Raw genomic sequence first — 144179 nt, 5'->3', positions numbered from 1 at the left:
TTTTGCATCCACTCTTCTGTTGAGGGATACCTGGGTTCTTTCCAGCATCTGGCAATTGTAAACAGGGCTACTATGAACATAGTAGAGCATGTATCCTTATTACATGGTGGGGAATCCTCTGGGTATATGCCCAGGAGTGGTATAGCAGGATCTTCTGGAAGTGAGGTGCCCAGTTTTCGGAGGAACCGCTAGACTGATTTCCAGAGTGGTTGTACCAATTTGCAACCCCACCAGCAGTGGAGGAGTGTTCCTCTTTCTCCACACCCTCTCCAACACCTGCTGTCTCCTGAATTTTTAATCTTAGCCATTCTGACTGGTGTAAGGTGAAATCTCAGGGTTGTTTTGACTTGCATTTCCCTAATGACTAATGAAGTTGAGCATTTTTTTAAGATGTTTCTCTGCCATCCGAAGTTCTTCAGGTGAGAATTCTTTGTTTAACTCTGTACCCCATTTTTTTTTAGTAGTAACTGATGCCAGTTTTTATTGTTTAAGCTACTATTTGGTTGGGGTTGTGAAAGGGAAAAACTCTGTTGAGTGAGTATTTTGCACTGGGATTAAGGTTGTGTGCACCACCAGGAGCTGCTGAATTTCTTTCTTTCTTTTTTTTTTTTTTTTGTCTTTTTTTTTAATTCGATATATTTTTTATTTACATTTCAAATGATTTCCCCTTTTCTAGCCCCCCATTCCCCGAAAGTCCCATAAGCCCCCTTTTCTCCCCCTGTCCTCCCACTCACCCCTTCCCACTTCCCCGTTCTGGTTTTGCCCTATACTTCTTCACTGAGTCTTTCTAGAACAAGGGGCCACTCCTCCTTTCTTCTTGTACCTCATTTGATGTATGGATTATGTTTGGGGTATTCCAGTTTTCTAGGTTAATATCCACTTATTAGTGAGTGCATGCCATGAGTCACCTTTTGAGTCTGGGTTACCTCACTTAGTATGATGTTTTCTAGCTCCATCCATTTGCCTAAGAATTTCATGAATTCATTGTTTCTAATGGCTGTTTCTAATGTACTCCATTGTGTAGATATACCACATTGTTTGCATCCACTCTTCTGTTGAGGGATACCTGGGTTCTTTCCAGCATTTGGCAATTATAAATAGGGCTGCTATGAACATAGTAGAGCATGTATCCTCCCTTATGAACATCGATGCAAAAATACTCAATAAAATTCTTGCCAACCGAATCCAAGAACACATCAAAACGATCATCCACCATGATCAAGTAGGCTTTATCCCGGGAATGCAGGGTTGGTTTAATATACGGAAATCCATCAATGCAATCCACTACATAAACAAACTCAAAGAAAAAAACCACATGGTCATTTCATTGGATGCTGAAAAAGCATTTGACAAAATTCAGCATCCTTTCATGCTTAAAGTCTTGGAAAGAACGGGAATTCAAGGCCCATACCTAAACATAGTAAAAGCAATATACAGCAAACCGGTAGCCAGCATCAAACTAAATGGAGAGAAACTTGAAGCAATCTCACTAAAATCAGGGACTAGACAGGGCTACCCCCTCTCTCCTTATCTTTTCAATATTGTACTTGAGGTACTAGCTCGGGCAATTACACAACATAAGGAGGTCAAAGGGATACAAATTGGAAAGGAGGAAGTCAAACTATCATTATTTGCAGATGACATGATAGTCTACCTAAGGGACCCAATAAACTCCACTAGAGAACTCCTACAGCTGATAAACAACTTCAGCAAAGTGGCAGGTTATAAAATCAACTCAAGCAAATCAGTGGCCTTCCTATACTCAAAGGATAAGCAGGCTGAGAAAGAAATTAGGGAAATGACCCCCTTCACAATAGCCACAAACAGTATAAAGTATCTTGGGGTGACTCTTACCAAACATGTGAAAGATCTTTACGACAAGAACTTCAAGACTCTGAAGAAGGAAATGGAAGAAGATCTCAAAAAATGGGAAAACCTGCCATGCTCATGGATCGCCAGAATCAATATAGTTAAAATGGCCATTTTGCCAAAAGCAATATACAGATTCAATGCAATACCCATCAAAATCCCAACTCAATTCTTCACAGAGTTAGAAAAAGCAATTAACAAATTCATCTGGAATAACAAAAAACCCAGGATAGCTAAAACTATTCTCAGCAACAAAAGAAATTCTGGGGGAATCAGTATCCCTGACCTCAAGCAATACTACAGAGCAATAATGTTAAAAACTGCGTGGTATTGGTACAGTGACAGGCAGGCAGATCAATGGAACAGGACTGTACCCCATTTTTTAATAGGGTTGTTTGGTTTTCTGGAGTCTAACTTCTTGAGTTCTTTATATATATTGGATATTAGCCCTCTATCTGATGTAGGATTGGTAAAGATCTTTTCCCAATTTATTGGTTGCCGATTTGTCCTCTTGATGGTGTCCTTTGCCTTACAGAAACTCTGTAATTTTATGAGGTCCCATTTGTCAATTCTTTTTTTTTTTTTTTTACATCTCTTTTTTTTTTATTCGATATAATTTATTTACATTTCAAATGACTTCCCCTTTTCTAGCCCCCCCACTCCCTGAAAGTCCCGTAAGCCCCCTTCTCTTCCCCTGTCCTCCCACCCACCCCTTCCCACTTCCCCGTTCTGGTTTTGCTGAGTACTGTTTCACTGAGTCTTTCCAGAACCAGGGGCCACTCCTCCTTTCTTCTTATACCTCATTTGATGTGTGGATTATGTTTTGGGTATTCCAGTTTTCTAGGTTAATATCCACTTAATAGTGAGTGCATACCATGATTCACCTTTTTAATCTGGGTTACCTCACTTAGTATGATATTCTCTAGCTCCATCCATTTGCCTAAGAATTTCATGAATTCATTGTTTCTAATGGCTGAATAGTACTCCATTGTGTAGATATACCACATTTTTTGCATCCACTCTTCTGTTGAGGGATACCTGGGTTCTTTCCAGCATCTGGCAATTATAAATAGGGCTGCTATGAACATAGTAGAACATGTATCATTATTACATGGTGGGGAGTCTTCTGGATATATGCCCAGGAGTGGTATAGCAGGATCTTCTGGAAGTGAGGTGCCCAGTTTTTGGAGGAACCGCTAGACTGATTTCCAGAGTGGTTGTACCAATTTGCAACCCCACCAGCAATGGAGGAGTGTTCCTCTTTCTCCACACCCTCTCCAACACCTGCTGTCTCCTGAATTTTTAATCTTAGCCATTCTGACTGGTGTAAGATGAAATCTTAGGGTTGTTTTGATTTGCATTTCCCTAATGACTAATGAAGTTGAGCATTTTTTTTCTTTTTTTCTTTCTTTTCTTTCTTTTCTTTTCTTTTATTTTTGTTTTTTTTCTTTTTTCTTTTTTTTTAGAGCTTTTTTTTATTCGATATAATTTATTTACATTTCAAATGATTTCCCCTTTTCTAGCCCCCCCACTCCCCGAAAGTCCCGCAAACCCCCTTCTCTTCCGCTGTCCTCCCACCCACCCCTTCCCACTTCCCCGTTCTGGTTTTGCTGAATACTGTTTCACTGAGTCTTTCCAGAACCAGGGGCCACTCCTCCTTTCTTCTTGTACCTCATTTGATGTGTGGATTATGTTTTGGGTATTCCAGTTTTCTAGGTTAATATCCACTTATTAGTGAGTGCATACCATGATTCACCTTTTGAGTCTGGGTTATCTCACTTAGTATGATATTCTCTAGCTCCATCCATTTGCCTAAGAATTTCATAAATTCATTGTTTCTAATGGCTGAATAGTACTCCATTGTGTAGATATACCACATTTTTTGCATCCACTCTTCTGTTGAGGGATACCTGGGTTCTTTCCAGCATCTGGCAATTACAAATAGGGCTGCTATGAACATAGTAGAACATGTATCCTTATTACATGGTGGGGAGTCTTCTGGGTATATGCCCAGGAGTGGTATAGCAGGATCTTCTGGAAGTAAGGTACCCAGTTTTCGGAGGAACCGCCAGACTGATTTCCAGAGTGGTTGTACCAATTTGCAACCCCACCAGCAGTGGAGGAGTGTTCCTCTTTCTCCACACCCTCTCCAACACCTGCTGTCTCCTGAATTTTTAATCTTAGCCATTCTGACTGGTGTAAGATGAAATCTTAGGGTTGTTTTGATTTGCATTTCCCTAATGACTAATGAAGTTGAGCATTTTTTAAGATGTTTCTCCGCCATCCGAAGTTCTTCAGGTGAGAATTCTTTGTTTAACTCTGTACCCCATTTTTTAATAGGGTTGTTTGGTTTTCTGGAGTCTAACTTCTTGAGTTCTTTATATATATTGGATATTAGCCCTCTATCTGATGTAGGATTGGTGAAGATCTTTTCCCAATTTGTTGGTTGCCGATTTGTCCTCTTGATGGTGTCCTTTGCCTTACAGAAACTTTGTAATTTTATGAGGTCCCATTTGTCAATTCTTGCTCTTAGAGCATGTGCTATTGGTGTTCTGTTCAGAAACTTTCTCCCTGTACCGATGTCCTCAAGGGTCTTCCCCAGTTTCTTTTCTATTAGCTTCAGAGTGTCTGGCTTTATGTGGAGGTCCTTGATCCATTTGGATTTGAGCTTAGTACAAGGAGACAAGGATGGATCAATTCCCATTCTTCTGCATGCTGACCTCCAGTTGAACCAGCACCATTTGTTGAAAAGGCTATCTTTTTTCCATTGGATGTTTTCAGCCTCTTTGTGGAGGATCAAGTGGCCATAGGTGTGTGGGTTCATTTCTGGATCTTCAATCCTGTTCCATTGATCCTCCTGACTGTCACTGTACCAATACCATGCAGTTTTTAACACTATTGCTCTGTAGTATTGCTTGAGGTCAGGGATACTGATTCCCCCAGACTTTCTTTTGTTGCTGAGAATAGTTTTAGCTATCCTGGGTTTTTTTGTTATTCCAGATGAATTTGATAATTGCTCTTTCTAACTCTGTGAAGAATTGAGTTGGGGTTTTGATGGGTATTGCATTGAATCTGTATATTGCTTTTGGCAAAATGGCCATTTTAACTATATTGATTCTACCTATCCATGAGCATGGGAGGTTTGCCCATTTTTTGAGGTCTTCTTCCATTTCCTTCTTCAGAGTCTTGAAGTTCTTGTCATATAGATTTTTCACATGTTTTGTAAGAGTCACCCCCAGATACTTTATACTGTTTGTGGCTATTGTGAAGGGGGTCATTTCCCTAATTTCTTTCTCAGTCTGCTTATCCTTTGAGTATAGGAAGGCCACTGATTTGCTTGAGGTGATTTTATAACCTGCCACTTTGCTGAAGTTGTTTATCAGCTGTAGGAGTTCTCTAGTGGAGTTTATTGGGTCACTTAGGTAGACTATCATGTTATCTGCAAATAATAATAATTTGACTTCTTCCTTTCCAATTTGTATCCCTTTGATCTCCTTATGTTGTGTAATTGCCTGAGCTAGTACCTCAAGTACAATATTGAAAAGATAAGGAGAAAGGGGGCAGCCCTGTCTAGTCCCTGATTTTAGAGGGATTGCTTCAAGTTTCTCTCCATTTAGTTTGATGCTGGCTACCGGTTTGCTCTATATTGCTTTTACTATATTTAGGTATGGGCCTTGAATTCCTGTTCTTTCCAAGACTTTGAGCATGAAAGGATGCTGAATTTTGTCAAATGCTTTTTCAGCATCCAATGAAATGACCATGTGGTTTTTTTCTTTGAGTTTGTTTATGTAGTGGATTGCATTGATGGATTTCTGTATATTGAACCAACCCTGCATTCCCAGGATGAAGCCTACTTGATCATGGTGGATGATCGTTTTGATGTGTTCTTGGATTTGGTTGGCAAGAATTTTATTGAGTATTTTTGCATAAGGGAAATTGGTCTGAAGTTCTCTTTCTTTGTTGGATCTTTGTGTGGTTTTGGTATCAGCGTAATTAGGAATTAGGTAGTGTTCCTTCTCTTTCTATTTTGTGGAATAATTTGAAGAGAAGAGTATTGGTGTTAACTCTTCTTTGAAGGTCTGATAGAATTCTGCACTGAAACCATCTGGTCCCGTGCTTTTTTTGGTTGGAAGACTTTCTATGACTCCTTCTATTTCTTTAGGCATTATGTGACTGTTTAGATGATCTATTTGGTCCTGATTTAATTTTGGTATTTGGTATCTGTCAAGGAAATTGTCCATTTCCTCCAGATTCTCCAGTTGTGTTGAGTACAGGCTCTTGTAGTAGGATCTGATGATTTTTTGGATTTCCTCAGTTTCCGTTGTTATATCTCCCTTTTCATTTCTAAGTTTGTTAATTTGGATACTTTCTCTGTGCCCTTTGGTCAGTCTGGCTAAGGGTTTATCTATCTTGTTGATTTTCTCAAAGAACCAGCTCCTGGTTTTGTTGATTCTTTGTATGGTTCTCTTTGTTTCTACTTGATTCATTTCGGCCCTGAGTTTGATGATTTCCTGCCTTCTACTCTTCCTGGGTGAAATAGCTTCTTTTTGTTCCAGGGCTTTCAGGTGTGTCATTAAGCTGGTAATGTATGCTCTCTCCATCTTCTTTTTGGAGGCACTCAGGGCTATGAGTTTTCCTCTTAGCACTGCTTTCATTGTGTCCCATATATTTGGGTATGTTGTGTCTTCATTTTCATTGTGTTCTAAAAAGTCTTTAATTTCTTTCTTTATTTCTTCCTTGACCAAGGTATCATTGAGTAGAATATTGTTCAGTTTCCATGTGTATGTGGGTTTTCTGTTGTTTTTGTTGCTATTGAAGACCACTTTTACTCCATAGTGATCTGATAGGAGGCATGGGATTAGTTCGATCTTATATTTCTTGAGGTCTGTCTTGTGACCAATTATATGGTCGATTTTGGAGAAGGTACCATGAGGTGCTGAGAAAAAGGTATATTCTTTTGCTTTAGGATAGAATGTTCTATATATATATCTGTTAAATCTAATTGGTCCAAAGCTTCAATTAGTTTCATTGTGTCCCTGTTTAGTTTCTGTTTTCCTGATCTGTCCATTGAGGAAAGTGCAGTGTTAAAGTCACCCACAATTATTGTGTTAGGTGCAATGTGTGCTTTGAGCTTTAATAAAGTTTCTTTTACGAAAGAGGGTGCCCTTGCATTTGGAGCATAGATGTTCAGGATTGAGAGTTCTTCTTGTTGTATTTTTCCTTTGACCAGCAAGTAGTGTCCTTCAGAGTCTCTTTTGATGACTTTGGGTTGAAAGTCAATTTTGTCTGATATTAAAATGGCCACTCCAGCTTGTTTCCTGAGACCATTTGCTTGTAAAATTGTCTTCCGGCCTTTTACTCTAAGGTAGTGTTTGTCTTTGACTCTGAGGTGTGTTTCCTGTAAGCAGCAAAATGTAGGGTCCTGTTTACGTATCCAGGCTGTTAGTCTATGTCTTTTTATTGGGGCATTGAGTCCATTGATGTTAAGAGATATTATAGTGATTGTTACTTCCTGTCACTTTTGACGTTATTTTTTAAATTTGATTGGTTAACTTCTTTTGGGTTTGGTGAAAGGTTACTATCTTGCTTTTTCCAGGGTGAAGTTTCCCTCCTTGTATTGGTGTTTTCCTCCTATTATCCTTTGTAGGCCTGGGTTTGTGGATAGATATTGGGTAAACTTGGTTTTGTCATGGAATATCTTAGTTTCTCCATCTATGGTGATTGAGAGTTTTGCTGGATATAGTAGTTCTGGCTGGCATTTGTGTTCTCTTAGAGTCTACATGAGATCAGCCCAGGATCTTCTAGCCTTCATAGTCTCAGGTGAAAAGTCTGCTGTGATTCTGATAGGTCTTCCTTTATATGTTACTTGGCCTTTTTCTCTTACTGCCTTTAATATTCTTTCTGTGTTTAGTACATTTGGTGTTTTGATTATTATGTGACAGGAAGTATTTCTGTTCTGGTCTAGTCTGTTTGAAGTTCTGTAGGCTTCTTGTATATTCATGGGCATCTCTCTCTTTAGGTTAGGGAAGTTTTCTCCATAATTTTATTGAAGATATTTGCTGGCCCTTTAAGTTGTCAATCTTCACTCTCATCTATGCCTATAATCCTTAGGTTTGGTCTTCTCATTGTGTCCTGGATTTCTTGGATATTTTGGGTTACAAGCTTTTTGCTTTTTGCATTTTCTTTAACTGTTGAGTCCATGGTTTCTATGGTATCTTCAGCATCTGAGATTCTTTCTTCTATCTCTTGTACTCTGTTGTTGATATTTGCATCTATGTCCCCTGATTTCTTCCCAAGGCTTTCTATCTCCAAAGTTGTCTCCCTTTGAGTTTTCTTAGTTGTTTCTACTTCTGATTTTAGATCCTGGATGGTTTTGCTTAGCTCCTTCACTTGCTTGTTTGTGCTTTCCTGTAATTCTTTAAGAGATTTTTGTGTTTCCTCTTTCATGACCTCAGCCTGTTGACCAAAGTTCTCCTGTATTTCTTTAAGTGTTTTTAGCGTTTCCTCATTATTGGCTTTTGTATTCTCCTGGATTTCTTTCAATGATTTTTGTGTTTCCCTTGCGAGGGCTTTTAACTTTTGATCCATTTTCTCCGGAATTTCTTTAAGTATGTCCTTCATGTATTCCTGTACCAGCATCATGACCAGTGATTTTAAATCCAAATCTTGTTTTACTGGTGTGATGGGGTATCCAGGACATGCTGGTAAAGGAGAATTGGGTTCAGATGTTGCCATATTGCCTTGATTTCTGCTAGTGACGTTCCTGCGTTTGCCTTTTGCCATCTAGTTTTCACTGGTCTTAGTTGGTCTTGTCAATGCTGGACACACCAGTGCAAGCTGCCCCTTCCCAGGTGGCCTCTGGTGCACATCTTACCTCCTGCACTGCCTGGAGACAGGGTGCTGTTGCCCAGGCTGTTCAGATCCTGAAGCAGACACCTAAAGGCTCCAGCTGGAGCCTGCTAGATTCATCGGAGCACAAGACTTCTCCCAGCTGGCCTCCCGGAAGCCCCACTTGCCTCTTTTAGGACCTGGAGATGTGGTGTTGCTGCTCAGGCTGATCTGGATCCAGAAGCGGAGAGGTCTGAGGGCTACTGCTAGAGGCCTCAGGACTGAATTCTAAGCTCTGTGCCACAGGAATGTGCTGTGCTGTGAGCTCCCAGACTGCCCCTGGGTGCACACCAGTTCTCCTGCACTTCCTGGAGACTGAGTGCTGTGGCCCAGGCTGTTCAGATCCCAAAGCAGGAGCCTGAAGGCTCCTGCTGGAGCCCCACTAAATACATTTCAAATACTCAATACCTACAAGCAGCATGTGGCCACTGTGTTAGAAAATGTAGATTCTAGAAAACTTTTGCCAATGCTGTATATCCTGTTGTAGAACTCAAATTTAGATGTGAAAATTGGCAAACACAAAGGCCTGCAAACCAGTGAAGATGAGGAAATCTAAAAATAGACTGTTTATTAATAGAAATTGACTGTGGCAAATCACATTATTAATCAATGAGGCAAAAGGACACAGGGCTGGCATAACCAGATATCTGGCTGGGAGTATCCACTCCTGTCTTTAGATGGGAATATCTTCTTGTGCTTTATGAATGAAAACCTACTACATAGAATTAAAACCACCTCCTAAAATAGTTACTAATATGCAATACAACTATAATATGTAGTCAGATATATTTACTGACAATGTATATTTGAGAAATTCCAGCTCATTATTACAAAAATGTGAGTAGTGATAAAAAGGAAATAACCAAAATGATATGAAAATGAGCAAAAGATTTGAATGGAAAATTAATGGAAGAATTTGTCCAAATCAATAAACATATAAAAGATGCTTACATTTATTAATAGCTAAGTAAACACATTGAGTCACAGTTTGGAATTTCTGAGATCTTTACTATAGTTCTTAAAATACATATACCCTGTTGATCTAAATCTACTCACATGTAACCAGAAAGGTGGCATGATCATTAGAACATTCCCAGATGAAAGCTAATATCATGGCATTTGGTTTAGTGCAGCCCTGGGTCTTGGTAAAGGGAGAAATAGTTGGTTAAAAGTAAGATCCTGCTCAATCCAAACAATCACATATTTTTTAAATAATGAGGTTTTACTTTTAAGCTGTGTGTTTCTTGAAAAAATAGTACATATTTAAAAAGTATGTCACTCAATTTTACAATGTTAAGAAGGTAAGATGGATGAAACTACAAGCACAATATTAGTGAAAATTAGAGTGTGGAATGATCATTGCAAAATCTTGGCAAATACGGTCACTGTGGATGATAACCACAGCTTTTGACGAGGGAATTATGTTTATGTTCTTATATGTACACTTCTGCCTATAAGTACTTTCCACTCTCTTGACAAATTGAACAGAATTCTAGAATCAGCTCTGCATTCCTTCACAGGGTAGCTTCAGATGCTGGTTTTAATATCCTCCCCCCACCACCCCAAAATAATACAACTCCACACTAGTCCATGTTTCCACTCCTAGTGGATGTTCTGTTTATTCACTGCTGAAGCTGACGATTAATGCTTGTTTGCTGAGTGATATGTATCCTTGGTGAAAATTTTCTCTCCTTCTTCTCTGCTCTATAGTGTTTCTATCACATGGTATCTGGTGCAGGTCAACAGTGAGTAAATTTTTTAAAAAGAAAAATCACATGATTCTAATAAACCCACCAATAAACATACCGTATAGCTACAGTATCCATTCAAACACTCATATAGGGTCAAGTTCCACCCATCTAAGTGAACTAAATGTAGGTGTATCCCCACAGCATTCCAGAAGATTCTGCTCATTTTTAAAAGTTCCTAGAGTCAGTTCAGAAGGTTCTCTGTGGCTGTGGACTGTGAGAGTTTCTGGGAAATCTAATAATCCCAGCAGGAAAATTGGTACCTGGTGAATATCAATAACTTGAGTTCATGGTTTGCTTGCTGGAGTGACTCTTCATTTTGAGAGCATTCCTTGTCATAGTATTGTGTTGATTTTTTTCTTTTTTTCTTTTTTTTTATTCGATATATTTTTTATTTACATTTCAAATGTTTTCCCCTTTTCTAGCCCCCCACTCCCCGAAAGTCCCGCAAGTCCCTTTCTCTCCCCCTGTCCTCCCACCTACCTCTTCCCACTTCCCCGTTCTGGTTTTGCTGAATACTGCTTCACTGAGTCTTTCCAGAACAGGGGGCCACTCTTCCTTTCTTCTTGTACCTCATTTGATGTGTGGATTATGCTTTGGGTATTCCAGTTTTCTAGGTTAATATCCACTTATTAGTTAGTGCATACCATGATTCACCTTTTGAGTCAGGGTTACCTCACTTAGTATGATGTTCTCTAGCTCCATCCATTTGCCTAAGAATTTCATGAATTCATTGTTTCTAATGGCTGAATAGTACTCCATTGTGTAGATATACCACATTGTTTGCATCCACTCTTCTGTTGAGGGATACCTGGGTTCTTTCCAGCATCTGGCAATTATAAATAGGGCTGCTATGAACATAGTAGAGCACGTATCCTTATTACATGCTGGGGAATCCTCTGGGTATATGCCCAGGAGTGGTATAGCAGGATCTTCTGGAAGTGAGGTGCCCAGTTTTCGGACGAACCGCCAGACTGATTTCCAGAGTGGTTGTACCAATTTGCAACCCCACCAGCAGTGGAGGATTGTTCCTCTTTCTCCACACCCTCTCCAACACTTGCTGTCTCCTGAATTTTTAATCTTAGCCATTCTGACTGGTGTAAGATGAAATCTCAGGGTTGTTTTGATTTGCATTTCCCTAATGACTAATGAAGTTGAGCATTTTTTAAGATGCTTCTCTGCCATCCGAAGTTCTTCAGGTGAGAATTCTTTGTTTAACTCTGTACCCCATTTTTTAATAGGGTTGTTTGGTTTTCTGGAGTCTAAGTTCTTGAGTTCTTTATATATATTGGATATTAGCCCTCTATCTGATGTAGGATTGGTGAAGATCTTTTCCCAATTTGTTGGTTGCCGATTTGTCTTCTTGATGGTGTCCTTTGCATTACAGAAACTTTGTAATTTTATGAAGTCCCATTTGTCAATTCTTGATCTTAGAGCATATGCTATTGGTGTTCTGTTCATAAACTTTCTCCCTGTACCGATGTCCTCAAGGGTCTTCCCCAGTTTCTTTTCTATTAGCTTTAGAGTGTCTGGCTTTATGTGGAGGTCCTTGATCCATTTGTATTTGAGCTTAGTACAAGGAGACAAGGATGGATCAATTCCCATTCTTCTGCATGCTGACCTCCAGTTGAACCAGCACCATTTGTTGAAAAGGCTATCTTTTTTTCCATTGGATGTTTTCAGCCTCTTTGTCGAGGATCAAGTGGCCATAGGTGTGTGGGTTTATTTCTGGATCTTCAATTCTGTTCCATTGATCCTCCTGACTGTCACTGTACCAATACCATGCAGTTTTTAACACTATTGCTCTGTAGTATTGCTTGAGGTCAGGGATACTGATTCCCCCAGACTTTCTTTTGTTGCTGAGAATAGTTTTAGCTATCCTGGGTTTTGTGTTGTTTCAGATGAATTTGATAATTGCTCTTTCTAACTCTGTGAAGAATTGAGTTGGGGTTTTGATGGGTATTGCATTGAATCTGTATATTGCTTTTGGCAAAATGGCCATTTTAACTATATTGATTCTACTGATCAATGAGCATGGGAGGTTTTCCCATTTTTTGAGGTCTTCTTCCATTTCCTTCTTCAGAGTCTTGAAGTTCTTGTCATATAGATCTTTCACATGTTTGGTAAGAGTCACCCCAAGATACTTTATACTGTTTGTGGCTATTGTGAAGGGGGTCATTTCCCTAATTTCTTTCTCGGTCTGCTTATCCTTTGAGTATAGGAAGGCTACTGATTTGCTTGAGTTGATTTTATAATCTGCCAATTTGCTGAAGTTGTTTATCAGCTGTAGGAGTTCTCTAGTGGAGTTTTTTGGGTCACTTAGGTAGATTATCATGTCATCTGCAAATGATGATAGTTTGACTTCTTCCTTTTCAATTTGTATCCCTTTGACCTCCTTATGTTGTCTAATTGCCCGAGCTAGTACCTCAAGTACAATATTGAAAAGATAAGGAGAAAGGGGGCAGCCCTATCTAGTCCCTAATTTTAGTGGGATTGCTTTGAATTTCTCTCCATTTAGTTTGATGCTGGCTACCGGTTTGCTGTATATTGCTTTTACTATGTTTAGGTATGGGGCTTGAATTCCTGTTCTTTCCAAGACTTTAAGCATGAAAGGATGCTGAATTTTGTCAAATGCTTTTTCAGCATCCAATGAAATGACCATGTGGTTTTTTTCTTTGAGTTTGTTTATGTAGTGGATTGCATTGATGGATTTCTGTATATTGAACCAACCCTGCATTCCCGGGATAAAGCCTACTTGATCATGGTGGATGATCGTTTTGATGTGTTCTTGGATTTGGTTGGCAAGAATTTTATTGAGTATTTTTGCATAAGGGAAATTGGTCTGAAGTTCTCTTTCTTTGTTGGATCTTTGTGTGGTTTTGGTATCAGCGTAATTGTGGCTTCGTAGAAGGAATTGGGTAGTGTTCCTTCTGTTTCTATTTTGTGGAATAGTTTGAAGAGTATTGGTGTTAACTCTTCTTTGAAGGCCGGATAGAATTCTGCACTGAAACCATCTGGTCCTGTGCTTTTTTTGGTTGGAAGACTTTCTATGACTCCTTCTATTTCTTTAGGCATTATGTGACTGTTTAGATGATCTATTTGGTCCTGATTTAATTTTGGTATTTGGTATCTGTCAAGGAAATTGTCCATATCCTCCAGATTCTCCAGTTGTGTTGAGTACAGGCTCTTGTAGTAGGATCTGATGATTTTTTGGATTTCCTCAGTTTCCGTTGTTATATCTCCCTTTTCATTTCTAAGTTTGTTAATTTGGATACTTTCTCTGTGTCCTTTGGTCAGTCTGGCTAAGGGTTTATCTATCTTGTTGATTTTCTCAAAGAACCAGCTCCTGGTTTTGTTGATTCTTTGTATGGTTCTCTTTGTTTCTACTTGATTGATTTCGGCCCTGAGTTTGATGATTTCCTGCCTTCTACTCCTCCTGGGTGAAATAGCTTCTTTTTGTTCCAGGGCTTTCAGGTGTGTCATTAAGCTGGTAATTTATGCTCTCTCCATTTTCTTTTTGGAGGCACTCAGGGCTATGAGTTTTCCTCTTAGCACTGCTTTCATTGTGTCCCATATATTTGGGTATGTTGTGTCTTCATTTTCATTGTGTTCTAAAAAGTCTTTAATTTCTTTCTTTATTTCTTCCTTGACCAAGGTATCATTGAGTAGAGTATTGTTCACCTGAAGGCTCCGCTGGGGCCTTCTGGATTCACCGGAGCACACCGACTTCTCTCCGCTGGCCGCCTGGAAGCCCCTCTCGCCTCCTGCAGGACCCGGAGATGTGGTGTTGTCGCCCAGGCTGATCTGGATCGGGAAGCGGAGAGGTCTGTGTGCTCCTGCCAGAGGCCTCAGGACTGGAGCCTAAGCTCTGTGCTACAGGAGCAAGCTGTACTGTGAGCTCCCAGACTGCCTCTGGGTGCACACCAGGTCTCCTGCTCTTCCTGGAGACCGAGTGCTGTGGCCCAGGCCGTTCAGATCCCAAAGCAGGCACCTGAAGGCTCCTGCTGGGGCCCGCTGGATTCACCGGAGCACACCGACTTCTCCCTGCTGGCTGCCTGGAAATATTTTGTTGATTTTTACACTTTTGATATATGCTCAGATTCTATGTCTGACTTGAGCTGCTTTCTTCTTCTTCTTCTTCTTCTTCTTCTTCTTCTTCTTCTTCTTCTTCTTCTTCTTCTTCTTCTTCTTCTTCTTCTTCTTCTTCTTCTTCTCCTTCTCCTTCTCCTTCTCCTTCTCCTTCTCCTTCTCCTTCTCCTTCTCCTTCTCCTTCTCCTTCTCCTTCTCCTTCTCCTTCTCCTTCTCCTTCTCCTTCTCCTTCTCCTTCTCCTTCTCCTTCTCCTTCTCCTTCTCCTTCTCCTTCTTCTCCTTCTCCTTCTCCTTCTCCTTCTCCTTCTCCTTCTCCTTCTTCTTCTTCCTCCTCCTCTTCCTCCTCCTCCTCTTCCTCCTCCTCCTTTTTCTTCCTCCTCCTTCCTCTTTCCACCACCTCCTCCTCCTTCTTCTTCCTCCTCTTCCTCTTCTTCCTCTTCTTCCTCCTTATTCTTCCTCTTCCTTATCCTTACTCCTCCTCCTCCTTCTCCTCCTTCTTTTTCCTCTTCCTCTTTCTTTTTTCCTCCTCCTCCTCCTCATGCTCCTCCTCCTCATGCTCCTCCTCCTCCTCCTCCTCCTTCTGTTTTAAACTTGAATGCCCATGCAATTGATTGATTGGTTCATGCAGGGTCTTGGTTTAAACCAAACATCTCTACCTTAACCAATACCCAGGACTGCACTAAGCCAAATACTGTGATATTAACTTTCATCTGGTACTGTTCTGATGATCACGAAGCCTTTCTGGTTACACATGAGTGGGTTTAGATTAGCAGTGTATATGCATTTTAAGAACTATAGTGGAGATCTAAGAAAATCCAGACACCTTTAAATATCCTAAAAGGGGCGACTATTGAATGTTGGAATTTAGATGTCATGTCCAAGTTTCAGGAGCCGCTTTGAGATTGAAGTCATCTCAGATCCCTGCCAGAGATGCCCATTCTTGCTGGGTATGGCAGCTAAGGGGAGTAGTTGGCAGTTTCCAGTTGTTTCCTGTTCAGTATCTCCTTCAGCTCTAGCTGTGCATCTGCAACTCTCTGGTTAGGAACAGAACAAAGTCGAGGTACAAAAGCCTAACCATTTCTACACTTCCTTCTCCATTGGAAAATTTTATTCTAGAGCTATGTATTAATACACTGATTAATTTTGTTCTTTGGCAATCCTTACCTCACCTTCTTTTCTCGGACATTTATTTTCACTTCCCCTTTGCACTCTTAATTCAGTATGAACCCATCCACTGTTATAATAAAAGGTGTTCATAATTCGAGTGTTTGTGGTAGGTGTCAGTACTAGAAGACAAGGTTGAAGAGGTACTGTTATTTTCATTTTCACTCTCATGTTGATAGGCAAAATAATGGTGTATGGGGTTTCGCTTGGGGAATGAATTAGTATAGTCAGGATTTGAAGCCAGTCACCATCTTGACAGTACTCAGGATGTTTGAGAGTCGAATCTAGAAAGGTAGTATGAGGCAGCCTTAAGTGTCATGTGTGGCATTTGCATATTCTTTTAATAAAGCTTTAGTACATGGGAAACGAGGTCATACTTAATATTCTCTATGGATTATCTGGTTTTGTTCCACATTGAGATTTATGCACTGAATATAGACAAGAAAAAGTCACTTAACAAGCAGTCATTTAGTATTTTGGTTTACTTTGTGTATCTTCTTTTAAAATAGAGAATCAAATGATGGGAGAAATACATTTCAGGCTGCTGGGTCAACAGAATTAGTGCCCATTGCTGCTTTTGTGGTTTGTTAATTTTCTCCCATAATCCTGATGTGAATTCTTGGTTCCTCAAGAGTGACTCTAGGAAAGGACTCCTCAAAATTCAGTTTACTCTAGACAGAGATGTTATTTGAGTCTTCCAAGGAATGACCAGATAGTTATCCAGAAGAAGACTTGAAATCAAAGCATTCAAATGAACCAAACAACAAAACATGTATCAAACATCAAGTGTATATATTCACATACTCAGTGTACTCAAAAATTATTTATTGTGTCATATAACTCTGATTCATTTAGATACCTTGTATGTCTACTGGACCATGACAATGTCCAATTCCCAGTAGTTCTGAACATCCTGCCTCATCCCCCCTTCTGCTTTTCATTGAATAGGTCAACACCAGGTTTAATGGCCACAAAACCATTCCCTAACCTATTCATTGCCACTTACTACTTTTCAGAGTCAGTACTGTTTACCCATGCTGTTAGAACCCTATATCCAAGGATGTTCCACTCACTTCTGGGCTACTATGGCATTTGTGCTTAGCAGAATCTCAGTGAAGTTACTAAAAAGAAATGGGTAGAGCTTCTTAGCATCACAGTGCTTAGCCATCTCTTGTTCGAGGCATCATGAGCATCCTTTGCATTTGCATCCGTCCATCTATTCCACTGGAAGGTACAACAGTGCTCACATTGTTACCAAAAGGGTTATTAAGCCAGCAGTCTTAGTACTGCCATAGCTCTTGCTGAGTTCCAGTGGTGTGGGCACCTTTCTTTGGTTTATCCTCTTTTGTCTTTTTGAAGACAGGATCTCATTCATGGTATAGGCTTATGCCCATTGGCAGAATAACTCAATGAGAGAATGTGCTTGGGGGCTGCTTATCTCTCTGAGAAAAAGATGAGTAGAGTCTAGCATGGTAATGAGTCCCACAAGATCACAGAGATAATCAGACTTTAGGGTTAACTATGAACCCAGCACTTGAATATGAGTTATGAGGAAGTAAGTGAGGGGTCAAAGCATCTGTCAAGAATCTGGAGAGAATGGGTGAAAGAACTGACAGAAAAAAATGGCCCCGCAGGTAGACATGTAGGCCGGTGTGTCAATATCTGAACACCAGCAGCCTTTGAGAGAGCTCAAGGATCTACCACACTGTAATTTATCTATCTCAAGTCATTATAAATAGTGAGGTTAAAATGTTCCAGGTGATAACATTTAAATGACATTCCAGCTTTCCTAGCCTTTCTCAGGGTGAGCCATCTGCAGTTAGGTAAGGTATACAATCTGAGACTTAAACATGATGCCAGTTGGAGAGGCAGGGGCATTGTTAATAGTCAGACTGAGATACCAGCATTAGCAAAGGACTCCCACATGCTATCTGGGAATTTCTCCACCCCACCTTTGGCTAGGTTAGCTCTCATGTAAAGTGAAGTGGCTTGAACCCCATTATATAGGCCTAATACCCTTTCCCATATGACGTGTGGTATAGATTATCAAAAAGAAGGGAGTGAGGGGAAAGAGGGAAGGAAAGTAGAAAGAACGAGAATGAGACAGAGAGTGATAGACCATAAGATGCACAGTGGCTGTACTATATGAAATTCCTATATGGCTGGAAAATGAAGGACTTCAGAGGATATTAGCTATCATCCTCAACCATTTAACAATAAATTATTCATATACTTCATTCTTTGTAAGATTGTACAACAATGAGAGAAAACAAAAGCCATCAGTATATTTTTGCTTGAATTAATATTTATTTGTTTACAAAAATAGTGCTTCCCGAGGATGGAATTTATGCTACTTATATATAAATATACATTATATTCTTCTATCAGTCTCTTTAGTGCCTAGTACAGAATCAGGGCAAGATTGGATGCCATTAATTCCATGTTAACTAGATTGAGCATATCAAGGCATTCATGGTGAGTGTAGGACAATCAATAAATAGTAAAATTAGTTTATTTATCCCACACATGCTTTTGGAGTGATTCTCTCTAGGCTCAGGTCTGCTTTGAGCACTGAGGAGATGACTGGTTTGTTTGTATTTTTGAGAAATCATTTGCAAACTCATAAACAATTCAGTATATAATTTAATACCATCAAATAAGGAGTAGAGAGAGAAAAATCTAGGTTGGAGAGTATCAACTCCTTCATTGACCTTGATGTAACAAAAACCTGAGACCAACTGGGAGATAAACTTAAGACAAAGGTTAAAGGTAGGAAGTCAAATGATATGTATAGAGTACCAGGGTGAGATTTTAGCACCATCATAAAAAATGGAATGTGAATTAAAGGTCACAGCTGGAGCAAAATATTTAATGCCTGAAAGAACAGTTCAGACTTTTAGTTTTCTAGAAATACCATAGCAAATACCATAGACTGAGTAGTCTAAATTACATTTTAAAGTAGTTCTAAACTCTTTAAGTTCAAGATCAAAGTGTTGGGCAAGGTATATTACTTCTGAGAACTGTCTTGACTTAATGTGTATGGATCTGTTTGCCATGTCTTCAGATGCATTTTTATGCGTGTGTGTGTGTGTGTGTGTGTGTGTGTGTGTGCGTATTTGTGTGTGTGTGTGTATTTGTTCAAACTCCCTTCTCCTCAGAGGACACTAATCTCATTATATTGGAATCTTTTGTTATGGTTTCATAAGATGCTATTGCCAAGTATAATTAGATTGTGAGACATTGCTTTAAGAATCTCTCAGTTAAAGTTACATCATCTCCTAAAAACGACAACTAAAAGGTAGTCCAGAAAGATCTGTCATGGAACCTCGAGAGAGCTGATATCCTAATATTTCAGTAGGTCCGAATCCATCTATGCTTGGTGTGAGCAGTGGGAGACCTTGTTAAATTAATATTCTCAGTGTTATTAGAGATCTGAGTGCTGAGTATTGATGGGCACCATCTCTGCATAAACAGAACAATTTCCCTCTTTGACTTATTGCTAATCATTACAAACTTTCTATGTAATGCAGCCACAGTTCAAAATGCTTTTGAAAATCTGTGATCATGTTCTGTAGCAAACCATCAACTTTTAATAGATATTTCTCCGAAGTGTTAGCTAACAGGACTTGTCATGCTGGATTTCAGCAGGGCAGCATCATGACAAACAGGAAATGAGAAAAATACACACAGGATAACTTGGTGTCTTGTGAGAGCATGGCAAGGACTGCTTTCACTTAACTCTGCTGTTATCCAATGATGAATGCTGGCTGTATTCTGTCAGCAGGATTTAAAAGTGCAATTAATTGGGCAATTCTTTGAATGAGTGACTGATTTTTATTGGATTTGTTTCCTTTTTAATTACTTTTGGCATGGAGACTGGCTTTTCATTCCAGTTGAAAGACAAACCATATTGCTAAGTGCTACAAATAAAATGATCATACATTGTGTTCATTAAAATAAACGTACTTGCTGCAAACTTGTTTTAGGTGCGATGGCTGATGTGATGATGTGGAGGTGGCTCACAAGTAGTACTCTTTCCAGAAATGTCCTCATTTAGTTTAACATGTAAGTTTTGAAATTAGTATGCCACCAGTAACTTGCTTCCTCCAGGTCCTAAAGATTTTTGACAATGACCCCCTTGTGTTTCAGGCTATAATTACTTCCTTCTTGCTATTAATATCGCATATAACTACAAGATGACATTATCTCTATTTAAATGCCAATCACTAATCTTATAAATCTTAGAATAAAATTGGAGATTAAAATGTATTCATTGGATGTTGTTAAACATGGGTGGGTGGTGGGAGTGATAGGAATATGCTCACAGTATGTTATATTTATATGTAAAATATCATAACGAAGTCCATTGTTTAACTTAATCTGTGTAACAATAATAAAAAGATAATATCTATCATCAGTTCATACAATCTAGGCTGTGTGATTACTTTTGTCAATTTATCATTGCATTGTTTATTTATAGTGTAGTAGTATAGTGTAGTTTAAAAGAACAGGTAGATATACATTTAGGAGAGTTTTCTTTTTGCCTTTGATGCTGTTTTTTATCCCCATTTCCAACTTTCCATTGATGAAAAGAAACAAGTTTCCATTTCTACAGATCATCATAGGATTCTTGACGTGGCTGAAAAAACATGAGTAAAGGAGATAAGCAGATAGCATGGTGTTTAAATAAAAATGTGGAAACTTAGATGGAACCCAGGATGCAGTTGGGTGCATGTGGATGTGTTTTTCTGAATGACATAAAGGAATTAAGTCTTCAATATGATCAGAAAGGAAAGAGCATCATCAGAATATTTCTTGATTAACAGATCACTTGATTTTTCTAAATTCTAATCTTTTTTATTCCTGACATCCTTAATATCCTAATTAAAGACTTAGCTATTTTATATATCCCTTGTGAACTTGGATTGACAAATGTTTTCACATACTTTGCACCTTACTGATGCATTGAATCATAGGTAAAAACAATTATCTTTGCAGTAGACTCCCAAGAGAACCTCTTCAATATAGGTGCCCATGACTCCTCTTTGATGTGATTCTCTTCTCTTCTCTCACCTAGTTATACATAGCATGTGTACATATCTCTGGTTCTGCTATGGCCTCAACTTCTCTTATTCCCTACAGTCATCATCCTAGCACTCATAATCTCAGTTTTACTCTGGGTTGGCTGGCTGGTCTAGCATGCCTCCCATGCACAAAACCCACAGTTTTATCAGAATAGGTATCATTGCTCTCTCCCATACAAATCACTTCAAATGGTTTCTCAAGTAATGAGTCTGGGACCATGGCTCCTGCTGTCTTGTGTAATCTCCCACCGAAGCAGCTTTGAGGGACTCCATTGTGTCCTTTGGGTCCACACTGTATGTCAGGGAAGGCAGAGAGTGTTGAAGATCAGAAGTCAGGCATGCTTGTTTCTAGGATCGCGTACTCGTTTTCTATTGCTGCTGTAACAGACACCTCAAATGCTATGCTTAAAATAAAATGAGTGTGTCATCTGATGGTTCTGAAAATTCAAAGTCCTAAATCTGAGGTGTCAGCAAGAGGGATTCTAAGCCATGATGTCTGTCAGCTCTGTCTCAGTCTCCAAACTCTGACTCCTGCTGTCACCCTGCTTTTCTGTTTTCAGTGACCTTGAAATTTGTCAGTGCTTCTTATAGTCAGTGAAGAAGAACCATTGTTATCTTGCCCCCTTTCTCCTAGTTTGTTGCTCTTCTCTACATTTTAATTTCCAATCTGTTACTTTAAAACAGTACCAAAAGTATTTGTTCTGCCATACAAAACAGAGAAGACAAAAAACAACACAGATATTCAACATTTATTTTAACTGACACAAAGACATTGTCACATAGTTATGAGCTTTCTAAATACACTTTCTTATTATATGTCATTATTTCATTAGGAGCCAGAAACAATTTTTGGATCAGTGTGTCTCCACTGTGTCTTGTGACACTGTTTTACATCTCTGGACATAGAGGGTCTGCTCTCATGCTTCTTTTCACCCGTCTTGTCTGGAAACCATTATCACTTTGATAATGCCAGAGCTTTGAGAAAGGCACCGATTCTCCTGTCTCCTTGCTACATTGCTGCCGATTTTTCTTTCACCCAATTCTATTTCTTTCATGTGTTGCAGCATTTCTACCAGTGAGCAAAGTAACCCTAGGGTCTTCACGACTCTCTTCTTGCCTGTCCCCAACTATAGGGAAATCTCAGTATTTCCTTGGAAAGTAAATTGACAAATCATTAATGATATATGCCTGTAGACATGTCGAGTACAAAAGATGTTTGCTATGCTGAAACAAAGCAAAATGAGTATATCTGGTTATTTCTCTTGTAACACAATCACTGGCAGGGTTTGTAATAAAAAAAGTGCTATGAAGGGCCTCACATATCTTCTTTCCCTTCTACAGTGCTGGTCCTAAATGAAAGCTGATTTTGTGTTTGCTTATCTTCCTTGTAGGAGGGAGGATGGATATTAAAAGACTAAGCAGTCTAACCTCATTGATTCTCCTTTAACTAGCTCTCTACCTGGCTTCAGAGCTTTCATAGCTCAGTTCAGCAAGGCTGAGGGACTTGAATTCAGGAATGCCTGGCTGCCTTGCCCTCACCATAAATGAATGCATCAATGGTTTGAACCCAACACTTTGCCTGATGACTTCCACGCACTCAACCTTCCAACAGGCACAGTTTACTAGTATTTCTCACAAAGCATTTTTTTTTTTGCAACTTTTACCTTAGTAAGAGTTAATTGCAATTAATTTTCAAGTATGATTTCATTAGCCATTGCCAAATACTTAATAAACATCTAGATCCATTGCTGTTTTTGTTTTGCTTGTTCTATTCCATATTTACTACATTAATATACTGGTTTGTGTGCACAACATATCATTTAAAAAGTCTTGATCCTCAGTGATCCCACAATTCTATTTTCATACCAGCAGATTTCCTGACTAAGATTTTTTTCTTCTTCTGTGAAAACTTTAAGGATATCTTGATTTTTTTCTACCTTGTCTAATTTCCTCCATTTTACAGAGCCCTATATTACTTTGAAGTACGCTACTATAATTACCTCTCTTTACATTTACTTGTCTGGCAAAATAATTATCTCTCTATGTGGCTGCCTTTACTTTTCCACAAAACATTTTTTTCTCCTGTCTTCTAAAGAGCCACCTACATGTCTATGTCTACCCAATCATGGGTAGGACAGTGTTCTGGAAATACCAAAAAATGGTATTTCCATATACCATTTCTACTAACCTTGATGGGACCATGTACATAAAAGCAGTGTGTGGAAGTGATTTACAAGATGGATATTTCTGAATTGATCCCATTTCTTTTTCTTGGTCTGTGTGTCTTGGGTACAAGTAATGGAAGGGTATGATGGCAGTTATATTGGTCTAGAAGACCAGGGGGTGTGATAACAAAGATGTGTATGGGATAGAAAAATTGCTCTAACTAGCATGTATAGAAAGGTAGGGTAAGTTATTTATCCTGGTTGCATGGAACTTTTCTAACTTTAGCCTGAACATTCTGTCTTAGGAGATACCTTCTTCTCAGGCAAACCAATATGGTTGATCATCTTTTTTGACACTGTAGCTTCCTGTGGATGGCCAAATACCTGTTGTGAAAATATATATTCAGGGTTGGATTTCTTCTTTTCCCAATGCAAGGAAAAACTATCTTCAATTGTATTGTATGTGTGGGTGTATGTGTAGGTCTATGTACATGTATGTACATATAGGCATGAGTGTGGGCAGTAGAGGTATATCAGAGATCATGGATCTGGGAGTGATTAAGAAAGAATCCTAACAATGTGATCAATACAGGGTTATGTGTGGACTTTTCTATCCCCATTGCTAGTGCATCAGGGTCATCAGGCAATTATAAATGTGTAGAGATAAACACTGTTTTGAGCTTGATGGTTATATATCATGGCATAATAAATCTCACAAAATCACAAACTTTGCTTAATTCAGTAAGGAAAAATTTGCAGTTCTGATAAATGGGTAATATATATATATATATTACATCACTTGCAGTATTCAAGTCTTCTAACTCATTTATTAACTACTTCAGTAAGTAGCTAATGGTTTCCCCTATAAACTGAAAAAATTCAGCTCTGTTACCATCAATTGACTTAGATCAGAGATTAAAATCTCAGACAACTATTGTGGTCAGAGAGGAATACTCTTCACTGAAGGATACCTCACAGAGACTACTAATTGGAAAGGGAATGTTTTATGGATCTTATGTGGAATATTCCCCTCCCCAAAGACCATATTTATTAAAGGTATGTCACTAGTTCATGGCACTACTGGGGAATGTTGTGAACTTTAGTTCTTGAGGAACTAATTGAGGAAGCATGGCCATGAAGTTGTATTGGAGCTCTGTGTTCCCACCCCACCTCTGCTTCACGATAATTATGTGGTGAGTAGTTCCTTCTAAACACATACTTCTTCATTTTTTATTAGATATTTGTTTTGTTTACATTTCAAATGTATCCCCTTTCCACATTACTCCTCTGAAAACCCCTATCCCATCCCCCTCCCCCTTTTAGGCCCCCCCAATTTCCTGACTTGTATTCTCCTATTCTGGGGAATAAAGCCTGCCCATGGCTCATGGCCAACCAGTAGACTGAGCATAGGGTCCCCAATAGAGAAGCTAGAGAAAATACCCAAGGAGCTGAAGAGGTTCGCAGCCCTGCAGGAGGAAAAATAATATGCACCAACCAGTACCCCTGAAGCTCCCAGGGACTAAACCACCAACCAAAGAGTACACATGGAGGGACCCATGGTTCCAGCTACATATGTAGCAGAAGATGGCCATCAATGAGAGGAGAGGCCACATGCTTCTTCATAATGGACTGCCTTACTGCAGGCCTCAGAGTAGCCTGGATAAATGACATATAGTTACCCCTGAAACTCAAAGCCCAAATAAATTGTTTTTCAAGGTGATTTCTTTCAAGATTTTTTTCTTTTTAATGTCTTAGCAACAGGAAACTGTATGATTGATGTTGAAATGTACAGATATTACATGGCTATACTTTACCAGTTGATTCAGAAGCCTTTAGTCCCAGTTTGCAAAATTGCCTGGGATTCTGCAACTGAAGTTTAACAAACCATTCTTGTGGGATCTCAGAAAACCAGAGTGTGGATAGAAGTATGTACAGAAAATGCAGGCTATGCCTGTGAGCTTTTGGACAGGTGTGAGGACTCTGTTCAACTGAAGGATATTCCTGCTATATTCCAGCAAAGAACCTGGTTACATCCTGTCTATGGCCTGAGACCATGGAAAGTTAATGTTAATGGTGATGGTCTAATGATATAGGAAATTTGAAAGTAGGATGACATGCAGACACTGCCATAAGTATTATTGGATGCTTTCAACTAAACTTCTAGTAGAGGACCATAGATGGCTGAGAGCCAGATAATGACATGTAGGATGTGCTACAAAGTTTCTGGCTCCTAACTCAGTATTATTTTCACTGCCTAGTGATTTCAAAATTACACACACACACACACACACACACACACACACACACAAATCCAAAATATATATTTATAAGAAGAGTATATTGATTTGCTTTGGATGCAAGATTTGGTCAAAAGGCAAGTACCCGGTATACCTGGACCATTGAAACAATGCATGTCTGATGGATCCTACCTGGGAAGCAGTGAAAAATCATAACTACGCATCCTCAGACAGGTTTGAAAACGACAGTAATACTATATGTGTGAAGAATCTCAGTTCTTTACTGTCCTGTTAAATTACAAAGAAGGAGAGATGAGTGGGAAAGTGATAAGGCAACAGGTACACAAAGTACTAAACACCAGTGTGAGACAGCTTCAACGTGTGTTTCGACTTATCCATGCTAATTAACATTTAGGAAGTTAGTGAGAGTAACACTGAGCACATGAAGCATTAAAGGGGAAGGGAGTATTATTGGAGAAGAGGGGCACAGAGGGTAAAGGACAGCAGCGTGTCTGGAGGTGGAAAGCTAGGAGCAATTGCATATGAACATGTCCTTTGTCTTTATTTTCTTGGTCCTGTATTTACATAGTATTTTCACTAGAATATATCCACATATATGTATATAGTCTATATCTATCTAACCATCCATCTGTATTTGAGCTTCTGTGCTATGTGATTCTTACGTTTGTAAATTGTAATCCAGTAACTGTTCCCATGAGAGGCTCAGAGAGTTAAAAAATGATTTGCTTTTTTATGAAATAGTTATGAATAAACACCCAAGTAGAAGAGGAGAAAATGAACAAAACCAAGCCCTGACATCATGATTAGCTTTCTTTTTGAAGTAGACTTTTCTCATAATGTATCTGGGTTGTTATTTCTTCTACCTCTACTCATCCCAACTACTCTCACCCATTCAGACCCATCTCCTTTCTATCTTCATTAGAAAACAAACACGATTCTAAGAAATAATAGTAAAACAGTATAAAATAAGATAAAACATAAATAAACACAACTGTATAGGACAAACAAAGAAACAGAATGACACAAGCCCAAAAAGGACAAAAGCAGATACAGATACAGAGATCCACTTGTTCCCACACTCAGAAATCCCATAAAATATAAGCAGTAAGCTACACAAGGGACCTGAAGCAGGGAGAGAGAGAGAGAGAGAGAGAGAGAGAGAGAGAGAGAGAGAGAGAGAGAGAGAGAGAATAAGAATATAAAAAGCTCAAAAGAAAACCCACTGACATGATAAGTCAAGGCCCCTCCACAGATGCCACTGAATTTGTTTTCTCTTGACCATTGACCATTTAGTGGTAGGCATACAACCTACCCTTAAGTTTGATTTCCCTGTGAAATACCCTTGGAAAAAACTAAATTTTTACTTACAAGTGCTTATCAATTTGAGATAACTTTTGGATTCAGGATGGGTTCATGTGTCCATTTTTCCTTTCAGCCCTGGGATTCATCTGGTACAGACTGATTCAAGCTGTATGACTTTGTATATGTGTCTATTTTGTTCTGATTAGAAGGCTTGTTACATTGATGTCCTCCATCCCCACTGGTCTTAGAATTGTTCCACCTCATTGTTCAGAGAGTTACCTCAGCCCTGGGAGGAGGGATTTGGTAACGGCATCACATTTAGGACTGAGTGTTCCTGGGTCTCTCAAACATTGCTGTGACTGTGACTGTGGCTTTCTGTATTTGTTCCCATCTATTGCAGTAAGATCCTTCTCTAATGAGGGATAAGCAAGAGACTGATCTATGACAATAGCAAAATGTCATTATGAATAATTTTATTGCTATATCCTTTCAGAAGAACAGTAGATTTTTATTTTATTCTAGGTCCCTGGGCATCTAGCCTAAGATTTTTGGTCATCCCATCATCATTGGGAATAGGTTACCTCTTATAGAGTGGGCATTAAATCAAACCAGATATTGTTGGTTATTCCCACAAGCTTTGTGCTACCATTGCCCTAGCATATCTTGAAAGCAAGGTAACTATTGTTGATCCAAGGGTTGGTACCTGGGTTGGTATTTCCATTTCTTTTGGTACATGTGAAGTGTGTTTCTAGGTCAACGATGCTACCTGTGAATGCTCTTGGGTGACATGTTATTGGCAAGCAGAGTTTGGAAGGTGTCATGTTCTTTGTGTAAAAGGAACTATTCTCAGGCACTGGAGAGAAGAATAGATAGCACTGTGATAAAGCTACAGTAAAGTTTTAGCAAGAGCTATCGGACAGGAAAGGGAAACCAGATAATAAGAGAGCAATGGAATGTCAGCATAAATTCAATTCACTAACCATACTGTCAAACACCTTCATTTGTGGCTACAGTGGTGACATTTTTGATTAGTAACATGCTCATATTATTTTAAAAGAAGGTTCTAAGTTACACACATAAAATTACCTGTTTGTCATTTGTTGTTCAAACCATAAGCAGATTCAATAAACAGCTGAGTATATTTTAAGAGTAAAGAAACATTCTATGAATGACTGAAGTAAGTGAGCACTGATATTTCTGATTTTATTCTGCTCTAAAACCTTTCCTAAATGAAGTTAAGAATTGCTCCTATTTTATGGCTAGAAAGCTTAATATTAAATAAGAAGGAGTGGAGAGAAAAGGGTTTTCTATCCTAGGGAATATGGAGAAAGGAAGCCTGGAGGAAGAGAAAAATGAATTTGCCAAATCCCTGGGAGTTAGGTTCCCTGGGAGTCAAGGGGTCAGATAACATGGATGGAGGCCCTTTCTGGTTATGCTTTTGAGAATGAGGTCCTGAGAGTGGACCTCCTTATGAGGAAGATAACTATAAATAAAACCGATACTTGCATTTGGCCATGTGTCCTAGTGATGGCTTTGGTACTTTACAAGAAGTACAGTGAACCTGGATGTTGAAGAAGGTATTGTTGGGGTACAAGTATGCAAGCCTAATAGCATGGAGAATTGTGATTCTGATGAGAGAAAAAAAGACTATGGAGAACAATAATGGGTATTTCTGAAGACACTGATTTTGTAGTGAGATTATAGCTTTAATTTCACAGGCTCAGGAAATTTAGGAAGGGTGAGAATATGAGAGCTGTACCATTCATTTCTTTAGTAGTGAAAAAGCTCAATTTCAATAGACTCATCTTCCATTTCTCATGGTAAGTACTCTACAGAGGTTGAAATGGACAGACTCCCCTCTGTACTAATACCCCTTAGTGTTTGGATATCAAAGCTCAAGGAGTAGTCCTGACTATAAGGGACATAAACAATGTTGAAAGACAAATGTTACAGGATTCTTCTGGATAGAAATAAGGTTTTAAAAACATTTAGAAGAATGGAAGATGTCCAATATAGAAGTTATATCTCTAAAGTAGAGGCTGATTAACAGCAGAACTAAAAGGAAATGTGTCTAGCTAACAATAAAAAATAAAGGGTGGTCAAAGGAAGCATGTGGTACAGTCATCCTGACACTCTATACTTACAGACATCATTTTGAGTTTTGGGATCCTTGCAAGCTGCTTAGTCTAAGAAATCCTTTACATACTCAGATGTCACTCAGGGTTCTTAGAAATATAAGGTCAAGGAGAGGAGATATTTATATAGGTCATGGTGTTCGATATACTTTCTTTTAGAACATTGAAAGCATAGCACATCAGTTGATACTTTGTTTGGGTACGTGGGAATGGCCACTTGGTTGTCATGTTTTGCCTTGTAACTGAGTCAGACAATGGCAGAGCAGACAGGGAAGCATACAAGCAGGGAGTAGGACATTTGTTTCAGTCAGAAAGCTGGAAACTGCTTTGGGAAACAGCATCTCTCTCTCTCTCTCTCTCTCTCTCTCTCTCTCTCTCTCTCTCTCTCTCTCTCTCTCAGCAATGTTCAATGAACATTACAGTGGCAAGTTTGAGCTCTCTAAGAGCTGCTGGTTATGGTAGTGCGTTTGCTACTCCATTTCAGACCTAAGGATATTTGCTTCAAAGTGTCACCTAGGAGTCCTTATCCAACTGTGTCTGAATCTTCCAACTCTCAATGAAGACAGGAAATCAGCCAAAGATAAAAAAAAACTACTGCATTATTGAGACTAGCTAGAAAGATAAACAATTTTCATAAGATGCTAATAGATTATCCCATGATACAAACATGTCTACAGTAGGACTTTCAGGAGCCTGAAGTTTAGCCATAAGAAGCTTATCCACGAAGAGAATGCTTAACCAGGAACTCTATCTAACTGCCTCAACTCCACCAGTTAATTTCTGCTGGATATTTGAAAGCACCTAATTTGTCTATGTTACCTGTCTTCTGTTTGCTATTTGTTCTTTTACTTGGAAGTCTCACCCAAGGGGATATGGTGCTCTGTGGGTGGTCCTCTTGACTGGAACCTATAGGTGTCAGCCTCTATAGGGCCTTGCAAGTCAGTTTCTGCTTGCTGTTTACACCCCCCCCCCCAGTTTGATTATTGTACCTTGTTTATTTTCTTAATAAGGCATTTGCAGTCATCTCTTCTGGATTTTGTGAACACTCAGCTTGATGCTTTCCTGCCTGCCTATTGTTTCTATCGATCCCCAACTTTCCCCTTGATCATTTACGTCCGCTTGCCACCTGGTTAATAAACTCACTCACTCAAATCCAAAAGAATGACTAGCATAGATCATTTTTCTGAACTGCACGGAATAGATGCAGTGTTCTCCCAGGAAGACAGGAGTTTAAATCCTGCCTGTGGCAGTCCCGATGCCACTTAGTTTAATAGCAGTCTCACCTCCTCTGTACAACACTTGTAAGATGTCAAGGTTGTCTGGCTTCTGTAAGGTCATGGGAAGTGCTCATTTATCATTGTCCCATTGTACTCTGAGCACATCCTGTGCATAATGAGGGCTTAATATGACTTAGCAGGAATTGCAGCTTTGAGTGAGACTTTGTTCCTTGAGCATGTATCTACTCTGACTTACTATAGGACTCTACTCCAAACACTACAATCCTCAGGAGTCTTTGTGTTTCTTCTCATTGTCTTTTCTAGAACTGTTGTATAGTGGCAAAGTGTGTAGGAACTGATATTACCATGCTTTGGTTGATTATGGTCTCAGTTACTTATATTGTGTATGGATACACGTGACTCATACTGGTTTCTTAGTCTCTTTGTCTTTGTCATAGCTACAAAGTGGAGGTTACAATAATTCTGACTCCTCTAAGAGGAACAAATGAATGCATGTCTGAAGCACTTGCAAGAGTGGCAAGTGCTCCATAAAGGTGAGCCTTCATTATCATAGATGTACTTCAATGTACAGCAAGGGACACGATTGTTCTGACACCCGTGAGGAAGAGCTATCAGAAGGAAGGAACATGTGTGTCCCTCCTACATGATGCTTAAAAAATACTACGTGGATCTGAGATGCCGCCCACATGTCAGCATTGTAGTACATGCTGATTGCTGAAAATGCTCAGAGTCTAACTGCAGCAAGATCATACTGGCTTTTCATTACTACCATCCTCCTGTTCTTGTCCTCATGTGGCAAGCATCCCACACACCAGAGCAAACCTTAGCATCCTCAAGTGTCCTATAGCACAGTACAGAGGTGTGTTTTGGAAAAAGAACATTAATTCAGCGCCATTCATTTATTTTCTCAGGAAAGATTATTGAACATCATCTTTCCCAGATAGCAAGTATATATTACCTGTGCTTAAGAAACAGTTAAAGGAAGATAGGAGCCAATAAGATCAGACAAGACAGTGGTGTTGGCCTTATTCAACTGCTGAGAATGAGTTATAGGAGATGGGGCATCTTGGATCAACTATAAGCAGATTCAAAAGGGAATTCTGAGTTGGTGAGTGTCTGCCCAGCTGTGTTCACGGGTGGATCATTGATTAGATTTCTGAGCCTTGCCTCCTTTTCTCATAGACTATTTTGACTTCTGCTTTATTAAGGTAGTCCATATGCTAAAGGGTTAAGCATAGGTCAGATCAGAGAGGGAGAGCTATAATTGCCTAGAAATTATTCTCCCTGCTCCTTCTTTGCAGGCTGCTCTCACATGTCTGACAGCATGCCTTAAAGGTCGCTGTCCTATTTTATCACTTCTACAGTCTATAGACATGATATATAAGAACCTAGTGCATACATAATCTCCTTTTACCCTGAGTTCCACATTGGGATAATCTAAGTTACAAAACATGATATACATTCTGTCCCCATGGAGCACTGCTGTATATTCTAGTAAAGTAACAATGGAGTACATTCTAGTACTAAACTATGTCACAGAAGGGACAGAGGCATGGCTTGGAGCTGTGTTTCATGATCTGTATAGCAGTTTGCTTATTAGCACTCCTCTTGTTTATTATAATTCTGCTGAAAAGGCAGGAGACAAATATATCATTCTGTCATGGTACCTGCTCATTAAGGGTCCAGAGAACACAGCTCCATGAAGGAAGCTAGTCAATCCTATAGCATATAACTGCAGCTCTCCTGCTTAACCAGAATGCTTTCAAATGCCGGTGTTATCACAGTACAAATGGTGGAGCTTTTTCTCCATCTACTGCCTTGAGAGCATCTGTCACTCTGAGCTCCTTTGCTTCAATCTCTGTTTCTCATTTTCCACTTGGCATTGATTCTTCTATATATAGCAGGGAGAAAGGTGATATTGATGATCTCCTTTCTCCCTCCTACACATACTTCATAACATCCTTAGGATGGCTTATTATCATCAGCATTTTATCTTACACAAATCCCTCCCACCTCAAATGTTTCTCTGCCTGAATGCCACTGCCTTTCCAGATGCCTTTTCTCTCTGTGACCCCTGGCATCTGTACTTCTGATATTGTAGGAACTATTCTTCAATATATGGCCTCTTAGATCGCTGCAGATTCAGTTCAATCCCTATTAGCTCAGCTCACATAGTTTGCTTGAGGTCACACTGACTCCTTGTGCAGGAAATGAGGTAGATAATTTCCAGTCCTATATGATATATCTGTAGCATCTGTATTGTATCATGCCTTCTTTTTCTGTATTCCTGAAACTGTGATAAATGCATAAAACAACAAAATCAAAATCAAAATCAAAAGGGTTAAGATTTTTCTGGATATCAATTTCTGAGTGAGACAGAGAAGTGAGAATCTTGGACACAGACCCACAGCTTTGAGAGCCTGGTTCATTGACTACCAAAACCTATTTCAGGGTACTCTTTTTGGAAACTTCCTCTTCTGTCAGCATAGATAAATAATAGTTTCTGCTTTTTAGTAAAACTAAATTTTGCTGTATAGTTTCATTTTAGTTCAAGAAGCAGTTGAGATTTGGTGACAAACATCTTTTTAATAGCCCTCCCTTATTTTGGCTCGCATTTCTGTTCGATTTGGTTCTGTTGCTTGTTCATTCCCTGTCTGCACACATTAGGAGGGGGCAGATAAGGGTTAGACCAAGTACTGAGAACAAAGGACAGAGATAAGTCCCCCTCCCCTTTTCTCCCAGAGGCTTCAACTTAGAAAAGTGCAATTTCCTACAGAGCCTTTACCTAGTCTCCTGCTGCATCACTTTGATATGCTAACTGGAGGCTGGGGAAACCAGCCTTAAAGCTTATCAGGCAGATCAGCTGTGGGACAGCAGAAGTATAGATAGCAAATAGTCTAAATGGTCCAAGGCTTAGTTTCTGAATGGGATATGAATATGAACCCCATACCATACCATTACCATACCATACCATACCATACCAACCATACCATACCATACCATACCATACCATACTATACCATATTGTACCAACTTCTCAGGGTGGTCCTTAGATTAAATACCTTTGGCAGGGAGGAATGTCTAGGAAGAGGAGCTTATAAACTAAGCTATCTGGGCCTCTGGGTACCTCATTATCATTGAGAACTCTGTTCTGGGCCTATGTGACCATGGGTCACATTTCCTTATGTGGGGGGTGTGGCGCTCATTCCAGGCTAGGACTCTGGCAGGGAGCAGGGAGTCACCTCAGTGTCAGATGTGTCCCCACTGAGTCTCTGGGCCTCAAACGCATTCTACCTTATCAGCCTCCTGGCATGGTTTTACTGCCCCGTGTGTGTGTGTGTGTGTGTGTGTGTGTGTGTGTGTGTGTGTGTGTGTGTATGTGTGTGCATGTTTATGTGTATGTATATCCAAAAATATTAATTTTTGATTTTAATAGACAATCGCTTTTGGTATATAGCTAAGGAGCATGAGTCGAGCACATACTGACATAGATTCATCGATGCTGCAAAGCTTACAGGTTAAGTCTGAAACATTTTCCTCAGCTTGAAGTACCATTGGTCCTCATCAGCATAGGAGACAAGGTCTGTGGCATAATATATTTTCTGGCATATGGTTTAACCTCCATGTGCTTTTTTTAAAAAATGGAATATATTATGGTTTCCTACAGTTAAATTGAAATAAACAAGGAGAAAAAAATTCCAGAAGCAAGTTTATTGACACCCAACAATGGCCTGTTGTAATTTTAATCTTTCCTCTGACACAAATCAGCACAGAAGAGTTAAGGGTTCAATGTGGCATTTAATTCAGGGGAAAATATCATCACATATTTTTAATTGCTTCAGGCATCAAGGGTAGAAAGAGTATACTTAATATTTCTAATAATCACTGCCAAAGTTGGTGGAAAAAGTCTGAGTCATGTTCAGTCTTTGAAAGATTTCTGTCTCAAACATCTTTACTTAAAGCAGAATGCATATCCTCATAGATGTATCTGGAACTCGCAACCTTCAGGGTACAAATGGGGTATCAGTAAAAAACTAAAACTTAAGAGGCTTATAGATACACCTATAGATTAGTATAGTTCTAATGGGGAATTTTTTTTCCTTGCAAGAGTTTCTAGAAATCTCTGGGAAATAAGATGCTTGATTTTGAGAAGAGATTCTGCTCTAATTGGGTGCTTGTCTGCTCAGGCTCGCACTTCTGTTTCCTGGTGACTCTTGGTGCTCTGCTAGGTCTATGGCCTCTGTACTCTGGTGCCTCTGAGCTCAAAATGCTCTACTGAACCCAGTGTGGCACCATGGTGACTAATGTTCTTCTCCCTTGGTGTTACTGCATCACATGGTCCTATGGGTTTACACGGATCAGATGAAAGAGATTTCATATTTTCTTTATAGCCTTTCTGCTTCTTTGAGACTTTTGATATGAGCCAGTGGGGAATAGAGACAGGAAACACATTCTACAGAGAGTCACCAGGCTATAATCACAGCAAAGTTTTCCCTTGGTGACTCATCATTCAGCTTCAGGGAGATATTTTCTTTCTCTTAGGACAAATTGCTGAAACTTCCTCATTCTGCATGAAAATTGCTGTCTGGTGGATGTCCCATGGAGGTTTACTGACATACTCAGGGACATGTGATCTCTCCCTTTCCTCTTTCTTTCCTTTTTTTTTTCATTTTCTCTCCAAACAAATATTTCATGAATGTGCAGAAGATGCCAGGTACTATTCTAAGTAGCTTGATCATGGTGATGGGCAGAGCCTTCAATACCCAGTCTCCCAAAGGAACCTAAAGGGAAGGCAGAATGAGGAATCAAATACACGGATGTAGGTTGATAAAATGTTAAAACTTCCTGTTTTCCAAAGGCACCCCTGGTCTCAAAGGCCACCTGTTAGCATCTTGTCCAGATGACTAGGTGGTAAATCTGGTCCTCGAGCTCTAGTGACTTGCACTTATACCAATAGAATCCTGTCATTCCTTTTGTTTATTTATAATGCCTTGACACCCCATCCCTAACCTTGTTTGGTCTCCCAGGGAGCTTTCTCTATGTAATAGTAAGACATGGTTTGACCTTCTTAGGGCCTTTAAGTATAATGATATCTTAATTTCACATACATCTGTGAGTATAAATTTCAATGTCATGGTTAGAGTTCACATTAAAAAAGTACACAAAATGTTCTCATTCTTCTCCTTACATCACAGGGTATTACACTCATGCATTCCTTACCAATGGGGATATGGTCCTAGAGATTTATTCACGAGGCAGTTTTGTTATGCAAACCTTATAGAACAACCTTACTAATGCTGTGACTCTTTAATATAGTTCCTCATGATGTGGTCCCCCCCAGTCATAAAGTTATTTTTATTGCTACATCATAACTCTAATTTTGCTACTGTGATAAATTGTAATGTAAATATTTTATATACAGGAAATCAGATGTACAACCCTCACCAGGGTCATGACCCACAGGTTGAGTGCCACCATGATAAGAGTATACTTATTCAGAGTAAGTTTGATGTGGCATCCCTGGGCCATATAATCTTATGGGACCAACAGTGTCACTGGCAGAAGCCTCAGTTTGTGGACTATATATGCATTTGAACATATTGTCACGGAGGCTTCTCAGACTAGCTGCCAGCATCAGAAATATAAATAGCTAAGGTATTGAAGTACTACGTATCTGAGGGGAGCTTCTCATAAGGATCAGTAAATTTAAGGGTCCCCAAACTTGTCGAATAGTCATGAACCAGCAGAGGAAGTCTGAAGTTACATAAGCTAATGATCAAAGGATAGACTGTGCACCCTGGCAGGACTTCAAATTATGGATGAACATAACAGAGAACAGAGGTGTCACCTTCTATGAAGATGATCTTGCCTCTAGCATAGTAATTAGAGTGCCAGAAGTAAAAAGGGAAAGGGATAAGTCATGCACTGACTATCAATAAATAAATAAATAAATAAATAATCCATTGAGTTTCAGTGAGAGCAGGGGGAGCAGAGTCTGAGGAAAAGACCATCCAGAGACTACCCCACCCAGGGATCCATCCTATATACAGTTACAAAACCCAAACACTATTGTGGATGCCCACAAGTGCTGGCTGACTGGAGCTGGATATAGCTATGACCTGGGAGGCTCTCCTAGTGCATGACAAATACAGAGGGGGACACTCTCAGTCAGCCACTGAACTGAGCACAGGGGGAGCTAGAGAAAGGACCCAAGGAGGGTGTTGAAGGGGTTTGCAGCACCACAGGAGGAACAACAATATGAGTTACCCAGTACTCCCAGAGCTCCTAGGGACAAAACCATCAACCAAAGAGTGCACATGGAGTTACCAACGGCGCCAGACATATTGGCAGCAGAGGATGGTCTTGTTAGACACCAAAGGGAGGAGAGGCCCTCAGTCCTGGAAAGAATTCCTATGTACTACAAGTGTATAGGAATACCAGGACAGGGAAGTATCAGAGGGTTGATTAGGGAAGGGGAGATATCTTATAGGATTTTCAGGGGAGGGGGAAACCAGGAAAGGGGGCAACTTTGGAATGTAAATAAAGAATATATCTAATAAAAAATAAAGAAAAAATGAGAGCAGGGAGGGGTTTATAGAAGGGATTGGAGGAAGGAAAGGGAAGGGAGAAATATAATTAAGATGCAATCTAAGAAACTAAATATATATAAAAGAATTTGATTAAATTAGTAAAATTATTTAGTATTTTTTAATTGAAAATTGGTTCTTCTCTTATGCAATACATCCTGACCACAGTTTCCCCTCCCTCCACTCTTCTCAGCTTACCCTACCTCTCTTTCCCAGATCCACCCCTCCTGTTTCCTCTTTAGAAAAAAGCAGGATCCCAAGGGTAGCAGCTAAATAAGAATAAACAAGATATAATAAGACAAGGCAAAAACCCCATATGGAGATTGGACAAGGCCACCTAATAAAAGGAAAAGCATCTTTTTTTGTTTTGTTTTTTTATTTTATTTATTTTATTTTATTTTATTTATTTGTTTGGTTTATTTTTATTTTTTTGTTATTGCTATATTTATTTTCATTTCAAATGGTTTCCCCTTTTCTGGACCCCGACTCCCCGAAAGTCCCATTAGTCACCTTCCCTCCCCCTGTTTTCCCACCCAACCCTTCCCACTTCCCTGTTCTGATTTTGCTCTATACTGCTTCACTGAGTCTTTCCAGAACAAGGGGCCACTCCTCTGTTCTTCTTGTACCTCATTTGATGTGTGGATTATGTTTTGGGTATTCCAGTTTTCTAGGTTAATATCCACTTATTAGTAAGTGCATACCATGATTCATCTTTTGTGTCTGGGTTACCTCACTTAGTATGATATTCTCCAGCTCCATCCATTTGCCTAAGAATTTCATGAATTCATTGTTTCTAATGGCTGAATAGTACTTCATTGTGTAGATATACCACATTTTTTGCATCCACTCTTCTGTTGAGGGATACCTGGGTTCTTTCCAACTTCTGGCAATTATAAATAGGGCTGCTATGAACATAGTGGAACATGTATCCTTATTACATGCTGGGGAATCTTTTGGGTATATGCCCAGGAGTGGTATAGCAGGATCTTCTGGAAGTAAGGTGCCCAGTTTTCAGAGGAACCGCCAGACTGATTTCCAGAGTGGTTGTACCAATTTGCAACCCCACCAGCAGTGGAGGAGTGTTCCTCTTTCTCCACATCCTCGCCAACACCTGCTGTCTCCTGAGTTTTTAATCTTAACCATTATGACTGGTGTAAGGTGAAATCTCAGGGTTGTTTTGATCTGCATTTCCCTAATGACTAATGAAATTGAACATTTTTTAAGGTGTTTTTCTGCCATCCGAAGTTCTTCAGGTGAGAATTCTTTGTTTAACTCTGTACCCCATTCTTTAATAGGGTTGTTTGGTTTTCTGGAGTCTAACTTCTTGAGTTCTTTATATATATTGGATATTAACCCTCTATCTGATGTAGGATTGGTGAAGATCTTTTCCCAATTTGTTGGTTGCCAATTTGTCCTTTTGATGGTGTCCTTTGCCGTACAGAAACTTTGTAATTTTATGAGGTCTCATTTGTCAATTCTTGATCTTAGAGCATATGCTATTGGTGTTCTGTTCAGAAACTTTCTCCCTGTACCGATGTCCTCAAGGGTCTTCCCCAGTTTCTTTTCTATTAGCTTCAGAGTGTCTGGCTTTATGTGGAGGTCCTTGATCCATTTGGATTTGAGCTTAGTACAAGAAGACTAGGATGGATCAATTCGCATTCTTCTGCATGCTGACCTCCAGTTGAACCAGGAATTCGACAACATAAGGAGGTCAAAGGGATAGAAATTGGAAAGGAAGGAAAAGCATCTTAAGAGCTGGTGAAAGATTTGGAGATACAACCACAATCAACACTTTCTAAACATCATCAACAACAAAAAAATCAATGAGAGTTGCCAACCTTCATATGTTAAATATTTTCTGAAGATTAATGGGTTAAAGGTATTCTTCTACGGGTGGAGCTACAGATGATGAATTTTTAAGTGCCGGGATTCCATAGGAATCCTTATGACATTGAGAACATACCCTTGGGAGAGACTGTGAGACCCTGTACAAAAGTTCTCTCTCTGCTGTTACTTTATGGTTTATGAAATGGTTTATGGTTCATTCATTGTAATGTGTCAATAATGAGGTGGGTCATTATTGCACAAGGCCATAGCAAGTGAAGTTATATAATCTTAGACTGGAACTTGCAGAATTGTGAGCCCAAACCATATTTTTCTCTTTATAAGTTACTTGATTTGGTTATTTTATGGGGCAAGAAATGATGACAATTTAGATGACAGAGAGAGATGAGAATTAGTGTGTTTGTAATGTATGGTTTCCATGTATAATATCCAACCACTGAATTATTTTAAAGAAATGATGACAGTTTAGGTAACAAGTAGAAAGGGGTGAGAAGCTGTCTGTTTTTAATGTATGATTTGCACATATAATAGCCAACCATTGAATTATTTAAAGACAAATTTTAAAAACTTGTGATTCAATATTGATTTTATTTATTTATTTATTTTTGCCATGCAACCTATCCATTGACTTGGCATCTACAAATCACAAGACAGTAGCTAGGCTTGGGGCTGAAAAACTTGGAATCTAAGCAGATAATCAGCTTAGATAGGTGAAATTTGAACAATTTATCAGATTTCATCATAGAGATATTGTTTTAGTGTGCTAGAGGGGCCATAGAAAGATTCTATTGCTCAAGAGGCTTGAACTGTAGAAACTGATGGTGTACATTCTAGACTAGCTTTTTACAACTAGCGTGTTGTTGGGAGCATTTTCTTTGTTCCCAAGAAGAAAGACTCTATAACTCTGTGCTTATCTTTTCATCCCATCTTCTCTGTGGCTTCTTTTTTCTTTCTTTAATTCTTTTAAATTTATTTTATTTCATGTATGTGAGTGTTTTGCTTGCATGCATGTTTGTGTGCCATACGTACCATGTGACTTCCCATCAAAGTCAGAAGAAGGTGTTGGTCCTCCTTGAACAGGAGTTATAGATCACTGTGAGCTATTTTTCAGGTGCCCGGACCTGCAAGAGCAAAAAGTGTTCTTAACAGGTGAGTCATCTCTCCAGCCATGCTTTCCTCTCTTTAAAAGTCCAGCCTTGGTGTGAGTGTTTGTGCCTGTTCTTACTGTAAGTTGTTCTGCCATGCGTTTGGTTAGTGTCCCTAGAGCCCTGCTTTTCTATGGGATGAGACTGGGAAGGGAAGTGGATCTGGGGAGGGAGGGAGGTGATGGGAGAACTGGTCTAAATTGGGGGAGGAGAAGCTACACTCTGGATACACTGTATGATAGAATAATAACTGAAAAATGGCACTCATGTTAAAGCAGGATGTTCCCGGCACTTTGGAGGTGAATACATGAAGAATAGGAGTTTAACCTATGCTATAAGGAACACTACCACATTTGTCAATTCTTGCTCTTAGAGCATACGGTATTGGTGTTCTGTTCAGGAACTTTCCCCCTGTACCGATGTCCTCCAGGGTCTTCCCCAGTTTCTTTTCTATTAGTTTCAGAGTGTCTGGTTTTATGTGGAGGTCCTTGATCCATTTGGAGTTGAGCTTAGTACAAGGAGACAAGGATGGATCAATTCGCATTCTTCTGCATGCTGACCTCCAGTTGAACCAGCACCATTTGTTGAAAAGGCTATCTTTTTTCCACTGGATGTTTTCAGCCCCTTTGTCGATGATCAAGTGGCCATATGTGTGTGGGTTCATTTCTGGATCTTCAATTCTGTTTCATTGATCCGCCTGCCTGTCACTGTACCAATACCATGCAGTTTGTAACACTATTGCTCTGTAGTATTGCTTGAGATCAGGGATACTGATTACCCCAGAAGTTCTTTTGTTGCTGAGAATAGTTTTAGCTATCCTGGGTTTTTTGTTATTCCAGATGAAATTGAGAATTGCTCTTTCTAACTCTATGAAGAATTGAGTTGGTATTGCGCTGAATTTGTATATTGCTTTTGGCAAAATGGCCATTTTAATTATATTAATCCTGCCTATTCATGAGGATGGAAGATATTTCCATTTGTTGAGGTCTTCTTCCATTTCCTTCTTCAGAGTCTTGAAGTTCTTGTCAAACATCTTTCACATGTTTGGTAAGAGTCACCCCAAGGTACTTTATACTGTTTGTGGCTATTGTGAAGGGTGTCATTTCCCTAATTTCTGTCTCAGCCTGCTTATCCTTTGAGTATAGGAAGGCTACTGATTTGCTTGAGTTGATTTTATAACCTGCCACTTTGCTGAAGTTGTTTATCAGCTGTAGGATTTCTCTAGTGGAGTATTTTGGGTCACTAAGTAGACTATCATATCATCTGCAAATAATGATAGTTAGATTTCTTCCTTTCCAATTTGTATCCCTTTGACCTCCTTATGTTGTCTAATTGCCCAAGCTAGTACCTCACGTACAATATTGAAAAGATAAGGAGAAAGGGGGCAGCCCTGTCTAGTCCCTGATTTTAGTGGGATTGCTTCAAGTTTCTCTCCATTTAGTTTGATGCTGGCTACTGGTTTGAGGTATATTGCTTTTACTATGTTTAGGTATGGGCCTTGAATTCCTGTTCTTTCCAAGACTTTAAGCATGAAAGGATGCTGAATTTTGTCAAATGCTTTTTCTGCATCCAATGAAATGACCATGTGGTTTTTTTCTTTGAGTTTGTTTATGTAGTGGATTGCATTGATGGATTTCCGTATAATGAACCAACCCTGCATCCCTGGGATAACAAAGTTTCTGTAAGGCAAAGTACATCATCAAAAGGACAAATCGGCAACCAACAAATTGGGAAAAGATCTTCACTAACCCTACATCAGATAGAGAGCTAATATCCAATATATACAAAGAACTAAAGAAGTTAGACCCCAGAAAACCAAATAAACCTATTAAAAATGGGGTACAGAGCTAAACAAAGAATTTTCACCAGAAGAACTTCAAATGGCTGAGAAGCATCTTAAAAAATGCTCAACTTCATTAGTCATTAGGGAAATGCAAATCAAACAACCCTGAGATTTCACCTTACACCAGTCAGAATGGCTAAAATTAAAACTTCCGGGTATTGCATTGAATCTGTAAATTGCTTTTGGCAAAATGGCCATTTTAACTATATTGATTCTACCGATCCATGAGCATGGGAGGTTTTCCCATTTTTTGAGGTCTTCTTCCATTTCCTTCTTCAGAGTCTTGAAGTTCTTGTCATACAGATCTTTCACATGTTTGATAAGAGTCACCACAAGATACTTTATACTGTTTGTGGCTATTGTGCAGGGGGTCATTTCCTTAATTTCTTTCTCAGCCTGCTTATCCTTTGAGTATAGGAAGGCCACTGATTTGCATGAGTTGATTTTATAACCTGCCACTTTGCTGAAGTTGTTTATCAGTTGTAGGAGCTCTCTAGTGGAGTTTTTTGGGTCACTTAGGTAGACTATCATGTCGTCTGCAAATAATGATAGTTTGACTTCTTCCTTTCCGATTTGTATCCCTTTGACCTCCTTATGTTGTCGAATTGCCCGAGCTATTACCTCAAGTACAATATTGAAAAGATAAGGAGAAAGGGGGCAGCCTTGTCTGGTCCCTGATTTCAGTGGGATTGCTTCAAGTTTCTCTCCATTTAGTTTGATACTGGCTACCGGTTTGCTGTATATTGCTTTTACTATGTTTAGGTATGGGCTTTGAATTCCTGTTCTCTCCAAGACTTTAAGCATGAAAGGATGCTGAATTTTGTCAAATGCTTTTTCAGCATCCAATGAAATGACCATGTGGTTTTGTTCTTTGAGTTTGTTTATGTAGTGGATTGCATTGATTCAATGCAATACCCATCAAAATCCCAACTCAATTTTTCACAGAGTTAGAAAGAGCAATTATCAAATTCATCTGGAACAACAAAAAACCCAGGATAGCTAAAACTATTCTCAGCAACAAAAGAAAATCTGGGGGAATCAGTATCCCTGACCTCAAGCAATACTACAGAGCAATAGTGTTAAAAACTGCATGGTATTGGTACAGTGACCGGCAGGAGGATCAATGGAACAGGATTGAAGATCCAGAAATGAACCCACATACCTATGGCCACTTGATCCTCCACAAAGAGGCTGAAAACATCCAATGGAAAAAAGATAGCCTTTTCAACAAATGGTGCTGGTTCAACTGGAGGTCAGCATGCAGAAGAATGCGAATTGATCCATCCTTGTCTCCTTGTACTAAGCTCAAATCCAAATGGATCAAGGACCTCCACATAAAGCCAGACACTCTGAAACTAATAGAAAAGAAACTGGGGAAGACCCTGGAGGACATCGGTACAGGGAGAAAGTTTCTGAACAGAACACCAATAGCGTATGCTCTAAGAGCAAGAATTGACAAATGGGACCTCATAAGGTTACAGAGTTTCTGTAAGGCAAAGGACACCATCAAGAGGACAAATCGGCAACCAACAAATTGGGAAAAGATCTTCACCAATCCTACATCAGATAGAGGGCTAATATCCAATATATATCAAGAACTCAAGAAGTTAGACTCCAGAAAACCAAACAACCCTATTAAAAAATGGGGTACAGAGTTAAACAAAGAATTCTCACCTGAAGAACTTCGGATGGCTGAGAAGCATCTTAAAAAATGCTCAACTTCATTAGTCATTAGGGAAATGCAAATCAAAACAACCCTGAGATTTCATCTTACACCAGTCAGAATGGCTAAGATTAAAAATTCAGGAGACAGCAGGTGTTGGAGAGGGTGTGGAGAAATAGGAACACTCCTCCACTGCTGGTGGGGTTGCAAATTGGTACAACCACTCTGGAAATCAGTCTGGGGGTTCCTCCTAAAACTGGGCACCTCACTTCCAGACGATCCTGCTATACCACTCCTGGGCATATACCCAGAGGATTCCCCACCATGTAATATGGATACATGCTCTACTATGTTCATAGCAGCCCTATTTATAATTGCCAGATGCTGGAAAGAACCCAGGTATCCCTCAACAGAAGAGTGGATGCAAAAAAATGTGGTATATCTACACAATGGAGTACTATTCAGCCATTAGAAACAATGAATTCATGAAATTCTTAGGCAAATGGATGGAGCTAGAGAACATCATACTAAATGAGGTAACCCATACTCAAAAGGTGAATCATGGTATGCACTCACTAATAAGTGGATATTAACCTAGAAAACTGGAATACCCAAAACATAACCCACACATCAAATGAGGTACAAGAAGAAAGGAGGAGTGGCCCCTTGTTCTGGAAAGACTCAGTGAAGCAGTATTCGGCAAAACCAGAACGGGGAAGTGGGAAGGGTTGGGTGGGAGGACAGGAGAAGAGAAGGGGGCTTACGGGACTTTTGGGGAGTGGGGGGCTAGAAAAGGGGAAACCATTTGAAATGTAAATAAATTATATCCAATAAAAAAAAAAAACTTCAGGAGACAGCAGGTGTTGGCGAGGATGTGGAGAAAGAAGAACACTCCACACTGTTGGTGGGGTTGCAAATTGGTACAACCACTCTGGAAATCAGTCTGGCAGTTCCTCAAAAAACTGGGCACGTCACTTCTGGAAGATCCTTTTATACCACTTCTGGGCATATGCCCAGAGGTTTCCCCAGCTGGTAATGAGGATACTTGGTCCACTATGTTCATAGTAGCCCTATTTATAATAGCCAGAATCTGGAAAGAACCCAGGTATCTCTCAACAGAAGAATAAATGCAAAAAATGTGGTATATCTACACAATGGAGTACTATTCAGTCATTAGAAACAATGAATTAATGAAATTCTTAGACAAATGGATGGAGCTGGAGAACATCATACTAAGTGAGGTAACTCAGTCTCAAAAGATCAATCATAGTATGCACTCACTAATAAATGGATATTAGCCTAGAAAACTGGAATACCCAAAACATAAACCACACATCAAATGAGGTACAAGAAGAATAGAGGCGTGGCCTCTGGTTCTGGAAAGACTCAGTGTAGCAGTATAGGGCAAAACCAGAACAGGGAAGTGGGAAGGGGTGGATGGGAGAACAGTGGGACGGAGGGGGCCTTATGTGACTTTCAGGGAGGGGGGGCAGAAAAGTGGAAATCATTTTGAAATGTAAATAAAAAAATACATCGAATAAAAAAAAAAGGAACACTACCACAAAAAGACCGAACAATAATTTTTAAAAGAACCACATTTGAAAGAGCCAAAATTAGGGCATTTTAACTTGATTGTCTCTAAAAAAAATGGCTCAAATGAAATTATGTTTTGAAGAATTTTAAGTGTTTGGATATATGTATATTAAAGGTTATTCAATTCAATGTATAAGATATGTAAGCAACCTGAATGTTGATTGTGAAGCCCATCGATGAGGCATGACATGGATGTATATTTGCACTGGGTTGATATTAACTGTGAGGCAGTTGGCTGACATCCCTCACTGAGATGGAGGCAGATCCTAGTCTTCAGTCCAGTAATGAGAACCATGTGACTGTGACTCAGACTCATCTTCAATCTCCAGTTACATCTGTCATCCCAAGTCATAATTTTACCTAAATTGTTGGGCTCTTGCTCTCACAGGAGATGGACACTTTATGTTTTAAGATCAAAGCCAGCTGGTTTTTACAGAGCAGAAAAAGTTCCTGATAGGTTCTCATAGCACTGGCTTTTCTTTCTTATGAAGTTTAGTTTGGAAAGCCTCTTGGCATTGTCCTGGAAGAGTTTACAGCACATATTCAAACACATCAAAGGGCTTTTTGCCTTAACCCAATAACGGCACTGATAGATAACAAAAGACTTGCTTCAGATATGTTACTACGAAAATGCCGTACAAATGATCTGAAGACACAGCCATCCATTTTCTTTTCATCTTCATTACTTAGTGACACATAGGAGGTCATTGTGGTTGCTTTCAGAATTTGTGAGAAGATGGCTTTGCTGATTGTACTGCATGGATTTGTGTGTCAACTTGACACAAGCAAGAATCAACAGAAAGGAGGGATCCTCAGTTGAGAAAATGCTTCCTTGAGATCCACCTGTAAGGCATTTTCTCAATTAGTTATCAATGGGGGAGGGCCCATTCCATTGTGATGGTGCCATCCCTGGGCTGGTGGTCCTGGGTTCTGTAAGTAAGCAGGCTAGACAAGCCATGTGAAGCAGGGCAGTAGGCAACTTCTTTCCATAGCCTCTGCATCAGCTCCTGCCTCCAGATTCCTGCCCTGCCTGAATTCCTGTCCCTATGGACTAGGATCTCTCTGGAGGTGTAAGCCAAATGAATAAACCCTTTCCTCCCCAACTTGCTTTTTGTCCATGTTTTGTTTCAGCAATAGAAACTTTAACTAAGACAGCCAGTATACATGGAAAAGTAGTTTCTATTCATTTGGTCAACAGACATTTCCGGAGTGCCATCAGCACTTCGCATGGCACTGTGTGACAGGACGATATGTCTGGCTGAAACTGAGAACAGAATGGATTATTTGCCAGGTGAGTTTGTACACATTAGCCCAACTTGACTATACTTAGAATCAACTAAATCCCAAGCTTCTGTATGAGAGATTTTTCTTTATTGGTTATTTCATTTATTTACATTTCCAATGTTATTCCCCTTTCCTTGTTTCCCCTTTGCCTATCCCATTCTCCCTCTCCCTGCTTCTATGAGAGTGTCCCCCACCCCCTCCCATCTTCCCACCCTAGCATTCCCCTATAATGGGGCATCGAATCTCTACAGGACCAAGGGCCTCTCCTCCCACTGATGCCAGATAACCAATCCTCTACTACATACACAGCTGGACCCATATGTGCTTTTTGGTTCCTGGGAGTTCCTTTGAAGCAGGAACACTCAGCCTATGGGTTGGCCATACATTTTGATGGTAAACCACATAAGAGGATATGGAAAAGAAGCTTTTTGCATTCTTGCTGTCACTTTTGTAGGCAAGTTCTTCAAGTATTTTGCTACAAGCTTTTTCCAGATTCCTGCATAGACTGAAGACCATCTGTTCAGAAGCAGATTGGAACTGCTGAGACACCCAGTCTTGTGGAATGAATGACTACCAAATTCTTTGCTTTTTTATGGTAACACAGCCATTGGTTGACTATCTGGGCCACAACCTGTAGGTCAATCTAATATAACCCCTTTTAATATATATTAATCATATAAGTTCCATTTTAGATGACCATGATTAATATAGATGACCCAAATCTCAGAGCACTGAGTTGAGGCATGAACTCACTCGAAGTTCTGACTCCAGCCTTGTCTGTGCCCATACACAACTACCATTTGCCTGCGTCTTACCCACAGGTGAGGGTTGTGGACTGACTCCAGAGATTCCACCTGAGTCTACTCTCATGTAATCTGATGATTGAAAAATATATTATTTCCAATTAGTGAAAGCATTCACTGCCTCCAGAGATAGTAGAGATTTGTCCTAGTTTGTTGATGTTGGCCCAGGAATGGAGATCTGGGAGGGAAGAGGAAGCATGCTCCATGGTAGTGAAATAACATTTCAAACACAAACTCTAAGCACCCAAACACCTTGCCTCCAGTGTGACTTTGCCTCAGCTTCTCTACACCTATCATGTACCTGATAACTCACTTTTTACTAAAATGTGTTTGGAGTGATCTTTCCATGTGTGAGACTTCAAAGTGTTCAAATGAGAAGCATATGTTAAAATGTTACCTTTTTATCTCATCCTCAGGCTATTATAGGAGGCCATTTTTTCCTGTTGTTTGGGCCCATTTAGGGGGATGCTTTGTCCCCTTGTCTTCTAAGGTCAACACTTCATGTTTCATTACTTATGTAGTAGGCTGGGCCTTGGAATACTCTTGTCTACTTGGAGATTAGAAGTTAGAATCCCACCATCAATCAAGATGGTACCCCAGGCTTTGGATATTCATCTGCAACATTAGAAATGGCAACAGGGAGCTGCATCTGGCCATTTAATGGCACAATTGGTATAAAATATGTTTTTCCTATTCCTTTACACATTGAACCTACCTTTTTCACTCAGGGTCTTTTATATGCAGACTCTTCTAATGGGACTGTTTTTCATTAGCTCTTAAGAGTTAATTACACTTAAAAGTTTTTTAAAATAGCACATATTAATTGTGGAAAAGAATGGATTTTATCATGACTTGCTAATGCAAATCTATGATGCAAATATGATGATCTTCTCCATCTCCTACTATTCTCTCTCAGTTTTCTTTCTTTTCTCCTCTCAATTGTATCTTTGCTCTTCCCAAACAGGCCCTTATTTTGTTTGCAAGTCTTATTTTACTCATTCTTTGAACTCTATATTTTGAATATGAATGAAAATATGCAATATTTGTCTGTTTTTTTAGCCTAAATTACTTAGGTTAACATGATGTTCTTTGGGGTTTCATTTCCCTAAATGACTTTTATGGCAGAATAAACTCCATTGGGTTCATATTCCATGTTTTCTTTATCCACTCATTTTTTTTAATTATACACAATTATTTATTTATTTATTTATTTATTATTTTTTACACTCCATATTTTATTCCCCTCCACACACTGCATCCACATTCTAACTGTTCCACATCACGTACTTCCTCCCCACCCTCCTGTCTCCACATGGATGTCCCCATCCTCCACCCTACCTGACCTCTAAACTCCCTGGGGCCTCCAGTCTCTTGAGGGTTAGGTATATCATCTCTAAGCACAGACTTGGTAGTCCTCTACTGTATGGGCTTTGGGGGCCTCATATCAGCACCAGCTGTATGCTGCCTGTTTGGTGGTTCAGTGTTTGAGAGATCTTGAGGATCCCAGTTAAATGAGACTGCTGGTCCTCCTACAGGATTGTCTTTCTCCTCAGCTTCTTCCAGCCTTCCCTAATCCAACAACAGGGTCACCTGCTTCTGTCCATTAGCTGGGTGCAAATAGCTGCATCTGACTCTTTGAGCTGCTTGTTGGGTCTTCTAGAGTGCAGTCATGCTCATTCCCTTTGTGAGCGTTCCATAGCTTCAGTAATAGTGTCTGGACTTGGGATCTCATATACATTTATGCTAATTCCATGTCTTGCCTGTTGTAAACAGAGGCAATAAACGTAGATGTGTGATATCTCTGTGGAGGGCCTAACTAGATGCTTTCTGTTATACTTCCATGGACGTTCTTGAAAGGTTAAAGGGTACAGTGAACCGAGATAATTTGTCCAGTGAGAAACATGCCTAGTGGTAAGATTACTTTGAAATAAGGGCAATGACATGAGTGTAACCAGACTTAGGTGGCTCTGGTCACAGTCTTCTTCCATCCTGGGCTCGTTGTTATCTTTCATAGGGAGATGAGTGGCAGTTTGAGCTATTTCCACATGTTCTGGATTGCCTTCCAGCCTGTCCAGACATCTTTCTCTCTAAATGCAATTCTTAAAACAAACTAAATTAAAGGCTCTGGTTAAGTTTCAACTTTTAAAAAAGTTCATAATTCTAAGAGCTGAAGGCCACTTAGCACTTTTGCATTGTTATCTTGCCCAATATGAGTTTGGAGAGAGGCTATTTCTATGTTCACATAAAAGTATATCAATGAGAGGAGAGGCCATTAGTCCTGTGAAGGCTCCATGCCTCAGCGTAAGGGAATGCCAGGTCAGGAAAGTGGGAGGGAGAGGTTGATGAGCAGGGAGAGGGGGATGGGATGGGAGTTTTCAGAGGGGAAACAAGGAAAGGGGATAACATTTGAAATGTAAGTAAATCAAATATGTAATAACAATAGTAAAAGTATTTTTGTGTTTTTACTAATTCAGAGAACTGCAGACTGGATTGATAATAAGGATTTTAAAAGCCAGGTTGTTTCCTAAAGCTAAATGGAATTTAGACCTTGAAGCTTCATCTTCAATGTTTACATTGAAGTTGTATAGAGAATCTTTCTTTTATAGGTCTCCATCAATCTATGTAACATGATGATCTATTTCAGGTGTCTTGTTCGTAAAGGAGACCAACTATTGTATATTGTTTGTTTTTAGTATCCAGTTGATAAATCTATATGGAGCCTTTTTCCCCTTCTATATTTTTTCACCAGAGGTTTCTGCATTTTTCTGTTTCTAGTTGTTAATGTCTTAGTACTGTGCTGTAAATATCCTTTGTTTCTTTCCTTTAATATTTTATGTCACTTTAGAGTCAGTTGTCCACTCTCTACATTTTTGTTCCTGTGGTGCTTAACACAATGCACTTGGCTAGTCAATGTTTCTATATGAATTAATGAGCAAATATGTAGTTGTATAGAGCAAATTTCTATCCACCCATCCATCTACCCATCTATCCATCTACCCCCCCATCTATCCACCCATCCATCTATCCATCCACCCACCCATCCATCCATCCATCCATCCATCTGTCCGTCCGTCCGTCCGTCCATCCGTCTGTCATTCCATCCACTCTACATCCTGATAGCAGCCCCTTCTTCCCTCCCTTACTCCTCAGAGACGTTGTAGCCAAGCCCTGTGCCCTGGGTACCAACTCACCCTGGCATATAGGTGCAGAGAATGTGGCTTTAAAGGTGCTAATTTGCCTCAATAAATAAGAGCTGCTGATGAAAAAAAAGTACAAAGAGCAAGATCCCTGACCACTCAAAGAAGCTGCTAAGCCATAGTGGTGTCTGGATATGTATGGTACAATTGCCACAAACTTCAACCTCTTTCTCAACCCTCCTAGCACCATCTGTTTCTGGGTACTAAAACCTTACTGAAAACATTGGCAAAAAAAATACCTCACAAACTCTGCAGTGGTGAATATACCATATTTGTTCCAAGCAGTCACATGGGCATTAAACTTTTGTTAGAGTTTTAGGCAAAGGAAACTTACAGGTAAAAGTCTCTCCATGGGAGTTTCCTTCCACTTTTCTCTTACTATTTGTCTGGTCTTCCTTTGGTGTTGGCTTTTACTTTCTGTGTTGATTTTATTATGATCCTGTGTGTGTGTGTGTATGTGTGTGTGTGCTTGTGTGTTTTAAAATATTGGCAGACTCGCTCATATTCGATTATCAGTTTTGGGTTTATATATTACTCATGTGAACTTAATCCTGGCAGTATAAAAGGTGCTGTAAAATGATAATGGAGTTTGTAAATTCTGGATATTCTTGTATTTATGTCTACTGATCTCTAACAAGAAGACTTTTCTCTGGTGGCCTCTGTGACTAACCATAGTGTCTGCCCACTGATAGATCTAATATATTGTACATGATTAATGCTGGCTTGGCTTTTGAGTAAGTGCAGTATTTATCATTAGATCCACTGTTTAATTACCCAACAAAACCACACAGATGTTTATAGACAGGTGTGGGATGAAAGATGTTCCCCACAGGTTCTTTTTTTTTTTTTGATAAAATCTTAGTAGGAAGCCATAAGAATTGCATCAATGTTAAAAAGACCCAAATGCATCTAGCAGTTTACTTACAGTGGGTAAATCAGGAGACAGTAGACCCACAGAAGCTTCTGTACATCAGTCTACTTGGAATCCATATTGTCCTTACTTAATGGGGGAGGTTTTAAATTATATTCAGATCATGCCATACAATACTTGTGATGTTAGAGAATTTCTTCAGGCTCAAATGTTGTCAAAATAGGTTTGTTACATTTGACTTACACATGCTCTGTTGGAAATCATAGTGATTTCAAAATGAATTACACAAGCTATTTCTTATTCTCCAAGCAAGGATTGTGTTTTTGTGCACCAGGATTTATAAGTGTTACAATTAGCATTTATAGAACATGTGACAGTCAGTTCTCCTAGTTATTACATGTAAGAAGATTTCTTATCTTTGCCAGGACCTTGTAATGTGAATGCTGGTACTATCACCTAAGTTTTACAAACCAGGAATCTGAAACAGAGAGATGTCCAAGGAACTTGTTCAGGTCAAGAAAATGGAAGCTGTAGAGTTTAAAACTGAACAAGTTCACAGCCAGAACTCATGCTATTAATCCCTTGTATAGCTTTGCTGCCATCCTTGAGACTAAACTGTGTCTCCAAGTCCATGGACAATAATAACTATCTATTGAATGGTGCTAAAAATTTGGATTTACATAATTGCAGAATGCAAAGTTCTCCAATCTTAACCCCCTGTATCTGCAGAAGTCTGTGCAAGATGAAAGATATATGAAAGATATATACATATATAAACATCTACGTGCATATATGAACAATACATGCCCATATACATATTTGTGTACAGAACTCTATTTCAGATCTGTGGGTGTTCTCTCATCCAAAATGAACCCTCACATTCCCTGAGATGAAGTGCCATAGATCCATCATGCGGCAACTCTAAGAATTGCCTGGATCATCTACGCCTGTCTCAAACTTTGCTTTCTCCAGAATGATGTTGTCATCCCTGAAAATGGGCACCATCTGTCTCCCCTATGAGCAGGCCTGTCAGATTTTATGTTTCAGTCCAGGCTAGTTATAATTACCTCATCTCCTGTTGGAGACATTGAGCTTCTGACCTGTCCTTTTTACCTTGTCCCATGATACTTTTCATAAATAGGCTCTCATTAAATGTTTATTGGGACACCCTCAGTTTTCTTTTATATACACCGCCCAATAATGATCTGTTTCTCAGATGTTTTACAATGTAAATGTTTGCTGGCATGTTTTTCACCAAGGCAGAATCTATATTTAAAACACAGGCTCCTCATCTTTATGGTTTTACCTAAACACTGAGACGTGTCGGTAACACTAATAAGGCTACTTGGAACCTAGAGACAGGACACAAACTACAAGAACACTTGTAATAATCATAACACTGAGGAATTTGACTTTGAAATTGAAAGGTAGGCTAACTATGAATATCTGTTTGATGGATAAAATTATATTTGTTTTCTTTGTAGATGGAAGGAATGTCTCAGACATGTTTAGTCCCGTAAAGTAATAGAAATGTTCCCCATTAGTGAAAAATTACACTTAAAATCCATTAAGTATACTCAATGCTCTGATTTGCCTTATTTTTCCTTGAAAAACTATTTCTAATGTATTTTATTAGAAACTAAAACTAATATATTTTATTGTTTATGCCCAGGAAGAGAGCTTTAACATAGTGATCTGCTTGGTGTGCAGAGCATCAGTCCAGTATCTTGGTGGATTTAGGGATTGAGGCATAGATCACATGGAAGATTTTCTTGAGGAGAGATAGCGTTGAAGTTACAAATTATGGTAGAGGGTGAGTTGTGTCGGGGTTGAGCTGCACTCACTGACTTAAAATGGTTTTGTCTGGGCTGGAGAGATGGCTCAGTGATCAAGGACACTTGCTTTTCTTAAAGAGGACCTGAGTTTGCCCAGCACCCATGTCAGATTGATTACAAATTCCTTGTTATCTCCAGCTCCTCCAGAGGATACATTTTTCTCTGATTTAGGATTGTCATTGATGTGATGAAACACAATGACCAAAAATAAGTTGGGGATGTAAGGGTTTATTTGCATATACAACTACATTGTAGTCCATCACTGAAGGAAGTCAGGACAAGAACTCAAGCAGGGCTGGAACCTGAAAGAGGCAGGAGCTGAAGGAGAGGCCATGTAGGGATGCTACTTACTGGCTTGTCCATCATGACTTGCTTATCCTGGTTCCTTATAGAACTCATGACCACCATCCCAGGGGTGGACCCACCACAGTGTACTGGGCCCTCCCTAATTATTACTTAAGAAAATGCCTTACAGGCCTGTCTACAACCTGGTCTCATGCTGGCATTTTTTTTAACTGAGTGTCCATCCCCTCAGATGACTTTAACTTGTGTCAGGTTGACAAGAAACTATCCAGCACAATCTTCTGGCCTATAGATGTACCTGTACACACACACACACACAAAGATTAAAGAATCTTTTTTAAAAATAGTTTTTGAACTTCCAACTTTGTAGTAGAATATATGAACACAAAAGAATTCTTGAAATGCAGTTGTTATAATAGAGTTGAATCTCAGAAATTGCCTGGAAGCAGAACCAATGCATGGTTTTTGTATTAGGTCAGTTATGCTTCAAAATCTTAATGGTTTTATGCAAATCTGTAACTTTCTGAAAGGTAAGGAAGAAGCCATAAATGAAGCTGTTGCCACAGCCAAGTTATTCCTGTGCAGTGATATTTGAACAGATTCTGGGGTTTGGGGCTTGGGAGACTTACTATAAACCACAATTTTGGTGAATTTCTTAAGTCTTTGACCTTTGAACCCTACTTTGCCAAGTTCAAGTAGTTACAGGAAAGCACATCCCAGGAGCTTTAATTTTTCATTTGATAAGGTAAAGGATGTCTTCAGATCAATGCTCTCCATTGGAAATACTGCTGAATACTTTTCATAGATTTAAGCATATGAGTAGATTAGTGTTTTTCAAGAAGCATCTGTTTTATTCCACAAATAAGACTATCAGGGGATAGTATGACTCCAGAACCACCACCACCCTCATTGGAACACAGACATATTGTTAGATTTCATTGTACTAGTCACTACCTGCAGCCTCTTATGGGATTATAGTGGGTGTGGCAAGCTCTTCTGGAGATAAATTGAGGGAGCAGGGATTGTGACTTCCACTGAGGATGAAGTTGGGGGAGCAGGGATGACAAGTTCTTCCAAGTACTTGTTTTCCCTTCTAAGTATTGTGGAATTGCTGCTGGGATGTGACCTAGCTCTGTAACTATAGATTTGCCAGTCCACACTTAGCCTCATGTATGGCCATGACAGCAAGTCTCATTTCTAGACCCAGCCCATAAACACTGAGCTCCTTCATGTTCTTCCTTCTGGTTGCCCAGAGATGTGATCTTGGAAACCATATGTGCAAGCCAGAAAATACTTTGACAGCTTGGCTCCTTGAAGCATAGCTATGAAAGGCACTCTACTGACCAGTTTATCAGCCAATGGCTATTCCTAAAGCTTCTCTTGCAATCAAGTCAGTATTTACTCAAGGACTTTTTGTCATAGAAGTCTGTAGGCATTTTTGATAGTTTCCGAATTAAATATGTTCCGAGCTTGGAGCACAACATTGTGTTGTGATGGAAGAGTAAGATGAACACACTTCAGTCTCTCACTGAATATAACAGGATGTTTGATGCTGGGTTCTCACTGCTGTGCTCCTTCCTTCCCCCCCCCCCCACCGCCGCCTTTTACTATCTGCTCTCTCAGAGATTGCTCAAGGAAGTCTCTGGGCTATCTTAAATTTTCTATCACACACAGTCTCATGTGATTTAAGTCAGGCCAATCATAAATCTTTTCTGTATGATGTTTCACATTTTTCATCGAAAAATTGCACCTGGACTTGGAAGTTATTAAAATAGTGAAGAAGACAAAGTAGGAAATGACCTTTAACACAGAACTTTACTGCCTTAATGAATCACACATTTTAGTGTTCAGGAAAAATTTAATTACACAAGAAACTGTTCAACGCATGGAAGTAGAATGAATAATTTTAAGCTCCTTAAGAAATTCTGATAGTGTATTTGTATGTGTGTGTGTGTGTGTGTGTGTGTGTGTGTGTTAGTTTCCTAGCAGATTGCCAAGACTTGCAAAGTAGCATTACAGATTCTACATAATGGTGAAGAAAATATTAGGAATGGACTGTAATATTGCACTTCACATCACAATGAATACATAAAGCAAGGCAATGATAATATAATCCCTCTTCACTATGGGAATTCTGAAAAGAAATGGGGACTTTAGGGCTTTGAAGATACAGCTCATTTACAGGGTCCTTGGAAATGCTTGGTTATTTGGCTGACTCTTTTTTGGGTTAATATCAAGTCTGACTTCATTATTTGACTTCTCCTGAACTTCCGCTTCCTCCTCCTCCTCCCCCTCCTCCTCCCCTCCCCCCCTCCTCCTCCTTCGTCCCCTTCTCCTCTTCTTCTTTGGCTTGGGTTTTGGTTTTTAGAGGAATGGTTTTCTATATCTCTCTGACTGTCCTAGAACACTGTAGACCAGGCTGGCATTGAACTCACAGAAATCTGCTTGCCTCTGCCTCCTAGAATACTAAGATTAAAGGCATGTACCATCATCTTTCTGCCTCTTATCAACTTCATCTTTCTAAATTCATGTCTGTGCCTTTTTCTTTCTCTGATGGAATCAGGTGGTTTTTATGCTGTTTATTGTTATTTTCCCAAAAACTCTACTTTTCTTGAAAAATAAAAAGAATTTGCTCAGTCATCTCTCTTCTTTCCCAATCAGAAGAATTTAACACCTTGTCTTTTACTGTTGTGTGTTGTTTTGCTTTTCTCCCTTTCCATGGATTTTTGTGAAATAAACAAGGTCTCCTTTTCTCCCCCAGACTCCAGATGAGTCAGGTGTTATTTTTTATTATAGAATTTGAAACAATTTAATTGCTGCAAGTATAAATCTTGGGGACCAAATCAAGAAAGAACCTTCTTCCCAATTTGTCCATTTCTGTTTGTAATCAATACATTATTGGATGATTTCTTATGAAAATGTCTAATAGCTATCTTAGCACATATCAGTTTGGGGTTTGTCTTAATCTGTTTTCCATTGTTATGGAAGTTTGCCTCACCCCAGGTAAACTATAAACAAAAGAAGTGTGTTTATCTCATGTTCTGGATTCTTGGAAGTCAGAGAGCATGAGTCCACATACACAACTTTCAGTGAGGGTGTTGCTGTGATTTCAGTATACGATGGAAGGTCAAAAGCACAAGGAAGAGTTGGGAAGCTGAATCCTTTCCTATCAATTACTCACAAGAGCAGGGACCCTTTAGCCTAAAAGCCTTATCTTAGGATCACTTTCCCCAGTTTTTAAACTGGGGAGTTAAAGTTTCATTGGGTGATCTTTTAAGTGACACATTCAAATCAGAACAGACTGTTTAAAATTCTATTTTTAACTCTCATCAAGAGGATTCCCATTTTGGAGGTAATGCTCCTTGAAGATCTCTTCATATAGAGCAAAAGTTTCCATCTTCAAATCTGTGAAAATCCTACACAGTGGTCAATAATCAGTTCATGTTGCAGTTAGCATCTGTGGAGGAGGGAAGGAAAGGGGGGATACTGATACAAATAAAGTCCACGCTGTACTTTCTGAAAGTTGATTGTGCATTGAGGAGGAGCATGCAACCATTCCAGTAATGGATGAAACAGTAGTTTGATGAATGAAACAGCAGAAAACTGAGTAGAACAGAAGGTGAAGCATTTGGAAGTAGGGCAAGAGGATGTGTGTATCATCAACAAAGAAGATATCCGCATCTGGTTCTTACTTGAACAATGAGGGAAGCTACAGAGTGACAGAGAGAGCTGCTTGCGGGGTGTTTGTGACTACTGTTATCAAGGCTGGGGGTGAAGTAGGTGAGATCTCAATTAAATAAAAATCTATCCATCTGAGGGCTTTCTTTCTTTCTTTTTTTATTTTCTATATTCTTTGTTTACATTCCAAATGCTTTCCTCTTTCCCAGTCCCCCTTCCCCATATGTCCCATAAGCCCTCTTTTCTCCAGTCATTCACCAATCACCCCCCCCCCTTTTCTCTGTCCTGGTACACCCCTACAATGCTGGATCAAGCCTTTCCAGGATCAGGGTCCTCGCCTTCCTTCTTCATGGGAATCATTTGATATGCTAATTGTGTCTTGAGTATTCAGAGCTTCTGGGCTAATTAATATCCACTTATCAGTGATTGCATTCCATGTGTATTCTTTTGTGATTGGGTTACCTCACTTAGGATGACATTTTCTAGTTCCAAACATTTGCCTAAAAATTTCATGAATTCATTGTTTTTAATTGCTGAGTAGTATTCCATTGTGTAAATATATTGCATTTTCTGTATCCATTCCTCCATTGAGGGACATCTGTGTTCTGTCCAGCTTCTGGCTATTATAAATAAGGCTGCTATGAACATAGTGGAGCATGTGACTTTATTGCATGCCGAGGAATCCTCTGGGTTTATGCCCAGGAGTGGTATAGCGGGTTCATCTAGAAGTATCATTCCCAGTTTTCTGTGGAACCACCAGATTGACTTCCAGAGTGATAGTACCAACTTGCATGCCTATCAGCAGTGAAGGAGTGTTCCTCTTTCTCCACATCCTTGCCAACACCTGCTGTCTCCTGAGTTTTTAGTCTTAGCCATTCTGACTGGTGTGAGGTGAAATCTCAGGGTTGTTTTGATTTGCATTTCCCTAATGACTAATGATATTGAACATTTCTTAAGGTGCTTCTCTGCCATCTGAATTTATTCACGTGAAAATTCTTTGTTTACCCCGTTTTTTATAGGGTTATTTGGTTCTCTGGGGTCTAACTTCTTGAGTTCTTTGTATATATTGGTTATTAGTCCTCTGTCGGATGGATGTAGGGTTGGTGAAGATCTTTTCCCAGTTTGTTGTTTGCCGATTTGTCCTTTTGACGGGTCCTTTGCCTTACAGAAACTTTGTAATTTTATGAGGTCCCATTTGTCAATTCTTGATCTTAGAGCATAAGCTATTGGTGTTCTGTTCAAGAACTTTTCCCTGTGCCTATGTCCTCAAGGGTCTTTCCCAGTTTCTTTTCTATTAGTTTCAGTGTGTCTGGTTTTATGTGGAGGTCCTTGATCCACTTGGAGTTGAGCTTAGTACAAGGAGATAAGAATGGATCAATTTACATTCTTCTGCATGCTGACCATGCAGTTGAACCAGTACCAATTATTGAAAAAGCTAACCCAGACTCAAAAGGTGAATCATGGTATGCACTCACTAATAAGTGGATATTAACCTAGAAAACTGGAATACCCAAAACATAATCCACACATCAAATGAGGTACAAGAATAACGGAGGAGTGGCCCCTTGTTCTGGAAAGTCTCAGTGAAGCAGTATAGAACAAAATCAGAACAGAGAAGTGGGGAGGGTTGGGTGGGAAAACAGGGGGAGGGAAGGGGACTGATGGGACTTTCGGGGAGTGGGAGTCCAGAAAAGGGGAAATCATTTGAATTGTAAATAAATATATCAATAAATTAAAAAAAAGAAAGAAAAGGAAAAAAAAAAAGAAAAGGCTATCTTTTTTTCCAATGGATGTTTTCTTCTCCTTTGATCAAGTGACTGTAAGTATATGAGTTCATTTCTGGGTCTTCAATCCTATTCCATTGGTCCACTTGCCTTTCACTGTACCAATACCATGCAGTTTTTAACACTATTGCTCTGTAGTATTGGTTGAGGTCTGGGATACTGATTCCCCTAGATGTTCTTTTACTGTTGAGAATAGTTTGAACTATTCTGGGTTTTTTTGTTATTTCATATGAATTTGAGAATTGCTTTTTCTAAATTCTATGAAGAACTGAGTTGGGATTTTGATGGGGATTGTATTGAATCTGTAGATTGCTTTTGGCAAGATGGCCATTTTAACTATATTAATCCTGCCAATCCACGGACATGGAAGATTTTTCCATTTTCTGAGGCCTTCTTTGATTTCCTTCTTCAGAGACCTGAAGTTCTTCTCATACAGATCTTTTATTTGTTTGGTTAAAGTCACACCAAGATACTTTATATTGTTTGTGGCTATTGTGAAGGGTGTCATTTCCCTTACTTCTTTCTCAGCCTGCTAATCCTTTGAGTATAGGAAGGCAATTGATTTGCTTGAGTTGATTTTATAACCAGCCACTTTTCTGAAGTTGTTTATCAGCTGTAGGAGTTCTCTGTTGGAGTTTTTTGTGTCACTTAAGTAGACTATCATATCATCTGCAAATAGTGATAGTTTGACTTCTTCTAAGGGCTTTTCACATTTTCATAGCTCCACTTTTCCCCTTCCATCCTTCAAATTCCAGCTGAGATATCATCCTGCCTGTTCAGTCTGCTCTGTACTCATTCCTCACCTTCTGAATGGCTGCCTGAGCTCTGCTGCCTCTCTGAGCAACGTACATCTCTACTGATGTTTTTGTTACAATATGTTTTAATTTATCTGTTAAAATAGCTTTCAAGTAGATATGCAGTTGATTAAGATACGGGGAATACTTACTTATGTCCTCGAAGTCAAATCAGGAGGAAAGAAGGCAATAAATGCTTTGAGGGTTTAATTAATTAACTCAACATGTTTTTGATTCAAGTTTAGTCCACCCCCAGGGTAGTAGTATTTGGTTAAATCTGGTAAAAATCCCTGGTGAGGCTTTTGGAAGGCTCCAGCACAAACTTTTAAAAATGCATCTTTGGTATTAGCATGAACTTTAAATGTAGGTTTGATATATAAGTATAAGTCATATTGCATAAAAGTATTTAATAATGGGATAGGATTTTAACAAGGATGTAAGTGGGCAGCTACAAACGATTGCATAGAAAATAACTAGAAATGAGGAATCTTCCCAAGGACTAAAAGTTACAGAATGACTCACCTAGAAGCTGTATAATTATTTCTGCTATTAATTTTTTATCTAAAGCAGTTTCTATTTAGAGAGCAACATATAGCAAAGAAACGTTTGCATAGCTAGATGAAACGGATACACAGTTTTGATTTGAATAACTTTATCCTTATTATTTAAATCTATTCCATTTAAAATGGCAAGGGGTGTTTAAGAAAACCAGAGGTTATGAGAATTAAACACTTTAAAGGACTAATTTCATGTTTGATGACTCATGAAGCTTTTAAAATAAATTTCCAAATAAATTATTAAGTCATTGAGTTTTGCCTTCATGAAGAACTTTGTTTCTCTCTCTCCCTTGGCTATTGCTGTCTATCTGTTTGGTTCTAGCAAATGCTTAATGACCCTCATATAGCAGTTGACACATGGAAACACAATTATTATAGTAGTCTTTCAGTATTGCTTTTAGACTAAGTAAATCAATATGTATGAAACACAAAACCTCTTGGTGATCCACTGTTGTGTGCAGAAAATGACTACCAAAGAGGCACAGAAATATACAGTGCTGGCCACCTATCATAAAGCAGAGGGATAATAAAAAGGGGATTATATTTAGCCTGGGTTAATAAAAAAAACCTGAGAACAGTCCACAGTGTGTAGCCTTGTCCTAGTAATTCTGAATAAGATGTTATGTCATTGAACTGGTTAATTTATGCTCTAGACAGACCAAATCTATGTCTCTAATATTTGCACATTCCTCTGTGCTGCATAGTTGTTTATTTCTATTTTCTCTATTTTAACAACAAAGCAAATATATGAACATGCCTGGTTATACTGTGAGCAGCTCTATCAACAGAACACATTCTAATAGTGAAATCATGGTTCCAAAATTCACATACATTAAAAAGTTTTGTGATGTATTAATAGTAGTACAAAATCTATTCATTGTCAGTCTCTTCATATCCGTGGTTATACATTGCTTTCTGTTTTGATTTTGAAATAGTGGGTTGAAAGACAAGAACACTGCATTTTTTTTCTTACATATCCTTTGTTAATAAATTTGTTGTCTTGGACTTAGGTGGTACATAGCTACACAGACATGTACACATAGACATAAGTGAAATAAACAAGACTTTTCTAAAAGATTATATTTGGAATATATATGTATACATGTATTTATACAATAACGATTAGGGCAGAAAGAGACCATGGATGTAAAGGAGACCATGGTTGGGTATGTAGACATGTTTGTAGGGAAGAAAAGGGATGGGAAAATAAAACTAAGCTATAATCTCAAAAATAAATAACAACATGAAAGACATATAATTTTTAATCAATATGTTTAGCAATTCTAATTATAATAGAAATGCCTGCATTGGAAAAAATTCTGGAGTGATGGTTGATCAGTTGAGGGCTCTTTCTTCTCTACCAGACAACATACATTGGGTTCTAAGCACCCATCTATTGTGGTTCATAGCCACCTGTAAAACAGCAACTCCAGGGCATCATACACCCTCTTCCTGCCTAAACACACACATGCACACGTGCCCATGCACACACATGCACATGTACACATATGCACATGCACACGCACACACAAACACACACATGCACACACAGACAGAGAGAGAGGGAGAGAAGGAAGGAGAGAAAGACGGAGACAGAGACACAAAGACAGACAGGGAAATGGAAGACATAATAAAAATTAATTTTTAAATACAAATAAACCACACAATGGAGTACTATTCAGCCATTAGAAACAATGAATTCATGAAATTCTTAGGCAAATGGATGGAGCTGGAGAACATCATACTAAGTGAGGTAACCCAGACTCAAAAGATCAATCATGGTATGCACTCACTAATAAGTGGATATTAACCTAGAAAACTGGAATACCCAAAACATAATCCACACATCAAATGAGGTACAAGAAGAACGGAGGAGTGGCCCCTTGTTCTGGAAAGACTCAGTGAAGCAGTATAGAACAAAATCAGAACATGGAAGTGGGAAGGGTTGGGTGGGAAAACAGGGGGAGGGAAGGGGACTGATGGGACTTTCAGGCAGTGGGGGTCCAGAAAAGGGGAAATCATTTGAAATGTAAATAAATATATCAATAAATTAAAAAAATAAACCATTTCTTCACTATAACTTACCTCTTTTTAATGTGTTTCCCATTTTTCAATTAGATATTTTATTTTATTTTTATTCTAAATATACAGCATAAATATGATTGAAACATATATCCACATTGATAAAAATGGAATTACAATTTTAGGCTATGAATTATATATCATTATAACTAGGCTCCAACAGATGTTCATTAATCAGAGTAAGATCCATTATAATCAACACATTGTTGCCATCAAGAAATAAGTATATTTATTCTTGTAATACAAAAATATATCTGAGCTTGGTGGATTTGAGGAACACTTGCAGAACATTTTGTGTATCCTGATGGTTATGGAAGCATTTTCACTGTATAGTTTTGGGGTGATAGAACTGGAAGTCAGTTGGCAAGAAGTCAGTTAGCTGTTGGTGGGTTAGGCACAACGTTATGCTTGGCCCAGTTTGTTGAACTTTCGAAACTCTGGCTGTGTGACACACAGTTAGGCTTCATGTGATGAACTGGCTCTTTCTGTTGACAAGAGGGGGGTTCAGAAAGTCCAGGTTTTTTTTTCTCTTTGGACTTGATTTCTTGTATTTTTATATATAGATGGACCTTTTTCCATACTTTTAACTGTATCTCCTATTAGATTTCTTTTTACCATTTCTGTATTATTACAGTATTGTTTGAATCAAGAAAGGTTAAATATTTATTTTGATATAAATTTACTCTATACTTATTGTTATATTCCAAATTTGATTGTGGGTGATGTAGAATCAATTCCTTCTTATCAATAAAAGCCTCCTCTTATTTTTTATACCTTGAATTTATTTGAATTTGTATTCAAGAACATTGAGCAGCCTTCTCGAAGAAATCTGTTATAATATCAGGGTTTTTGTTTTCCTCCTACATGTGTTGAGATTTTTTATAATCTTTTGAAATTAATCCTTCCTTCATGATTTTATGAGTTTCATTTCTGAGGATTTTATGACATCCATTCATCCCTCCTTCTTTGAGTCCCTTTATTCTTCCTTTCTTCCTTTCTTCCTTCTCCCTCCCTCCACCCCTCCCCCTCCCTTTCCCTCCCTGCCTGCCTGACTACCTATCTTTCTCCCTGCTGGACCTTAAAACCAAAGCTTCCAACATACTGACAAGTGCTCTGCCTCTGAGAGATACCTTCACCCTCGTGTTGTTGTTTTTAGGCTGTTTGTTGCTGCATGTGACTTTGGAACATAGCCAAGCTTTTCTGATTGTATTTTCTAATTCACTTTTACCCTCCTGTATTTTTTGGGGGTTTTGGGGAGTATTTTAATGTTATCTTCATTTTAGTCTCCATAATCATTATGATTAACTAATTATTATCATTATTTTGTTCAGTTAAGATTCTCTCAATATTGGTTTTCTCTATTTATTTTATCTATTTTATTTTTGTTGATTCCAACCTGGAAGTCCTTATTATCCTCTGGTTCATTTGCCTCCCACTGGAACATGGCACTTCAGAATAATTCAGAGAGATTAATTTGTTGGTAGAAAATTCACTCTTTTCTCTAAAACTACTTAGATTCTGACAGCATAGCAAAAAGACTACACATTTAGTAGAGTAAAAAGTATTCATTTTTGTAATGTAAGAATTTTATCATCCAAATCTGTTGTTTTTCCAGAATCAATAATAGAAACTATGTGATCAGCTCCCTTTTTAAGATTAATTTCATTTATGTATATGCGTCTTTTATGTGTATGGATACCTGTGGAGGCCAGAGATGGCATCATTTCTGGAGATGCAGCCAGAGTCAGTTGTACGTTGCCCCTGTGTGCGTACTAGGAATTGAAATTAGGTCAATTGAAAGAGCAGGGGACTTTCTTATCTATTAAGCCATCTTCATCCCCATTACATAGTCATCTTAATAATAAAGGGAAAAATGATGAAGTCTAGTGTTCTTTTATGGTGAAATATTTCAATAAAACACACGAAGGAAAATGTTTTCAAAATAATAACCACCATTTGTAAAATTCTTATTGGTGACAAAATAATCAATGGTATCAAACAGCTTTCCTCCATCCTTGAACAATCAGGGACATTCACTCTCTGTTCTCCTGTTCACCTCAGGGCTGGAAGAGTATTCAGTGAAGGTAAATAAATGAAACACATCTAAATTAGTAAGAATTAAGTAAACATTATGGAGATTATATCATCCTAATCACAAGTTGCAAATTCAAAGACAGACTGGACTATAGAATGGGTTCACAATCAGCCCAGCAACTTAGCTAGAGCAGGTTTCAAAATAGAAAATAGTAAAGGTGAGCTGGAAGAGGTAGACGGGTGCTTTCATAACATGTACAAAGCCTTGGATTCAGCACTCACTAAACCAAAGAACAAACTAAACCAAAACAACAAACCCCAAGGTCTACAAATGTGTACTAGAGTTATTATTACAAAATCAGCATACAGGACCACCATATTTTTAAAACCAGTAATTATCAACTGTAAAAAGGGAAGTTAAGAAGCAACCTTCATCTCTCTCCTCCATCTTTCTGATATTCTGTCTCTGTATCTTTCTTCTTTTGTCCTCCTTTGGTCATAATTTTTAATGTGTCCTGGTGCTGGAGAGATGGCTGGAGAGATTCATGTTTTTGAATATATTATTTTATTGCTCTAGTTTCCACAATTTCCTGATTTAGAATATAAATCTTTTCTCTCTAGCTAGCATTACATTTATTCTTTTTCTATTTTTTTTCTATTTTTCTTAAATTGTGCTTTGTCTTAATTCCCCCTGCATCTACCCCGCTTCCCACCATCAAAGCATTGTTGGTGCCTTTGTGCCCCTGTGCAGGTTCACCCTTACTACCCTGTCATACATGCATACATGATTTTTATTTATCTATACAAAGTCTAAGAATTACAAATAAGAGAAGACAAATGATATGGTCTACCTTCATTCATTTAATGTGATGTTTTCCACTTGCACTTATTTGTGATCTAACTTAATTTTTCTTTATTGATGAAAAAAATACCATTGCACATGTAGATCACATTTTCCTCACTCATTGATCTGTTATTGACATTGTATTAAAGTCAAAAGGTTCTTCACAGTAAAGGAAACTGTTAATTGTATAAATAGACTATTTACAGATAAAAGTCTTTGAAAACTATATGTCTGGTGGAGAATTAATAACATGCTTTTATGTAAGGTCAATTGTTCCTTCTGCTGTGCTCTCCTAGGGTCAGGATGACTATTTCTGAGATGCAAGGACAATGTGTTCTTCTGTGGTCTGAGATACAGGAACACAACTCTGTTGAAAATCCTATCAGACTTCAAATCTGCCCTTTCATCTTAAGGTAAGCCAAAAGTTTTGATCTTTGAAATAAAATGAGAATGTGGCTTGTTTATTGTGAGAACATAGGTAATCTGAAAAGGAAACACTTTTCAAATTAAAGATGGTATCTCATATATTGAAGAAAACAAGAATGTGAATACTGCCTGTGTGGCAGGCTGGGAGTTGGTGACTCTGGAAGGGGGCTGAGGTTTATTCATCTGTGAACCACCATGGTCTGCCTCAGCTTTTAGGGCCTCAGACTCCCAGTGTTGAGCAGGAATATAATTTTCTCATGGGATATAAAAGATTAGCTCAAAGATATTGTTTCTAAGTAGTCTCTGCCAGTGCTAGAGCACTGGATAATTGTGAAGGGGAGTCCATGCTTGCTGAAGGATGGATAATTTTGGCCAAGAGTTCTGATCCTAAGTCTAGAATCTGCAATTGTAAATGCTGGCTTTCTGTGGTTTAAACAGAAAAGGGGTGGGGTTTCTGCTACTCGCCCTCTCCCCACCTCAAAGGAGCCTTAAAATAGAGTTGGAAGGTTAACCTCATCACTTCAGCCCATTGCCACTTGCTTACTTGTGCTTATTTTATTTGAATGTACACGTTTGTTTGTGTACACATATTTGTATTGATGGGCATATGTGTACATGCTCATATATGTGTGAGCATACATATGAATATTTACAGGGCAGCTAGGTGTCCATGCTCTCCATCTCTTTTAGCCTCCGCCATTCTGGGACTTCCAATGTGCATTGCCTCACTGAGCTTTCTATGTGGATGCTTGAAGCTTACTCTTGACCCTTATTTTAGAAATCACAAATCTGAAATGTACCTGCCTTACTCCAATTCACACAGTCAATAAGCTATTGGACCAAAGCTTCTATAACAGGCTACCTAATTCTAAGCCATGTGCTGTCAGGGAAAAATAAGGTGGCTTTTCAGTCTCTGCCAACAGCAACTAGAAAACAATCAACCTGTGCATCCATAAAGATTGACTTGGGGCTTTGGAAATGGAGTACTTTACAAGGCTATTAAAGCATAATTGCTCTTGAGTTTGTAAACACTAAAGAGCATGAGTTACTTATCAGACAGAAACAAAATGCCATCCATCATTGCAGATGAGGAAGATTCAGATTGTTGGCAAAGTTTATGACTTTGAAGCATCAATCTAAATTGCAGCCCCTGAAACCATCAGGTTTTCAGAATCTGCATGGTCTGCAGTTTTATATACATAAACAAAATATGTTAAAGAATAAATTCTACTTTGAGGGAGCAAGTAGCAAGTGTCAGGCTACAGTTAGCTGTCTCAGTAAAATTTCAAATTGGGAGAAATTTAAAAGAGGTGTTTGAAATCCTGACTATTTAACCTATTCCTTAAAATCTTTAGTGTTATTCACCCTGCCTCTGTTTATATTGTGCCATAGACAAAGAAACATTACACAAGTGGATGGAAAGTTCATAAAGGCCATGGAAACTGGAATCTGAGACAGAGGATAAAATTATGGTTTCATGTTTATATGATTTATGACCTTTGATGTATTGTGTAATAACTGTGTTCATTTACTCATGCTCCCTCTCATAATTCACCCATAGGCATTGTTGTAAATGCATTGTGTGCAGGGCACTGTGCTATGAGTTATAGACGGAGTATCTGATGAGTGTGGCATAATGTTGTCACAGAGATTAAAGGCAAAATAGGGTAAACAATAAGAGAATGGACATTAAAACTCCTTTGCAGTCAAAAAGTCTTAAAATGTATTGGTTGTTCTCCTGAGATTGGACATCAGTTATAATAGTATCAAGATATGATTTCATAGAAACAAATTTTTGAATAAAATATAAATGGTAGAAATGGGCCTATAACAAATACTTTGTCTTGATGCTGCTATTACATGCCACATAAACCTGGAATATGCATAGGTTATTGGGGAAGATCATTAGTTGTTGCAGTGCTATGGAGAAGAGGGATATGTGAGGTTGTGCACATTAATGAAAGACTTGGTGCTATAAGGTATCATCCAACTGTCAAACTGTTCATATTTTGAAGGTTGCTGAACTCATGAACTATTAAGCAGGTTAGATTTCTTTAAGAGAATCATGAAGGTGTTGCACCTGAACTTAGAACCTAGGAGCAAGGAAAGTGACAGTAGAGAGGGATATGTAAGAAATGTGAAGTTAACAGGCTGGAAGAGAGTTGATACTGCTCTGCAAATTTTAGCTGGAGCTCATTCAGTCAGGCTCTGCATCAGTGTGATTTTGCTAAGATTCTTAAGAGATGCAAACTAGCTCATGCTCCGTGTCAGGTGCGGATCTTGGAAGCCTTGAGTTGAAACATGCTCATGACAAATGGATGAATGGAGTTAAAACTCTTGCATATACTGTAAGGAAATGCTGCTTTGGTTCAGATTTTATTGACCAAAATGTGTCACACAATTGAGCCCAATGTTCACATGACACAAAAAGCATAAAACTGAGTATAGTATAGTAAATAACAATTAAAAAATAAAAAACTAACATCAAGGTCCTACAGTATCAGAGGGATATTGCACAAATGCCTAAGCAATGTAGACCTGGAGGATGGAAACAGTCATCTAAGTCAGCAAGTATGATGGAGCTAGTAGGAATGACTGAGGAACATAAAGGAGGAAAAGATGGAACTTGAGATTGACTCATTGTAGGGAGAAATGTATACTTTATTTTCAGTCATTATTTCTTTTGTTAAACTCACTAATAATTTAGCCAGTTCTATGGGGTAGTGGCCATGGTGTAAAGGACAGATGAAGAGATAAACTAAGTGAGGGAAAAATCAGTAAACTTTTCAGGAAGTAATGTCATAACAAAATGAGTGTAATGAGTATCAATACATTTGTACTTGGAGTTTATTGTCTTTGAGTTGGGAATAACTTTAGTTTTTCATCTAATTAACATAGGTTTATGAAGAATATTAGTACAATAGATGATACGGAAATGGATTCCATAGAAACAATCTAGAAGGTTATCCGAACATTGTAGCTAATGATGACTTGGAGAGAAAATTTAACCTAGTGTAGAACTTCTGATAATAACTTGCAAGGACACAACATTTATGGCTTAGTTTTATTTTGATTTCTTCTTTTAAATTGATAGAGAGGTTCATGAATTATTAGTTATGAATGTTTTGCACACTATCCTTGTCCACAAGCTCCTTTTATCTTCTCTAGTTTGTGTGATATTACTGAGTAAGGGGTCAAAATGGATATCCAAATTTAATGACTCTATCACCTTTTCAGAAGTCAGGGTTATATAAATACTTAGTCTGAAGAGGTAACATAATGACCCATTCATGAACATTCTACTTTTCCTATGTATGGGAAATTATGTATGGGTCCTTAGCAATCTTTTATTTCTTTTTTTATGAGAAATGATTGTATTATTGATTAACACTGTGTCCTCTTCATCTGCTTGTTAGGAAGGGAGTACAGCTCCACCTTTAATCCTGGGACGACTTCATTGCATATGTCTTACTCATGGTCACTTGTTCCCTGCTAGTTCTAACATTTCCTGTCTTTCTTGACACAAATTATTCTTAAGATGTACTTGGATAAAAGCTTACTTATGAATTGCAAGGGTCATAATAAATATTAATTATTTAAATTTTATTTATATTTAAACACGCCTAAGTTAAAATAGAGATTTTCTCTGATATTTGCAGAGGTAGGGGAATTCTTATTTCTATTTTTCCTCCTATAACTTTTGGCCATAGAGATCAACAAGATTTGTCTTGTCTACATTGGGCTAGCCTCTGCATTTTAAATTCTCCAAGCTCATATTCTCAGTTCTGTTCCAAATTGTAGCAGTGTATTAATTATATACAAATAATAATTTACCATATATCATTAATAATTTGTCATATATCATTTATATCTGTACATTAGTAACAGATGTCCTCAGGCTTCTTACTACATAGCAGTTTAGGATACCAGTTTCATTAAAATTTTAAAAATCTTCATTAAAAAGACATCTTATTCTTTATTTCTTGTTGGGTTGGGTTTGTACTGATACATATCTTTTTCCTGGACTAATTCTGTATACTCTATTTTCACCTGCTTATGCTTGCTGGGAAAAATGATTTTTTATCTTTACTTGTTACCAGGATACACATAGACATACTTTTTAATGTCACAGAGAAGGAAGGACATTGGATTCTAGCATCCAGAGAGATGTGGGTACTTGTATGTCAGATAAAAAAGGATAGGAAGAACAACAATATCAACGAAACAGAACCCCCAGAGCTCCCAGGGACTAAACTACTAACCAAAGAGTACACATGGAGAGACCCATGCCTCCAGCTACAAATGAAGCAGAGGATGGCCTTAACTGGCATCAATGGGAGTGGAGGTCCTGCGAAGCCTTGATGCCCAAGTGTAAGGGAAGCTAGGGAGGTGAGGCAGGAGTGGGTGTGTGTGTGGGAGCTCCCTCATAGAAGCATGGGAGAGGGGATAGGATAGGAGTTTTGTGGAGGGGAAACCAGGAAAGGGGATAACATTTAAAATGTAAATAAAATATCTAATAAAAAAGAATTAAAAAAGAAGCAACTAATTGCTGATTCTTGCCGTCTTATCTTCTGCGTGGCATGTAAACCCCTTTATTGCCCTCTCTAAGGTTAGTTGTTTAGTTAGAACATGCCACATCTGCTCATAACTTAAGCATTGGGTGTTGAGATATCCATGTATATGTGTTCTATGTGTGTCTCCTTTTTACTTACAATTTAGTCAACACTGTTATTCATAAAACCTAAATTTCTGTTTTTATGCTGTCTGTGGTTTTTCTCAGCAACACTTTCACTGACTAGCTTTTGTACTAGTGAACAGGCACTATATATCATTCATATACATTCAACTCAAAGGTACAATAATAGAAACTTTTAAAAGTGTATATTTATATACACATACATAGTAAAGGGTATCTATATATGTATATATGTTAGTATGTGTGTATGCATGGATATATTTATCATCTATCTATCTATCTATCTATCTATCTATCTATCTATCTATCTATCTACCTATCTATCTACCTATCTGTCTGTCTGTCTTTCATCCAACTATGAAAACTTATATGTTAAGTAACCAATAGAAAGCCATTGAATTTTAACTCTTTTATGGTCTGTATTCCAGAGTTGACATCTATGACAACTAAAAGCAAGTTTGACATTTGATTGCAACTTTTCTAACAATTAACTCTAAGTTAAGGGTACACTTCCCAGAATGATTGTGTATTTGAATTGTTCCTATATTTGCTTTATTTGCTTAATAATACACAATATCTTTCCTTAAGATCAAGGGTAAGGTTTGGTATCAGTGTCAGAGTCATTTACATACTCCAGAAGGAAAGCAGAGAAAAAAGAAGCCCAGGCTAATCACAGTTCTACAGTGAGCGTGTGTTCTCTGTGTTCAGTGCAGACTTGGGCAGGACTCCATGTCTGGGGCAGTCTGCTATGTTCTTCCTCTTTGAAGGTTACATGGTACAGTCATTCTCCACTTCAAGTTGTTATGCTTTCTCATTATCCTCATTCTATGCTATATCTTTGTGCCTGACTCTATAATCCTTTCACTTTTTCAAGTCAAGAAAAAAGATAGCGTTATTAGTGTCTCATTACTCCTGTTCCCTTCTCAACTTCCAAGTTCATTCAATATTTCTTCCAAAAATTTGAATCCACATTTCTGTTCACCCTAATGTCATTTGGAATCCCATATGAACTTTGTAAGAATATTCCTAAAAGGTCACAATCTATTTTTAATTTCTCATTACATATGTTTCATAATATTCTATACTGCATAAAATGGTCTTTATCTCAAAATAGAGAAAATGCTCCTCAGAGATAAATATATTACTAATATTTTGGTATGCCCTTGATGTTAATTTTGGTGCTAAGGCCATACATAAGTCAACTGGAAGTTGAAAGGTGTTGTAAATTATCTGGGCCATTTTTCTTCTTCATGCATTGGTTCAAACCTTTAGTACAAAACTGAAATTGGGCCCATTGGCTAAAAGAATGTGTGTAACTGTAAAACGACCTTTTTGTAGTCTTGTCATGCTTTGACAGCTAGGTAATTTTAAAATGAAACCAGAGACATCCAACCTTAACTTTCACTAAGACCACTGCTACTCTGGTGGGTATAATATCTCTCTTCATCTAAAGAAGTTTCCTCACATGCTTAATGTACTTACCATGTACTTTTATTAGAATGGATAGCCTTTCCCTTGTAAATGGATTTCATTGGAAATTCAATTTCTTTTAAGGCCAGTGGGAGAGGTCATAGAACCATAAATATTTTTTCTTTGAAGTGTTTATACCTAAAATGACATTGCAGAAGAGGGTTGAAAAATGCCTTGCTGTGTGTTGAATTATGTGTGGGTCCTTAGCAATCTTTTATTTCTTTTTTATGAGAAATGATTGTATTGTTGTCTATTAACACTGAAAAATGTTCATGTGTATCTAAGTGGATGGATGACAATGCCTATGAAGAACAAAAGGAAGAGAAGGTGAAGGAGGAGGAGGAAAGGGAGGAGAAGGTGGTGGTGGAGGAGGAGGAAGAAGAAGAGGAGTGGGTCATTGTGTACCAACTCTTAGTCCTAGCCCTCATCCTACAGTTGGGAAAAAGCTCTGTATGCTTCCCTCATTGTTTCAACAAGTGCGAAGGGTGAGATCTGGTCAGAACTTACATTGGTTTTGCCTTGTACTTTCTCCTCATTGTGTCTATGCTGAGGAGGGGAAGAACATTTTTTTTTAAATATTGATTTCTTGATTGAAATATAAGGTTCAGAAAGAGAGAAAGTGGCAGACATTTTATCTTACTGAATACTATATTCCAGTTTACTCTAGTGACTAAATCTATAAATTGGATCATTACAACCAATTTCTATTCATACCACTTCACCCCGGAATACATCTCAATCAATGTCAGTTGGCTTTTTTTTCCACTTTTTTTCATAATTCTGTAGGTGTCTCAGTGATATCTTAGGGAAGGTTTAACTGGCCTTAATATTCTTGAGGACACTATTATGATATTACATAAAAGTTGATTATTTCTTGTCAAAAACTCTGAAAAATATAGTCTCATCTCAAACAATGTTAAGGAACAACCAAATTCAACAAGAAATCAGTGTTTTCTCTGACAAGAAACGAGAACAACTGGGTGCTATAGAAATGTTTAAAGGGCTAGGAAAAACTGGATTCTTCCTACTGAATTTTGTTACAAGACATGAAAACATTTATAGGGAGTTAAGAAATTTCTCTGTTTTCAAAGGCTTGGTAGTTCAGTAAACAATCATCACATTTTGATGCTAGCATCCCAACTCTCTTTGCATTGTTGACCACCTTCATGTCTTATGTATCTTAAACAGTTCAATAGAACCATGGTGTTGAAAGGATGCATTGGATGCTGGCCCCAATGAAATGCATTATGATAGTGTATTGAGTTTGAAGCACTTTGGTCCATGATGTGGCTATCTTTTAGTGTCTACTACTGTGTATATGTGTGGGCATGCACATGTGTGTAGGTGTTCATAGAGATGAGAGGTATTGGAAATGGAGTTATAGGCTTCCCAAAGTGGGTGCTAGGAACTGAGCTCTGGTCCACTACAATAGCAATACATGGTCTTTTTTTTTTAATTATTTTCTTTTTTTTTTTCAATTTTCTATATTCTTTGTTTACATTCCAAATGCCAGTTCCCTCCTCTCCATATGTATCATAAGCCCCCTTCTCTCCACCCATTTCCCAATCACCCCCTCCCATTACTCTATCCTGGTACTCCCCTACAATGCTGGATCAAGCCTTTCCAGGACCAGGGCCCTCTCCTTCTTTCTTCTTGGGAATCATTTGATATGCTAATTGTGTCTTGAGTATTCAGAGCTTCTGGGCTAATTCATATCGACTTATCAGTGATTTCATTTCATGTGTATTCTTTTGTGATTGGGTTGCTTCACTTAGGATAATATTTTCCAGTTCTAACCATTTGCCTACAAATTTCATGAATTCATTGTTTTTAATTGCTGAGTAGTATTCCATTGTGTAAATATACCACATTTTCTGTATCCATTCCTCCACTGAGGGACATATGGGTTCTTTCCAGCTTCTGGCTATTATAAATAGGGGTGCTATGAACATAGTGGAGCATGTGTCCTTATTGCATGCTGAGGAATCCTCTGGGTATATGCCCAGGAGTGGTATAGCAGGGTCCTCCAGAAGTGCCATGCCCAGTTTTCTGAGGAACTGCCAGACTGATTTCCAGAGTGGTTGTTCCATCTTACAATCCCACCAGCAGTGTTCCTCTTTCTCCACATCCTCACCAACACCTGCTGTCTCCTGAGTTTTTAACCTTAGCCATTCTGACTGGTATGAGGTGAAATCTCAGGGTTGTTTTGATTTGCATTTCCCTAATGATGAATGATATTGAACATTTCTTAAGGTGCTTCTCAGCCATCCGAAGTTCTTCAGGTGAAAATTCTTTATTTAGTTCTATACCACATTTTTTAATAGGGTAATTTGGTTCTCTGAGGTCTAACTTCTTGAGTTCTTTGTATATATTGGATATTAGCCCTCTGTCAGATGTAGGATTGATGAAGATCTTTTCCCAATTTGTTGGTTGCCATTTTGTCCTTTTGACGGGGTCCTTTGCCTTACAGAAACTGTAATTTTATGAGGTCCCATTTGTTAATTCTTGATCTTAGACCATAAGCTATTGGTGTTCTGTTCAGAACTTTTCTCCTGTGCCCATGTCCTCAAGGGTCTTCCCCAGTTTCTTTTCTATTAGTTTCAGTTTGTCTGGTTTTATATGGAGGTCCTTGATCCACTTGGAGTTGAATTTAGTACAAGGAGATAAGAATGGATCAATTTACATTCTTCTGCATGCTGACTTCCAATTGAACCAGCACCATTTGTTGAAAAGGCTATCTTTTTTCCAATGGTTGTTTTCAGCTCCTTTGTTGAAGATCAAATGACCTAGGTGTGTGGGTTCATTTCTGGGTCTTCAATCCTATTCCATTGGTCCACTTGCCTGTCACTGTACCAATACCATGCTCTGTTAGTATTGCTTGAGGTCTGGGATACTGATTTCCCCAGAAGTTCTTTTATTGTTGAAAATGGTTTTAGCTATCCTGGGCTTTTTGTTATTCCAGATGAATTTGAGAATTGCTCTTTCTAACTCTATGAAGAACTGAGTTGGGATTTTGATGGGGATCATGTTGAATCTGTAGATTCCTTTTGGCAAGACAGTCATTTTAACTATATTAATCCTTGAGCATGGGCGATTTTTCCATTTTCTGAGGTCTTCTTCGATTTCCTTCTTCAGAGACCTTCTCATACATATCTTTCACTTGTTTGGTTAGAGTCACACCAAGATACTTTATATTGTTTGTGGCTATTGTGAAGGGTGTCATTTTCCTACCTTCTTCCTCAGCCTGCTTATCCTTTGAGTATAGGAAGGCTACTGATTTGCTTGAGTTGATTTCATAACCAGCCTTGTTTATCAGCTGTAGGAGTTCTCTGGTGGAGTTTTTTGGGTCAGTTAAGTAGACTGTCATATCATCTGCAAATAATGATAATTTGACTTCTTCTTTTCCAATTTGTATCCCTTTGACCTCCTTTTGTTATCTAATTGCTCTCGCTAGAACAAGTACTATATTGAAAAGATATGGAGAGATAGGACAGCCTTGTCTAGTCCCTGATTTTAGTGGGATTGCTTCAAGTTTCTCTCCATTTAGTTTGATGTTGGCTACCGGTTTGCTATATATTGCTTTTACTATGTTCAGGTGTGGGCTTTGAATTCCTGTTCTTTCCAAGACTTTTAGCATGAAAGGATGCTGAATTTTGCCAAATGCTTTTTCAGCAGCTAACGAAATGACCATATGGTTTTTTTCTTTGAGTTTGTTTATGTAATGGATTGCATTAGTTTCCCTGTTTTCCTGTTTAGTTTCTGTTTTCCTGATTGGTCCAATGAGGAGAGTGGAGTCTTGAAGTTACCCACAATTATTGTGTTAGTTGCAATGTATGCAAAAATACTAAATAGCATTCTTGCAAATAGAATCCAAAGAACACATCAAAACAATCATCCACCATGATTGAGTAGGCTTCATCCCAGGAATGCAGGGATGGTTAAATATAAGGAAATCCATCAATGAAATCTACTACATAAACAAACTCAAAAAAAAAAAAAACACATGATCATTTCATTAGATGCTGACAAAGCATTTGACAAAATTCAGCATCCTTTCATGCTAAAAGTCTTGGAAAGGACAGGAATTCAAGGCCCATACCTAAACATAGTCAAAGCAATATACAGCGAACTGGTAGCCAACATCAAACTAAATCAGGGACTAGACAAGGCAAAACATGCTCTTAACCATTGAGCCACTTTTACAACCCTCAGTTTCTTCTATTTGTAAAATAAACATGGCAATACTGGATCCATGGATGGCTGTGAAAATTAAAAATTATTTTTACAAAGCACTTCCCATAAATACTTGGAGCCACCAACAGAACTATTTTATACATTGAATCACCACCACCACCAACAACAACACTGTTATCATCATGATATCATCATCAACACCACCACCACCACCACTATTACCACCACCACTACCACCACCACCACCACCACCACCACCACCACCACCACCACCATTATCACCCCCAACCCCCCACCAGCACTACTACTATCACCACCAAAAGACATCTTCCTGTCAGCAGCCTCACGAATAATGGTACCACAAAGCCTTTGTTTTGCTTCTGAATCTTTACTGGGATGTGTTAATAAATTTCTTCCTATATTTGTATTCTTCAGTAAAATGAGAAAAATAGTAGTAGGCCCCACCTCACAGGTTATTATTAGAATTAAGTAGATGAAAGATGTAAAAACTTGACAATACTCATAACTTAGTAACTACACAATAATTATTTTCATTGCTTGTTAATGTCTGTTTTATTTAACTTGTAAACAATATCACAGGTTTTTTTGTAGGAATTAGAGGCTGTATTTATGTCTTCAAGGCTTCAAGGTTGATACCTCTGATGTCTCTATAACACAGAAAAGTCCTAGTACCTCTCTGTGAGAATTAGAATCTAATTATGCTTCGCATTAATCTTCCTTTATATGTAGCTAAATTTAGAGAGTTGTGTGGTACAAAAGGGTTTCTGAATTTCCACAGAGAAGGAAAATATACTCTGAGTGACTAAGATGACATTTTAAACAAGTATTTATGAAGATCATTTTATGTGATCAGTTCTTCGTTGGGTTACAAGGACTGAGAAGTAAATCACACCGTGTCTTTGTTTTACTTTTCTTTTCTGCTGCTGCCATAAAGTATTTTTGACAAAAGCACATTCAGTAAAGGGTTTATATTGGCTTACATTTCAAGATACCATCCAGTTGTGTCTGGGAAAGTCGTGGTAGGCAGATCCTGAAGCTATTTACCACATCACTATCTCAGTTAGAAGTAAGAAATATACCGCTGTTCAGTTTCTTGTTTCCTCTGTCCAGAAATTTGTCTCACTTATGAGTCTTATGAGCCCCCTCAACACAGTCAAGATGATCCCCCCAGGCTTGCCCAGAGTCCTATCTTTTAGATGGTATTTGATTCTATCAAGTTAGCAATTAACATTAGGCAGCACACTCCTCAATGGGCTTCAAATTCTGGCTTGAAAAGGTTAAGTGCAATGTAGGACTGGAGGTGACATGAAAATCTTGCTCCTGCAGTTTGGCTTTGATACAACTTAAGCGTTCTGATCTTTGATGGAAAGTATGTTCCACATGCTGCTCAAGCTTTGTGTGCAAGGAAAGAATAAATGAATCAATTTCCCCAGCAATTCTTCTTCTCATAAAGCCATTCATTTATAATAGGGAGGCCCTGTTAAATTGTTGACTGTATAACTTCAGGTCATAATTTTTATTATTTTTGACAAAGATCTATAGGTCAAAATGGGTAATCCCTAATGTAAAATCAATGTAGTACAAAGCTAAAGAGTATTTCTTAGAGTCACCATGGATAATACATCTGGTTAATTATGGGAAAGAATCTTAACAGCAATACATCCTTCAGTCACTTTCACTTACACGATTAAGATAATTACAATTCTGATTTTATAGAAGGCACAATATATAATGATGTGTGTTATCCACATGTTTGTATGAATAGTTTCAAGTTTTTTGATAGTATTGTTCCTGTGTAAATATAAATATTTGGTTAACATGAATATAGTTTCTATTGGGTATATATCATTTGGATATAGAATTGTTACACCATGGAGTATCATTTTAAATTTATTAGACAATCCTAAACAGCTTTGGAAAATTACTCTACCTGCTCATATTTATAAACTTCCTCACCCATGAATGGTATTGAATTTGGCTTTATACACTGGAGTAGATGCACAATAGGCCACCAAGGAACAACCATTCTAAGATGAAATCAAGACAATCATCTAACTTAAACACTGTAATGTGTTACTCAAGTATTGGAAAGAACATTATACATTTTATTTTGATCTTAAAAGATATCTTGTTTAACTGGATCATATGAAAGACACGGGCAACAAGTACATAAGAGCTAGATGTAGTGATTTGAAATCTTACAGCATCTGCTAGCTATGACAGTGCTCTTAGACATATGAATTCACAGTAGCTATAAGCATAGGCATAAGACCTGGAGAACATCAACATAAGGAAAATCTCAATCAGGAAGTGGATAGACTGGGTGTTAAGTATATCTTATATGTTATAAATTGCATAATGGTAATAGTTGTGCTCAATTTATGTAAAAGAAAAAGCAGCATTTTAATTGGACAAAAACAGGAAAATGTTGTGAATTTCTCTAGTGCTATTTGTATTTTGATGCTAAATCTGCTTCCTCAAGAGGGGCTGCACTGACAAGGAGGAATGGATCATGTACTCAGGTGATTTAATGTGAAACTTCTCCCCATTTTAACTGGTTAGAACTTGTGATTAAACGGTGGAAGGGAAAGGTTGGGCTAGAGATTCTAGAGACAGGAGAGAGGAAAGAAGAGAGAGGGATGAATGGATGGAGGAGATGGAGGAAGATGGAAAAGAACCATATGGCCTTGTGGAGATGCAAGTAGCAAGGGATCTCATAGCTGGGGAATAGAGTAATGTAGTGTATATCTGCCCAATCTAGGTGTGCAGCTTATAAATGTAATTGAGTTGTGTATTCTTTGCACAGGCTTATTGGGGTTGGAGATTTACCACAATGAACTCTCATGCCTGGCTGAGGAATTATTAACAATTGGTACCTGCTGGGAGATGGAGAGTTGATTTTCTTCAGCATTATAGTCTTTGGGAGGCTATCTATGTTTGAGTAGATGGTCCTAAACCCATGCATAGATAAATAGTACTTAGTGGAATCAGTGGCTACCAACATCCACAAAAGGTCTCTACAGCCACTTTTAATTCAAGTTTCAGGGGATCCAATTCCTTATTCTGTACTTCAAGTACATCTGCATGTATATGCTGCAGATAGGTACTCACATACATATACACATACACATAAAATGTTTAAAAAGAGCACATGAACATGCAAATTAAAAGTGGTATAATAATCAGCAATAGATTGGAATAGAGGACATGAGATGTATATTTGATTACAGTAAACTATATGTGTGTATGAAGATCTCTAATAATAATTTGAATTACTATTAATAATTCAAATTATATTAGTATTAGTAAATTACTAGTATTAGCAATTAGAATTGTGCAAACAGTAATATCTTGTCAAGTAAAATGTATATTTGAATCATTACCTATTCTTTGATGACTGTTGAGGTACAAGTGACTTTTCTTTTGATTTTATGATGTATAAATTTTTTTCTCTTCTTTTTTTTTATTCAATATATTTTTTATTTACATTTCAAATGATTTTCCCTTTTCTAGCCCCCCACTCCCCGAAAGTCCCGTAAGCCCCCTTTTCTCCCCCTGTCCTCCCACCCACCCCTTCCCACTTCCCCGTTCTGGTTTTGCCCTATACTTCTTCACTGAGTCTTTCTAGAACAAGGGGCCACTCCTGCTTTCTTCTTGTACCTCATTTGATGTATGGATTATGTTTGGGGTATTCCAGTTTTCTAGGTTAATATCCACTTATTAGTGAGTGCATACCATGAGTCACCTTTTGAGTCTGGGTTACCTCACTTAGTATGATGTTTTCTAGCTCCATCCATTTGCCTAAGAATTTCATGAATTCATTGTTTCTAATGGCTGAATAGTACTCCATTGTGTAGATATACCACATTTTTTGCATCCACTCTTCTGTTGAGGGATACCTGGGTTCTTTCCAGCATCTGGAAATTATAAATAGGGCTGCTATGAACATAGTAGAACATGTATCCTTATTACATGGTGGGGAATCCTCTGGGTATATGCCCAGGAGTGGTATAGCAGGATCTTCTGGAAGTGAGGTGCCCAGTTTTCGGAGGAACCGCCAGACTGATTTCCAGACTGGTTGTACCAATTTGCAACCCCACCAGCAGTGGAGGAGTGTTCCTCTTTCTCCACATCCTCTCCAACACCTGCTGTCTCCTGAATTTTTAATCTTAGCCATTCTGACTGGTGTAAGGTGAAATCTCAGGGTTGTTTTGATTTGCATTTCCCTAATGACTAATGAAATTGAGCATTTTTTAAGATGCTTCTCCGCCATCCAAAGTTCTTCAGGTGAGAATTCCCTGTTTAACTCTGTACCCCATTTTTTAATAGGGTTGTTTGGTTTTCTGGAGTCTAACTTCTTAAGTTCTTTATATATATTGGATATTAGCCCTCTATCTGATGTAGGATTGGTGAAGATCTTTTCCCAATTTGTTGGTTGCCGATTTGTCCTTTTGATGGTGTCCTTTGCCATACAGAAATTTTGTAATTTTATGAGGTCCCATTTGTCAATTCTTGATCTTAGAGCATACGCTATTGGTGTTCTGTTCAGAAATTTTCTCCCTGTACCAATGTCCTCAAGGGTCTTCCCCAGTTTCTTTTCTATTAGCTTCAGAGTGTCTGGCTTTATGTGGAGGTCCTTGATCCATAAGTCACAATTACACTGATACCAAAGCCACACAAAGATCCAACAAAGAAAGAGAACTTCAGACCAATTTCCCTTATGAACATCGATGCAAAAATACTCAATAAAATTCTTGCCAACCGAATCCAAGAACACATCAAAACGATCATCCACCATGATCAAGTAGGCTTTATCCCAGGAATGCAGGGTTGGTTTAATATACGGAAATCCATCAATGCAATCCACTACATAAACAAACTCAAAGAAAAAAACCACATGGTCATTTCATTGGATGCTGAAAAAGCATTTGACAAAATTCAGCATCCTTTCATGCTTAAAGTCTTGGAAAGAACAGGAATTCAAGGCCCATACCTAAACATAGTAAAAGCAATATACAGCAAACCGGTAGCCAGCATCAAACTAAATGGAGAGAAACTTGAAGCAATCCCACTAAAATCAGGGACTAGACAGGGCTGCCCCCTTTCTCCTTATCTTTTCAATATTGTACTTGAGGTACTAGCTCGGGCAATTTGACAACATAAGGAGGTCAAAGGGATACAAATTGGAAAGGAAGAAGTCAAACTATCATTATTTGCAGATGACATGATAGTCTACCTAAGTGACCCAATAAACTCCACTAGAGAACTCCTACAGCTGATAAACAACTTCAGCAAAGTGGCAGGTTATAAAATCAACTCAAGCAAATCAGTGGCCTTCCTATACTCAAAGGATAAACAGGCTGAGAAAGAAATTAGGGAAATGACCCCCTTCACAATAGCCACAAACAGTATAAAGTATCTTGGGGTGACTCTTACCAAACATGCGAAAGATCTTTACAACAAGAACTTCAAGACTCTGAAGAAGGAAATGGAAGAAGACCTCAAAAAATGGGAAAACCTCCTATGCACATGGATCGCCAGAATCAATATAGTTAAAATGGACATTTTGCCAAAAGCAATATACAGATTCAATGCAATACCCATCAAAATCCCAACTCAATTCTTCACAGAGTTAGAAAAAGCAATTAACAAATTCATCTGGAATAACGAAAAACCCAGGATAGCTAAAACTATTCTCAGCAACAAAAGGAAGTCTGGGGGAATCAGTATCCCTGACCTCAAGCAATACTACAGAGCAATAGTGTTAAAAACTGCATGGTATTGGTACAGTGACAGGCAGGCAGATCAATGGAACAGGATTGAAGATCCAGAAATGAACCCACACACCTATGGCCACTTGATCCTAGACAAAGGGGCTGAAAACATCCAATGGAAAAAAGATAGCCTTTTCAACAAATGGTGCTGGTTCAACTGGAGGTCAGCATGCAGAAGAATGCGAATTGATCCATCTTTATCGCCTTGTACTAAGATGTATAAATTTTTATTACATTTTCAGGTTGCATTTTCAATTTTTCTCTGATACTGTTTTCAGTATCACATAATTTGTCAATTGTCAATTAATGGCATCTGATTTTACTTTCTATTTTGCACTTTTACTTTGAGTATTATATGTATGAGGGTTATACCTTTGTTAGGGTTAAATTTACTACTATATTTTCTTATAAAATGTATATAATTTTAGCTGTTAAATTGATATTTGTGATGTATTTGATACATTTTGGATGTTTTTATTTAGAGAAACCAAAGAGTCAAACTCATTCTTTCATATGTAGATATCAATATCCAGGTGGTCAAGTTCTATTTGCTTTGCTAAAAGTTTTGCTCTTTCTACAATGAGTTTTCCTGACAGCTTTGTTGAACATTGTGACATCAAATATGTTGTAAAGTAGAATTAACCCATGTTTATCCCTTTGCAAAACTACAATTAGATTGTTATACAAGAACTAAACTAGCCCAGGAGGTCTAAAGGTTTCAATTAAGAACTTCAGTTATACAGTTAGGGATAAAAAGAAACGTTTATGGCAGATGCAAAGATAACTTTATGGCATAACCTTAGAGTGAGACATCTTGAAATAAATAGGAAATTGATGGAAGGCAAAAAAGGAAGGGAAGGCAATATCAGTATTGGACATTTAGTGTCCAATACTGTCATTACGGTGTCTAGTGTCCCACTCTACAGAGATTGTATCAATATTCTTCTGTGAGATAATGCCATCCATAACAACTACAGACTCCTAGATATACTGCTGTGCTCCATACCTTACCCTTTGAGGCAACAGGTCATTGTCACATGACCCTGGGACTACCACCATTAAGATCTTCATTCTTGTAAACTCACTGGGACAGGACTGTGATTCTCTATGCATACCTGCACTTTCAATGCAAACTTGCACCTCATATGTAAGAGTCATTGAGAGTTTAGGGTAACATCATCCTGAGTCCAGAACAGCTGTTTTCCTGTGTATGCCTATGCTTTGGAACAAACTTTCTCTAATGTTCCATGAACAAGCATGATTCAGATATCAGGGCCATGTCAAAACAAACTAACATTGGTTACTCCAAGACTCTAAGATCTAATCATGGGCTGTGATGCACTTGGGGTAGTATGAATGAGATACTCTGTCACTGTCAACACTGGCACTACCTTTTAGCTTAAACCATAGTGAAGAAAGATGACTTTCATAATGAATTCCCCATTGAGAGACAAGGAAATTCAGAGCACCCCAACATCTTTCACTGTTGAAATCCCCCCAAAGCTTTGTAGGCACTATAGATACCATAGCTTTTGAGGCTGAGGAACACTGTGGATTTTGGAATATGCTAAGATCAGCTAAAAGAACTACACTGACATTATGCTGCTGTGTGCTTTTATTACAACCATAACTGTTCCTTTTTCACAGAGTTCAGTCTGCAAATTCTTGAAGAATTTATAGCTCCATCAAAATAGAGACAATCGATTCAAGGCAACAAGGATCCTGAGGACAAAAGAAAGACACCATCAAAACAAACCAAACAAAATAACAACAGAAATTTAGCAAAGTACAGGAAACTACCAAAAGGACCCAATATTTTGTGAGTAACTGACCTTCATAAAGTAGTGATTAATGAATTACCTGACAAAGCATTCAAAAGAATTCCTCTAAAGACGCAAGCTATAAGACAATAATGGTAGATAACAAATAAGCCAGGTAACCAATATACAGAGAAAGCAAAAGTTCACAAGATATCACAAGATATGTGTGTGCGTGCGTGCATGTGTGTGTGTGTGTGTGTGTGTGTGTAAAGAGAGAGAGGGAGAGAAAGAGAACCATCCATATATTCATCCATCTATTTATCCTTGCAGAGATAAAGCACAATACTGAGATGTAGAGTACCAGCACCATAAGGCAAAACTAAACCAAACAAATCCCCATATGTGTACACACAGCCTTTCTCATGCTGGGTGTTTATGAAAGCTAAGAGGACCCAACAGAAATACTGACTAAAGGACACAATTAGCAAAATGAAACATACAAATAAGAGAATCAGCAAAAGAAGCAATGAAGCAGAAGAATCGGTAAACTCACACCAAGTTGTCGGCAAATTTTCTGTCAGAGGGAAAAAAAGTATGCAGACACATCTTGAGACTCATCAGATATCACTAATACAGACAACATTTGTATTTAAGCATTTTAAAAAGAATACTGGGGAAAACAAATGAAGTTTACTTTAAGTAAACAATTGGTGAAAAACCATGGGTTCCTCAAACTTGAACAAGCATTAATATTAAGGAATAGGAAGTTATGAACTTATTGTAGATCAATTTAGGAATTTTTGATTTTATCATAGTGCCAATGTGATAGACATTTAGGGGAACTGAAGCTTTGATATTTGATATTTTTCTAGGGCAACGGTGTCTTGTGATAGGCAACAACACTGATTTATTATATATATATATAGAACCATCTATATATAGAAAGAGAACCATCTATATATTCATCCATCCATTTATCCATGCAGAGATAAAGCATATAAATATGATAAAGATCATATTTAGCTATGCAGCTTTAAGAGTAAATTATTGGCACCCCACAGTACCTTATGTTGATAAGCTACAGTGTGCAGTAGTGTAGGTTACTTGAATGTATTTTCACTTCCTGTAATCTCACTCTACAGTTGGTTGGGATGCAACTCAAGAGCAAGTTGAAGATGCAGCTACATGTAATACTCAAAACTTTCTAACAAAGTTCAACTTTATGAATATCTTAAGGCTTATTGTAAAAAGAAGTTTAAACCTAAAGGCAAAGAATATTGAATAAAGGAATAGAAAAGATGTTCCTTTTATGTAGACTCTGAGTAACTTTCTCAATACAGAATTTGTAGGGCTGGTGATAGCATGGTGAACTTTTTTTTTAAGTTCCAGCCAAGAATATCATACCTAGAAATACATTCCTTAAAAACAAAGAAGAGACAGAAGCTTTCTCAGACAAACAGAAGCTAAAAGAGTCCTCCACAAATCCATCAGCCTTGTAAGAAAATGCTAATGGAATTTTTCTACTTGAAGTGAAAGGATACTAGTTTATTTATTAAGAAAAAGAAAGTACATAAATCACTGTTCAAAACTCAGGATATATTCATATTTAAAGTTCTGATTACTTAAGTCATATATATCTCGGTGCAAAAGTTAAAAAATAACTACTAAAACTACTATTACAATGATTAAAAGGTCTGGAGAAATGAGTGAGTCACGTAAGGATGAGTCCTTGAGTTCATATCCCCAGCACCTGTGAATGCTGGGTGATGTTTTATGCTCACAATTCCAGTACTGTAGAAGAAAGAGAAGAGTATCCCTGGGGTTGGCTCACCAATGGATTTCACTGGTGGACCCTGCTTCAAAAACAAACAAACAAACAAACTAACTAACTAACTAACTAACAAATGAATGAATGGATAGATAAATAAGCAAAGAAAGAAAGAAAGAGAGAGAGAAAGAAAGAGAGAGAGAGAGAAAGAAAGAAAGAAAGAAAGAAAGAAAGAAAGAAAGAAAGAAAGAAAGAAAGAAAGAAAGAAAGAAAGAAAGAAAGAAAGCTGAGAGCCATTGAAGAAAACCCCTTGTGTTCACCTCTGGCCTTCACAGTCACACTCACATATATGTGTATGGCCACCTGTTCACATGAGCATGTACTCACATAATTTATTAATGAACACATGATCTAAAAAATATAAAGTATGATATCTAAACCTAACTATGGGGAGAGGAGAGTAAAAATGATTAGTTTTTGAAAGGATGAAGTTGAGGCTGTTAGATTAGCATTAGGACTTTACAGCTCTGCATAATATTTCAACATCTTAGTAATCCCTGAAATATAACATTATGCACATCCAGAAAAGATAACCATGAAGGGTCAAAGCACAGCAGAGTGGAAGATTATCAGTGCTAAGAAACACAGCATAAGAGGATTAGAAGGGGATAAAGAGTGAATGATGTTGTCAGAGAGAGGCCTCATTTACCAACCATCATTTAAAATGCCAGGTGATTCACCTGGCCACACAATTACTTTAACAGAACAGATAAATAGATTTACAAGAAAGATACAACTTCATATTGACTCTAGAAATCTCTCTTTGGTTTTAAATATGAAGCTGTGCTAAGAGCTATTGCTAGATATATTTTGTTTTCTGGAGAGAATAAACTTTAAGCCTAAATCTATCACTAGACACAGCACCATTATGCAACAACTAAGAAATAAGTTCATCAAGCAGATAAATATTGCAATTATATTTGTAGTCAACATGGGAACACCCCAATATATAAAGTTAACATTGTCATTCTAAAGGGGCAGACAAGAAAATAACAACACTAGGTAATGTTCATCTTACACTTTCAGCACTGGATAGATCATCTGGACTGAAAATCTTTCGGGGATATTGGAATTGAACTCTACTGTAGACCATATGGACCAAAGGAGCATAAGCAGAAAGTTTTGTCACACAATGGCAGAGCCCAAATTCTTTTTTTTTTTAAATTCGATATATTTTTTATTTACATTTCAAATGATTTCCTCTTTTCTGGCTCCCCACTCCCCGAAAGTCCTATAAGCCCTCTTCTCTCCCCTTGTTCCCCACCCACCCCTTCCCACTTCCCTGTTCTGGTATTGCCCTATACTGCTGCACTGAGTCTTTCCAGAACCAGGGGCTACTCCTCAGTTCTTCTTGGACATCATTTGATATGTGGATTATATCTTGGGTATTTCAAGTTTCTAGGCTAATATCCACTTATCAACGAGTGCATACCATGATTGATCTTTTGAAACTGGGTTACCTCACTTAGTATGATGTTCTCCAGCTCCATTCATTTGTCTAAGAATTTCATGAATTCATTGTTTCTAATGGCATAATAGAACTCCATTGTGTATATATACCACATTTTTTGTATCCATTCCTCCACTGAGGGTCACTGAGGGTTGTTCTTTCCAGCTTCTGGCTATTATAAATAGGGCTGCTATGAACATAGTGGAGCATGTTTCCTTATTACATGCTGGGGAATCCTCTGGGTATGTGCCCAGAAGTGACATAGCAGGGTCCTCTGGAAGTGACATGCCCAGTTTTCTGAGGAACCGCCAGACTGATTTCCAGAGTGGTTGTACCAATTTGCATTCCCACCAGCAGTGGAGGAGTGTTCCTCTTTCTCCACATCCTTGCCAACACCTGCTGTCTCCTGAGTTTTTAATCTTTACCATTCTGACTGGTGTGAGGTGAAATCTCAGGGTTGTTTTGATTTGCATTTCCATAATGACTAATGATGTTGACCATTTTTAAGGTGCTTCTCAGCCATCCAAAGTTCTTCAGGTGAAAATTCTTTGTTTAGCTCTGTACCCTCAGAGCCCACATTCTTTAGTGTACTTAGAATGTTCTGCACAATGGAACTTATAAACACCACAAAACAAGTATGATATGATAGATCATATCAACTATATTTTAGTCCAAATTACTATCAAACTAAATGTCAATGACAAAAAGATTTTTTAAAATTGTCAAACACATGTATATTAAAACTCATTTTCCTGAACAAGAAATAGGCTATTCTTTACAATTCTTTGGTTTTGTTTTAAGAAAAATGATATCTGCTATAGGTTACTTATCTGTGATAGTTATCCCCCACTGGATTAACTAAAATTAGATAATGTGATACATGGTTGACAATATATTTCACATCCTTAAATTAGATCAGGAGAAGAATGGGGATTGGAGAGTTCTGGAAAAGGACTGTGGCAGAGCTATTATATTCCTTCAGTAAAACAAACAAGGCATCCACATTAAGTGTTATCTCACTGCAATTGCTTCCCTTCATGAATAGTTTGAATCTCTTTGACTTTCAAAGACTCACAAGTCAATAAATGGTATCTCAATAAAATTAGATTAATCTGTTGGACTGGACACCCTACTTTGAGGTACTTCTGGGTGTTCTGGAACAGAACTGGAGAATCCTTGTGCATCAAGTTGTTTTAAAAGCAGATGTGGGTAGAAAACAAGAAATGACCATGAAAAAAACTATCATTTTTTCCAAAGATAAAATTCTAGTAAGACTAAAATACTCAAGTTTAGAAAATGATAACAGAACAAAACAATATTAGCATATATAAATCTGGTCATGGTACTATGTATTTCACAGAGGATGCGATAGGTATCAAAATGTCCACAGTACCCACCATAGTGTAAAAACTAAAATATTTTAAAAGGTCCTATGAAGACACAAAAGATCCTTAATAATGGTTATAACAATCTTGTGGAAGCAAAAGAGGAAGGTATTACACTTTTAGATTCAAAACTACATTAATAATTTATAGATACCAAAACTATGTAACAGGAGAGACTGACAAAGAGACTAATAGAACAGAACAGACAGTAGGAATAAGCCGTGAAGAAATAGTAAACTGATCTGACCAAAGTCCAAAGAACATACACTGAGCAAAGAGTAACCTTGGAGCAAATGGTGTGGGCCAACATGTTTCCCCAGAGATTTATTATTGACTATTCAGCTCATGCAAATACACAAAATTTAGCTTAAAATGTGTTAAATATCAAATCTAATAAACTCAAATTGTAAAGCACCCAGAAAGAAGTAGAAATCTTTCATTACATTTCATAACAAAGGACAAAATTTCTTTCCATGTGACATTAATGTAAGTAGCAACAACAGGGAAAGTAAATGGATCTATATCAAACTAAAGTAAGAACTTCTTTGTAACATGGGTGCAATGCCTATAATAGAAATATAGACCTGGAAAATACATCATACAATACAATAGCATTAAAGATTGGGGGGTTAAGTACCTGATTAGACATTTCCCTAGTAGAACAAGATGGCCAACAAGTGTATGAAAGAGTACTCAACACCATCATTCTTCAAGGAAATGCAAATTATAATCACATCAGATATCAACTGACAAATATCAGAGTAAGAATTATAAAAATGTGAAGAGAGTCCAAGTGCCATTCAAGTATTGAGAGAAGGCAATCTGCATATATTACTGTAAGAATGCAAACGGATATATACCTTAAAGAAAAAATATCATATAACTTTTTTAAAAGAAAATAAATAGAACTGTTATATGATACAGAAATCTCCCCTTTGAGTGTATATATTTAGTCAATTTCTTTTTACTATAGAAATATCTAAAACTAAGTAACTTCACAAAGAAAAACATTTGTTTGGCTCTAGGTTCTGAAAGTTTAAGTGTTTGGCATCAGCTTCAACTTGGCCCTGGTGAGCATGCTATGGTAGTATCACAGTGTTAGACTCCTGTGGAAGAGGGAGGAGTCAAACAGCAAGACACAAAGCCACAATGTGCCTCAGAGGTCATGCTCAACCTTTCACAGGGACACATGCTCTGGGGCTAAGTCCAGCTACCACGAAAATGACCTTAACTATCATCTGAGATTAGAACCATTAATAATCCAAGGATCCTTCATTAGATCTTTCATTATGAGTCCCTAGTAGCTCGACAATCCCACACAGGAAAAAAAGTTCTCAATTCTTGAGCCCTGAAGGAACACAACCAAATCACATCTGTTTCATAAAGGCACATAGCTGGGCTGAAATGAAGCCATACATCTCTTATGAGTATATGAACTCCACATCCATTGTAGTAGACTTAAACTTACTGAGCTATGGGATAATATTTAACTATCTCGATGACTAAATATATTAGTAATTAAGATTTTGATTGCACACATAAATATAATTCAGCCTGAAAAATCAAAGGAAACCCATAATTTCTATCAACATAAATAAGAATGGAGTATATACTGCTATATAAAATAAGCCAGGAACTGATAAATGCTACATGGTTTCATGTGTAGAATCAATAAAAGTTAAAATTATAGAATTAGAGTGTGGCTAGGTAGTGATTAGGGGCGGGAGTGGTGGAAATATTTAGATATTGGTTAAACTCAATAAATATGTATTTAGAAGATGAATTAGTATGGGGTGACCAAAGTACAACAAAAATTTCTATACTTCATATTCTCTAAGAGAAATTATCTTGAGTATTCCTGTCACAGACACACTTAAAATACTGTCAGAGGATAGAAATGCTAATTATTTTGATTACAGTAATCATCTCACAATGCAGACATATCAAGTCATCATGTCATACACTTTGAATATGTATTCTTTTTTGTTCAATTCACACCTCAATAAACTTTAGTTCTAGGTTTTAAGTAGCATTCACTGATCCAGTTGTCTGTCAAGAGGAAACTGACAAGCTGCCTTGATTACTCTGTAGTTTTCTAGTACACTTTTTGAGGGGATTTGTACTACTATTCTTTTTTAAAATTTCAGGGATCTTATTTTTGGCCTTCTGCATTTCATATTGTTTGTCAATTTCTCAAACAGCTAGCTGATATTTTTTAATCTTCTATTTGTTTATTTCATAATAAACTTTCCAACAGATGTGAAATGATATCTTTTCGTTCTGAGCGGTGTTTCTCAGTTAATTGGTAATCCTGATCCCTTTTCTTTCTCTTTAAAAACAATTGATTTTTATCTTTCAGAGACGATCATATAATTCATCATACAATTCTGTTATCTCTACCTTTCCTTCCTCCAAAAACTTTTCATGCCTCCCCCATCCTTGTTGTTCTCTTTCAAATTAATTGTCTCCTTTTCCTTGAGTTATAATTCTCTCTCTCTCTCTCTCTCTCTCTCTCTCTCTCTCTCTCTCTCTTCTCTCTTCTCTCATATCTTCATGTATGTATTTAAATACATAAATACAACCTGTTCAGTAAGTATAATATTACTTATATATGTATAACATACATAGACCTCTAGTATAATTTAGATATGGCAAAAAATTATTCTTGCTTTATTCCTGATTAGGAACAATAGGTGCTAAATAACTGTGTAAGACAAGAATCAGTTTTATTGATGGAAAATAACTTGCAAAGAATCATCTATAGCAAAAATCAGAGTTAAGATCCAAATTGAGAACATTTTAAATGTATGTGCTCCCAGCTCCTATATGTCTATATATTTTGTTTACAAAGATGATATTCATGATGACTCTAGTAGTGTTCATAACCAAATCTATTTTGTAAGCTGAGAATACTCCTAATGATAACTTGGAAACTTTGAGTTTGAAATTAATATTTATATGTTTCCCTAAGCAAGAATTGTCATGTTTAAGCACTTAGAAGTCAGAGAGATGAAAGAAGCTGTTTTTAGTTTTTCTTTTTACTTCTTAATTTTGAAATTTAAAGCTTTTGTTCTTTGACAGTTTCATACCCTACAGAATGAATTGTAGTTGCTCCCTCTCTTCCTGGATTCCTTTCATTCAAGGAGCCCTGAATTCTGTGCCTTCATGTCTTCTGTTGTGTATGAGTCACAATTTAATTAGAGTTTCTTGTCTGAGCATGGCTGGAAGGTAATTCACTGGAGTAAAGACAACTTATCCCCAGGAAGGAACTGATTATATAAACCCAGTTCCCATGGCTAGGGAGGTCAAAGGCTCTATGGTGGGAAACTATTGGTATTGTTTTGGTACATGGACATGTTCTCATACTACTTTCTAAATGCTCACGTTTATTCCTATAGATTAGTTCTGTGCCAGCCCACATAACAAGAATTCCCTGCTGCAGTGGATAGTGGGTAATACAGAAACCTGCAACTGTCCAAAAGGCTGAGAGGAAGTATCATGGAGATCTCAGCCCTAAATGGGACAGCCTGTTTAGTTTTGAATGAAGCTAGAGATGCAAATGATACAGGAATAGGACTTAGTTTCCTACAAGATGCAGGATGGATGGTGGCAGGGAAGAACAGATGCTGCCCTGCCCCACTTCATAAAGCAGCATGCTTTTGAAATGGCATACACTCTCCTAAGGATAGAGGTGTGCATTAAATGTTGCAAGGTGGAGAAGCAGATCTCTGGTTTTTATAGCTCTGAACTACTCTAAGGATTTTAATTTCTGTTTCAGTTGGCTGAATGAGTGTTTGCAGTGGGAACTACTGACTAATCTAGGCACAGACAATGAGAAGCCCTCTGGAGTTCTCAGAGAGGAAGGGTAATGGAGTGACCTGGTGTTACTACCCTGCTGAGCTGGAAATGAGGCATTGGGGCTTAGCCAGACCCAGAACTGCAATGGTGTTACAGTCCTCTGGTAAACGTATCTCATCTGCTGGGTAATTACAGCTAGTAGGATACAGAATTCTAAAGGGAGTGACAGTATAAGGGACTGGCAGAAGAGTCTCAAAAGCACCTGAACTTAGGAAAAATGGGCCCATCATGAGGCCTGAGCATCTATTGCCAGCCTTCTCTAAGAGGATATTTAATAGACTTTCCTCAGATAAAAAGGCTATCTAAAGAGGTCACTTTCTTAAGGTTACTGCAGTGGTTAAAAATAATGAAATAAAAAAGCTGGAAATCAGGGGCACACAGGAAATTAGTGTTGAAGGAAACAGTGAGATAGGCACAAATGAAGGATATTTGCCAAACTCTCTTGTTCAGGAGGATGGTACAAGAACTTGTTATTATAATCCTCCTGTTTTCATTATGTCATGCCAGGCAACAAATTAAAGAAAATTTCAGAAACTTAGCAGCTCAAAAAGAGTTCTTATTTATGTGGTTATTCTGTAGGTCATAAGGATAAATGTGGATTCTCTGAGCAGGGTTTTGGTATGATAGGACTCTCCTGGTGCAGTTCTCATCTAGGACTTGTTGTCCCTTCTACACTGGTCATTGGAGGAATATATTCCTTTTTCTCTCCTTTTTACCCTGAGCCATTGATAGCAGATCGAGTCCTTCCTGTGCATTCCCTCTCTGATTTCCCTTTTTTATTAGTCTGACTCTTGGTCATGTTTTTACTCTGAGCGCCCAGTTGATTGATACGGGTAGTGCTGTTATTTTAAGGCCAACTGATTAGGGATATTAGTTACTTTTGCAGATCCCCTCTGATTTTAATGTTGCATAACTATGGGAATAAAATGAAAGTAGAGCTCAAAGCTGATGTGGGCCAAGACTTTTTATACTATGAATTTTTTGTTGAAATTAAAATGTATATATATCATTTAACGTATTCCCTTTCCTTTCTCTAATCCCTCCCATGCATTTTCCACCACTACTGTCTCAAATTCAATGCATCTGGCCTCTATTTAATGTGTGTGTGTATGTGTGTGTGTGTGTGTGTGTGTGTTCATTTTAGCAGTTAGAATTCCAAGACCTGGGAAGATTAGATAAGTAGTCAATGGCATGCATATAAATGATGAAACTCTTCTCTTTTTACCTTCTTCGAATTTCCTGGTGTTTGGGATATGGTATTTTCCTTGAAGACCTTGTATACTGATATTCATCAAACGGTTACTCTGTATCTTTAAATAGTGCTATTTTAATCTTTATAAATTCAATATGTGATGTTTTATAAGTGAAAAAAGGTACTTCAAAAAGAAGTTCAAAAAAAGGATGTTCTAGATTGTATGCAATAGAGCAGCTGGCAGAGAGCAAACAGGCTGGATTCCATAGAAGAGGGAGAAAGCTGGAAGCCAACAATGAGCCAGCAAACTCACACTGACGCCATATGTATGATGACCATTGGACAATGACCTCAAGCTTTCTTTAGGGGAATGGAGTGTGCATGTCATAGACATCACGAATAAATAGCTAAAAGGCAAGTTTTCCAGATGAGAAGTTATTGAATAAGTGTTATGATAGAGCATTCTAACAGAAATGGAAGAATAATACATGGGATTTTATTCCCAATTGATGACAACCATTTCCAGAAACTGCCTGGCTTACAAATGACAAGCACATAATTAAGTTGAATTGAATCTTGAGTTCCAAAGTAAGATGTCCAATTAAACTGTTGTATGACAAATTTAGTAAGACCCCCTTCTGCTGGACTTTAAATGTGCAAAAGTGGGTGTAAGACAGAGCACAAACACAAGACTCATTAAAATAAGAGCTAGAATTTGGATGAGCTCATAATGGCACTTGATGTGGAAAATACAGAACCGTGTGGAAAAGAAAGGTTTCAGAGAGTTGTGACACCCTCATGGGATCAGCTCTCAGGGTCAAATGTAGTTGGTTATTTAATCACATTAACTAGTTCCTGCTAGATCCTGAGAGATCATACACTCTCAATTTCTTCCAGAGTCATCATCACTAGTCAATCATCATCTGTCAATTTAATTCCTCTGAATGTTTGTTTGCCTTGAAAACACAGTGGTGTTTCTATTAGAAGTGAAACTTTTATGTGTATATGCTCCATATACAGTTGGAAGCTCAGAATTAAATACTAATATTTGCCAAATTCTTCCCATTTTATATCCAGATTACTTTTATAAATTGAAAGGGCAAATGGTTGGAACTGGAAAATATCATCCTGAGTGAGGTAACCCAATCACAAAATAATATACATGGAATGCAATCTCTGATTAGTGGATGATTAATTAGCCCAGAAGCTCTGAATACCCATGGCACAATTAGCATAACAAATGACTCCCATGAAGAAGTAAGGAAAGGGTCCTGATCCTGGGAAGGCTTGATCTGGCATTGTAGGGGAGTACCAGGACAGAGAAAAAGGAGGGAGGTGATTGGAGAATGGGTAGAGAGAAGAAGGCTTATGAGACATATGGGGAGGGGGGAACTGGGAAAGGGGAAATCATTTGGAATGTAAACAAAGAATATAGAAAAGAAAAAAAAACAGGCCAATATCTACATAACTGAAAAAAAAGAAAACGTGTTTCTGAATCTCTATTGCCTTATTCTCTAATAGAAGAAGGGAATTTATATAAAATTACAGTGAGATAATTTTATAAAAATAGCCAGAGATTCATGGTGATGCAATGGTTATCTTGTGAGTCTCTTTCAAATACCCAAATGCTTTGGTTTGCCATTCCTTTTCCTCTTTGACTCAATCTTTCCCATTTTTGAGCCTCTTTCCCCATTATCTTCTTTCTTGTTCAAAACAACACATGGCAGCCAAACTCCCCATCTGTGCATCTGCCTCTCTGAGCATATTTGAAACTGTGCAAATTTTGGGGTTCTTGAGATCCTGAAAGCTTGCAAAAGTGTAGACATTCATTTCCCTTAGAGTTTCCCAGTCAGTGGAGAACAGAACTTCTGGCTAAAGTGATGAGACCATCTGTAATTCAAAGTGCCAGGGGTCAGAGTACACATTGGGAAATAGAGAATTCATTATGTTGGCATATCCCACTGTCACAACATCGAGTTGATTTCAAATGGCTAAGCCAGAGGAGATTCGTCTTGCTTAATCTGGTCCAAGACTTGGATTTACCCAGATTCTTTGCAGATAAACATTTCATATATATTAAACAGTTGGACAACCCCATGATACATGCTACCTGTCATCTCTTTTGCTTTTGTATAGATTTTTATCTTTATGAAAAATAATGATTAATATTCAAATGATGTCACTTTTAATTGATTAACTGATTAGTTGCTAGTAGCTTAGCAATGACATTAGAACTTTGAGATCTTTTTGGTAGGGTGGAAGGAATGTGTGGTTTGCAAAAACTGCTGGTTGCTCTACAGATTTTTTGATCCATAACACATCAGAATGGCTAGACAAGATGATCATGGTCTTAGACTCTTAGACTAGGAATTGGGTTTTAGCAAAAATCCAAAATGGTACCCATCTTCTTCAGAGTTTTCTAACAGAAGTGTAAAAATTGTGTAGGTATAGTGTCTTCTTAGGAAAAATGTTTTCTTCCTGTTCGTTTTAAAATGTGGTTATTTTATCATGTTTATTCATGTATTTGTACAAACATCTATGAGTGTCTATATGTGATAAGTCCTTTGTTCAGCCCAAGGATGTTGTCTTGTAACTAAATTTTGAATTAGTTAGAGCGCCCCTTAATCTGTCTAGTGTGCTTTTCCCCCAATGATTCTCTTCTTCCCAGTACCATGAGGAAAGCAGGGTATACCTCTCCCACTTCATTGACAGTACACTTGGCAGAACTAGAGAATTGGGTGCATTCTTATAGATAGACACACATTATGATATTAACTGGACTTCTAGTTAATATCAGTGTAAAGTAAAATCTAGTCTCCCTCCACCATCAAATGTGCTGACCACAGAGATGGTAGTAAGTGTGTTTTTCTAAGACTTAACCATTTTCTCTACTTACATTACTGCAATATTTTTTAAATTATTACATTTATTTGCACGTGTATGTGGTTGTGTGATTATATGTATGTAGACATGAGCATGTCACAACATGAGTGGTGATGTCAGAGAACAACTTACAGAAGACAGTTCTATGTATCCACTATGCAGGTTGTAGTAATCCAACTCTGGTCTTCAGCCTTGGCAACAAGTGATTTTTCCCAGTGAGTTGTCTCTATGACTGATGTCTCATTATTTTAACTCACATAGAACTTGTTCAAGCCTCCCTACATTTGAATGATAGGTAGATGTCTTTGGATATAAAGGGCATCTTTATTAAACCCATGTTAAATCTAGACTTCCTAAGAAAATGTTGAATCAGAATAGAAAGTCATTCATTTGGATCAGAACTAAAGTGTTCACAGGCAATTTCTTTCCCAGCTCAGACCAAAAACTGTCTCCTTATAATCCTCATTTTTTCCAAGTAACTGGATCTGCTTAGACTTCACTATTCTCCTTCCTAGCACCAGCTCAGCCTTGTCTAGGGAAAATCACATCGCATCCTTGGAACAAAGAGGAGAAAGGGGCCTCAGAGATTAAATTTAATGATTATTTGGATTTAAAGTTATCTTGACACAGTCTAGAGGCTCCTTGATTTGTGAGGAGTTACTAGACTTAAGATCTAAAATAGTCATCATTTGTTAAACACAATGGGCAGAATAAATTTTTTAAAATGCATATCCTGCTGAAGTGAAGGAATTAGATCTTATATTTGGCAAGTCGTTTATCCACTCTGAGCTTTTATTGGTGTTGTTTTATGCAAACCAAATGAATCTCAAGGTCAAAGTGGAATTGTTACACTTCCAGACCCTTTAATGATCTCACAGGGGTTTCTAAAGTTCTGCATGGTACATGCCACATGTGCAAGAGCCGTTTCTTCTCCCATCGGCCTCCGCAGAAGCTGTAGTGCTCTGTCTTTGCAGATGGCTACTATTAGCTCTGAGGGAGTCAGCCATGTACCAGTGCTACACTTCATCTGTTATTTCTCCATTAGTCTGCAGAGGCTAGTCAGCCTCTTCAATGAGCTTTTATTAAAACATTATAGATCACACATGTAAACACAATCTGGAGACTTGTTTGCAGTCCTGTATCCCATTCCTGAGTTGAGATTACTGGGGTACTCAATAATAGATGCACGGTGACATAGAACAATAGGTATTCCAGTCTAGATCAACTTGCCCCTTGGCAAAGCATCAGAGACTGACCTCAGTACCATTGTGTTGTCTATTGTCAGGAAGCATGTAACATGTTCTACACAGTCTAATTTTAGACAACATGTCATTTCCTCACTTAATACTTTCATAATATTAAACCCAACCTAAGGACTTCTTTCTAGGTATAATTAGAAATAAGTAAGCAGACCTTACTCTTAGGGTTATAACTCTACAGTTCAGATCATCAACCTCTTTATTTACATTGCTATTTCCAATCAATTTATTTCTAGCTAATTACACAATGGATCACGCAAGGTAGGATATTAGAAATATGTAAATGACTTTCTTAAAACTAATAAGTAGGAGAGACAGAACTAGGAAAATACCTCTTATTCCATGGTGAAGGTGGTGTTAATGACTAATAAGGGAAGGAGAGGAAAATAATGGGATGATGACATAGGCAAGTAGCACATGAGCAAGATGTTAAACCTAACCCTAACCCTAACCTTAACCCTAACCCTAACCCTAATCTTAACCCTAACCCTAACCCTAATCTTAACCCTAACCCTAATCCTAACCCTAACCCTAACCCTAACCCTAACCCTAACTTTAACCCTAACCCTAATCCTAACTCTAACCTTAACCCTAATCCTAACCCTAACCCTAACCCTAACTCTAACCCTAACCTTAACCCTAACCCTAACCCTAATCTTAACCCTAACCCTAACCCTAATCTTAACCCTAACCCTAACCCTAACCCTAACCCTAACCCTAACCCTAACCCTAACCCTAACTCTAACCCTAACCTTAACCCTAACCCTAACCCTAATCTTAACCCTAACCCTAACCCTAATCTTAACCCTAACCCTAACCCTAATTCTAACTCTAACCCTATCCCTAAATCTAACCCTATCCCTGAATCTAACCCTAACCCTAACCTATATATACAGAAACAAAAACTAGAGTGAAATTCCATAGTCTAGTGACTTTGGAGAATATGTAGTAAAATAGACTTCAGTGGAAAGTTTTGGTAAGAAGTATAAGGAATAAGATAATATACTAAGAAATAAATCAATGTAAAGGTTTGCATTTAGAAAGCAAGAGCCAAGTTGATTTTTCTAGAAAAATTCAATTCTATTCCAGCAACAATCAAGCAATGGTTAATAGTTGCTGGGAAGCCTTTCTGTAACTTTCCCCCTTTCCTGCCCTTGCAGATTTAAATCCAAAACATGACCATGGAGTAATCATCAAGGCAGCAATGACCCTGAGACGATACCATTAGAGGCACAGTGGGACTGTGGTGGTAGGAGGGAGGTGACCCAAAACTCAAAGCCAAGGAAAATCAATGGCTGTAAGCAACTGCAGCCCTATGGCTGCAGATTGCTCCAGTGGCTGCTTCATCGATTTCAACTTCAGCTTCTAATTGCTGCAGCAGGCAAAACAAATGCCGCATTTTAGAGTGTTTAAGGCACCATAGATTTTTCTGGAGAAAGAGCTGGGAAACTTTCAGGAGACATATAAAAGACAGGTGAGGCAAATCACACAGGGCAAACAGCAAGTAAGAAATGATTGCATTGGAAAACAAGAAGAGCAGAAAGTATAGAGTATAAATGGTGCAGGGAGCAGCAATTTCGTGGTGTAACCTAAAGGAAAATTATATTTCTACCTTGCTCATTTAAGCAATGCATTAAGCCAAAACTTGTTTGAAGCCTCCCCATATCATGTGGCATGTGTTTACTAGAATATAAAAGTTGATTTCAAGGACATTGGTGATGTTTAGATGATAGTGCTTATCCCACAGGGTCAGACACATCTGAGGGAGCAATCCCTGACAAACTGGTGCTAATTTAACTACTATTCATTAAGTATGATTACTATAACACACAAATATATTTAAAAGGAAAAATGTATTTATTGATTTGGATTTGTAAAATAATCATTTATGGGCTTTTTCTTTAGTTCTCATCCATATTTGAACATTTTAAAATATGCCTTGACATCATTGCAAGACATTACTTTACTTAGCTAATCCATCTTCACAGGAGACTGTAGGTTTAGATTTTTAAAAACCATGCCCCCAGAGCTCCCAGGGACTAAAGCACCCACTAAAGTGTACACATGGAGGGACCCATGGCTCCTGCTGCATATGTAGCAGAGGATGCACTTAGTCATGTGAAGGATTAATGCCATAGCATAGGGGAATGCTATAGGGCAGTGAGGTGGGAGTGGTTGGGTAAGGGGAACACCCTAATAGAAGCAGGGGGAGTGGGATGGGAGAGTATATTTGCAGAAGGGAAACCAGAAAGGAGGATAACATTTGAAATGAAAATAAATGAAATAACCAATAAAGCAATAAAAAATAAAAATTATATAAATACCTACTTTAATAAAGGTTCTTAAATGTTTCAACCTCCCGATAGCCTACCCACCAAAGGTGAGGGAGGAAGATGGTTAATAGGACAAGGGGGATATGGACCTGTACAAAGTAGTTTTGGGGGGGCAATTCCAATCTTCATTGTCAGGATATCAGCAGTCAAGTCCAAATCATTAAGCATAAATCAGTAGCAATGGCTCCATTCAGAAGAAAATTTGAGGCTCCGCAGAATAGGCGTATGTCTGTAGAAGCAGCAAAAAATAGCCAGAATACCATGACAAGTTCTTTGACACATGTGTCGCTATGAAGTCAAGACAAGCAGAGATCACTGAAGACCAACAAAGCATTGCAAGGCATATCAATACAAGACCATCATCAGCAAAGACCAGTAAAGACCAGCGAAGTGTTATAAGGCAAACCAATGCAAAGGAGGTCCTCTTACTATCTGTGGGCTATATTTATATTCTTTATAAACATCATTCACCCTCTCAAGCATCTGCTCCAGTAAGGTAACACCTGTCCTTTCATAAGACAACTTCTAGAAAAACATCATGTGTCTGCAAAACATCTCATAAGACAGCTTCCAGAAAAACATTCCATAACACAACTAAATCTCGAAAGAAACCAGAAACTGCTGCTTCAGGAGACTTACTAAATAAACACAAAGCACTGGTGATGAGAAATACATACACCATACTCAGTAGGGTTGCACATATTTGAGAATTTTATCTTCCTTTTATATAAAATATTTTTGAATACTAAACTTTTTATAGTGGCTTAATAAGGTAACAGGCTAATAACTATTCTTGTCATCTCAATGGGAATTATAATTACCATGGAAACAAACCTCTGGTCATATCTCTGAGGGAGTTTCTAGATTAGGTTAATTAAGATGGGAAGATCCACCCTAAATGTGAATGGCATTATTCCATGGATGGGGTCCTAGACAGGATAAAAATCAGAAAGAAGAAAGAAAACTGTACAAGATCATTCCCCTCTCACCTCTCTCTGCTCATCCTGACTTCCTGACTACAGATCTCATTAGCAGCTGCCTAGTTCTCCTGTCACAGTGCCAATGTTTGCTCATCATCACAATGAGCTGTACCTTTGATTCGAAAACCAAATCAAACTTCTCATTAAGTTTGTCAGATAATTTGTGCCAGCAATGTGTAGAAGTAACTAATATGCATACTCTGCACCTCGTATCGCTTTAAAACCAGATATGAGATATGAACTCACAACCATGATTGATTAAATAAGACAGACAAGGTTTGATCTCAAAAGTTTTGGCCATTAGTACTTCTGTAGTAAGTGGTGATGGTAGCAGATAGGGATGGCTTTAATCTGCAGTCCTGTATAAAGAAAGTAGTTCTAACTTTAAGGAGCTATTCATTAAAAACTAGGAATATAAAGGCAAATTCAGATGCTCATAATTATATATCCAACTGGAAAACCCAACAAAACAGGTCCAAAAGGCATGGGCATGATATCAACTCAATTCTTATATATATATATATATATATATATATATATATATATATATATATATATATATATATATATATATATATATTCTATATTCTTTGTTTACATTCCCCTTTCCCAGATCCCCCTTCCCCATATGTCCCATAAACCTTCTTCTCTCCATCCATTCTCCAATCACCTTCCTCCTTTTTCTCTGTCCTTATATTCCCCTCCAATGCTAGATCAATCCTTTCCAGGATCAGGACTCTCTCCATACTTCTTCATGGGAGTCATTTGCTATGCGATTTGTGCCTTGGGTATTCAGAGCTTCTGGGCTAATTAATATCCACTTATTAGAGATTGCATTCCATGTGTATTCTTTTGTGATTGCGTTACCTCACTTAGGATAATATTTTCCAGATCAACTCAATTCTTAATCCAATATAATCCTTCCTTGTGGGGAGCAGGCACGGCGGCCAGTCTAAAAATGGCGCCTGGGCTGGTTGCCAAGTCATGACTCAGCAATGCTCCCCCACGGTCCCCTTTGAGAGTCACATACTCACCGGAGAAATGCGCATGCGCCCTTTGACATCATATCAGGCCACTCCTGGGCCATCGTCTCGATTCTATCACAAGCCTCCATGTAGCAGTCGCTGATTGGACCAGGCTGGGATATATAACTGGGGCAACGGGCTAGAATCGTGGGCTTCCTAAAGTAAGGTTTCTGAATAAATTGCGTCGAGAAGAGTCTCCTGGAAGTGTTGTCTCCCTTATTAGGCTGGACGGATTTGGTAGCAACACTTTCTCAAAGAGTCTTGAATGTTCTTGAATAAACATATTTCTTTTTTATTGATTAGATATTTTCTTTATTTACATTTCATATATTTTTATCCTTTCCAGGTCTCCCCTTTGGGAACCCCCTATCCCATCCCTCCTCTCCTTGCCTCTATGAGGGTGCTCCCCCCACCCACCCACCCACCCACACCCATAAACCCACACAGGCATTTCCCTACACTGGGGCAGAAATACCCTCAGGCCCAATGGCCTCTCCTCCCTCTGATGTCCAACAAGGCCATCCTCAGCCACATATGTGGCCAGTGACATGGCTCCCTCCATGTGTATTTTTATGGTTGGTAGTCCAGTCGCCAGAACCTCCTGGAGGTCTGGCCTGTTGATGTTGTTCCTCTCTCAATGAGGCTGTAAATCCTCTCAGCTCCTTCAGTGCCTTCTCCAACTCCTCCACTGGGGACTCCCAAGCTCATTCCAGTGGTTGGCTGTGAGCTTCTGCCTGTCTTTGTCAGGTGTTGGCAGAGCCTCTCAGGAGACAGCCATATCAAGCTTCCATCAGCAAGTACTTCCCATCATCCACAATACTGTCTGGGTTTGGTGGCTGTATATGGGATGGATCCCAAAGTGGGCAGTCTCTGGAAGACCTTTCCTTCAGTCACTGCTCTACACTTTGTCTCCATATTTCCTCCTATGACTATTTTGTTCAGCTTTCTATAAAGCAATGAAGCAGCCACATTTTAGTCTTCCTTCTTAGGCTTCATATTTTGTGAATTGAATCTGGTGTATCCAAAACGTTTGGGTTAATAACCACTTATCAGTGAGTATAAACTGTGTTTGTTCTTTTGTGACTAACTTACCTCACTCACTCAGGATTATATTTTCAAGTTCCATCCATTGGCCTTTGAATTCATTGTTTTTAATAGCTGAGTAGTATTCCATTATGTAAATGTACCACATTTTCTGTATCCATTCCTCTGTTGAGGGACATCTGGGTTCTTTACAGATTCTGGCTATTATAAATATGGCTGCTATGAATGTAGTGGAGCATATGTCCTTATTACATTTTGGAGCAACTTCTGGGTGTACGCCCAGGAGTGATATAACTGGGTCCTCAGGTAGTACTATGTCTAATTTTCTGAGAGCTGCCAGACTGATTTCCAGAGAGGTTGTATAAGCTCCCAATCCCACCAGCAGCAGAGGTGTGTTCCTCTTTCTCCTAGGCAGCATCTGCTTTCACCTGAATTTTTCATCTTAGACATTCTGACAAGTGTGAGGTGGACTATCAGGGTTGTTTTGATTTGCATTTCCCTGATGACTAAGGATGTTGAACATTTCCTTAGGTGCTTCTCAACCCTTCAAGTTTCCTCAGTTGAGAATTCTCTGTTTAGCTCTGTACCATGTTTTTAATAGGGTTATTTGATTTTTTGGAGTCTAACTTCTTGAGGTCTTTGTATATATTGGATATTAGCCCTCTATCAGATGTAGGATTGGTAAAGATCTTTTCCTAATCAGTTGGTTGCCATTTTGCCCTATTGACAGTGTCCTTGGCCTTACAGAAGCTTTGCATTCTTGTTCTTATAGCATAAGGCATTGGTGCTCTGTTCAGGAAATTTTCTCCTGTGCCCATGTATTCAAGGCTCTTCCCCACTTCCTCCTCTATATGCTACAGTGTATATGGTTTTATGTGGAGGTCCTTGATCCACTTGAACTTAAGCTGTGTAAAAAGGAGATAAGAATGGGTTCATTTGCATTTTTCTACATGCTGACAGCAAGTTGATCCAGCACCATTTGTTAAAAATGCTGTCTTTTTTCCACTGGATGTTTTTAGCTCCTTTGTCAAATATCAAGTGACCATAGGTGTATGGGTTCATTTCTAGGTCTTCAATTCTATTTCATTCATCTTCCTGCCTGTCTCTGTACCAATATTATACAGTTTTTATCACTATTACTCTGTAGTAGAGCTTGAGGTCAGAAATGGTGATTCTGCCAGTTCTTTTATTGTTGAGAATAGTTTTTCACTATCCTGGATTTTTTTTTTATTCCAAATGAATTTTCAGATTGCTCTTTCTAACTCTATGAAGAATTGATTTGGAATTTGGATGGGGACTGCACTGAATCTGTAGATTGCTTTTGGAAAGATGGACATTTTTACCATATTAATCCTGCCAATCCATGAGCATGGGAGGTCTTTCCATCTTCTGAAATCTTAGATTTTTTTCTTCTGAAGCTTGAAGTTCTTGTCAGACAAATCTTTCACTTGCTTGGTTAGAGTCACACCAAGATACTTCATATTGTTTGTGACTATAGTGAAGCATGTCATTTCCCTAATTTCTTTCTCAGCCTGTTTATCCTTTGAGTATAGTAAAGCTACTGATTTGTTTGAGTTAATATTGTATCTGGCCACTTTGCTGAAGTTGTTTACCAGCTGTATGAGTTCTCTGGTGGAGATTTTGGGATCACTTCAGTATACTATTCTATCATCTGCAAATAGTGATATTTTGACTTCTTTCCAATTTGATACATTTGGCCTCCTTTTGTTTTCTAATTGCGCTAGCTAGAACTTCAAGTGCTATATTGAATAGATAGGGACAGAGTGGGCAGCTTTGTCTGGTCCCCAATTTTAATGGGATTGCTTCAATTTTCTCTCCATTTAGTGTGATGTTGGCTGATGGTTTGCTGTAAATTGCTTTTACTATGTTTAGGTACTTGCCTTGAATTCATGATATTTCTAAGACTTTTAACATGAAGGGATACTGAATATTGCCAAATATACTGAATGATCATGTATATTTTATATTTTTATGTTTGAGTTTCTATTTTATATGATCTGATTTTTCTCATAATAGGCTAAAAAATCCTAAAGTACCATAGGTTCGGAAAGTAGCTTCCTTGGTACTACCACTCTGGAAGTCAGTCTGGCGGTTCCTCAGAAAACTGGGAATGATACTTCCAGAGGATCCCACTATACCACTCCTGGGCATTTAGCCAGAGGAGTCCCCAGCATGTAATAAGAATACATATTCCACTATGTTCATAGCAGCCCTATTTATAATAGTCAGAAGCTGGATAGAACCCAGATGTCCCTCAACAGAGGAATGGATACAGAAAATGTGGTATATATACGCAATGGAGTACTATTCAGACATTAGAAACAATGAATTCATGAAATTCTTAGACAAGTGGATGGAACTGGAGAACATCATCCTAAGTGAGGTAACCCAGTCTCAAAAGAACACTCATTAGCATAGAAGCTTGGAATACCCAAGACACAATGGTGCCCAAGAAGAAGAAAGGAGTGGCCCCTGGTCCTGGAAAAGCTCAGTGCAGTAGTGTCAGGGAATACCAGAACAGGGAAGTGGGAAGGGTTGGATTGGGGAACAGGGGGAGGGAAGAGGGCTTATGGGACTTTCGGGGAGGGAGGGATCCAGGAAAGGGAAAATCACTTGAAATGTAAATAAATAATATATCAAATAAAAAAAATTAAAAAAGAAAGTAGCTTCCTTTGGGTGATTGAATTAAATATCAGAATAGATACATATGGCTTTGCATCACTTGCTTAGCATGTCTGTATGCAGTAGTGTATTTTCAATATGATTAGCAGAGTTTCTTTCAGATGTGATGAGAATTATAAAACTAGCTAGATCTGATTAACACTTGTACAGACATTATGAGATATCCTGGAAACTCAGGTAAGATTAAAGAATTATCTCTGAATTCATCACTACATGGGTTGTTTCCTTAAGCTTGATTTTTTTAATTCACTAATCTAAATACTTATCTCACATCTAAAATAAATTAGACTGAATTTACTCAAATAATAGGAGAAAATTGGTGCCTATTTCAAAAAGATTTTTCAAAAAGGGCTCAAATAACTCAGTTTTTATTATGGTGTTGTTGGTCCTATAAGACAAATCCTCTGGAGGCTAAAAGGTGGCCAGTCAGTAAGAATCAGCCAATCACAGAAATATGATATACTGTGGTATCCATGAGATCAGAATGCCCCAACTACATACATAGAAGAACTCACATGAACTATATAAACTGCATAAAATTTCTATTGTTAATTACATAAAGAGGGACAGATTCAAGATAAGAAGCTGCACAAGCAAAACATAGAGACAGAGAAAGTTCAGAAGATTCATATAGCTCTATTTTCACTGGAATGTAGTAAGTGAGATCATCAGGAAAGGAGGTGTGGGGTCAGACTGTGCCTCCATGTGGAAATTGGATTATCTATGATAAGCCACATAAGTATTTGGAACAAGGTGAATCTATGATGGCTAGTGTGCTTAGATACCAATATGATTCATTTTTATTCATACTCAAGTGTGAGTTAATATTTTGAGGATCCAAGATGTTTGAACTCTGAGTAGTCTCTTAGAAACAGTATACGTGCAAATGTCAAATTGCAAACAGGAATTTTATTCTATTTGCTGTTAAATCATTCCTAATATCCACAACAGGTTAAATGTTAGCATGTGTCTTGTGAGTCCTTTTCTGGGGAGACATGACATACATGCCTACTTATGCCCAGACAAGGGACCTACCACAAAACAAAGTAACAATTACAATGAACTCCATCTTCATTAATCACTGATTTTAATGGTGCTACTTATAGGGTTAGAGGTTGCTTATTGGAACAGGAATGACTAAAATTCAGCTACAACATGGAAAAGCCTATCCTGACACAGGTAACTCACAGAAGGTGTATCCCTGGAGTTCCCTGCCCTACGTATAAACAGGTCTACATTTAGGCCATCTCGTCTAGGCAGCTCAGCTGGTCAGAGCCTCCTTCTTGAGTGTTCGGTTGTGCTTCCTTGGCCTTGTGGCCAGGTTGTGCAATTCTGGCCCCACCTTGTGATTCTTGTAAGCTTCAGCTTCTCCAGATTTGTGAAATCCGTTTAGTTTCCCATTCTCATGAGCTTTAATCCAGGATGCAATGTTTCATCCCTGAGGAAATTGCTATGGTGTCATATTGCTTGAAATATAGATTCATAAAAAGATGATTTAGTAGATGAATTTATGCTTAAGTAGGATTATAATGGAAGTTTTAGTGATGTGTTTTCATGCTGCATTTAGAAAATGGCTTGCTTTTACAGACTATCATACTGCTAATGAGTTTGGTCACTTTTGTACCATGAACCTAATCATCTGTGTAAATTCTTTAGTGTTCAGCAGCAAAATTACTACTCTATCATAAGACACTACTCATTTGTAAAAATCATTTCTTTTTTTCTGATTATAGTAATTCTACTTTGAAACTGAAGTGACTTTCAATATATCACTTTCCCATATTCAACTTACTTTTATTTTTACACACATTGTAGCATTTTCCAGACCAGCATTTCTGAATGAACATTTCTGATTTATTTGTGCTGATAAGGGTTCATTTTCTGACACCAATTCATTTATCTCTAAGAGTAAATGGAATTTCCCATTGAGGTTTCACGTTAAGAGTAAGTGCCTATTTAGTCAAAGGCTATGTTGATGACTGAACTTCAGTCACAGATGAGAAAAATGTTTATAAATGCATTTGTTTCTGGGCATGTGTTTTGGCTAGGTGAGGCCTTAAAATGGCAAGATAATTGATCAACAATACTATGAATTATATTTTAAATGCAAATGGAATTGTAAGACTTAAGAATTGTTTTACTTTTCTATCGGCAGGATTAGTGAGGCTGATAGAAGGCATTGTGATGAAGTTATGACATAATCTAAATTCCATCTTCCTTTTCTAAGTCTTCATCTACTTAAAGGTGGGCTTGTTCCACAATTCCTTGTTGGAACTGCAGATAGAGTGATTGTCCTAAATATGAACCACTGTGACTTGGGTGCAGTTTGTCACTATATGGTAGCAGTATATTCCAACAACTGAGAGGATTCTTATGTTGCCTCTTAAGGAGTCTCTCTTTTTTTTTTTTATTCAATATATTTTTTATTTCCATTTCAAATGATTTCCCCTTTTCTGGCCCCCCATTCCCCAAAAGTCACATAAGCCCCCTTCCCTCCCCCTATTCCCCCATCCACCCCTTCCTACTTCCCTGTTCTGGTTTTGCCCTATACTGCTACACTGAGTTTTTCCGAGCCAGGACACTCCTCCTTTCTTCTTGTACCTCATTTGATGTGTGGATTATGTTTTGGGTATTCCAATTTTCTAGGCTAATATCCACTTATTAGTGAGTGCATACCATAATTAATCTTTTGAGACTGGGTTACCTCACTTAGTATGATGTTCTGCAGATCCATCCATTTGTCTAAGAATTTCATGAATTCATTGTTTCTAATGACTGAATAGTACTCCATTGTGTATATATACCACATTTTTTGCATCCATTCTTCTATTGAAGGATACCTGGGTTCTTTCCAGCTTCTGGCTATTATAAATAGGTCTGCTATGAACATAGTGGAGCATATATCCTTATTACATGCTGGGGAATCCTCTGGGTATATGCCCAGGAGTGGTATAGCAGGATCCTCCGGAAGTGATGTGCCCAGTTTTCTGAGGAACCGCCAGACTGATTTCCAGACTGGTTGTACCAATTTGCAACCTCACCAGCAGTGGAGGAGTGTTCCTCTTTCTCCACATCCTCGCCAACACCTACTGTCTCCTGGGTTTTTTTTTATTTGATATATTTTTTATTTGCATTTCAAATGATTTCCCCTTTCCTAGCCCCCCCCCACTCCCAGAAAGTCCTGTAAGCCCCCTTCTCTCCCCCTGTCCTCCCACCCACCCCTTCCCACTTCCCGGTTCTGGTTTTGCTGAATACTGCTTCACTGAGACTTTCCAGATCAAGGGGCCACTCGTCCTTTCTTCTTGTACCTCATTTGATGTGTAGATTATGTTTTGGGTATTCCAGGTTTCTAGGTTAATATCCACTTATTAGTGAGTGTATACCATGATTTACCTTTTGGGTCTGGGTTATCTCACTTAGTATGATGTTCTCTAGCTCCATCCATTTGCCTAAGAATTTCATGAATTCATTGTTTCTAATGGCTGAATAGTACTCCATTGTGTGTGGTAAGTCTCCTGGGTTTTTAATCTTAGCCATTCAGACTGGTGTAAGGTGAAATCTCTGGGTTGTTTTGATTTGCATTTCCCTAATGACTAATGATGTTGAGCATTTTTTAAGATGCTTCTCAGCCATCCAAAGTTCTTCGGGTGAAAATTCTTTGTTTAGAACGCACTTTTTAATAGGGTTATTTGGTTTTCTGGGGTCTAACTTCTTGAGTTCTTTGTGTGTGTGTGTATATATATGATATTAGCCTTGAGGAGTCTCTCTAAGCATGCAATAATGCCTTGTGTACTAAGATGCCAAGATTTTTCTAAGTATATTTTCCAACACATATTAATAAATGCCTATCATATGGTAGGCCCTCCAGTCTCATGCATTACCTGAATGTCTTGAGAGAAGCAAGGGGAGAAATAAAACATCAAATCATAGTAATTGAAAGAATCTGTCATTATAACTGCTAAAAAAATATTATCAGAGTTTATAGCTCTCTCCCCTGACTATAGGGAGACAGTGCACATAAATCTTTAGGTTTTTATTTTCTGTTGTAATAAAATAATTACCATATCATTTGAGTGAAAATATCTGAGTGCCACTAAAAAGAAAGAATCAGGAATCCTAGTTGGTCACCTTCTAATGTGGTTTATATTTTCACCTTTGGGATGTATAATGGGCATCTTATAAATATTGTTGTTTGTTGCAGTAGCTTGAAGCTGCATACCTGATACCTTAACTTTGGCTTGAAGAGCTATCCATAAAGACACAATGAAGTTGTCCCTTTGTTCAGAGGATGCGGAAGTAGGAAAGACTGCTCAAATGTATCTGAATGTGATTGGGGACTTAGTGATCCCATTGCATCAGCAGATATGATGAGCACTTAATCCCCTGGAACAGTGCTGCCTTCCTCCCCCTCCCTGGAGTTTAAGCAGCACGTGAAGCTGCAGAGGGAGACAAGAAGGACGCATTGCTTCTTCACACCCTAGCTGCACATCTGCCTTGGGTTAGCAAAGCTGGCCTGAATCCAAGTGCTTTAAGTAATACATCTCTTTAACATCGGCTTAAAATTAAATCCTGTTTTGTTTTTTTTTTTAACATCCCTGAAGGTACAGGCAGTGGAGAAAATAAGCAGAGTGTGTGTGTGTGTGTGTGTGTGTGTGTGTGTGTGTTATTTGTAAAATAGATTCATGCTGTTTTAAGCATCCTTAGAAGATTCCTCCTTCTGCCTCTTTTGTTTTGGGTGTGGGGAGTAACTGAAGCTCAAGTAATTGAGAGGCTTATATTTTTAGTGATGTCACTTAACTAAAACATTGATGGCAGAAGCAGAATTTGAATCTTTGTTCTTTTTGTTTACACATATGCACACACACATACACACACACAATATCTGAATGTCACATTGTGGTCTGCTTGTACAAGCACTTTCTTAATATATGCTATGTGCCTAGTTATACATATCCATGCATGTGCTCATTGAAATACATTATACCATGCCCTATTAAATGTGTATTAGGTAGCAGGACCATCTCTACCCAAAAGGGTTGTTTACATGTTTCACCCTCTCTAACTTATTCTGTGGATGGCGTATTCATAATAGCAAATGTTTCCTTGGACATGCTTAATTAGCCGTTTTATGCTGGAATGGCAGGGATTCTATTCTGCAATCTCACACTCTTATCCATCCAGATACATTTTCATTCTTCTTCAATGTTTCTTTCCTGGCAGTTTCAAAAATACTGCTTTCTTCACACAAACAAGCAGAAGCCTCTAGAGAATCAATTCCACCCACTTCCTTCACACTTAAATATTAAAATATCTTCCATTCTTTTGACTCAGAGGAGCCTCTGACTTCCATTTCCAAGGTGAGCAGGTGCCACTGTTGTCTCTTCACTATGGACCCCTACATGCTCTTTGATCCTTGATTCATTGATCTTTACCTCCTCTTATTGGTGGTTTTGTCTGTACACAGAAACAAAAATACTTAAGGTTTCCCAATTCCACAAACACCTCCCCTAACTTTTCACTTAAGTTACTCCAGGAAATAACTGTTTCCCACTCTAGTTATAGGTCTACAATTTCCACTCTTACTACCCTCATGTGCAGTCTGTTTGACCTTAGATATCCCTAGTTATTGAAAGTTTTTGTTGGCTAAATCTAGCAGTGTTTTTCATTGTAATTTATTTTGAATTTACTAATTTATTAATTTTTATTTTCTGAAGCTCTGAAAATTATTGATAGTCCCCCCCCCCATATTCTACAAAAGTTTGTAACATTTTTGGTCATTTGACCATGTTGAGTCTTGAACTAGTCTACATAAATTGCATTCTAGTTTCTATCCACTGATTAAGGTGTTGCCTACCAAGGTTGTGACATTGACCAGGACTTACCCAGGAATTTGCCTATCTCAAAGGTTACGTGTGATCTAGGAGGTGAGTGAAAATAGTCATTTATTGAGTGAGATTTATTAAGTAATTATTTTCTCTATAATTTAGTTTTTTGTAACTGAAGTAATAATAATAGTTCATATTTATCTAACATTTACCAGGTCCCAGGCACAGTTACAAACAGTACATTCTGTTAAAACCTTAAGTAATTATTATCAGAATGATAAAACACAGAAATGTTTAAATGCTATGCCCCAACCAGAGAGTAAACTACTGAGCCACGATTGGAGATCAGTTTCATATGTTCATTGCTATATTTTTCTGCTGTTTAATATCACTATTCTTTATTCATAGGATTTGTATGCAACTTGGATAAGAGAACTCTATGAAACTTTCAGTATAATTAATAGCATAAATTAGATTATAAGCTAACATTAATAGTTATTTTTTCTCCTGATCTTAATAGCAATGATATTAGATTATCTTCCCTTTTCCAATAATTCTTGTCTCAGAAAATATCTAACAAGTTGCAAGACAGGAACTCTTCTAGTCCAGGATGGCCTCTAATTTTTTATATAGCCATAGAAAATCATTAACTTCTGATGCTCCTGCATCCACATCCTGAGTGCTAGAATCACAGGAGTACATCTCCAGGTTAGTCTTTTGAGGTCATCTAACTAATCTATATTCCAAGATCCATGCTGTGTTGTTCTTTGCCTCAGGAAATGGTTCCATCATCTTCTGGACTCCAGAAACCTTAAAACCACAAATGTATTTCTACCTAGCCCTTTCTCTTTATTAGCTATCAATATATAGCTAGTTCCAGGTAATTGTTACTCTGTGTTGATTTTTTAAATGCTCTCATTTCTGCTTGTACCAATTTCTCTAAGGATTAATCTTGTCTTGTCTGGATTATTACATCTCTTAAGGCATCCCTGTCTTTCTAACATTTTCTGTTTAACTGTAGCAGATAGACATTTCCATGTTAGAGAGGTACCTCAGCAGTTAAGAGCATTTAGTACTCTTGCAGAAGACTTGAGTTCAGTTCCTAGCACCCAGGTTAGGCCGCTTACAACCTCCTATGACTTCAGCTATAGGGAATATAATGCCACGATTGTAGCATAGTTGTTGACTTTGAGTTCCATGTGGCCATATGGCATTGATTTGTGAAGATGTTAGTTTATTTTCAGGTGGTAATAAAAAAAATACTGCTCGCTTGGTAACTTAATAATGAGAGAATTGATTTTTCTCACAGGTATAGAAATAAAAGTTTAAGGGTTTGCATCTGGTAATATTATCCTTGTTGGCAGAGTCCTGAATATGCAGGGACTCTCAGGGATTCTCATATACACAGACAGAGAGTTAGGTCTGGCCTTTGTCCCCCCCCCCTGCATCAACAGCATGCAATAACACATCCACTCTAATGACCTTGTCTAATCTTAATCACTTCTAAATAATTTTTCATCAATTAATACATATAATGTGTGGTTAAATTTCAAACCCTTGTGGGCACTCAACATAATAATGGACTTTTAATTTGTATGAAGTAAGACCGTGGTACAGATTTCTAACTTTAAAAGAAGCTGATCATTGTCTACCATCTCTAATTTTGACTTTAGAATGATTCATATTCATTTTCCTTCCATATCTAAGAGACTGAGGGGAGGGGACTGACTGATAACAATTTTGTGGGGCTCAAAACTTGCCTATGTGGTGATCTTCATTCACAAAATCATATAAAATGAGTTAAGAACATAAATATCAATTCATAAGGAAAATCAACATAAAATACATATTTTAAATTTTGTAGTACAGTGCCATTACTTTTAATGGAAAAATATGTTTCTTAAGAGAACATGTACTTTATCACAGGGCATGGAGAAATCAAGTTGGTACTGACAAGAAATAGCCATCTGTATTTGCTACATGATTTCACAATATGGTACATAGGCTACTAGGGGGTGTGGGTCATAAGAGTCTTACCTAGCAGTAAACCCTATTAACTACAATAATCACTAGTGTGGTAAGATACATACATGGGTTCAAGAGTGGAACAGTTGTTACAGAGAAAATATATATCATTTACTGATTGGGCTTAAGGCCCATTCTATAGGGAGAAATGAATATCTGATACTGTATATGGCCAAGATCCCATTCTTAGGTTTTAGTGGTGATGCTCTACTATTATTCTGCTAAATGGGCACAGCGTCAAACTACTTTATAAATTCATATGTCTAAACCTATAGATTAAGGCAGGTCTGAGATCTCAAGAGAGACATTTCTTTATGTGCTGAATGATAGTTATCAAGAGTAAATATCAGGGGAGTGTTCTGCCACAAATAGAATACCTATACCACCTGCCTTTGGTAGCAGAAGGGAAATCAGAATGATTATTAAGAGCCATATGTTAAGAACTCACAGCAACTAAAGTTGCCCGACAAAGACCCACACAAGTCGATGGGCAGCATAAACTGGAATTGGTGGAATATTGGGGGTGGGGGGAAGCCATACAAAGTTGGAAGGATGTGGAGAGAGGGTCTCTTTCTGAGAGGAATGAGGGAGGGAAAGAATATAATTAAAGTAAATTGTATGTTGTCTTAGGGTTTCTATTGCTGTGAAAAGCCACCCTGAGCATTGCAACTCTTATAAAGGAAGACATTTAATCGGGGATGTCTTATAGTTTTAGAGGCTTAGTCCATTATCATCAGAGCAGGAAGCACTGTGGTGTGTGATCAGGCATGATGCTACAGAAGGTGCTAAGAGTTCTAAGTCTGGATTGGCAGGCAGCAGGAAGTGAACTGTGAGCCACTGAGCCTAGGTTTGAGCTTCTGAAACCTTAAAGCCTGCACCCTAGTGATGCACTTCCTCCAACAAAGCCCCACCTACTCCAAAAAGGCCCCAGTCACTATAGACTAAACACTCAAACATAGGGGTTCATGGGGATCATTCCCAGTCAAATTAACATACGTCGTTCTTAAAGAACTCAGATAAATTTCATATAAAAACATAAAAGATTTGAAATATGTTATATTTATAATTAGCTGTCATATCTCTACTATAACATTTTCTTTATTTGGTTAAAACGATTTGACTATTTTGTCTAGGATATCATTTTATATTCATTTATAAGAATAAATATGGCTTTCAATATTTATGATAAGCTAAAGTATGGAAGTATATACAGGATCAAAAAGTTCCAACTGTTTATTGTTTTTAATTGAAAACATTTTTACATACAATATTTTAATCATTTTCTTCTCCTTCAGTTTTTTCCAGATCATTCCCATATTTATTAATTTTAAACCACAGAAAAATTGTTACTAATTTTTATTTTCCCTAAAGTGGCAATATTATGAAATACTCATTTTGTCCTTATTTTTTTATTCATCCCAAGATAGTTGGAAAATCAAAGAACAACAACAAAAAAAGGAAAATAATGCATAGCCTCCTGAAGTATTATGCATATTAAGGAGCTTAGCAAAATAACTTTTATAATGATTATTATAAAATTAATTTTTTAATGCATAGTTAAATTTTAAATTGCTCAGAAATAAATTTTTAAGATAATTTTCAGGTTTAAGAAATGTTTAGCAACTTTGTAATGAGATCTGAGGTTTTCTGCAGTCTAACTGCTCTATGTCGTTCACTCTTACTGTTCCTCATTTAGTTATAGTACCAGATGCTCTAGGACTTGGTTTTCTTGACACACAGTCTACCCTAGACTTTCCTGCTTAGCCATGAGGTCAGCTTCACACTATCCCTGGGGTATGTTCTCATAAAGGCATTGTCTACTTTGACTGTGCATTGGAGTAATAGAGAGCTACATCAATTTACTTCTTTAAGCCCAAATTGTTTCTCACATTTCCTCTCAGTTTCTATCTCACAAAGCAGCGACAAGATGAAGAGGAAAGCCAATGGTCTTGTCTATTGCCTAAACACATCTCTTCAGCAAGTTTTTTGAAATCACATAACCCCTGGGATACATTGTTTGTCTTCTACAGAGCCTTAAAGGACCCAGGCAAATGAGAGTTCAAAAGAGTTAACCCCACAGCAAAACTGTTTTTAAGTGGTATATCTTATTATTGCAGAAACCAAAACTCTTTCAGGGCATGATTGTAACATGAAAAATCTGTTAGAATTTTAACTGAAGTAGAAGCTATGTGTTTATTTTTAAATCAAGAATGTTCTCAAATGATCTACTGTTGCACAGACACAATTCAAGGAGGAGCTTTAAGTTCCTAAGATAACAATAGCAGTCACTATAGATTAATTAGCTTAGTTGCAGCAGCATTTAGCACATGTGGGTTTTAATCATACAAAACCACATGAAATGAGGAGAGCAATGCAGGAACAGAGCTCCTCAGTTGTCACCCTCACTCTCTAAGGCTCCTGTCTAAGATTCATGGAAGTAGATGGTGCCTTTATGCAGTGCTTCATTTGAATGTCAATGGTAAGTTAGACTCTGAAAGCAGGAATAGATAAATCATTTTCTAGAGAACAGTAATTCAGGGTAAGACAAGCTCCCAGGTATCTTAAAATGTAATAGGAAATAGAGTTCAAATCCAGCACTGTTTTTCATTGAGGGTAAGGCCAGACACTAGTTGCAATGACTTTGTTGTCTGTGAGATTAATATTGCATATGTTTGTGTTTTTGTTATTGTTTCAGAAATCTGGAATATGAAAATCTTTCATTTGTGCCTCTTAGCCCTCTTCCTTCTAAGAAAAGCTTTTATTCAGTGTTACATATATAATTTGGGCCCCAGTATATACAGCTGAGGTATACAACATGGTACTTTGATATAAATATCTATTGTGTAATATTTTAAGCTAATTATCATATCCATTATTTCTATGGAAAAACACAGATCTCAAGGGCTAGGAAGGTTGCTCACTCAGTTCCATGTCTGCTGTGCAAACTTGAGGACTGAGTTTGATCCCCAGTACCCATGAAACAAAGAGTGGTGGTAACATAGGCAGAGACAGGCAGACCATACATATTTGATGCCAACTAGCTTAGCCTAAGCAGTGAGTACCAGAACTGAGTGGGAGACCCTATTTCAAAACAACAAGATAGGTCTTGAAGAATGATACCCAAGGCTGAAATATGATCTATACACGCGCACGCGTGCACACACACACACCACACACATACACACACACACACACACACACACACACACACACACACACACACACACACAACTCAACCACCGCCTCAGCTTTTTCACCTCATAAAGTATAACTGATCATTTATTTTTGAGTCCGGCCGGCATGATTGAACATCATGGCTCAGGAGCACAGCCTCAATATCACATTCTAAAGTGAAACAGTTCCATGAAGCGTTTATGCTAACAGAACAAAACAGCTATGAGTCAAGGCAGTTTTAAATACACTGGTAGAAAACATCAAGCAGGGAAGTTGTAACAAGTAGGAAAATCTCTGTTCAGCAAGTTTCAGATGCGATTTGGGGGCATTCCTAACCTTTGCCCTAGGGTCACCCCAGAGGAGTGACCTAATGTCTTTTAAGACTTGACCTTTTACTGAACTCAGAAATCTGGCTCCTTATTATCTAGGCTAGCTGGTCAGCCAGCTCCAGAGGTCAGTTTCTTTCGATGCTTCCAGTGCCAGGGACACTGTTACAACCATGCCTGGTAAATGTCAGCCTGCTAACATTACCAACTGAACTCATGTTTCATTATTTTTAGTATCTCTACCTGTTAGAGTAATAGAAATTCACATACAAGCACTAGCTAAATATCCACTCAAGAAACCATTCATTTATTCCTGTGTGGAGTAAATCAAAATTAAGGAATGTCACTCACTAAAGAAAGACTACATAGATAATTCCTTGAAGTAACTTAGGTATCAGTAAAGAGTCTATAATTATTTTTAGACAGCTACTGAGACCAACTCTAATCCTTCGTCTCCTTTTACTGCTTGCCTTAAAAGCTGACTTTATAATCACATGGCTGCTTGTATCATGGTAAATACAGTGTAGGGATTTGGGCGCAAAACTTAATTTCCCTAGAAATTCAGGGTTCATATTAAAATGTAGTTCACATCTGTTTCCTCTTGGAATGATACTATTAGTACAGGCTAGAATGGTGTCTAGTTCTAACAGTCACCCACTTTAAAAGCAGGAAGAAGGCTCTTGGCAGTAACCAAGATCTGTTGACTCTTAGATCTTGACCCTACCAGTCTCCAAAGTTAAATATTTTCCACTCCAGAGAGCTTAGTGATAAAAGCTCTACAATGTGAAGATGATGTGACCTTAGGATGTAGTGACAAAGTGGGGACCTTTGAGGATAAGTATATTCTCCCCACTTCCTTAAAGGAAGAAGGTGATATACCCTGATTAAGTGGCTAAGTTATAGACACTGAGTGCTAAGTCCATAAGGATAGAGGTTTTTAGTTTTCACATAGAGGACTATCTGTGGTTTTAAATAAAGACATTCAGTTGGACAGGGAGACAAGGAGTTTTGAAAATTTCAGAAGAGTGATGTAGAACCTATGTACCAATTGGAAGTAATAATGCCAATATGTGGATTACTGGTGGCTAAATCAATGTATAGGAGCTGAGTACCAGTGAGTTTTGGTTGGCTATTGTTTCCATAATGACTCAGTAAAACTGGCTGTTTTAACACAATGGAAACATATATCTCAATGTTCTAGAAGCCAACACTCAAGAGTCCATTTTTTATCAGGGCAATGTTTCCCATTACATTCTTAATTTCTAATAGCACATTGGCTATTTGCAGTATAACTCTGACTGGCTGGTTATCTCATTAGTGTGCCTCTCTCTTACATGGTTTATAATAATATTCATGTTCCTGCATTAGGGGTTGCTTATGCCTTCCAGAATTTGTGCATTGAAATTCTTATTCACAGTAGGAAATTATGAGGAAGTGAAGACCTTGGAAAGTGATTGGGTCATAATGATAGAACCCTTAGGATTAGAAACAGTACTTTTGTAAGAACCAACAATGGAGTGTATTTCTGCTCCTGATCTTTCTGCTCCACTGTATGAGGATATAATCTAAGACTATTCATTTATAAACTAGGAAACACCTCCCAGATACCAAATTGGCCATGACATTGATAGCCTTCCTAACCTCTAGAGCTGCAAAAAATAAATGTTGTCATCAAGTTGTGGTAACTGGATGGAGAACGCTGACCTAAGATGAAATACATCTAACATCAGCTTGATCTCATTTTAACCATTTCTGTGTATAACTACTGTATTCATCAATAAGGCCAGACCATACTCTGTCCAATATAGGATTAGGGCCATCAGGACTTCAATGTATAAATTTTTGAGGAAACCTAGTGTATTTATAGCTGTGAAACTTCTTGAATATATTTCTTAGGCTCCATAACTGAGAATTTCCCTTCAGTAGGCACTAAAGCATGAGTTGCTAGGTTAGTCGTGGATGATAGAGAAAACACATGTCCAGATGGATCAAAAACATGAAGCCAGAGATAGGTATGTGTTTATGCCCTAAAAGATGGCAGCTAATCTCCAAGGGGATGCTGGAGCATCACCTTGTCTTCAGTAAAGAAATTCACTAGAGGAAAGAGTGGGGAAACACCATGTCTTAAGTGGAATATTATATAGTATTGAGGGCTAGAATAATAGACAATGTAGCATTTGGCAACTGGATAGTCACCAAAGTGTCACTGGGGAGACCATTATTAGTAAAGTTTTACTTTAGAAAATAAAAATAAAAAGGAACTCATGCTCTAGCTTTTATAATTTTGTCTTCCTTCTTTTGATGGCTCCTCAGGCTATCTCAGTAAACTGCACAGTCTTATTTGAAAAAAAATAAGGGTATTTGCTTTTATTGTAATTCTTTAAAAATGTTATTAAAACATTAATTTTGTTGATCAGTGGATATATTGTGCTTTAAGAGTCATACATGCTGTGGTGGATTTTTTTGGGTCACTTAAGTGTACTATCATGTCATCTGCAAATAGTGATAATTTTACTTCTTCCTTACCAATTAGTATACCTTTGTTCTCCTTATGTTGTCTAATTGCTCTAGCTAGGACTTCAAGTACTATATTGAAAAGATATGGAGAGAGAGGGCAGCCTTGTCTAGTCCCTGATTTTAGTGGGATTGCTTCAAGTTTCTCTCCATTTAGTTTGATGTTGGCTACCAGTTTGCTGTATATTGCTTTAATTATGTTTAGGTATGTCCTTGAATTCCTGAACTCCTACAGCTGATAAACAACTTCAGCAAAGTGGCAGGTTATAAAATCAACTCAAGCAAATCAGTTGACTTCCTATACTCAAAGGATGAGCAGGCTGAGAAAGAAGTTAGGAAAATGACACCCTTCACAATAGCCACAAACAATATAAAGTATCTTGGTGTGACTCTAACCAAACAAGTGAAAGATCTTTACGACAAGAACTTCTGGTCTCTGAAGAAGGAAATCGAAGAAGACCTCAGAAAATGGAAAAATCTGCCATGCTCGTGAATTGGCAGGATTAATATAGTTAAAATGGCCATTTTGCCAAAAGCAATATACAGATTCAATGCAATCCCCACCAAAATCCCAACTCAGTTCTTCACAGAATTGGAAAAAGCAATTCTCAAATTTATCTAGAATAACAAAAAACCCAGGATAGCTCAAACTATTCTCAACAACAAAAGAAATTCTGGGGGTATTAGTATCCCAGAACTCAAGCAATACTACAGAGCAATAGTGTTAAAAACTGCATGGTATTGGCACAGGGACAGGCAAGTGGACCAATGGAATAGAATTGAAGACCCAGAAATGAATCCACACACCTATGGTCACTTGATCTTCAACAAAGGAGCTGAAAACATCCAGTGGAAAAAAGATAGCCTTTTCAACAAATGGTCCTGGCTCAACTGGTGGTCAGTATGCAGGAGATTGCGAATTGATCCATTCTTATCTCCTTGTACTAAGCTCAACTCCAAGTGGATCAAGGACCTCCACATTAAACCAGACACACTGAAACTAATAGAAAAGAAACTGGGGAAAACCCTTGAGGACATAGGCACAGGGGAAAAGTTCCTGAACAGAACACCAATAGCTTATGCTCTAAGATCAAGAATTGACAAGTGGGATCTCATAACATTACAAAGTTTCTGTAAGGCAAAGGACACAGTCAAAAGGACAAAACGGCAACCAACAAATTGGGAAAAGATCTTCACCAACCCTACATCAGATAGAGGGTTAATATCCAATATATACAAAGAACTCAAGAAGTTAGACCCCAGGGAACCAAATAACCCTATTAAAAATGGGGTACAGACCTAAACAAAGAATTCTCACCTGAAGAAATTTGGATGGCCGAGAAGCACCTTAAGAAATGCTCAACATCATTAGCCATTAGGGAAATGCAGATCAAAACAACCCTAAGATTTCAACTCACAGCAGTCATAATGGCTAAGGTTAAAAACTCAGGAGACAGCAGGTGTTGGCAAGGATGTGGAGAAAGAGGAACACTCCTTCACTGCTGCTGGGATTGTAAGATGGTACAACCACTTTGGAAATCAGTCTGGCGGTTCCTCAGAAAACTGGACATGACACTTCTGGAGGACCCTGCTATACCTCTCCTGGGCATATACCCAGAGGATTCCCCAGCATGCAATAAGGACACATGCTCCACTATGTTCATAGCAGCCTTATTTATAATAGCCAGAAGCTGGAAAGAACACAGATATCCCTCAATGGAGGAATAGATACAGAAAATGTGGTATATATATATATATATATATATATATATATATATATATATATATAATATAGTACAATGGAGTACTATTAAGCAATTAAAAACAATGAATTCATGAATTTTTTAGACAAATGGATGGAACTGGAAAATACCATCCTAAGCAAGGTAATGCAATCACAAAAGAATGCACATGGAATGCAGTCATTGATAAGTGGATATTAATTAGCCCTGAAGCTCTGAATACTGAAGATACAATGAGCATATCAAATGATTCCCATGAAGAAGGAAGAAGAGGGCCCTAATCCTGGAAAGGCTTGATCCAGCAGAGTAGGGGAGTACCAGGACAGAGAAAAGGGAGGGGGAAATACAGGAGAATGGATGGAGAGAAGAGGACTTATGGAACATTTGGCGGGCGGGGGGGGGGGGGACTGGGAAAGGGGAAGGCTTCTAGAATGTAAACAAAGAATTTAGAAAATAAATTTAAAAATTTAAAAAAAATTAAAAAAGAGTCATACATGAGGTAATCATATGCAACCATATTTCTTCATTACTTACCTCTTACATACTGATGTTATGGCAAAAATGCTTTATTGTGGTTAGATACTGTATTTTCTTTGTCTTGTCTTTGTTGTTATGCATATAAGTTCATTTTATATTTTAAAAATTTTGGCTGTCACCATAAACATTAGATGCAGACATTTCTTCTGAATGCCAATTTTAATCCATATATTCATATATATGCATTAATAGATAGTTAGAATGTACCAAAATTCAATAATTGCTTTTTCCAGAAATTTATTTCCTATGACTACTATGTTCAATTTACATTTCCTCAAGGTGTATGTAGATTCTTCTCACTCTCTTTGGTGTTTGCTATTTTTTAAGTTGTAAATGTATTTTTATTTATTAGTGTGTTCATGTGTTCATGCACATGCATGCACGTGCATGTGCACATACATTTTATGGCACACATAGATATCAGAAACAATTTGCAAGATTTGTATATCTCTTCCTACTATGGAGACTTGGTATGAAACTCCAGTCATCAGGCTTGGTGGCAGGTATCTTTACCTACTCAGAGTGAAGTGTTATTGAGAAATGTTCCCCATAGAATTATTTATTGGATACTTGGTCTCTAATTAATGGTATTGTTTGGACGGTTATGGAATCTTTACGAGTTACAGCCTAGCCAAATGAAGTACATCATTAGGGACAGGCTTTGAGAACTTATAGCCTCTTCCAATGTACTATTTGTTCTCTCTCTCTCTCTCTCTCTCTCTCTCTCTCTCTCTCTCTCTCTCTCACACACACACACACACACACACACACACACTCACAGAGGCACACATTCTGTGTATAATTGAAATGTGGTCTTTCAGCTTCCTTCTTTTGCTACCATTCCTCAATCTGGAATTGAACTGGAAAGTTCTGTGGTAGATAGCTTTGAAAATACTGCAAGTTGCTATGATGGTTTTAGGGAAAGAAAATGTATAAGTTGTCTTAAACAGAAGTGAACTCTGGGGACTACAATGTTAACATGTCAGGTAAGGTGTGCTTATATGTACCATACTGGTACCATTGTTTCAGGGTTAACCATCTGTTCTTTGACTGGATTTGGGGCCTGCCACATAGAATGACTCCAATATTTGATGTTCCAAACATGGCCAAAAATTCATGCCTCCATGAGGCAGCAAGGTAGTTCACTGTGTAAAAGTATTGGCAATCTGAGTTCAATTCCTGGGTCAGCCCCACATGGTAGATGTAACTAATTGAGTACTGCAAGTTTCCTCCTGACCTCCATATGTACACTGTGGTGTACATGATGACACATACATACACAGACAGATAAATGTAATAAAAAGTTAAAAATAACTGCCTTGAGAGGCCTTAGGCCCTAGGTGAGAAATCACTACTGATGTTTAGCTAAACGGGTACATTGTCAAACTATCTTCTAAATTTTCTTTAGTCAAAGGCGACTCTCAACTCTAATCAAAGAAGCTTCTTCTTTCAGTGAATGGTAGTAAAGGCAATAGATTCAGCCCATGATGACAAGAATAAGAGACAGTTAATGGATCCTAAATAAGTCATTTATACTATACTTTCTAAAGCTCAGGGAATATTGCAGAAAAGGGGATGGAAAGAATGTAAGAGTCAACAATCAGGAAGAAGAGCAATGGAACCCATCCCCTAGACATGATATAGCCAGTGCAATCACAACATCCTAGATGCTGTGATTGCTTGAACTAGGGCTGCACAGCCTGGCCCTGTCAACAGTAAATCATGGAATGGTGAAGAGGTTCATGGAAGAGTAATGCTTATTGCTGAACTCAGAGGCTTCTGATGACCTCTGGAAGAGAGAGGGCTGGTACCTTCTGTTGTGTGCCCACCATGCCTCAGCAGATCATTCCAATCCTATGGCTATGCAAGCAACGCACGTGAAACCCAAAGAAACACAAACAAAGCAAAAGACGTGAATTTTGAAGAGAGATTAGTAGGGAAGTGGCGACAGGCAGACAAAAGAGAAAAGGACAAGAAAAGACGCCTTGAGAATAATCAGCATGCAACATGTTGCTGAAGAAAGTTCTCCCCAAATGAACTACTTATTAGAACGTAATTTCATGACACCCAGATTACACATTATTTTATGCTTTGCAGAAAGTGAATATATAATAGAAACAGGTTTAGCTGAAGAGAAGTTTAAGATTACAGTGGAGGGCTTAGAATTCTGGAAGTTATCATCTTAGCTGTGGTTTGCAAAGTTTACAGCAATGTCAAATATACACTACCTTTGATCAATTATGGATCCTATTTCATAAAACTGTGTAATCTTTCCAAAGTCGTGGCCTTTAATTTCAAAATGAGTAGCATGCCATTCTTTTCTATAGAGCAATGTCCTATGAGAAAAGCTTGAGACCCCAGAATGCAATCATGGGGATTTTAATTTGGGGGAATCTGTGGGCCACAGTATTCTGGATTTACTCTATTCTTTGTACTTTTTATACTCAATTAGATCTGTTACAGAAGAATTGAAAATGAGGACTTTATAATCACCACCCTATAGAAGTTTCAAAAGAAACCCTCCTTGTCTCGGTATTACATAGGCTAATGTAGCCTTACTCAATGCTTTTGAGAACATGAAAATCTACACTTACCCCTTAAGGTAGCTAAGAGGACGGGAACTTCCTAGAAGGGGTAGGGGCACATGCCTCTGTATTTCAGGTTAATAAGAAACTGGAAGCTTATGCAGACAACATGATAGTCTGCCTAAGTGACCCAAAAAACGCCACTAGAGAGCTCCTACAGCTGATAAACAACTTCAGCAAAGTGGCAGGTTATAAAATCAACACAAGCAAATCAGTGGCCTTCCTATACTCAAAGGATAAACAGGCTGAGAAAGAAATTAGGGAAATGACCCCCTTCACAATAGCCACAAACAGTATAAAGTATCTTGGGGTGACTCTTACCAAACATGTGAAAGATCTGTATGACAAGAACTTCAAGACTCTAAAGAAGGAAATGGAAGAAGACCTCAAAAAATGGGAAAACCTCCCATGCTCATGGATCGCCAGAATCAATATAGTTAAAATGGCCATTTTGCCTAAAGCACTATACAGATTCAATGCAATACCCATCAAAATCCCAACTCAATTCTTCACAGAGTTAGAAAGAGCAATTATCAAAATTCATCTGGAACAACAAAAAACCCAGGATAGCTAAAACAATTCTCAGCAACAAAAGAAAATCTGGGGGAATCAGTATTCCTGACCTCAAGCAATACTATAGAGCAATAGTGTTAAAAACTGCATGGTATTGGTACAGTGACAGGCAGGAGAATCAATGGAACAGGATTGAAGATCCAGAAATGAACCCACACACCTATGGCCACTTGATCCTCGACAAAGAGGCTGAAAATATCCAATGGAAAAAAGATAGCCTTTTCAAAAAATGGTGCTGGTTCAACTGGAGGTCAGCATGCAGAAGAATGTGAATTGATCCATCCTTGTCTCCTTGTACTAAGCTCAAATCCAAATGGATCAAGGACCTCCACATAAAGCCAGACACTCTGAAGCTAATAGAAAAGAAACTGGGGAAGACCCTTGAGGACATCGGTACAGGGAGAAAATTTCTGAACAGAACACCAATAGCGTATGCTCTAAGAGCAAGAATTGACAAATGGGACCTCATAAAATTACAAAGTTTCTGTAAGGCAAAGGACACCATCAAGAGGACAAATCGGCAACCAACAAATTGGGAAAAGGTCTTCACCAATCCTACATCAGATAGAGGGCTAATATCCAATATATGTATAAAGAACTCAAGAAGTTAGACTCCAGAAAACCGAACAACCCTATTAAAAAATGGGGTACAGAGTTAAACAAAGAATTCTCACCTGAAGAACTTCGGATGGCGGAGAAGCATCTTAAAAAATGCTCAACTTTATTAGTCATTAGGGAAATGCAAATCAAAACAACCCTGAGATTTCATCTTACACCAGTCAGAATGGCTAAGATTAAAAATTCAGGAGACAGCAGGTGTTGGAGAGGGTATGGAGAAAGAGGAACACTCCTCCACTGCTGGTGGGGTTGCAAATTGGTACAACCACTCTGGAAATCAGTCTGGCGGTTCCTCCGAAAACTGGGCACCTCACTTCCAGAAGATCCTGCTATATCACTCCTGGGCATATACCCAGAGGATTCCCCACCATGTAATAAGGATACATGCTCTACTATGTTCATAGCAGCCCTATTTATAATTGCCAGATGCTGGAAAGAACCCAGGTATCCCTCAACAGAAGAATGGATGCAAAAAATGTGGTATATCTACACAATGGAGTACTATTCAGCCATTAGAAACAATGAATTCATGAAATTCTTAGGCAAATGGATGGAGCTAGAGAACATCATACTAAGTGAGGTAACCCAGACTCAAAAGGTGAATCATGGTATGCACTCACTAATAAGTGGATATTACCCTAGAAAACTGGAATACCCAAAACATAATCCACACAGCAAATGAGGTACAAGAAGAAAGGAGGAGTGGCCCCTGGTTCTGGAAAGACTCAGTGAAGCAGTATTCGGCAAAACCAGAACGGGGAAGTGGGAAGGGGTGGGTGGGAGGACAGGGGAAGAGAAGGGGGCTTATGGGACTTTTGGGGAGTGGGGGGCTAGAAAAGGGGAAATCATTTGAAATGTAAATTAAATTATATCAAATAAAAAAATTAAAAAAAAGAAACTGCAAGCTTAAACTCCAAGCTTTTACCTCCCTCCCTTTTATTGTTTATTCGAACTGTAATTTCTGTTTAAAATAGGTCTCCCATAAGTCAAAGATATGTGTACTACAGCTCTTTATGACCCACTATGCTCATGGGTCCTTTCTTCACAGAAAGCATGTTACTGGTTTCTGGTAACTGGTTCCCAGAGGCATTCTGTAAAGGATAAGGGAAGTTTCAATGAATACTTTCCCTGAACTTTGGCCTATAAGATGAGCAGGTACTTATCAGGCCAACAAGAGAGGTAGAATAGCGTAAGAAAAACATGTCAAATTCTGCAATACAGTTGCCATAGTTACACACATAGCAACGGTAGATCTTCGGTATTTGTTCTACTGGGAAAATGATCTTTCTTTTGCACAGCTCTTACATAGATGAATTTCGCATGCTCTTTGATCTTTCTGTTTACTTCATGTTGTGTCTCTGAGATTTTGCTGTCATGTTTAGTAGCTCATACTGCAATATTGTGCATATTAAAATTTATTTCCAATTTTCTGGTATTAGTATATACATTAGAACTTCCATTTCACATCCCTGAATTAACTACCTCATGTTTCTTTCTCTCCCAGATCTTGCACACCTCCTGAGAAGTTATTTCTTGCCAGAGAATATAAGATATTAGTAATTTGGAAACGTGTGCTCAAATTTTATTATCATTTGTTTGATCCTAACAATTATTGTGGCATAGGAGATATGATCTATGATAATAATTTTTATGACATTTATGCTAGTATTGTCTACCTATGCATATCAGCAACAACCAAATAAATTTTGCATCTTTAAGAATTTCATTCTAGTTTTCCGGCGGCGGCGGCGGCGGCGGCGGTAGCAGTGGCTGCTCCAGCTGAAGGGCCATCAGCGGTGGAACCAAGGCGACACAGGGTCCAGTTAGGCCCTGCGCCCACGACCACTGACCTTCGCTGACCAGCCGGGCGGCAAGCAACTGCGGTTCTGCGGAGCCTTTCGCTGCACGGAAGCCACTTCAGAACTGGGCTGCCCGCCAGTCAGGAGAGACTCACCGCCATCTTGATCCCGGGCTCCAGAGATCGGTCAGACTGAGGTACACAAACATAATCCTAGGCCCAACACCGCAGGGGTCTGAGCCAGACGGGCGTTGGCCTGCACCCAGGCCCTGGGCTGTTCGAGTGGCCATCGGGGCGCCAACCCAGCCAGGAGTTTTTTTTTTTGCCCCGGCCGGTGCACGCGCCGCCATTTTGCCTACAGGAGCCAGAGTGCTCGGGAGGGCAGAGACTGCTAACAAGCGTAGCCTGAGGCTAACAAAACGGGGGTCTAGGCCCCAAAAGGCACAGGACTGACCCCAAGAACTGGGCGGCTTGGTGGGCCATCTGTGTGTCAACCAGCCCAGGAGGTTATTAGCACAACAGACTCTCCCGGTGCTTTCGCGGAGCGCGGACGCGCACGCCCGCCATCCGGGTCACCTGGCGGACCCAAATAACAGACATAGCCCTAGGGGAACTTTGCTCGGACCTTGGCCTCCCAGGCGTTTGCCTGGACTCAGGGCCCAGGCGACAAGGCTAACCTAGTGTGCACCAGCCCGGTTGGGGAAATCGGCTGCCCAGCGGAGTGAGCGGAGCACAGGGGAGGTCACAGCAACATTCACCTTCGGAGCTCCCTGGGGGTGCACACGGGTTCCACCTGGTCCACAGACACAATCTGGGGCAAGGCCTCAGGCAGAAGCCCCCAGCTCAACTCTCTCCGCTTCAGATCAGCCTGGGTGGCCGCCACATCTCCAGGTCCCTCAAGAGGCTAGTGGGGGCTTCCGGGCGGCCAGCTGGGAGAAGTCGGTGTGCTCCAATAAATCCTGCGGGCCCCAGCGGGAGCCTTCAGGTGCCTGCTTCGGGATCTGAACAGCCTGGACAACAGCACCCTGTCTATAGGCAGTGCAGAGTGTAAGATGTGCACCAGAGGCCAACGGGGAAGGGGCAGCTTGCACTGGTGAGTCCAGCACTGACAAGACCAAGTAACACCAGTGAGAGCTAGATGGCAAAAGGCAAACGCAGAAACGTCACTAACAGAAATCAAGGCAATATGGCAACATCTGAACCAAATTCTCCTCTACCAGCAAGTCCTGGATACCCCATCACACCAGTAAAACAAGATTTGGATTTAAAATCACTGGTCATGATGCTGGTACAGGAACACATGAAGGACATTGAGGAGAAAATGGATCAAAAGTTAGAAGCCCTTGCAAGGGAAACACAAAAATCATTGAAAGAAATCCAGGAGAATACAAAAGCCAACAAGGAGGAAATGCAAAAAACACTTAAAGAAATACAGGAGAACTTTGCTCAACAGGCTGAGGTCATGAAAGACGAAACACAAAAATCTCTTAAAGAAATACAGGAGAACTTTGGTCAACAGGCTGAGCTCATGAAAGAGGAAACACAAAAATCTCTTAAAGAATTACAGGAAAACACAAACATGCAAGGGAAGGAGCTAAGCAAAACCATCCAGGATCTAAAATCAGAAGTAGAAACAACTAAGAAAACTCAAAGGGAGACAACTTTGGAGATAGAAAGCCTTGGGAAGAAATCAGGGGACAGAGATGCAAATATCAACAACAGAATACAAGAGATAGAAGAAAGAATCTCAGATGCTGAAGATTCCATAGAAACCATGGACTCAACAGTTAAAGAAAATGCAAAGTGCAAAAAGCTTGTAACCCAAAATATCCAGGAAATCCAGGACACAATGAGAAGACCAAACCTAAGGATTATAGGCATAGATGAGAGTGAAGATTTACAACTTAAAGGGCCAGCAAATATCTTCAATAAAATTATGGAAGAAAACTTCCCTAACCTAAAGAGAGAGATGCCCATGAATATACAAGAAGCCTACAGAACTCCAAACAGACTGGACCAGAACAGAAATACTTCCCGTCACATAATAATCAAAACACCAAATGTTCTAAACAAAGAAAGAATACTAAAGGCAGTAAGAGAAAAAGGCCAAGTAACATATAAAGGAAGACCTATCAGAATCACAGCAGACTTTTCACCTGAGACTATGAAGGCTAGAAGGTCCTGGGCAGATCTCATGCAGACTCTAAGAGAACACAAATGCCAACCAAAACTACTATATCCAGCAAAACTCTCAATCACCATAGATGGAGAAACTAAGATATTTCACGACAAAACCAAGTTCACCCAATATCTATCCACAAACCCAGCCCTAAAAAGGATAATAGGAGGACAACACCAATACAAGGAGGGAAACTCCACCCTGAAAAAAGCAAGATAGTAACCTTTCATCAAACCCAAAAGAAGTTAAGCAATCAAATTTAAAAAATAACGTCAAAAATGATAGGAAGTAACAATCACTATTCCTTAATATCTCTTAACATCAATGGACTCAATGCCCCAATAAAAAGACACAGACTAACTGACTGGATACGTAAACAGGACCCTACATTTTGCTGCTTACAGGAAACACACCTCAGGGTCAAAGACAAACACTACCTTAGAGTAAAAGGCTGGAAGACAATTTTACAAGCAAATGGTCTCAGGAAACAAGCTGGAGTAGCCATTTTAATATCAGATAAAATTGACTTTCAACCCAAAGTCATCAAAAGAGACTCTGAGGGACACTTCTTGCTGGTCAAAGGAAAAATACAACAAGAAGAACTCTCAATCCTGAACATCTATGCTCCAAATGCAAGGGCACCCTCTTTCATAAAAGAAACTTTATTAAAACTCAAAGCACACATTACACCTAACACAATAATTGTGGGTGACTTCAACACTGCACTTTCCTCAATGGACCGATCAGGAAAACAGAAACTAAACAAGGACACAATGAAACTAATTGAAGCTTTGGACCAATTAGACTTAACTGATATATATAGAACATTCTATCCTAAAACAAAAGAATATACCTTTTTTTCAGCACCTCATGGTACCTTCTCCAAAATCGACCATATAATTGGTCACAAGACAGACCTCAACAAATATAAAAAGATAGAACTAATCCCATGCCTCCTATCTGATCACTATGGAATAAAAGTGGTCTTCAATAGCAACAGAAACAACAGAAAACCCACATACACGTGGAAATTGAACAATACTCTACTCAATGACACCTTGGTCAAGGAAGAAATAAAGAAAGAAATTAAAGACTTTTTAGAACACAATGAAAATGAAAACACAACATACCCAAATCTATGGGACACAATGAAAGCAGTGCTAAGAGGAAAACTCATAGCCCTGAGTGCCTCCAAAAAGAAAATGGAGAGAGCATACATTACCAACTTAATGACACACCTGAAAGCCCTAGAACAAAAAGAAGCTATTTCACCCAGGAGGAGTAGAAGGCAGGAAATCATCAAACTCAGGGCCGAAATCAATCAAGTAGAAACAAAGAGAACCATACAAAAAATCAACAAAACTAGGAGCTGGTTCTTTGAGAAAATCAACAAGATAGATAAACCCTTAGCCAGACTGACCAAAGGGCACAGAGAAAGTATCCAAATTAACAAACTTAGAAATGAAAAGGGAGACATAACAACGGAAACTGAGGAAATCCAAAAAATCATCAGATCCTACTACAAGAGCCTGTACTCAACACAACTGGAGAATCTGGAGGAAATGGACAATTTCCTTGACAGATACCAAATACCAAAATTAAATCAGGACCAACTAGACCATCTAAACAGTCCCATAAAGCCTAAAGAAATAGAAGGAGTCATAGAAAGTCTTCCAACCAAAAAAAGCACAGGACCAGATGGTTTCAGTGCAGAATTCTACCAGACCTTCAAAGAAGAGTTAACACCAATACTCTTCAAACTATTCCACAAAATAGAAACAGAAGGAACACTACCCAATTCCTTCTACGAAGCCACAATTACGCTGATACCAAAGCCACACAAAGATCCAACAAAGAAAGAGAACTTCAGACCAATTTCCCTTATGAACATCGATGCAAAAATACTCAACAAAATTCTTGCCAACCGAATCCAAGAACACATCAAAACGATCATCCACCATGATCAAGTAGGCTTTATCCCGGGAATGCAGGGTTGGTTCAATATACGGAAATCCATCAATACAATCCACTACATAAACAAACTCAAAGAACAAAACCACATGGTCATTTCATTGGATGCTGAAAAAGCATTTGACAAAATTCAGCATCCTTTCATGCTTAAAGTCTTGGAGAGAACAGGAATTCAAGGCCCATACCTAAACATAGTAAAAGCAATATACAGCAAACCGGTAGCCAGCATCAAACTAAACGGAGAGAAACTTGAAGCAATCCCACTGAAATCAGGGACCAGACAAGGCTGCCCCCTTTCTCCTTATCTTTTCAATATTGTACTTGAGGTACTAGCTCGGGCAATTCGACAACATAAGGAGGTCAAAGGGATACAAATTGGAAAGGAGGAAGTCAAACTATCATTATTTGCAGACGACATGATCGTCTACCTAAGTGACCCAAAGAACTCCACTAGAGAGCTCCTACAGCTGATAAACAACTTCAGCAAAGTGGCAGGTTACAAAATCAACTCAAGCAAATCAGTGGCCTTCCTATACTCAAAGGATAAGCAGGCTGAGAAAGAAATTAGGGAAATGACCCCCTTCACAATAGCCACAAACAGTATAAAGTATCTTGGGGTGACTCTTACCAAACATGCGAAAGATCTGTATGGCAAGAACTTCAAGACTCTGAAGAAGGAAATGGAAGAAGACCTCAAAAAATGGGAAAACCTCCCATGCTCATGGATCGGTAGAATCAATATAGTTAAAATGGCCATTTTGCCTAAAGCACTATACAGATTCAATGCAATACCCATCAAAATCCCAACTCAATTCTTCACAGAGTTAGAAAGAGCAATTATCAAATTCATCTGGAACAACAAAAAACCCAGGATAGCTAAAACTATTCTCAGCAACAAAAGAAAATCTGGGGGAATCAGTATCCCTGACCTCAAGCAATACTACAGAGCAATAGTGTTAAAAACTGCATGGTATTGGTACAGTGACAGGCAGGAGGATCAATGGAACAGGATTGAAGATCCAGAAATGAACCCACACACCTATGGCCACTTGATCCTCGACAAAGAGGCTGAAAACATCCAATGGAAAAAAGATAGCCTTTTCAACAAATGGTGCTGGTTCAACTGGAGGTCAGCATGCAGAAGAATGCGAATTGATCCATCCTTGTCTCCTTGTACTAAGCTCAAATCCAAATGGATCAAGGACCTCCACATAAAGCCAGACACTCTGAAGCTAATAGAAAAGAAACTGGGGAAGACCCTTGAGGACATCGGTACAGGGAGAAAGTTTCTGAACAGAACACCAATAGCGTATGCTCTAAGAGCAAGAATTGACAAATGGGACCTCATAAGGTTACAGAGTTTCTGTAAGGCAAAGGACACCATCAAGAGGACAGATCGGCAACCAACAAATTGGGAAAAGATCTTCACCAATCCTACATCAGATAGAGGGCTAATATCCAATATATATAAAGAACTCAAGAAGTTAGACTCCAGAAAACCGAACAACCCTATTAAAAAATGGGGTACAGAGTTAAACAAAGAATTCTCACCTGAAGAACTTCGGATGGCGGAGAAGCATCTTAAAAAATGCTCCACTTCATTAGTCATTAGGGAAATGCAAATCAAAACAACCCTAAGATTTCATCTTACACCAGTCAGAATGGCTAAGATTAAAAATTCAGGAGACAGCAGGTGTTGGAGAGGGTGCGGAGAAAGAGGAACACTCCTCCACTGCTGGTGGGGTTGCAAATTGGTACAACCACTCTGGAAATCAGTCTGGCGGTTCCTCCGAAAACTGGGCACCTCACTTCCAGAAGATCCTGCTATACCACTCCTGGGCATATACCCAGAGGATTCCCCACCATGTAATAAGGATACATGCTCTACTATGTTCATAGCAGCCCTATTTATAATTGCCAGATGCTGGAAAGAACCCAGGTATCCCTCAACAGAAGAGTGGATACAAAAAATGTGGTATATCTACACAATGGAGTACTATTCAGCCATTAGAAACAATGAATTCATGAAATTCTTAGGCAAATGGATGGAGCTAGAGAACATCATACTAAGTGAGGTAACCCAGACTCAAAAGGTGAATCATGGTATGCACTCACTAATAAGTGGTTATTAACCTAGAAAACTGGAATACCCAAAACATAATCCACACATCAAATGAGATACAAGAAGAAAGCAGGAGTGGTCCCTGGTTCTGGAAAGACTCAGTGAAACAGTATTTGGCAAAACCAGAACGGGGAACTGGGAAGGGGTGGGAGGGAGGACAGGGGAAGAGAAGGGGGCTTACGGGACTTTCGGGGAGTGGGGGGGGGGCTAGAAAAGGGGAAATCATTTGAAATGTAAATAAATTATATCAAATAAAAAAAAAAGACAAAAAAAAAAAAAAAAAAAAAAAAGAAAAAGCTTTCCATGTAGCTTGCCAAAATGAATTGACTTAGAATAAAACATATTCTATTTCAAAAAAAAAAAAAAAAAAAAAAAAAAAAAAAGAATTTCATTCTAATAATCTAGAAAATCCAGGGTCAGTCAGTCTGTCTGTCTGTCTGTCTGTCTGTCTGTCTCTGCCTTTCTCTCAGTCTCTCTGTCTCTCTGTCTGTCTGTCTGTCGGTCTCTCTCTCTCTCTCTCTCTCTCTCTCTCTCTCTCTCTCTCTCTCTGTGTGTGTGTGTGTGTGTGTGTAGAAGAAATGTGTTAGCTGGCCATTATCATAACAAAATACCTGAACTCATCAACTTAAAAAGAGTACAAGTTTATTTTGGCTTGCAGTCATGGAGATACCAAACTAAGGTTGATTGGCTCTGTTGCTTGTGACTTTGTAACAAGTCAGCATATTAGGTTCTACCACTGAAAGACCCTTCCTTCCTTTCGTCTTTGGGGCTAGCCTTTTGACATATTGCCTTTTTAGACTACATTGAATAGCCAAAATATATAACATCAAATATATAGATGAAATAGCAATTTTTACATAGTTCTGAGGAAATACTAAAACCATATTGATATCACAAACTCCCCTTACCTCTTTATTCTGTGGTAACTAGAAGGATCACTTCTTCTGTCACAATGAAGGCCTTGAAGGATATCAGGAGTTATTACACTAAACCAATGTACAATTTTCTCTCCTGAATTCAGATTTACAACTCCCCACATGTAATACCTGCTGGATCTGCTAGGAGAAATTGTGGCTGTGTTTTAGGTTGAATTCTGCTACTTGGGAGTTCTAACGTGTTAACAGTAGCAGCTATGGTATGTGGGCCTGACATGGAAAATGATGTGTCTGCAGGGATCTCTGTTTGAGGCATTTCCTGAGCCGTGCCCTCCTGAAAAACCATAGCAGCTTTCTGGGTAGACCCATCCATCCTCGGAAATGCTTCTCAGCCTTCAGGACAAATCGAATTCCCTCCCCACTTCCTACAACAGCAGCTGAATGAATAAAAGCCAGGCCAGCTAGCTCTCCTCCTGCACAGTAAATAGCTGCAGACAGCAATGCCTAGGAGTTTATGCAAATTAAGCCACAAAAATATTGAAGTACAAAGTGAACTGGTGTGTTATAAAGCTCAAAAGGTCAGATCTCGATGGTGCAAGGAGAGCTCACAGAATTTCAATTGGATATCCATGGAATTCAATTAAATCCAGCAAATATTGACTCACTGTCTAGATCCATGGGAACACACTGACGGGAAGTGAGAGTCTGATGGGCAGGTTAAAATAGGAGATCAACAGGACACAAATCTCACTTTCAGGAAATTCTCAGGAAAGGAGAAGGGGTGTGAGAGGGAAGTGACCATGATAAAGTTTGTGGACAGCAAATACTACTGTGGCTTCCTGGGCTGGGAGGCTGATTTTGCTGCTTCAAGCTTGGGCGCAGTCTCTTGTCTGTAAGAAAGGGCATAATGGTGTTATACATCATGGTGTTGTTTTGAACCTTAAGCTGGATGACCTGTCCACAAGATTGGCTCTGACAGTTGCCACTCTGTACCTAATGCATGACACCTATGAAATGTAAGGTACCAAGAAGGGAAGAAAGGTCCCTAGAAGGTTTGAAATATATTCAAAAGTAGAAAGGAACATTTAGTAAAGGGGAATAGAACATGACTGTGGATAAAGGCACTTGATCTGTCTTTATAGGACTTATTGTATATGTGGTAATGTCACACTCACCTACACGCACCACACTCAACACCAAAGAGAAGCTAATTTATAGAACAATTAAACCACACTAATGAGCTTAAAAGAAAGAATGCTGCAAGGTGGGGCGGAACAGTAGCTTTAGAGCATCCTGAAGCAGGGATTTAATTGGTAGCCATGGGTGACACTGGAATGACAACACAGGGACTTTAAGCAAAAGACAAACTCTAATCCTGAGGCTGTAAAAAGTATTATGCTTGGATATCTGTTTGCTGGAATAATGGGCGAATTTTTAAAAAGTCTCTGAGCTACAGTATTGCCGAGTCAGATGAAATATTACTGAACTCATGTTTTATTTCCTTGCCATCAGTTATGTGCAAATTAAACATTCTCTTCTGCCTATAAATTACTTAAATGAAGTTTGGTCTGCAAAGGGTTGCCAATAGCTTTAGATGCTGCACTTTGAGTTAAAAGTAAGGTTGATATATTCTGAGAGGATGCTTTTCCAGAATGGATGAAGCCTGGAGCATGTAGAAAATCCAAAAATGCTTTCTACATAAAAATGGATGGATTGACTGGTCGTAGGAACTCAGAACTCAGGTGATATTTATCTTTCACTTTATCTAAACATCCTGCAAGTTTTGTGAGATATCAGAAAGCTCATGGAAGTAAGATGAACATTTCTCTGTTTTCACTTGTCCTCCCTCATATTTGACTTCTAGTATAAGGATTCCCTATCACAGCTATACAACATCCATAAGGTCAGAATTTCCTTCTGAGCCCTCTAGAACTTTCCCCACAATTACTAGCTGTGGGTACAAGATTTTATCTTCTAGCCATACAATCATCTTAATCTTTCTTCATCTTAAATTATTAGGTCTCTTTGATATGTTTGACAAATTGCTGGTACCTTACCGGTTTGAATTTGAAGTCTGGTTATAGTTTCTTATCTTAGCCAATAAATGGATATCTCTCTTGAATTGACTTGTTTGATGTGGGCTGTGTGTGTGTGTGTGTGTGTGTGTGTCTCAGTGTTTGACTCTTGATGTATTAATAGTAGACGTCCATCCAAATCTATGAGGAAGACTCTGATAAGGAGGTCAGAAGTATTTATCTATATGTTTATGAAGAATAGTTAGGGAAAATAAAATAAACAGATGTCTGGGATTCTTGAAGCTGAAAGAGCTATCTATGCTCTAGGAAATATGTGAGCTCATTCAAACATAGAATTAGCTCAGCTATTCTTCACCTCCTTGGACTTGATCTTGACCTTGATCGGATTTCACCTTCCAAGCCTCAGTTTCTTGATTTATATAGTTAATATGTTGACATTATATAATTACATTATCAATCATTGATGATTGGAAGGCAGGCATTGTTGATGTTGCTGGGAAAAGAGCCAAGGATAAAGATAAAATAGACAGTCATCATCTTTAAGGGATTGAGGTTTAAAGATGAAAGAGCCTTATGCAAACAATTGTTCAATCTGATGATGACTGAGGAAGAAGGAACAAGGGGCAATGACACAGGACATTGGAAAAGGTTCCAGAGTAGTCTGGGAGGTTAAGAAACTCTAATGTTAAGGCCTGGCAATACGAGAGTTGTCTTATGGGATTTTATGAAGATAGCAGATTCAATTTCTGGTACTGATCACCAGTGGTTCACCAGAGAACACTAATATCCCTTCAGATACTTCAAGATATTTAAAAGAATTCCTTATTTTCTTTACTTTCCCCAGCCTACATCCCTCTCCTGTGACAAAATATCTTATTTTCCAGGTCTATATGGCAAAATTCTTCCAAGATTAGTTATAACTTATTCAAAGACTATATGATGCTTTTCTGTTGCTGTGAATTTTCTGATAATCTCATAGACACAAGTTAATCCAAACCATGCTAAGCTGATGAAAATTGATATAACATTCCATGCTGAGATCATCTTTTATTAAATGGAGCCAAGAAAAGAATGATCAGCAAGAATGGAAGAAGCACCTCAGAGTGTGGGAGTGCGTGGGGGGCAGAGAATGTCAAATGCAGAAGCTGAGAGGCATTCATTGAAGGTAATAGAAAGATGTTGGGATGTTTGAAAACATGCCTGCTCCCTGACGAATTCTACCCAGGAAGTCTATAGGGTATCTAGTTCCCAATGACAAAGGTGATCTCTTCTACTTTCCCATTCTATTAAAAGCTCTTGTTTAATATGGTGTCTATGGTCCTTCCTAGGTCCTTGGGGGTTTCTAACTGCTTATGGAAGTCAGCCTTGACTGGGTCACTGGGCCTGGAGATCAGTGGAGATGAAGACCACACTCAGAAGATTATTTCTGTAGAATGTATACTTCTGGAACCTTTTTTTAAAACCTGAAAGGAAACCAGACTCCAGTTCCTTTCTTCCTTCCTTCCTTTCTTCCTTCCTTCCTTCCTTCCTTCCTTCCTTCCTTCCTTCCTTCCTTCCTTCCTTCCTTCCTTCCTTCCCTCCCTCTCCCTCCCACCCTCTCTCTCCTTCCTTCCTTCCTTCCTTCCTTCCTTCCTTCCTTCCTTCCTTCCTTCCTTTCTTCCCTCCCTCTCCCTCCCACCCTCCCTCTCTCCTTCCTTCTTCCCTCCCTCCCCTTCCCTCCCTCCCTCTCTCCTTCCTTCCTTTCTCTTTGTTTATTTCTTCTTCCCTCCCTCTTTTTTTCTTCCCCCTTCCCTCTACCCTCTCTTTTCTTCTTCCCCTTCTTCTTCTTTTCCACTGTTAAGTGCATTTACTTGTTTGTTCTACATCTATACTGAAATTTCCCCTCCTCTCCCCAGGCCCTCCCTATTACCATCCCTCAACCCACCCTTTACTCCATCCACTTCTCCTCCATTTCTCTTCAGCAAACGCAGGCATCCCATGAATATCAAACAGCTATGGCATATTAAGCTGCAGTAAGACTGGGTACCTCCTCTCCTACTAAGGTCAGATGAAGCAACCCAGTATGCGGAAATTGGTTCAAAAAGCAGCACCAGAGTCAACCTCCCCTCTCTTAGGAGTCACATAAGAAGACTAAGCTACACAACTGTAACATATGTGCAGAGGACCTAGATCAGTCCCATGGAGGCTCCCTAGTCTGTGGTTACGCTAGACTCCACTTTCAATTTCTTATTGATTTAGAATTTTAAAGCACAATATAATTCTTCATCTTGAAATAGACTTATTCTCCAAGGCATTCAGCCTTGTATTTTGATACAGCAACATATCAGGAGCTGTGACATTATATATTACAGAAAAACTAAACTGCTCTGGGCAAACTGAAATAGGAGGAATAGTAATAGAACAAGAAATGAAGTAGAGATGGTGGACATTTAAGTAGTGAACTACCAAAGATATTACACAGAAAAATGAAAAGTCCTATTTGCCAGATGGAGTGAACTAAACGCTGTCCAGATTCATTTGATTAAAGCAAATTAATTTTTAGATGCTTAGAGAGGTGTAGAGAGGTAGAGGTGTAGGTAGAGGAAATGTGGGGGGGGGGTAGAAGAGGAGCGGAAAGGAGAATGGATGAAAAAGGCAACACAAGGGAGGGAGGAAGAAAGGAAGCAAGCATAGGTATAAAGTTGCTGAGTCACAGTTGTTCCTCTGAAAGAGGGCTGATCAATATTTGCCAGTGGCCGAAAGTGTTCATGTGTCAAAGTTTAGGTGTGAGTCATAGCTCCATAGACTTGACCAAATTGTCATTATTTTTCTCAGCAGCATGGATGAGAGGTATTGAAAACTTACAAGAATCCATGCTATTGTATCTGTTCTTTTTGTTTAAAAAAAAAGAATTTCATGAATTCATTGTTTTTAATAGCTGAATGAATTCATGAAATTCTTAGACAAATGGATAGATCTAGAAAGTGTCATCCTGAGCGAGGCAACCCAATCACAAAAGAACACCCATGGTATACATTCACTAATAAGCGGATGTTAGCCCAAAAGCTCAAAATAAACAAATTACAATTCACCCAGCACAGGAAGCTCAAGAAGAAGGAAAACTTCAGTGAGGGTGCTTTGGTTCCTCTAAGAAAGGGAACAAAATAGTCACAGGAGCCATAAGGGAGACAATGTGTGGAACAGAGACTGAAGTAAAGGCCACCCACAGACTGCCCTACCTGGGGATTCATCCTATAAACAATGACACATGGTTCCAGCCAAAAATGTGGCAGAAGAAGGCCTTGTTGGGCATCAGTGGGAGGAATTGTCATTGGTCATGTAAAGGCTCTAACAGAGGCCCCAACAAAGGGAAACCAAGAGGGGGGGGAGTGGGAGTGTGCCAGGTGGAGGGGCATATACATGGAGGCAGAGGGAGGAAGGAGGGGTTGGGGGGGTCTTTGGGGAGGGAGGAAATCAGGAAAGGTTTTACCATTGGCAATGTAAATGAAGATGATATTCAACAAAATAAAAATAAAAAAAGATCAACTTACAAGTTGATAAAGAACATTTGTATTCCAGCCTTTCCTTTGTGTTCCGTATGACCTTGAACAAGGTTCCTTACCCCTCTGGGTCTTTCTTTTTTTTCTTTTTTTTTTAATTTATTTATTTTTATTTACATTGCAAATGATTTCCCCTTTTCTGGGTCCCCACTCCCCGCAAGTCCCATAAACCCTCTTCCGTCCCCCTATTCTTCCATCTACCCCTTCCCACTTCCCTGTTCTGGAATTCCCCTATACTCTTGCACTGAGTCTTTCCAGAACCAGGGCCCACTCCTACATTCTTTTTGGACATCATTTAATTTGTGGATTATGTCTTGGGTATTCAAAGTTTCTAGGCTAATATCCACTTATCAGTGAGTGCATACCATGATTGATCTTTTGAGACTGGGTTACCTCACTTAGTATGATGTTCTCCAGCTCCATCCATTTGTCTAAGAATTTCATGAATTCATTGTTTCTAATGGCTGAATAGTACTCCATTGTATAAATATACCATATTTTTGTATCCATTCCTCCGTTGAAGGACATCTAGGTTCTTTCCAGCTTCTGGCTATTACAAATAGGGCTGCTATGAACATAGTGGAGCATGTGTCCTTATTGCATGCTGAAGAATCCTCTGGATATATGCCCAGTAGTGGTATAACCTGGGTCTTTCTTAGTATATAAAGAGGAGACCATTTTGTTGCGTGATCAGGTATCATTTAAACAAATCCCTAAAATGTTCCTCACTAGGAGGCACTGAAGGTATGGAATTAGTTACTGTTTTCTCATTATTTTTGTTTCCAGTTATAAATAAGTATTATTTTATATCTTAATCACTCTTCCTGTATAACCATTCTTTCTATTCTGTTTGTAAAATCTGGGAAGGATGTTGGCTCTTACCTTTCCAGGTGCTTGACCAGAACTGATACACTGTAAATTCTTGGTTATTCACCAACAGAAAACTATTGATGTATGAAAATGTGGACTAGGGCTTGGTGTGGTGAGAGATGTGTTTAATCCTAGCATCAAATGGCCAGAGGCAGGTGAATTTCTGTGACTTAGAGTCCATCCAGGTCTACGTAGGGAGTTCCACAACATCTAGTGTACACAGTGAGACTGCTCTCAAATCACCAAACAAAAAATGAAAACAAAACAAAACAAAACAAAAAAAAAAGAAAGAAAAGAAAAGGAGAGGAGGGAGAAAAGTCTCATTTAGTCCTCTGGTATAAAAATTTGTATAGAATATTCTATGAATCATGTATGAGTTACTATAACTTATAAGTTGAGGATCCAGATAATGTGCAGTCGTTAAAGAAATATGCAATCTTTGGACCTTTCAGAAAACATTTAATCTTGTATGTATTGCCAAAAAATGATGGGGTGTTACTATAAAAGGGGCTAAGATATCAAAGGCCCCTTGCATCATTTTTAATCACTTTACTGTAAAATTGTTTTGATTAAGATTTTCTTTCTAGAAGACTTCTAGGAGCTACACTCTTATTAAATATTTGGCAATTTTACAATGCTTAGACTTTTAATGGGTAGCATGTTTCTGATTCGGAACTCTGGGATTATTCACATCTGCTGATAGATGTCATGAGATTTTGTTCTTGTTATAGCTTCAGCTCACAAATTCTGTCCTAGATATGCCTGCCTTAAACTGAGTCATGGACATATTTGTGCTGATGGGAGGCCATGTTGCATATATTGTTTCTGAATATCATTATTGTCAGTAGACCTCTTAGTTTTCCTCCAGTTGTAACAAAATACTCTCATGAAAGCAACATAAGAGAGTAAGAGTTCATTTTAATTCACAGTTCAAGGTGCAGTCCATCATGACAGAGAAGTCAAGGCAGCAGGATCACACTGTATCTACAATAAGGAAGCAGAGGTGGATGAATGTATCCTGTGAGTCAGTTCCTTTTATCTACTTATAAGGATTCTAGCCAGGAAAATGACATCACTGCAGTAATGGATCTTCCTTCTTAAGGTATATTCAAGATGATTTCTTAGAGGCATAGCTAGATACTTATCTCCTAGGTGGTTCTAGAGTGTCAAGTTATCAGTTAACACTAACCACTGAAGTAGTTGCATGGCCTTTGCCATTAATTGAGGTTACAAGTAGAGCCATACATAAGAAACTTAGTAGTCACTAAGCAGTCAGTAGTCACTGCTGACTGATCATCTATCACACATATGTATATGGAAGATGTGTGGTTTTTTTTGTTTTTTTGTTTTTTGTATTTCAAGACAGGGTTTCTCTGTGTAGCTCTGGCTGTCCTGGAGCTCACTCTGTAGACCAGTCTGACCTCGAACTCAGAAATCCACCTGCCTCTGCCTCCCAAGTGCTGGGATTAAAGGCGTGCACCACCACTGCCGAGCTGGTATTCTAATTACTAGTGTTAACGACTTCTGGTGATGACAACTGTAGTAATATTATGTTTGGCAATGCCTTCCACATTCTAGGGGCTCTATAGCAGGCTCTGAGGTTTCCCTTTGTGGTAGATTTAGCATCTTAGAACAAAAGAGAATCCTTGACTCAGAAAGATTAAGGGGTCAATAATGGAATTGGTAAACAGAGCTATATAATATAATTCAACCCTAAATCTGTGTGTTCCCAAAAATCATTGTTCCTTCAAATAAAATGAGGGGAAGAGTAAATAATATTTTTCAAATGCCTCTCTTTCTGGAAGAAAACTAAGATTTATTTTATGTAGATGAAAGTTTAAAGGATTGTTACATTTATTATTTTAGAGTCGTCATATCCTTTCAGTGCTATGAAATTTGATGTGACATAGAAGGAACCAATGTCATCCCACATAAGGGGGTGCAAACATGTTCAGAGAGTGTGCAAGACAGAATTCCAAATCCCAATACTTAAATATAAAATGTAAAATTAGGCTTTTGAAATGCCCTTTCTTCTGTGTTTTTTTTAAGTCAAAGAAATTAAATTTGTTGAACATATAGCACAATGCTTTAGAAAGGGAACAACCTCACCATTCGCTTTTCTACAGAGAATAAGCTGAGAGTTGGGTGAGAATGTGACAACCCAGCAACCGGCAAATCACAGCCAGCAGGGAAAATCTACTGCATTGCAGAGTCTGCTACTGCAAGGAAAACAAGAGCGGAAGGCTTGCCAGGCTCTGCTGGCAGAAAGGGGAAGCTCAGCTGCAGTACCGAGCTACAAGGAGACAGGAAGCAGTGTTCTCTGCTGCCAGAGGACATCTGCAGCATCTAATAGGGTGGACAAGGAACAGCCCTCTTATCAGAAAGACTTCAGACAGAAATTGTCTTGTGGCTATAAATAAAGTAAAATGTAACTTGTGTAAGATAGTCAAGGGGCTGTCTGAATGTACAAGGAATGCCCTTACAGAGAATCTGCTCATGCAGTGGTAGCTGCTAAACAGAGTAAGAAGCAAGGGTGGAGGATGGCACATGAGTGATGGATTTTAGAGGTATCTGAAAGCTGGTGTTTTGTGAATATTCACTGTTGGAGTCATTTCTCAGGCTGCCAAATTTGTATTACAGTCCTTTGAGGATTCAAATATAATTCCTGTGAAGCATCATGCTGTGAGACAAAGAAAATTTAAGTTAGCGGAATTGGTCTTATTCCCTGGACTCCCATATCTTCTTTTTGGCCTCAGTTTCCTCAGTGTCTAAGGAAAGGGGCACATACATTTGTGTTACCCTCAAAGTCTACTCTATTTAGGAATCACTTGCAAATTTCAGCATCTCTGGATAAGACTCAAGAATTTGCCTTTGTCAATAGTTTCCAAGTGACCCTCATGATGCTATTCATGGTTTTTATTGGCACAGGGTCTTTGAGAGGAATAACCTCAGGAGCAAATAAAATGAGGTATATTGTGGGTCACTAGGTACTGTATCACCCTGAGCTTTAGATCTCTGGTGGTGCAAACCGCCAGGGGTCTGCCTACACTCAGGAACTGAGCACATAGGAGGTTTGTCTGCCAGACCACCAGGAGTGGGGCCTGTGTCCTGCCCAGAGAGCAGCAGAAGGAGAGAAGCCCAGCGGCCATATTTGCTGCCTGCCTGGACAGAAAAGGGTCACTAGGTACTGTATCACCCTGAGCTTTAGATCTCTGGTGGTACAAACTACCAGGGGTCTGCCTGTGCCAAAGAACTGAGCACATAGGAGGTTTGTTTGCCAGCCTGCAGGGCGTGGGACCTGTGTCCTGCCCAGAGAGCAGCAGAGGAAGAGATTCCGTGTGGCCACATTCACTCCCTGCCCGGACAGAAAAGCGTCAATAGGTACTGGATAACCCTGAGCTTTATATCTCTGGGGGTGCAAATCTCCAGGGGTCTGCCTGCACTCAGGAACTGAGCACATAGGCGGTTCATCTGCAAGTCAGTCCATCATGGGACCTGTGTCCTAGGTGAGAGGGAGTGACCCCCACCACACCATCTTCGCTCCATAATAGAGCAGACAGAGAACACCTGGTTGACCTTGACAACCTAAGTATAACATCGCTTGAGGCAAGACTGAGCAGGGCTCCAAGGCACAAAAGAGGAAGGCAGCATATCAGTAATCTATGCCAGAGGAAACCCAGTCATCCAGTGTTGCAGAAATAACCTTAAAGATCCACAGTAGGTTGAAGCACCAGCCAGTGACAATAAGACCATCTAACACTTGGGAGAACTAGATGGCTAAAGGCAAACATAGGAATGTTACTAACAGAAACCAAGGGATTATGGCAGCATCTGAACCCAATTCTCCAACAATAGCAAGTCCTGGATACCCCAACACACCAGAAAAACAAGATTTGTATTTAAAATC

The sequence above is a fragment of the Apodemus sylvaticus genome, chromosome 6 (assembly GCF_947179515.1).
Source record: "Apodemus sylvaticus chromosome 6, mApoSyl1.1, whole genome shotgun sequence".
NCBI classification, from domain to species: domain Eukaryota; kingdom Metazoa; phylum Chordata; class Mammalia; order Rodentia; family Muridae; genus Apodemus; species Apodemus sylvaticus.
The sequence above is the reverse complement of the archived record's forward strand: the minus strand, read 5'-3'. Positions refer to the sequence as shown.